General features: G+C 33.3%; 8 protein-coding genes, 1 long non-coding RNA gene, 4 other non-coding genes and 3 pseudogenes across 34 annotated transcripts in view; 5 read left to right on the top strand and 11 right to left on the bottom strand.

Annotated features, from left to right (window-relative positions):
• The first annotated feature begins 21,755 nt into the window (after positions 1-21,755).
• LOC100817486 (putative ABC transporter C family member 15) lies at positions 21,756-33,211 on the top strand. 2 transcript variants are annotated; one of them, XM_003520983.4, is made up of 12 exons: positions 21,756-21,915; positions 22,021-22,100; positions 25,749-28,099; positions 28,206-28,292; positions 28,563-29,216; positions 29,634-29,798; positions 30,127-30,421; positions 30,576-30,790; positions 31,170-31,475; positions 31,897-31,960; positions 32,055-32,294; positions 32,589-33,211. In XM_003520983.4, the coding sequence occupies exons 2-12, from the start codon at positions 22,061-22,063 to the stop codon at positions 32,732-32,734; spliced, it is 4,563 nt and encodes a 1,520-aa protein (XP_003521031.1). In that variant the 5' UTR covers positions 21,756-21,915; positions 22,021-22,060; the 3' UTR covers positions 32,735-33,211. The 2 variants fall into 2 exon arrangements, with proteins under 2 accessions (XP_003521031.1, XP_006576679.1); XM_006576616.4 differs by having other exon boundaries at positions 21,801-21,908.
• A 2,972-nt stretch (positions 33,212-36,183) lies between these two features.
• LOC100816430 (ribose-phosphate pyrophosphokinase 1) lies at positions 36,184-45,621 on the bottom strand. Of its 3 annotated transcripts, none has more exons than XM_006576614.4 (9): positions 45,465-45,621; positions 45,165-45,356; positions 43,461-43,709; positions 41,923-42,066; positions 40,611-40,778; positions 39,929-39,998; positions 38,788-38,869; positions 38,180-38,339; positions 36,184-36,557 (listed from the first exon to the last, which is right to left on the bottom strand). In XM_006576614.4, exons 1-9 carry the CDS (start codon positions 45,573-45,575, stop codon positions 36,315-36,317), a joined length of 1,419 nt encoding a protein of 472 aa, XP_006576677.2. In that variant the 5' UTR covers positions 45,576-45,621; the 3' UTR covers positions 36,184-36,314. The 3 variants fall into 3 exon arrangements, with proteins under 3 accessions (XP_006576677.2, XP_003521029.2, XP_006576678.2); XM_003520981.4 differs by lacking the exon at positions 36,184-36,557 and adding an exon at positions 37,419-37,801; XM_006576615.3 differs by lacking the exon at positions 36,184-36,557 and adding an exon at positions 37,419-37,731.
• A 2,912-nt stretch (positions 45,622-48,533) lies between these two features.
• On the bottom strand, positions 48,534-52,727 carry LOC100816956 (uncharacterized). Its single transcript, NM_001253037.3, has 5 exons — positions 52,472-52,727; positions 51,845-51,961; positions 50,510-50,544; positions 49,912-50,012; positions 48,534-48,971 (listed from the first exon to the last, which is right to left on the bottom strand). Exons 1-5 carry the CDS (start codon positions 52,654-52,656, stop codon positions 48,885-48,887), a joined length of 525 nt encoding a protein of 174 aa, NP_001239966.1. The 5' UTR covers positions 52,657-52,727; the 3' UTR covers positions 48,534-48,884.
• A 1,757-nt stretch (positions 52,728-54,484) lies between these two features.
• Positions 54,485-59,508, top strand: LOC100788255 (tRNA (guanine-N(7)-)-methyltransferase). The gene is made up of 8 exons (XM_003520333.5): positions 54,485-54,905; positions 55,724-55,780; positions 56,561-56,636; positions 56,961-57,040; positions 57,195-57,244; positions 57,345-57,429; positions 57,709-57,807; positions 58,955-59,508. The coding sequence occupies exons 1-8, from the start codon at positions 54,663-54,665 to the stop codon at positions 59,174-59,176; spliced, it is 912 nt and encodes a 303-aa protein (XP_003520381.2). The 5' UTR covers positions 54,485-54,662; the 3' UTR covers positions 59,177-59,508.
• Positions 59,509-61,509: 2,001 nt separating this feature from the next.
• LOC100815897 (annexin A7) lies at positions 61,510-64,905 on the top strand. 3 transcript variants are annotated; one of them, XM_041014486.1, is made up of 3 exons: positions 61,510-61,658; positions 63,618-63,953; positions 64,242-64,905. In XM_041014486.1, exons 2-3 carry the CDS (start codon positions 63,629-63,631, stop codon positions 64,298-64,300), a joined length of 384 nt encoding a protein of 127 aa, XP_040870420.1. In that variant the 5' UTR covers positions 61,510-61,658; positions 63,618-63,628; the 3' UTR covers positions 64,301-64,905. The 3 variants fall into 3 exon arrangements, with proteins under 3 accessions (XP_040870420.1, XP_006576675.1, XP_040870421.1); XM_006576612.4 differs by having other exon boundaries at positions 61,655-61,761; XM_041014487.1 differs by lacking the exon at positions 61,510-61,658 and adding an exon at positions 61,770-61,891.
• LOC113001358 (U1 spliceosomal RNA) lies at positions 64,238-64,398 on the bottom strand. Its single transcript, XR_003266675.1, has one exon. It is a non-coding gene; the product is annotated as a U1 spliceosomal RNA (small nuclear RNA).
• LOC121174570 (pentatricopeptide repeat-containing protein At2g27610-like) lies at positions 64,334-71,724 on the top strand (annotated as a pseudogene).
• LOC113001326 (U4 spliceosomal RNA) lies at positions 64,952-65,102 on the bottom strand. The gene has a single exon (XR_003266645.1). It is a non-coding gene; the product is annotated as a U4 spliceosomal RNA (small nuclear RNA).
• On the bottom strand, positions 66,629-66,735 carry LOC113001328 (uncharacterized; annotated as a pseudogene).
• Positions 71,646-71,841, bottom strand: LOC113001091 (U2 spliceosomal RNA). The gene has a single exon (XR_003266419.2). It is a non-coding gene; the product is annotated as a U2 spliceosomal RNA (small nuclear RNA).
• A 946-nt stretch (positions 71,842-72,787) lies between these two features.
• On the bottom strand, positions 72,788-72,948 carry LOC113001347 (U1 spliceosomal RNA). The gene has a single exon (XR_003266664.1). It is a non-coding gene; the product is annotated as a U1 spliceosomal RNA (small nuclear RNA).
• Positions 72,949-75,118: 2,170 nt separating this feature from the next.
• On the bottom strand, positions 75,119-92,493 carry LOC100787711 (microtubule-associated protein 70-1-like; annotated as a pseudogene).
• On the bottom strand, positions 92,183-94,746 carry LOC100787185 (microtubule-associated protein 70-2-like). Its single transcript, XM_014773667.3, has one exon. It carries the CDS (start codon positions 94,228-94,230, stop codon positions 92,455-92,457), a length of 1,776 nt encoding a protein of 591 aa, XP_014629153.2. The 5' UTR covers positions 94,231-94,746; the 3' UTR covers positions 92,183-92,454.
• Positions 94,747-98,249: 3,503 nt separating this feature from the next.
• LOC100786632 (uncharacterized) lies at positions 98,250-120,047 on the bottom strand. 16 transcript variants are annotated; one of them, XR_001387471.2, is made up of 20 exons: positions 119,752-120,047; positions 115,568-115,635; positions 114,080-114,213; positions 108,300-108,588; positions 107,990-108,202; positions 107,622-107,895; positions 106,792-107,469; positions 106,440-106,693; positions 106,183-106,350; positions 106,002-106,105; positions 105,832-105,904; positions 105,651-105,746; positions 103,724-105,553; positions 102,943-103,086; positions 102,685-102,837; positions 100,722-100,860; positions 100,310-100,381; positions 99,795-100,094; positions 98,592-98,705; positions 98,250-98,403 (listed from the first exon to the last, which is right to left on the bottom strand). It is a non-coding gene; the product is annotated as an uncharacterized lncRNA (long non-coding RNA). The 16 variants fall into 16 exon arrangements; XR_005890939.1 differs by lacking the exon at positions 106,002-106,105 and having other exon boundaries at positions 103,724-103,919; positions 104,566-105,553; positions 107,625-107,895; XR_005890942.1 differs by lacking the exon at positions 106,002-106,105 and having other exon boundaries at positions 103,724-105,032; positions 105,104-105,553; positions 107,625-107,895.
• Positions 120,048-128,769: 8,722 nt separating this feature from the next.
• Positions 128,770-134,061, top strand: LOC100815012 (uncharacterized). Of its 2 annotated transcripts, none has more exons than XM_003520980.5 (3): positions 128,770-129,295; positions 131,731-132,397; positions 133,074-134,061. In XM_003520980.5, the coding sequence occupies exons 2-3, from the start codon at positions 131,790-131,792 to the stop codon at positions 133,762-133,764; spliced, it is 1,299 nt and encodes a 432-aa protein (XP_003521028.1). In that variant the 5' UTR covers positions 128,770-129,295; positions 131,731-131,789; the 3' UTR covers positions 133,765-134,061. The 2 variants fall into 2 exon arrangements, with proteins under 2 accessions (XP_003521028.1, XP_006576673.1); XM_006576610.4 differs by having other exon boundaries at positions 128,790-128,931.
• Positions 134,062-139,215: 5,154 nt separating this feature from the next.
• The window catches only part of LOC100786119 (uncharacterized), a 37,488-nt gene continuing 32,524 nt past the window's right edge, over positions 139,216-144,179 (bottom strand). The window contains exons 19-27 of the mRNA XM_041014485.1: positions 144,029-144,108; positions 143,811-143,891; positions 142,965-143,036; positions 142,780-142,885; positions 142,559-142,613; positions 141,874-142,002; positions 141,663-141,780; positions 140,084-140,166; positions 139,216-139,896 (exon numbers count right to left, since the gene is read on the bottom strand). Coding sequence (XP_040870419.1) covers positions 139,479-139,896; positions 140,084-140,166; positions 141,663-141,780; positions 141,874-142,002; positions 142,559-142,613; positions 142,780-142,885; positions 142,965-143,036; positions 143,811-143,891; positions 144,029-144,108 — 1,142 coding nt within the window. The 3' untranslated portion in view covers positions 139,216-139,478. The remainder of the gene's footprint in view (positions 139,897-140,083; positions 140,167-141,662; positions 141,781-141,873; positions 142,003-142,558; positions 142,614-142,779; positions 142,886-142,964; positions 143,037-143,810; positions 143,892-144,028; positions 144,109-144,179) is intronic.

Genomic DNA, 144,179 nt, shown 5'->3' with positions numbered 1-144,179 from the left:
ATTATATTTTACGACGCACATTCTAAGACGGTTATTAAAAACCGCCTTAGAATATTATATGTAATAAAATTTGGTTAAAGAACGTCATAATTAGGGGAAAAAAACAAAAGCGCGAATAGCCTTTGAACCTCCCACCTTGCATTGAAGCAACTAGCTAGCCTCTTCGTTGTTGTTACAATTGAACCCTAGCCTCTCATCATTACTCTTTATCGTAATTGAGTGAAGACTTAGACATTTCAAACCTCGTAACCCCTCTTCGTTACAATTTGAACCCTAGCCCCTCTTCATCGTAATTGAGTTAACACTTAGATATTTCAAACCTCGTAGCCCAACTTCGTTGCTCTTCCATTCAACCCGACGACATGGAGGACTCTTCCTGGCTTGAAGTTCACTTGAATCAAAGAGTGGCAGTTCGTGTAGAGCAGGGCTTTGTCCATGGTACGTTAGTCACTTACTTACTTAGGTAGGTTAAGCTTCGTGTAGTGTTGAAGAGATGTCACGAATACGATTTAAGCTTGTTTTACTGCTGATGTATGGTAATGGTCGTTGCAGGGAAGACGCAGGTAATCAATGAGTTCTTTGTGACCAACAGCTGCTACATTGTTGACTTGGCTGCAAACGGGTCAGTGGCTATTTCTTAATTTTATAAATATCAATATTTAAAAACATTAAAGTAGGGTTTCAATTGAAAGAAAAAATGAATGTACAAAATTGGTTAGATGTATAGTTCGTAAGGGAAATTTGTTGTTATCTTTTAAGAATTAGACCTTGGAACAACCTAAGTTGGTATGAAACCCATTCAATATAGGTTTTGGATGCACCTTCTGCTTAAATTTCATTGCCTCTTCCTTCGCAGGGTTGCACCCAGCACTGAAGCTAGTGTGGGCCCTTTGTCATGGATTGGCATTTGTGAAACTAATTCAGCATTTCCTCAGAACTTTTCCCTCATGTGCTTCCATTGGTATTTCTATTTTATACTTGTGGTATTAGTCATCTATTCTTCTTGGTGTTTGGGATTTACTTTTGTCACAACTGATATAGGACTAAAAGTTTCATAAAAAAGAGGAAGAAATGCTTGGAATTGATTTGTTTTTATAGTTCATGGATTCCTTCACTTAACTATGGAAGATGAATGCACTTTCTATTTTGCTTAATTTGATCAGCTTGACTTGTCATATCAATTGAAATTGGTTCATCTGCTCTTTTAATAATCCTATTTTTGCCTCTGATACCAGGCGAAACATTTTTGGTGACTTCCGGTATTGTTCTCTATTTTGGTGACATGTTGTTGGTTACTATTAAAAAGGTTAGGGCTTCTTAACATGATATTGTTCCCAAATGACCTACGTATATGGATGTATGTGCATAATAATTGGTGATTACACTGTTTGAACAACTACAAGGACTATTGATGTCATCAGAGTTAGTTACTACAGAATATGAAATAAGTAGAAGTGAGATAAGCATTATAATTCAGGTATTTGTCCATAAGTTACGAATTTATTATTAATGGTATAGCTAGATCAATTAAAGTTGTCTACTTTTATTATTGTAGGGGCTTGTGCTTGGTCTTCTGCTATATCCAATAGCTTTGAAATATATTCTCCAAATATGAGAGTGGTTTATAAATACAACTTCTGCTGAAGCAAAAAGATACTGTGAGATTGGGAGATCTCTTATGTTTGTTGCTTCCCTTGGAATTGTCCTGATTTTGATTGTACCATCATGGATGCAATTGGTGCATGAGTTTTGAATGCATCCTTTTTTCTGGTATCTCATCAATATCTGATATAGGTGGATTATTTTGTTTGTTGTCTGTTACTGATGTTTTCAGATGTGATATGATATAACATGGAAGTGATAATAATAGGACACTTGGAAAGTAGTTTTGTTAATGCTATAAATTGAGTAGGATATAGTTTGTTATGCTGGCTGTTGTGATGCATGCTTACCTGTTAGGTGATAAGGCAATCTAAGCTGCTAATTCCACTAGAAACTATGGAATGAAGAATGTTGTGATAGTATTCGATTCCTCTGCATCCACACTCATTTGTAGAGTTAAGCTTAAGCACATATATTTCAACCTTATATTGATTATGGTTTTTATTTTTATATGAATGTGCTCATCTTAAAAAATCCGAATGCAATTCTCCAAAAAAATTGGTTTGATATAAAAGCAGCCTAAATTTATGCTCTCCTATATAATGAATCCACATCAGATTGTATGGAGAGAAATTAGTGATAGTGTAAATAAAATTAATCTAATTCAACTAGATTCCAAGCACTTCAGAAGTTGAGGCTTGTTAAAATACAATTATGACTATGATGGTAGTTTCAGGTTCAAATTATTTTGTGTCAAACAGTTGTTCTTCACTTTATTATGATACCTGCTATTTTGTTAGATTACTATATTTTCACTTTTGAAGCATTTCATTGCAGGGTGCTTTCCTTTGTTTTCTCGGAGCCATCCAAATTTGGGTGGGTCCAGTGATATTTATGTGCAATTGTCCCTGTTTTGATAAGAAAAAAAAAAAGGGAAAGGGGTAAGAATATGTAATTAGGATACATTATGCAAGAAAAAATTTTCTTAAAATGTCATGAACATTAGTGTTTTGGATTTCATGAAAATTTGTTGCATCATTTATAAATTATGACTAAATGTGACTTAAGAATTGCAACAAAAGATAGATAGACATTTCTTGATTGCTTTTATATTAACATTGTTTGACAATTGACCTAGGTATGGAGAATCTGGCCTTTGGGACACCTAATAAATCAATTTATGAATGCATTCACTTTTTTCTTTTCTTTTTTATTCCATGTCTCCCTAATCATGTTATATTTTCTAGTGCATGTTTGCTTCTATGTTTAACAAAATTGGATATGCGTCCTGGCTGAAGCAACAAATAGTTAGTTTCTTATGCATTTACCCTTGTTAGACGCACACATTGAATGTGCAAACAAACACGTGCTTAACTTAACGTTCAATTATGATAGTTACGTAGGTCAGTGAAGCCGAATGCAAGCAAACATTCCTATTTATGTAATGTAAATGCTTGTTTTTCCTCCTTGTATGTAAGCATTGCAGACAATATGCACTAATTGGAATATCCATGGCTACATGATAGTGGCCATCAGCTTGATGCAACTCATAAAATTGAACGCAGGACACTTACGTCTCTTCATTTGACTTGTTCATTCCTTTTGTACTAGTATTTGTCTCACAAAACACCTAAGTATTGATTTTTTTTTTGTTTTACTTATGAGTTGATAGGTGGAAGTGCCAAATGATAGAAGCATTGGAAAATTATGTGATTATACTGCCAGAAACCCTTTATGCATCCCAAAGGTATGGAATCTTTAAACAAAAAGCTCAAATAAGTTTTGATGTATTGTATTTTGTTAATTATATTATGTACTGATTCTTGTAAATGTTCACTTTTATGAAGTTCTACAAAATGAAATGTATAATATCTTGTATCATATGGTAATTTACAAGAAAGAAATAAAAGCCAATTATAGAACACGATGGGTAAGGATCTTTGGAGTTTGGACAACAAAAAAAGAAAAGGAGAAGGAGAGGTTAAACATTCAGCTCAATATAGCTCTTCATTCCCTTTGCATATCTGACACTTAAAACTTCATAAAAGACTTGTGTGCTTAAATGCACACAGAACTATCCTATCTCAAAGAAGATTCACCAGCTTCAACTGCTGATTGAAAATTCTAGGATCTTGTTCTATCTAAATGCATCAAATGCTTGCAAAAGGAGCAGAAGTATGCAACACATTGATTTTTTTTTTCTATTAGCCAATGTTAGTTGTTAGTAGGGGGATTCGAGCACAGCCTCCGCCCCCCCTCCCTTCTCCCTTTACCACCAAAGCAACTTTATAACCCCTTTCTCCTTTCTCCTCTCTAAGGCTTTGTAACTGGGAGGAGAAAAAGGTTTAAGTGCACTATATACCAAACAACTTATCCACATTTTCAAATTCTTGTAACACATAATGACAAAGACATTTGGAGAAAAGGTCATATGTGGTCTACACAACTGCATAAGATTATTAGTACAAATCCTACTAGTTTTGCTTCCCAAACAAAAATCTCAATTATGGAGGTGGCTTTAAACTTCCAAAAAGTTGTAGTGAGGGATTGCAGATGCTATGAAGGAAAACAAATTTATGATTGAAAAATATCACAGATTCTAAGTTCCATGTTTGCACATCAAGTGTACCATGGAGATCAAATCAGAAGTTTCTTGGTCATTAAGATTTTCCCATTGAAGAGTATAGACTTGTGTTAATCATAATGCCCTTCTCTCATTCCCACTAAAAAATATTATCCTTGTCATCAACTGTACAATTCTCTTAGGTTTGACATAGTATTCATGTACCTCAACCTGCATCAATGTTCCTTCTTACTATGGGTTTGACTTTTTAAATTTTAATAATAATCTCTAATATATTTAGTCATCAAATATTTTCCTCTTCTGTCTGAACCATCAAATTAGAAAAAAGGACCTTCAGGGTAAATAGGGAAAGTTATTTTTGTATCCTTTCTTTTTCATCTATAGCCTTCTTTGATTTCTTTAAATAATGATTTTCATATTCCCACTAAAAAATATTATCCTTGTCATCAACTGTACAATTCTCTTAGGTTCAATATCTGTTGTTTTCATATGAATGATGATTTGTTGGAAATGTGATAACTTGCACAAAAAGGCTTACTCTTTTATTATGAATGATTTGGACTAAGATAGTTATTGCTTCCTGGTGTCCTGAGCTCTCCATAGTGATAATATTAGTTCTTAAGTTTACCATCTATGGTTGATTTGGGGATCATCTAAGTGAATGATCCATTAGTGTTGTGGGATTCATGCACAGTGGAGCTAGGGCAATGCTAACAAATTTGCTACTTTTATTTTTGTATAGTAATTTTTTTGGCACTTGGTTGTAAGCTTCAGTTTCATGTGTTATGATTTTGAAAATTTTCATTCCTTTTTTATCTGGTGTTTTATTTTTTTTTAATATGCCATATCCTTGTTTTTTGGTTCATGCAGGTTACATGATCTCCAGCTTGAAGCAGTTGGCGTTACTGAAATATATATTTCAATGATTTTGTATTTTAAGAAAAACCTTTAGCCTGGATATGTCTCTTATGGGTTTATAATTGTGGCGAAATGGTTTTTCATTCCAAATATATAAGAACATGGAGGAGACACGAGAAGATGCAGGGCCAGCAGAGCAAGGGCCATCTAATGTGTCGTGGTGGCCTTCAGATTTTGTTGAAAAATTTGGATTTGTTTCTTTGGGTTCTTAGGATGAGACCTTAAGTAATAAGGAGTCTCCTCAACATTTTGACAAAGATGTTTTGTCTTCTCAAAAAGCATCACAAAAACTCTAGCGCACTGGAGTGCTTTCAGAACCAATACCAAATGGTTTCTATTCAGTCATTCCGGTGAGGATTAATTTATAAATTACCTTCTTAGTACTGCATATGTCTATTTGCTCATCCTAGAGTTGCTAGTAATATTTTCTTGTCAATCTCTCTCTTAAAAGCTTTATCAGATGGAGTGCAAGTTCAAAAAATGATTTTATATAACATTTACTTTTAACCAAAAATGAAAGAAGGTTTGTGCCTGTGATTGTGGGTGAGAGAAAGGATAACTAAACATTTTAAATGTGGTGATTACAGAGAACCAAAGATGTCTCTTTAGCTTCTGCAAAGTAGTTGGTGTATATAATGTCATTAATGAAATTTAGTTTTGCCTAGAGAGGGAAATTCAGTACAGTCTGGAATTTGACATTGGCAAAAATAAATATATATTTTATGTATTTTATTTGCAAGTGTTATTCTGTAAATTTTCAGATTGTAATCAGATGAAATTTGTTGCTTGGAGCTGATCCTATTTCATCATGTTCTATTAAATATATGTGGTTTTTCAAGTTCGTATGATTACTTAGCAGATAGAGTTTTAATATGTGTTTCAAAAACCTCCGCTCATTCATGGATTGTGACATGTATTGCTGTTTGAGTTTGTTGTGGTATCCTGGTTCTTGATGTGTAACTAAAATGATTTTTCTAACTCACTGCATTTTCATTAGTTAATTTGATAACATGCAGGAGACAAGACTCAAGGAACTTTTTGATAGTATTCCTACCTTGGACGAGCTTCATGCTCTGGGTGGAGAGGGTTTTAAGGCTAATATCATTCTTGTGGATTCAAAGAAAGATAAAAAGCTATCCATGTTAAAGAAATTAATTATGGCATTAGTTAGAGGATTAAACTCTAATCCAACTGCCATAATTTAGAAGATAGCTGGATTAGTATGTATTTGACCACATCTTACTTTGCGGTCGTTTTTTATGTATAAGGATATCCTAGTATATTATTGTTGCTTTACTGTCATAATTGGAACCTGGAAGTTAATTTTTTCCTTCTACAAAAATGTATTTTACAATTTTGATGCATATTGTTTCGAAACAATTTTCAACATGAAAATTTCCAAAATAGAAATAGTATAAACTTTTCAAGAAAAATGTTTTATTTTAAACTTGTTTGGGTGGCTGTGTTAATATGTTTGGCTTTCTGATGTTAGTCATGGTCAGCTACAACTTTGTTTGGAAGAAATCATTTCATTATAATTATTATTTACAAGTTTGTTGGTGGGCTTTATGGGAATTAGATAAATTATGTGTGGGAACTTTGTTAGAGTGTCACATAGTGAACCCAACATTGCCATTGCATTTGGTCGGCATAGTCGAAGAAAGGTCATTGTTGAACAGAGGACAACTAGTTCAAGGTGGGTATGCATAAGTTTGGTTTAGGTTCCAAACACATGATCCATATAATATATGATCTTGGTTTTTGTTACTTTATTGATCATGGTGCTTAGAAACTTTTCTCTGTTTGATTTGTTTGATAAAACCTTTCATTTATCTTTGATGGCAATATGAGTCTTTTTTTAATCCTGGTTTGCTCTTGTTCTCTTGGTCTCTGTCAGTATGTGATGGTTTAGAGTCTTGATGGGCTAGAGCCTAGGGTGTGACACTACAAGGCATATTTGTAGACATTGTTGGCAAGAACAAGCATGGAATGTTGTACAAAGTTGTCTGGTACCCAATCTAATAGGATAGAATAGATTTGCTTATTACTCCCAAATATGTAATGTTTGTTTCTCATGTTATAGATTTTCACAAAAGTAATGGTCATGGTATGTGAAATTCACTATTACTTTATCATAGTTTTCATCTTTACCATTACTTGGAATTGACATCGGTTGCATTTTTACACTACACAATGATTCTTGGAAGCAACATAGGTTAATTTACTTGACACATTTAATTATTGATCACACAACATTCTTTGTCTGGTTTCGGATTGAGAAATTCAGTAGTAGTATATCATAGTGGATAAGAAGAAGATCAAGAACAAGAATCATATTGGGAGAAAGTGATAATAAATTGCACATGGTTATTTGTGATAAAGACATTTTATTGTCATTAGTATAGACAATTTAGAGGTAGAATTACTTATTATTGAGAGATTTCATGGCTTCAGAAGGTTGATGTTTGGTCTCTATAGTCTTCATAGAGTATTTGGACTTATAAAAGTTATGCATTTATAACTAACGGCATTGATGTTTTGGGTGTGGCACAAGATAACAGCCCTAGTTTCATGCATGCACTAGCTCTGCATGACAATGATTGGAGCAAAAATATTGTCAGAATTGCAGTGATGAAACTGATAATGAAATTTCACTTTTCCTGATAGAATAGAATAACTTTTACTTGCTAACTTTAGTGGAGATTTTCCATTAATATTTTTTGTTAGTACTTTGGACATGCCAAGTCTGTCTTTCAAATTGGCCTATGTATGTTATCATTTTCCATTTAGTGGCAAAGGTATCTTAATCTAAACAGTCTCCTAATTATAAATACTACTTTTAAAAACTTATTTTCAGTCTTCTTTTTGTGTTTGAAATATTTCTGGTTTTGCAGTCCAGAACATCCATCATTTCGATCACGTGGGCGGTCCATGCTTAGTGGTGATAGGACAACATTTAGAGATTTTGCTGATGATCAAGCTACATTAAGGTCTTCATCTTTATTATCCCTTAATATATGCTTATACTCTATTATGTAAAGTCATAGGGGATTACATGTTTTTGTAAGTATATTGTGTCATTAGTTGTTATCTACAATATTTATTTATTTGTTTTTGAGTTCTCCCTACATTCTGAATGAAGAGCACTTGCTATTTTTTTTTTTACCCAAGCTTGTGTTGTCCTATCTTGTTTTTAACTTTTATTATTATTATTATGAAACAACTTATTGGTATATGTGTCATACCCTAATTTCGTCCGGGGACCTTTGCTCGATGACGTGCGACCATTCTTTGGTCCTCGTGAGGTGCTTGGCACCCATCATTAGGCAATTTGTGAAATTCCAGGACATGCCGAAAAAACCAAAAAATATTGATGCACAATCCGTAAGTTTCCGTGACACACCGGAAATCAAATGGAAGCATCGTTGCATAATTAAGTGAGGTTCCGTAACATTCCGTAAGTCAAAAAGGGGATGATTATGTAATCCGCAAGGTTCCGTAACATTACGGAAAGAAAACAAGTATCGTTACGAAATTCGTAAGTTTCCGTAACTTTATGAAAAAAGAATCACCAAAAAAACAGCAGAGGAGGGGGGTGTACTTAGTAAAAATGGGGGTGCAAATAGCACCCAGGCCCATTTGGGCCCTCCAGAAGATTCCTCCAGAAGGCGGTTGCTTCTGGAGGAAGCAACCCTGCTCGCCTGGGCGAGCTGAGCTCGCCTGGGCGAGCTGGGCGGCAACCACCTCCCCTATTTTGCTATAAATAGGGGAGGAATGCAAGAAGGAAGGTGTGAGCCCCTGAGGCACTTTTCCCTCTTTCGAATTTGCTTGGAAAAATTGTTTCCGTGAAGAAAATCTAAGCCGAGGCGCTTCCGAAACGTTTCTGTAACGTTTTCCGTGAGGAATTTCGCAAAGATTTCAACCGTTCTTCGACGTTCTTCATTCGTTCTTCATCGTTCTTCGATCTTCAACGGGTAAGTACCTCGAACCAAGCTTTTCGATTCATTCTATGTACCCGCAGTGGTCCACATTGTGTTTCGTGCATTTTTATTCTCGTTTTGTTTACTTTTTATACCCCCTGTTGACGTGCTTAAGCCATTTTACTTAAGTCGTTTCTCGCTTAACTTAAAAATAAAATAAATTTCCACCGAACGTTTGAATTGTATTATCCATTAACTTCGGTTAAAATAAATTCCGACCGTTCGGTCGTGCCGTAACCACGTTGGAAATCAAAAAGAGGTAAAAAATAATATAACAATCAAAAAGACATCTTTTAGTAAAATAAAGCGGAAAATCAATCGGACGTTTTCTCTTTGGGATTTCTCATTCTTAATCGAATTGATTAATAACTAAAGTGAAACTAAAGGCTAAAATCAATTCGCCTAGTCAAGCTCGTCCATAAAAATAGGCTTTTGAAGTTTGTCATTTCAATTTCTCACTAAGTAAAATGGATCATTTTTAAGGTCCAACGCCTTAAAATGATCACCTCTTAAAGTAAAAAAGAATCACTTGATAAAAAAGAACTACGTAGGTCTGATTTTCTCATCCCAAATTGAGGAATACGTAGGAGCAAAGGGAAACACCCTTGTCGACCACAAAAAAGGAAAAAATATAAAAAGGGTATAAAGGATATAAGAACATAAAAGGGAACATAAAAATCAAAGTCACGTTTGCGCATTCGATTAAAGGCTGCCGTCCCTTGGGACGGGCGTGTGGGGTGCTAATACCTTCCCCGTGCGTAAATACAACTCCCGAACCTTTCACTAAAAAGTTCGTAGATCTCGTCTTTTCCGGTTTTTCCGACGTTTTCCCCAAATAAACGTTGGTGGCGACTCCGCGCGTATTCCTTTCGTGGAACACGCATCCCGCGAGTCTCGCGTCGCCCTCCCGCCGAAGGGTAGGTTGCGACACCTTGGAGTAAAATAAAGCGAAAAATCAATCGGACGTTTTCTCTTTGGGATTTCTCATTCTTAATTGAATTGACTAATAACTAAAGTGAAACTAAGGCTAAAATCAACTCGCCTAGTCAAGCTTGTCCACAAAAAATAGGGTTTTGAAAATTTATCATTTCAGTTTCTTACCAAGTAAAATGGATCATTTTTAAGGTCCAACGCCTTAAAATGATCACCTTTCAAAGTAAAAGAATCGCTTGATTCACACTTAAGAAAGAACTACGTAGGTCTGATTTCCTCTCCAAAGGAGGGTACGTAGGAGCAAAAGCCCCGCTTTTGTCGACCTCAAAAAATAAAAAGAAATAAAAGTAAAGGTAATACAATTTCCACAATTCTAAAAAATAGGTTGTTGTCCTTTGAGACAAACGTGAGAGGTGCTAATACCTTTCTCAAACGTAAATACAACTCCCAAACTTAGAATTTTCATTTTGACCGGTTTCCTTCGGTTTTTCCGACGTTTCCCACAAATAAACGTTGGTGGCGACTCCGCGCATCTTTCCTCCTTTGGAAAGCACACCCGTGAGCCTCGCCTTCGCTCGCCCGCGAAGGGCACGTTGCAACACACCATAAACCAGAACTCTTCCAAGTGATCTTCTGATATATCTGAGTATCCATTTTAGGGCTTGCCAATGTGCTTTGCCTGGATTTGCAATGAACCTACTTACTAGGCTCATTGCATGAGCTATGTTAGGGCGAGTACATACCATAGCATACATCAGAGACCCTACAACATTAGCATATGGAATACCTTCCATGTAAATTATATCATCATGTGTCTTAGGTGCTTGACTTGTACTGAGCTTAAACTGTTGTGATATACGAGTAGTTACAGATTTGGAATTTGACATTCCAAACCTTTCAAGTACTTTTCTGAGATATAACTCTTGGGACAGATACAACAATTTCCTTTTTATGTCCTGTTTGATTTCTATTCCCAATATTCTCTTGGCTGCTCCCAAATCCTTCATTTCAAATTCTCTGCTTAGCTCAGATTTCAATTTTTCAACCTCACTCTTGTTGTTACTTGCTATCAAAATATCATCAACATATAATAGCAATATCACAAACTCAGCTTTAGAAGGAAATTTGAAGTAAACACAGTTATCATAGTGACTTCTATGAAACTGTATGTGAGCCATAAATTCATCAAATCTCCTGTTCCACTGCCTGGGGATTGCTTTAGACCATACAGGAATTTGTTTAATTTGCAAACATAATCCTCTTTACCTTTGATTTCAAACCCCTCGGGTTGTTTCATCAATATCACCTCATCAAGCTTTCCATACAAAAATGTTGTCTTCACATCCATTTGTTCTAACACAAGATCAAATTCTGCCACCATAGCCATAAGAATTCTGATTGACCTGTGTTTCACTACAAGAGAGAAAACTTCATTGAAGTCAATTCCCTTCTTTTGAGTGAATCCTCAAGCAACAAGTCTAACTTTAAATTTGTCTGGTTCAACTCCTTGGATGCCTTCTTTTTTCTTGAAGATCCATTTGCAGTTGACCACTCTAGAACCAGGGTTTTTTTTAATCAATTCCCATGTATGGTTGTCATGGAGAGACTTAATCTCTTCATTCATGGCACTTAACCATTTTTCTTTATCCTTACTAGATAAGACAGCTTTAACAGTTTTTGGATCTTCTTCCAAAACTTCACTGGCAGCTACCAGAGCAAATGCTATTAGATCAGCATATCCATACCTCTTAGCTTGTTTGATTTCCCTTCTGGTTCTATCTCGAGCCAGCACATAGTCAACTTCTTCTTGTTCCTCTTCTTCAGATTTCTCTTCATCAAGAGGCCAATTAACAGCTTGTGTTTCAGCATGTTTATCCTCAGTCTCCACCTCAAAATTTAATTTTTCAGAATCAGTTTCCTTACTCTGACCAGTGCTGGACTGAACCATGCTGGGATTGGTCTTGTAGGCCATCTCAGCTTCATTGAAGACAACATCACGACTCACTAAACACCTCTTAAAATCAGCCTCCAAACACCACAGCTTATACCCTTTCACTCCCTCAAGATATCCTAGAAAAATGCACTTGACAGCTCTAGGTTCCAATTTGTCTTGCTTGATGTAAGCATAGGCAACACAGCCAAATACCTTTAGCTGTTTTAGACTCAGTGGATGGCCAAACCAAATCTCCTCAGGGGTTTTGAAATTCAAAGCTGTTAAAGGACACTTGTTGATGAGATATACAACAATCATTGTTGCTTCAGCCCAAAAAATCTTGGGTAATCCTGCACTCAACAACATACATCTCACTCTCTCCAAAATGGTCCTATTGAATCTTTCAGCTGAACCATTTTGTTGAGGGGTGCCCGCAACTTTCATGTGCCTTGCAATGCCATTCTCTTTACAGAAATCGTTGAAAGGTTCAGAACAGAACTCAAGACCATTATCAGTATGGAGCCTCTTGATCTTTCTGCCTGTTTGGTTTTCCACAAGTGTTTTCCAGCTTTTGAAGTTATCAAAAGCCTCATCTTTTGTTTTCTGAATGTAGATCCACAACTTCCTTGAGTAGTCATCCACAATGCTCAAGAAATACCTTGCTCTAGAATGAGAAGGAGTCTTGGTTGGACCCCAAAGATCAGCATGAACATAATCAAGGGTACCTTTTGTTCTCTGCTGTCTAGCATTGAATTTGGCTCTGCAGGCTTTGCCATAGACACAATATTCACAGAACTTTAATCTTTCCATTCTGTCCCCACATAGCAGTTCCTGTTTTGCCAATTCAATCAACCCCTTCTCACTTACATGGCCCAACCTCATGTGCCATAACTCAGTTTTTGATAAAACTCTTTCGGTTGCAATGGCTGCAGAGCCAATTACAACTTCACCATCTAAGGAATAGAGGTCATTCTCCATAATTCCCCTCATGACAACCATGGAGTCTTTAACTACATTCAGTATTCCTTTTTCACCCTTGAACACATACCCTCTTTTATCAAATTCACCAAGAGAGATTAAATTTCTCTTTAACTCAGGTACATATCTGACCTCTGCGAGAATTCTTTCAGCCCCATCATGAAACTTGAACCTTATAGACCCAATTCCTTCAATTTTGCAAGGCTTGTTATCTCCAAGGAGTACTAACCCATCTGCTTGATCAGAAAATTGTTCAAACCATGATCTGTTTGGTGTCATATGCCATGAACACCCTGAATCCATTATCCATTTAGTTTCTGGATTCTTTTCAGACACCATCAATGCCTCTGCAGATTCATAGCCATCATCTTGAACAATTGCAGCATTTCCTGAGTCCTTCTTCCTATTGTTACTGCTACCATTTTTCTGTCTTTCAGGACAAACTTTCCTTGTATGACCCTCATTTTTACAGTGATAACATCTGATTTTGAAGATGCTTCCTTCACCATTCTTCTAATTTTCTGGCTTTTGCTTCTTCTTATCAAATTTACTATCTTTTTTTAAGGTCCTGCCTCTTGCTGTCAGCCCTTCACCACTTGTAGAGGACTTTTTTTCCTTTCTTTCATTCAATTCCTTTGAATTCAGAGTAGCCTGCACTTCATCAAGAGAAACAGAGTCTCTTCCAAACAATAAAGTCTCTTTGAAATGAGATTAACTCTTAGGCAAAGAGCACAGCAATAACAAAGCTTGATCTTCATCATCAATAGTGACATCGATATTTTCAAGATCTAGAATCAGTTTATTAAACAAATCCAATTGTTCTCCTACTGATCTATCTTCATGCATTTTAAACGAATACAAAGACTGTTTTAGGTAAAGATGATTAACTAAAGATTTGGTCATGTACAAACCTTCAAGTTTTGACCAAACCCCAGCAGCAGTTGTTTCCTTAGAGACTTGCCTCAGCACCTTGTCTCCGAGACTGAGGATAATTGCAGTGTGTGCCTTCTACAGTATTGCTTCTTATCCCCATCAGCCATCATCTTTTCAAGTTTGGTTTCTCCATCAAGTGCTTCCACCAGGCCCTGCTGACCAAGAAGAGCTCTCATCTTCAATCGCCATAGCCCAAAATCATTTTGCCCTGTGAATTTTTCAACCTCATACTTGGTCGAGCCCATTTCTTGAATCGAACTCAAAGTCGCTCCACGTTCACCGCACTAATTTGTTGTGCCAAGATCAGATTTTACTTCACAAAAGAATGAGTTTCTTGTATGAACAAGAATAAGCAAAATGCAAAAAAATGAACCAAAAAACTGCACAGAACTCAGCAGCCACTTTTATTCAATTCTGCATTTTTTTTTCTCTAGTTACAGAAAAATTATCTTATGATCTAGGCTATACAAGAAGAAGAAATAGAAGCACTATTTCAAGCCTAACTAACCCAACCAACTTAAAACTACTTAACTGTTACATGCTATAACAGAAAACAGAAAAAATACTAAGTTGGTAAAGTCTAAGAGAACTAACTAATGGTTGTTAATGAACCAACATACAACAGGAAAAAATCCTCTCCCATTAAAAATAATTGGAGAATCTCTAATTTGATAAAGACACGTTGTTGGATCAAATACCTAGCAAATATTTGTTCAATTAAACACCTGTTTCACTAAAGCCTCTCAAATGTCAGTATTTCATTTAAAGAAGGTTTGAACCCTACTTTTCCCTATTCCCGATCGTGAGTCCAACTTCCCCCTTTCTAGATTATGACACCAGTTATTTGCGGTAGCAATGAAAACTACGGACTTTCAAGTCTACGCCCCCATGGTTCATAATCACCCTCGTGGTTATGCATTCCTCTCCACAATATCTTTTTGTGTTTTTTATCATCTACACACATCAACTCTATCACCTCCAGGTATGGTTCCTCCCATAGTCATCTTTTCTCTCCTTCCCATTCCAAATTCAATTTCACACCCTTTGATTTCATCAAAATCTAGTATGTCTCTTATTAATAATAATTCATTCTATGCCTTAAGTGGTCAAAATAAGTAAATGAGGAAATTCTAGTTTTTTGTGATTGTTATTTTTTTAGCAATATATGAAATACAATAAAAAAAACACTAGAATGGGAGGTTGAATAGTGTGTTAAAATAAACTTTAATAGATTTTTAGTAATGAAAGTGATTTGTGATTAAAACTATTTTCATAGTACTATCATCTAGTAATAGGAAATAGGTTTTCTTAAGCAAAGGTAGATTGTCGTCCAGTGGTAAACAAAAGACTGTTCTTGATGTAAAACTTGTGTGCAAAGATGTGTCAATAATATGCTTAGAAAAATATTATGACAAACCAAAGGAATAGTAGAAACATTTAGTTTTATACTGGTTCACTCAACCTGAGTTACATTTAGTTCTCCTTTACTAACTAGTAAAAAGTTTCATTAATTAAACTTGATTACAACAAGTATTATATCTTGTCACCCCTACTTACAAGTATTCTTTAGGTCATTATTGGCACAATCTTTAAACTCCCCCTGAATCTAAGAACACCCCAATATTATTTAGTCACTCCTGGATTTCACAAACAAAAGTTTGATATAGAATCAGATATTCTTTAACACTCATATAATGTGTTTAAAATGAAGATCTTATTCTAAAAAACAAAGCTTTTGTGAATACAAAGAATAGACTCTTTAAGTTCAGTGTTTCTCTCGAAAATGATGTTCATGTGTTTCTTTTGTAATTGCACAACTTTATCACTTTTCTTTACTTGTTTGCCGTTTTTCTTCAAGTCCTTGATGTCCTCTTTATAGTGAGAGATTTGTAAATATGGAGAGGATCTTCAGCATTGAAAATATGACCGTTGTTGATCTTTGATTCTTGTTTCCAGTTATGGACAATTGATGCGCATCTTTGATTGATTCTAGATTAGCACTTTCTAAATTTGTCCTTCATAGTTGAACATAGTTGTTAGACATATGAAATGAATGATAAAATAGACTTATAGATATGTTCCTTTTAATGGTGTCATATAACATGGCATAAACTGATTTATTTTAGTAAGTGTTCATATTTAAATGTGTTTGAATTGATTGGATGAGTACATCTTACTTCTAGTGGACGAGTATGCATATATGGGCAAGTCTTACCTCGTGTTGCTTCCAGTTATCAATCCTGTTAACTTACATATAACCGTTAACACAAATTTATATCTTTTTTTATCAAAACCTTATGAGATGTGTGGATCATCCCATTTCTAACAATATAAAGATCCTAAAAGGATAATCATGAATCTCAGTTTTGCACGTAAAACAAAGTTTTCATTTGATAAAAACTTTATAAAGAGCAAATAACCAATTTTTCAAAAATCCTATCAGACGATGTAAAAACATTTTTAGAAAACACAAGATATCTATTTAAAAATATTAAAAAAAATTCACACCTTTGGGTAGATAAAACTTGAAGGAAAGCAAGAAAGATCAAACACTATAATTTTTATACTAGTCCATCTCTACCACTAAGACTATGTCTAATTCTTGATAAATCATCAAGTTACACTAATTTCTCACAAGTTACAAGTATTATTCACTGTTACTTTTGGCTCTTACAAAATCAAGCTCTTCCCAAGCTTAACAACAACACAGTATTCTTTGTTCTACCAAGCTAGTGTTGGCTCTAAACAAATGAAAAGGATTTTTTGATTTAGATTACTCACTAACTAAAACTATGAACGTCTTACAGAAAGATATACAATCAACTCTTTAGGTTTTTTCTCTTAATATGTTCTAAGTGTTTCGAGAGCTTTTGAACTTTACAACAATATACAAAAAGCTTTTTACATAAAGAATGAAAAGAATGTATGCGCGTAAGATTTGTGTCTTCTTTTTCTTCTTCAAAGTTTCTAGTATTTATAGTATTCATCCTTCAGTAGTCATTGTCTCACAATAGTTGGATTCTTCACTTGATCTTTATCTAATGATAATGCCTGTAGGGATCCTTAGGGGATCAAATTGGGCTTTATTTTGGGATGTTTATTGTATTGTAATTCTTCATGTATGATTATAATTGCGAGATTGTTATATTGGGATCATGAAATTGTGATTGAAATTGTGTGTAAGCGATAAATTGAATATGTGATGAATTGTGAGATAACATGTTGCATTGAGATCATAATATTGTTATTGAGATTGAGTATAAGTGCAAAGTTAAACATGTGTTAATTTATGAGATACACGTACACATGTGATGGTGGATTGTGACGTTATGAGATATTAAATTGTGAACATGAGATTTGGTTGTGAATAAGTGTATGGTTAACACTTGATGTGACAATACTTGTATTGTGAGTTGTGAATTATACAATAACCCGACTGGTGTTCATCTTGAGAAAAGTGTTTATGCGCAATGTTAAAGGGAAAGTGTAGGATTCCTAGTTAGGAACCTAAAGTGTTAAATTTTAGCATAATATGTTAAACGTGTTTGAAACACAAGTGTGAGGTCATGGATATTGTATAATTCATATGCAATGTCTGCATGCAAAAGTTGTTTTAGGGGTTGGACTCAGGAAGGTGAGACCCTAATGGATTCTTCGGAGTCTAGGCTTTGGTGGTAAAGGCACTTGGTTTGAGTGTTCTTTTAAGCCTATGTTGATCCCATATGGTTGGAGCATTCTCGCAAAACAGAGTGACCCTGACTGGTCATCTTATGATTTTACTTAATGAGAGTGACCTGACATACCTATTGTGTGGTGTTTCTTGTTGTATACTCCTAAGCATCCCAGTATGGTTTTTCACTAACATGGTACCACATTGCATATAGGCTTCTGTCTTAGTATAATTGTGGCATAACGTCTGCTAAATGTTTATTATAAAATTGATGAGTGTTGTTACGTCTTGACTCAAGTGTGTGATTCATGTGTAATGTGATTGATGATTGAAAAATGAATTTTAAATGATAAAGTAGTGAAGTGATGTGGATCGTATTAGGTTGAGCTATGTTATAAATACTTCCATAATTTATTTTGATTACGTCTTTGTTTATTTGTTTTTTTAAATGTGATAACTCACTCCCTGTGTGCTATTTGTGTTTAGATCCTGTGATGATCTCGAACCTTGTGTTCATGGGAGCAGATGACTAGGTGAATGACTTTAAAGAACCTCGTGCTAGAGGACGATGGGACACAATACTCTGATAGGATGTGACATTGGGGATGAATTTTTATTTTAATTGCATGATGTTATTTTATTTTATTTTACCTCACTGATTTAACAAAGTTTCTCTTGTAAACTTTGACGGCCTTGTTATGAGCCAGATATGCTTTTAATAATTTTTATTTGGTAATAGTGAAGTCAATGTGAACCTTTTACCCATGTGAATTTGTTTACCTTTATTTTTATATGTTTTATTTATTTATATGTATGTCGAGGTAGAGGGTGTCACATATACTTAAGTTCCATGAGAATGAAGATGGGTATTCAATTTTTAAACCCACATCTTTTATACCTAAACGCGTATTTGTCCTGCCTTTTGTAGGGATGAGGATAAGAAAATTCAAACATGTCCCTGACCTACTAGTTGTCATTCTTAGGTGGCGACTATAGAAGAAGACAAATATAGGTTGGAGAATTGTGAAGTGTGAGATTAGGTGAAGATGGTCTGGGATAAAACTCCACACTTCATTTTAATCTTTGGTACATGGTGGATCACTTTCCAACTTAGATTTCATTTTAAAATTGAAACATATAAAGCTTGAAATAAAGTTTTACCATAAACCCATTGATTTCAACTTTGAATTACTATGCTAAATTATTCACAAACAAATTATTACTATCCTTACTATGTACCAAAAAAATCATTATCCTTACTCAAAAGTATCTCTTAGTTTTTATACAGAGGAAATAAAACTCAATATTTTTACTGCAATTTAAAATCTTCCATCTGAATGTGAAAAATAATATATTCAATTTATTTTCATACTTTACTATAAAATATTATTCCCTGTCCCAAAATGATGATAATTTTAATCTTTTAAAAAAATTCCAAATTAACTATTGTTCTCACTTTCATTTCTTAATGAGATATTCAAATATCTATTCCAATGGTGTCCCTAATAAATATTATTGTCTTAAAAGACTTAATAATATATTTATTGATTAAAAAAAACATCTATATATTAGTAAAATTATCCCCTAATAAATACTAATTTTCTTGAAATAATTTGTTTCTTAATCTATGTGTAAAAGTCTTAATTATAATATTGATCATTTTGGGATGAAGGGAGTATAAAGAGAAAGGGGTATAAAAATAGTATAAGAAAATTTTTGTTTCATCTAATCGCACATAAAAATATCAATAATACACACAAAATTAATGATATTCCATTACTAATCAATTGAGCAACTACTCGGAGACAACCCAAAAAGGAATATTTATTATTTGACCCATATCATGAAATAAGTCCAATGGGAACAATAGTTGAAATAACAATCCATAAAATAAAGGTTTAATTCTAAATTTTACCATCTAAGTTTTTTTATTTTTGTGCATTTTATCACATCTAACAAAAGATGAATAATTTTGACTTTTGACATCAATAGTCATTATAACCGATGTAGAAAAATAAAATTTTACAATGATTAACCACAACCAATGTAAAAAGATACTTCACTACATCAATTATAACTACAACTAATTTACAAAAATAAAAAAAAAATGACTTTTTACGTCATTCAGTTACCAACTTGAAGGTAAAATACACAATATTAAAATTTTGGATGGTAAAATTTGTAAAGTATTGAAAGTTGAATGATAAAATTCGTGAAAAATAATTTGAGTGATAAAATTTGTAAAATTATGAAAATAAAATGATAAAATTCAGGAAAATAAAATTAAGTGATAAAATTTTTAAAAAAAGTATGATAAAATTTATAATTAAGCATGAAATAAACACCAACATTCAGTCCCTAACTATAAATATTCGAATCTAGATGGTAAGCTTAGTTTAATATCAGAATACGCTCCAGTTGTAAATAAAATGAATCTCGACTACCCCGCTGACAATCTAAACTCAAATATTTAGATCTATTCGGATGCAAATTTCCAATTTAGGATCCGATAAGATAAATAATATTATGCAAGTGTGCTCGTTGTTAATAGCTGCTCATCTACATGTATGCATTCATAATTACTTTTCAAAATCCCCTTTTTAAAAATTCCAAAAGCAACCTTTTAGTAAAGTTTTTTTCCCTTCTAGGTAAAATGTGATCAAATTAGACTATTACTTTATATACAATGTCCATATAAACGCCTTACCCACGCCGTGACAAAAAAACACAGCATCAATCAAATTAGATTCTGGCTTGGTGTGTTTTGGAAGGATTAATTCAGAACCTCTCACACAATTCTGAATTTCTGATCTTTAATCCAATCTCAAGCACCCTTATGAATCATTCGCCAACCACAAATTCAAAGATTGTGCTCGAGATGTTGACATCTAGGTATGTTAAAACTATTGATTTCCTTCACAATTTTGTTTGTTCGTATGTGTGAAACAATCGTACCATAATGTTGTACTTGGATACGCAATTTGAGATATGATTGAAGAAATATTATCTTTTTAACCAAGTATGGCATGGGCAAGAACTATTTGTTGTTGTTGTTGCTGCATTACGGGTAAGGATTAATAGTTGAATACCACGTGCATATAGATTAATAGATTCATAAATGAACCCAACAAAAAGAAATGTTGCTTTTTAAATACTTCTATGATTCCCAAATATTTGATACCCAGGTAACTCAAAATGTGGGATATATTCTTCATATATTACCAAATGCTCGTTAAATTATTTAACTATCTTTAGTTTCTATGATGAGAAAAACTCATTTGTAAAAGGGTTAACAAGTTGTACAAGAGGAAAAAAAATGTGGGTTCTCGAGGTTTTTATGTTGAGAAATTATGAACATACACTGTTTTTCTTTTTAGTTGCATTGTAAAGAAGTATTTGGGTCAATCAAGTTTCTCTTCTATTTCATTTTCTGTTGTTTTCCTATTGTATTACTTAAAGGTGTGTTTGGATTTCCGTTTTGCTTTCATTGAAGGGACTGTTATTTCATTCTGAGACAGAAACATACAAGAAAAAGAAAGAGAATATTTGTGTGTTTATCCAATTCAACGGATACACAAACACACTCATTATATCTATTATTTTCCTTTTCCACCTTTTAATTTCTTCCTATCTCTATTGGCTTCCACTTCAAATTCATTCCTAAATGAGAGGAACATTTATGCTGTTCCATTTATGTTTACTAATTAATCCGCTGATTTTTGTCACAGGCCAATTTTATCTTTTGTACTAAATCCCTACAACTTTTTTGGGTAAAAAATAGCATTGTTATTCTGTGATTACATGAGGGTCACATGTTCAAATTCAAGAAACAATCTGGTGTACTTGATCATTATGACGTTTGGTTTCTTTGTGGAATTTGAAGATATTTTTACAAGTTTAGATTTATTAGATCAATTATGAGATTAGTCATTGAAGTTATTAATTAAACTCTAGTACACTCATCTCTACATCAGGATTTGCTTTTAACATTCATGGGTCCATCAGATCTGTTTCTTGTAAAGTTGTAATATGCTTCTCAGCTTTTGCTGTCTTTCTTTGAATGCAGAAGACCACGAACTATCCATCAAACATAACATGACAAAATCCAATTATGTAGACACGCACGTGACGTCTAACAGTCCAATTTCCTTTCTCACCACGAAAATTGACTAGAAAAATAAACAATATATATTTTGGTCTAATAATTTTCCCTTTAATAAAAGTTGTTCCTTCCCTCTTTCTATTGGTGAAAAGCACTATAGTACTCTTTTGAATCTCCCCTACTTCTCTCTCTCTCTCTCTCTATGGCACCCTTCCCTTTTTCTCTACTTCCCATGCTTGCTTCCTCTGCTCTCAAAAGCTCTATATCCATTATATGTTAGTGGTTAGTACATATATTCATGTGTGTATATATTGTTGTTATTATTACTATTATTATTATAATAACATGATGAATCTAAGGCCAATCATATGTAACACTTTCCTGCAGAACTAAAAGTAGAATTTGAGCTTCACGTTGAGAAGCAAGTATGCCTTTGGAGGATTTCTACAGGATATTTGGTGCCACAAGTAAGTTCTAACCATTACTTTCACAAGTTTCATGCACCTTTTCCTCACATCATTACATGAAACACACAAAAAAAGTTTGAAATTGATAGAAAGAGAGTAATTCATTTTAATAGTATATATATAAGTTCAAACAGAGAGAAATTATTTGAAGCAAAAGTAGTTTTCAAGTTCTTGTTATCACGGAATGCATTATGTGTGAGCATTTTACTTCACATGTTTTATTCTAATTGTGTTTTTGTTCTTCACTTGCCTGAATGACTACTCCTTGTTCTCTACAAAAAGTTTTGAAGGATTTTTCTTAGTTACGAGAGATTTTAAGATTTGATAAACAGAGGATTTTTGTGAGTTGGGGAGAGGGTAGATAGCTAACTTCTCTCAAATATTTAAAACATTTTAAGGAAATACATGTTACTGATGCATAACATGCAAATATGTAGTGTGTTTTTTATATATAAAAAAATAGAAATACATGCTAGCAACACAATAATCGGTTCATGCTGATAAAATAAACAATAATGGGTCCAAATTTCTGTAGAAGTACATGCTAGCAACACAACAATCCCGTTCTATATGCTTTTAGTTTGAGGGTAAAAAATTAGAATTCTAGTAATATAATCTTTAAAACATTCTTTAAGTTAATGATGTACTTCTTACTTAATGAGTGATATGAATGCTACTCTCTAATGATCATTCATTAAGTATATCATTAACTTTTATAGTTATGTTCTTTATATATATATATATATATTATAAAATGTGAAAACTATTTTTATATAAGAATGAAAAAAGTAATATGAGATTATATATTTTGATCTCAGTATAATTATTTTACAAAACATATTCCACTCTCAATGTCTCTTCAGTACGTATAGGAGATTTTTTTTTATCCATTTTATTTTGTTAGTAAAAAAAATTAAATTATAATTTTTCTCCTTTTCCTTATTTCTTATGCTTCATTTGGTAAAAGCAAAAGAGAATGTAAAAGAAATAAAATTAACAATAAAATTATGCGAAACTTATATTTTTACTCCCTGATTTAATTTAAAACTTTTATTATTTTTCTTTTTACTCTATCAAACATATCCTTAATCATTCAACTCACCTTATTTTTTTAAATAAAAGTTCAGATTTTCTGACGCATATGTATTATGTATTAGTAACTTTTCCTGGTGATTAAAATAATATTTTTCAACAATAATATGCTTAAGCTGGTTATTGTCTTACGTATCCAAAGTGAAGTGTAACACTTACATATGTGAATTATTAAACTCATGTCTCCCACTGAATTGCTTTCCTAGTAGGATCCACATACTAGAAATTGATTGGTTTGACATTGAAGTGACGAACCGCATGTTGTAGCTGTCAGCAACGATGTTGTCTTCGTATGTAGTAATAGGGTGGATTCATTGATCTAAGTCCTCAAATAATTTTCCACATGGTGACCTTATCTTGTTCCAAAAAACAAATTTTCATTTTTCCATCACCTTGGAAGGAGGGAAGGAAACAACACCTAAACAATTGGATTTTGAAGTTACAAAAGTTAGGTAGAGAAATTTCATGTTAGTAGTTAATTAACACCAATTTTTAATATTGGTTTTTGTTATGTGAATTATTTAAATAAAAAATAATTTTCATTTAAAATTACTCCTAGTTGTTCCAGCCTCTAGGCTTGATTGCTTGAATATTTTTTTTCAATTTCAATGTGTTTTCGAGGAGACAATACAAACATCCTTTGCTTTATTTTGTTTGTGGACACAAAAAAAAAAAAAAAAAAAACTATATTTTGTTTGTTTGTACGTTCTGTGTGTGGTAGGCATTTTGACAACTGTATGCACTGAGCGGTGATTCCAAAGCTGTATCATTATTTGTTTATTGTAAAAACCGGTGATTGTCAATTTTAACTTAGTTAATTAATGTTGTAAAAATAAACTTTGCTAATTAATGACTAAAGGACAACGATGACTTAAATATAGGACATAAATTAATTAAAGTTAGGAATCGGATCGGACAAAGTCTTTTTCACAATCATTACTGCGTAATTTCGTACGAGTGCTTTCAATTTTGACAGAAACAGTTTAAATAATATTAAAATTGATGCTCAGAGTGTAGATACACTGCATTCTTGCAGACCTAAGTCTAAATTATTTAAAAATGACTATTACCGGCTATAAAAGTCTAGTCTTTTATTCAAAGAAAAGAAAACAAACAACTAATAAGACACTGTTTTCTTATAAAAGTCTGGTCTTTTAATTTTTTAAATAAACAATAAATTGAGATTTATTTTTTAAAAACAGTCGATTAACATTCATTATTTCTTTTTATCTCTTTTATTATCATATTATATAACCTATAAAATCTACTAATATTTTTCTTTTATTTTACTCTCTCACTAGGTGTCATATAGCATATTAGATATTCATAATTGTTTTTCTTTTCAAATAGCAGCAAATTTATTTAAGTTTTGATGACAATTAAAAAAATTCATACAGATAAGTAAATGTGAGTATTTTTTTATTCATTAAGTATAGGTGAGTATATGAAGTTATGCTGAAAGACATGTGTTTAACTCGTAGTCGTAGGCTAGGGTCGATTATAATGATGTTCAATTTGGATTTATTTGGTTTGGTATGTTTAATTTATGAGTATAATTATGCATAGCTAAGTATTGTGATTTATCAAAGAAATATTAAAATTAAGGCCTCTTTCAAATAAGTTTCACTAAGAGTTATATTAATATATTATATTATTTGTATAATATTTTTATTAAAATTTTAAAATATTTTTTATTTTTATTTTACTATATCACATCAATTATTTTATCACACATTTTTTTCCTTCTTCTCTCACCCTCTTTGTTGTATAAAAATTTTGAGTTAAGTTAGTAGGAGTTTTGTTTGATTTATCTTAAAGAAATAATCACTTATTTTTATTAGCTTTATAGTAAAAAGAAATTAAAAATAAATAATTATGTTTTCCAATCAAGAGTTAGTTAGTTACCATTACATAAACGTTAGTTCTTAATTCTTTTCCTTAAAAAAATAAAAAAATAGAAAACTCTAAGCTCATAACTCAGCTATTTTCTAAGAGTACTATAGATTATGGTTTTTTTTTTTTTACTGATATAGATTATGGTTATGTTTGGATAAACTTATATTGTTAATTAATATAATAAGTGCCTCTTATAAAAAAGGTAACATGAATTATTATTTTTCGATAAAATCAATTTATGCACTCCAATTTTTGTAAAAGCTCTCTTATTTAACTTTTCCAAAAGTTGATTTTCACTTATGCATAAAATAATTTTAACTTACAAGAAAAAACTCAAAATATTTTACCTTCTTAATTTTATTTCTTAGAAATGGTTGTAGAGAAGTTTATCAACATCTTTGATCGATATTCTGTTTCTTTTTCGACACTATTGAGAAGAGTTATATCTTGCAAGTTTATAACAATGTTATTAACAACCTGTTTAAATGGTCTTTGGAATATTTTTTCATGTACAATGTCAACTCTAATTTGTCCATTTAACTTGTTTATTATTCAAAGTTTAGTCTGGGTTCAGGTATAGCATTTAACATTAACTTTTGTTTATACTATGTGACATGTATCTTTATGACATTGACATCGATGATTGTTTGACTTTGACAGAGCTCAAAAGTCCGTTTTGGACTTCATGGCAGCCCTTCGAATCACCATGCTTGTTGGAGCATGTAACTTTACCAGTGGAACTGGGGTTCTTTGTGATCTTGTTAGTCCAACTCCTAAGAAAATACATAAACCTTATCAGCAAGCAAAACAAGGTCACTGATAGTGCCAAAGAGATTGTGCATCCAACTGCAATCAAATTTGGTTTTGCTTACAAACTCAGCTTTGTTTGCACCACGTTGTTGTTGGTTGTTCATTCATCACTGCTATCACTGATTCTCAATCATGAGACTCAATGCACCTCGAAACTTCAGGCCTTCACATCAGAGATAGTTCAAGTGCTATCATGGGCAATTACTCTTGTAGCAATATGGAAGACATCAAAATCAAACACCTATTTCCCTTGGGTTCTGAGGGCTTGGTGGCTTTGCAATTTCATTTTGTGTATCATAAGCACAGCCCTTCAAGTCCACTTCAGTGTCACCAACAATGGTCAAATTGGCCTTAGAGAATGTGCAGATTTCCTTGGTTTTCTTGCTTCAACATGCCTTTTGGTTATTTCCACAAGAGGGAAGACAGGCACAGTGTTGCTTGCCACAAATGGTGCAGCATCTGAACCACTTCTAGGAGAGAAAGCTGAGAAAGAAAAACATTCAGAGTGTCAAAAGGAATCTCCATATGGAAAAGCCACTCTTCTCCAACTCATAAACTTCTCATGGCTCAACCCTTTGTTTGCAGTAGGGTATAAGAAACCCCTTGAGCAGATTGACATTCCTGATGTTGACATCAATGACTCTGCTGAGTTTCTAACATGCTCCTTTGATGAGAGCCTTAGGCAAGTCAAGGAGAAAGATGCCACTGCTAATCCATCTATCTACAAGGCAATCTACTTGTTTGCAAGGAAGAAAGCAGCAATCAATGCATTGTTTGCAGTGGTAAATGCTTCAGCTTCATATGTCGGTCCATACCTGATAACTGACTTTGTGGATTTCCTTGGAGAAAAGGGATCACACGGCTTGAAGAGTGGATACCTTCTGTCACTGGCTTTTCTGTGTGCCAAAATGGTTGAGACCATAGCTCAGAGGCAGTGGATTTTTGGTGCAAGGCAATTAGGCCTTCGCCTCAGAGCAGCGTTGATATCGCATATATATCAGAAGGGCCTGCATCTTTCAAGTAGATCGCGCCAAAGCCACACCGGCGGTGAGATAATGAACTACATGAGTGTGGATGTGCAGAGAATCACAGATTTTGTTTGGTATGTGAATGTGATATGGATGCTGCCTATTCAAATTTCTTTAGCAGTGTTCATTTTGCATACAAATCTAGGACTAGGTTCATTGGCTGCACTAGCTGCTACATTGGCAGTGATGACTTTGAACATTCCTCTAACAAAGATACAGAAAAGATACCAAGCCAAGATCATGGACGCCAAGGACAACAGAATGAAGGCCACTTCAGAAATCCTCAGAAACATGAGGACTTTGAAACTTCAAGCATGGGACAGACAATTTTCTCAAAGGATAGAAGGACTTAGGCAAATAGAGTACAATTGGTTAACGAAGTCACTGAGGCAAGCAGCATTTACTGCCTTCATCTTTTGGGGATCACCTACATTCATTTCTGTGATAACTTTTTGGGCATGCATGTTCATGGGGATTGAGCTGACAGCAGGAAGGGTCCTGTCGGCATTTGCCACGTTCCGAATGTTGCAGGATCCTATATTTAGCCTGCCTGATTTGCTCAATGTCATTGCTCAAGGAAAAGTTTCCGTCGATAGGATCGCTTCATTCCTCCGCGAGGAAGAAATCCAGCATGATGTCATTGAGAATGTTGCAAAGGACAAAACAGAATTTGACATAGTTATTCAGAAAGGGAGATTCAGCTGGGATCCCGAGTCAAAAACTCCAACCATTGATGAAATAGAGTTGAATGTTAAGAGGGGAATGAAGGTGGCAGTTTGTGGATCTGTAGGTTCTGGAAAGTCTAGTTTGCTATCAGGAATTTTGGGAGAAATATATAAACAATCTGGGACAGTGAAGATCAGTGGAACAAAGGCTTATGTGCCACAATCAGCATGGATACTGACTGGAAACATAAGGGACAACATTACCTTTGGAAAAGAGTACAACGGTGATAAGTATGAGAAGACTATTGAGGCTTGTGCATTGAAAAAGGACTTTGAGCTATTCTCATGTGGTGACATGACAGAGATTGGAGAGAGAGGGATTAACATGAGTGGGGGACAGAAGCAAAGGATTCAGATTGCTAGAGCAGTTTACCAGGATGCTGACATATACCTTTTTGATGACCCTTTCAGTGCTGTTGATGCTCACACTGGCACTCACCTCTTTAAGGTCAGTTAGATTTTCTTTATACTTCAACTATATGTAATTGTTTCATGGTATCAGTACAGGTTAAAGAAACAATTGCTTTACTAATTGTTCCATTTGTTTTCTTCAGGAGTGCCTTATGGGGATTCTCAAAGAGAAAACTATAATTTTTGTTACACACCAAGTTGAGTTTCTTCCAGCAGCAGACCTCATTCTGGTAAATGAAGTGTGAAAGTTTGTTTATTTCTTTCTTTAATCACTGGAAAGTAAATCAAATTATGTTAGTAAAAGACATCAAAATCTGTTAAACTATTCATATTGTTTAAGGGAGCTAAATGTTTGATACTAGATTTTTTAATATGTATTTACTTTTTTCCATTTTTTTATCAACAAGTATATATTATAGCAATTTTAAGTAGGATTGTGATTGTATCACATTGTCATTGTGGCTTACTATATAACAACAACTGACTCAAATGAAAACCAGGTGATGCAAAATGGAAGGATAGCACAAGCTGGAAAATTTAAAGATCTTCTAAAGCAAAATATAGGATTTGAAGTTTTAGTTGGTGCTCACAGCAAAGCTCTAGAGTCAATTATTGTGGCTGAAAATTCAAGTAGAACAAATTTAAACTCAATAGCTGAAGAAGGGGAATCTAACTTCAGCTCCAAGTCAAGTCATCAACATGACCACACACAACATGACACAGTGCAAGACAATCCTCCAGAGGGCAAAGGAAATGATGGAAAGTTGGTGCAAGAAGAGGAAAGAGAAACAGGAAGCATAGCAAAAGAAGTTTACTGGGAATATTTGACCACTGTCAAAGGGGGGATTTTGGTTCCTCTCATTCTCTTGGCACAGTCTTCATTCCAAATACTTCAGATTGCTAGTAACTATTGGATGGCTTGGGTTTGTCCCACAAGTAGTGATGCTAAGCCTATATTTGACATGAATTTCATACTACTTATTTATATGGCCCTCTCAGTTGCTGGTTCATTTTGTGTTTTGCTCCGAGCCATGATGGTGTTAAATGCCGGACTTTGGACAGCACAAACATTTTTCACAAAGATGTTGCATAGCGTGCTCCGCGCCCCCATGGCATTTTTTGATTCTACACCAACTGGAAGAATCTTGAACAGGGTGAGCATTCATATCAATTCTATTTATGTTTATTATTACTACTATAATAGTATTTCTCGACACACCCAATTTTGACCATAAAAGGGTTTCAATATGTTGGAGAATATAGAAGTCTCACATTAACCAGAACAAAAAGAACCAAAAAGTAGAGCACGCTTGAGACATTTTAGACTAAAGCGCCCCTAACTTATATACATTTTTTCTTCATTCTCACCAATGTGGGACTTGTATATTCTCTAACACAATGAAATGGACTAATGATTTTCATTGTAGAGTGCCAAAAAGTAATGTAAGAGTTCATCCATGGTTATTGGGATGTTTATTGTTATATACTTTAAAACAATTGGATTTCTCTCTGGATATTCCTTGAATTGTTCTTTTTACAATGATTCCAACACTTGAAAACTTTTATTTCAGGCCTCCACAGATCAAAGTGTGCTAGACTTGGAGATGGCAAACAAAATAGGATGGTGTGCTTTCTCAATAATACAGATTCTAGGAACTATTGCAGTGATGTGTCAGGTGGCATGGCAAGTATTTGTCATCTTCATTCCAGTAACTGGAGTCTGCATATGGTATCAAGTATGTGATCCTCTTTCCTTCTTGATCTATCTATGACAGGACAAAAAAAAAGTGAGAAACATTCCTAGTTTCAAAATTTACACAAGATGTAATACAATTTCTGAAGTTTATCATATAAACATATCAATAATGTAACAAAGTTAAACCTAAGTTATAGGAATTGGGTGTTACAAACTATGTGAAGTATATTTAAATTTTAAATCTAACATTTAATACAGAATAAGGAAGTAATAGTACTCGTCTGAAACTGAGACAAAAAATGACTATGAAATTAGTCTTTCTTTCTCACTGTCTCATCCTAACAGAAGTTGATTGATGTTTATTTCAGAGATATTATACGCCAACAGCAAGAGAACTGGCTCGCCTTGCACAGATACAAATTACTCCAATTCTCCACCATTTTTCAGAATCTCTAGCAGGAGCAGCATCAATACGAGCTTTCGATCAAGAGGGCCGTTTCATATACACAAATCTTCTCCTTGTTGATGGCTTCTCAAGGCCATGGTTTCATAATGTGTCTGCAATGGAATGGCTTTCTTTCAGGTTGAATTTACTTTCAAATTTTGTTTTTGCCTTCTCACTGGTCATGCTAGTGAGCCTCCCTGAAGGAATAATCAATCCAAGTAAGTACTAAGTCGTACTGACTACTGAGTCTTTATTTGGAAACAAATATAAATCACAATCATTCATGTTTAACTAAAACATACAAAGTGATCATCAGATAACGCACCTCTCATGAATTAAAGATTAAATTTTTCTGCATTGGATTTGTTGCAGGTATTGCCGGGTTGGCAGTAACATATGGGATCAATCTGAATGTGTTGCAAGCTTCAGTTATATGGAACATATGCAATGCAGAAAACAAGATGATATCAGTTGAAAGGATCCTTCAATATACAAATATAACAAGTGAAGCACCTCTTGTGATTGAAGACAGCAGGCCGCCAAGCAACTGGCCAGATACTGGAACAATATGTTTCAAAAATTTGCAGGTTAAAGATAGCAACAATTTAGGACATAATAACATACATATTAATTTATGTATGTTCACACACATAAGGAATATGTTATTATATGTATTAACATACATGCATACAATAACATGAGTTTAATTTCTATGTGTAAAATGTTTTACACTATCAACCAATCAGAAATTGTGATGCATATAACTTTTAAATTTTGAAGATAATTATTATAAAAGTCAACAAATTCACCACTGACAATTTCTAATTGGATGACAGTGTAAAAAGTCTTTATACTTTCGGTGCATTGACTATTTACTCATAATGTATTTCTTTCAATTACAATTTGCTTTTTATGTCCATAAGTTTTTCCTTACTTATATTCTACTATGTAATAAAATGTGTGCAGATACGTTATGCCGAACATCTACCATCTGTATTGAAAAACATCACTTGCACATTTCCTGGAAGGAAGAAAGTTGGTGTTGTAGGACGTACCGGTAGTGGAAAATCAACACTCATACAAGCCATTTTCAGGATTGTTGAACCAAGAGAAGGAAGCATTATAATTGACAATGTGGACATATGCAAGATTGGTCTCCATGACTTAAGGTCAAGGCTTAGCATTATCCCACAAGACCCTGCCTTGTTTGAAGGCACTGTTAGAGGAAACCTGGATCCACTACAGAAATACTCTGACATTGAAGTGTGGGAGGTAAATAATTTCATCAAACAGTTAGATCAAGCACATGAAAATGGAAGCCAATATATCTCTATCATAATGAGCACAGTAAAAAATATCTACTCATAAAAAATTAACCGGAAAAAAATATCCATTATTCATTGATTACATACAATACAATTTCAGATGAAAAAGAATCTCTCTCTCAAGAAAAAAAAGATCAGGTTAAAGTAAAAATTGGATTCCTATGCTTGACATTATTTGTTGTTATAGTCCCTATGTATAAAAAAAAAAAAACTACATTTTAGTCCTACATGAAAAACTATATACAAATTAGTTCTCAGCATATGCTAAGTTATAATGGTGTAAGAGTTTTTTCATTTAAGGCCAAAATGAAGTGTGAAATTTTTTCTCAAGGATTATCATCATTTACCAATGACTTTTTTATTTTCAGGCTCTAGATAAATGTCAGCTAGGTCACCTAGTAAGGGCCAAGGAAGAGAAGCTGGATTCCCCGGGTTGAATTCATCATCTTTGAACTTGCATAGTTTGATGATGCTTGTGGTACTAGAAATCATTACTAAATAAACTGACTTGAATGCTTTTTCTCAGTGGTTGAAAATGGTGATAACTGGAGTGTGGGCCAAAGGCAATTATTTTGCCTTGGAAGAGCCTTGCTGAAGAGAAGCAGCATATTAGTACTAGATGAAGCAACAGCCTCAGTGGATTCTGCAACTGATGGGGTGATACAGAACATCATAAGCCAAGAGTTCAAAGATAGGACTGTTGTCACAATAGCTCATAGAATCCACACAGTTATTGATAGCGATTTGGTTTTGGTTCTCAGTGATGGTACGTGTTTCTGTCTATCCATCTATCTGTATGTATGTATGTACGTATGCATGCATGTACGTATTTGGTTTTGGTGCTCAGTAATGGTACATGTTTCTGTCTATATATTTATGTATCTGTTTGTCTGTGTGTGTATGTATGTATGGCATTGATGAATGCTTAACTTCCAAATAAAGTCACAAACATATCATGCACAAAGGCACGCAATGACAAAAATGTAAACATGATAATGGAAGTAAAAATTTGATATGTTAGGACTGCCAAGAGAGTGCCTAATGCAATCTTATATTACAGGAAGAGTTGCTGAGTATGATGAACCATCAAAGTTACTTGAGAGAGAAGATTCCTTCTTCTTTAAACTTATAAAGGAGTATTCTGGAAGATCACATAACTTCAGCAACTTGGCAACTCAACATGTCCAAAGCAAGGAGCTATTATAGGACTTCAATGATATTAATTAATATATTGGAGAGGTAATTCTTGGGAAAACAAAGGCTCCATCTAAACTATTTCAACCACAGCTTCAATAAAACCACCAATGATACATATAAAGGGGTTTCAGGCCCCAAATGTGATGTGAAATAACATAGCACTGTTGTGGAACTTTTCCACAGCAAAAAAGGGAAATCTTCAAGTGGCTCTTCATTAGATATATGATAATGATGCATAGGCACTAGTTTTGAGCATGAAAGAGTAAACTAGGAGAGATGAGAAAGACCATCTACAAATCCAGACGGAGTTCATCAGAGCATAAGATAGCAAATAGCTAGTGACATTGAACATGAGTAGGATTAATATTATATGCATTTAGTTATGATGACTAGTAAATTGTAATAATCAGTTCCCTAGAATCTGCTAAGAAAGTGTACTTTTAATTGGCATTGGCCATATTGTACAATAGAATTAAAATTTTATCACAGGCTTTGGAATTTGGGTTGACGTGTATATACACTTTACTCAGGGCATCTCAAAATAATTATCGTCTTAGATTATTTTATATAAAGTAAAAATAATAATAAATAAATAAAAAAGACTAATAATTTTATAAAATCAACCTTATATTATTATTAATTCATTTATAGGTTTTGTTGTCCATTAATATTATAAAAGATATAACTAAAAAAAGATAATTAATGATACGTTAAATTAAAATGTAAATTATTTTCAAACATTTCTCACAATTATAATTGAATGAAATATATAATCTGAGAAAATCAATCCCTATTGAACAGGTGTCATTTATGGAGAGAAAAAATTTCCTCCCAACTTTCTCTTTCTTACTTTTCAGTTTTGAACACTTTTATTTTTTTTTTACATTTTTTCTTTTTTCTTATATGTGTCATTTTTAATTTTTATGTTTTTCTTTCATTTTACGTTTTCTTCTATTTTTCTCCTTTTAATTTGTTTCATTCTTTTATTATTTTAATTTTTTATTTTTTTTATTTTTATGTTTCATCGTATCCATTTTTACATTTCCTTTTTCGTTTCTTTCCTTTATTTTACGTGTTTTCTTCCTTCATATTTAAACTTATAGACTATTTGTGTAATAACTATACTAAAACAATTTAACTTAATATTAATTTTATTTATTTATATTAATGATACATAAATTAATTTATTTCTAATAGTATTATAAATATAATTTTTTATATTATGATGTTAAAAAATATATATGAAAAATTAATTTAAATTTAATTATTTAATATATTTCTTAAAAACTAAAAGCTTGATCTATGTTTAATGATTTCGTTTATGAAAATTCTATTGATTAACATATATATAATAATGTAAATTTTTATATAAATATATAATAATTATATTATAATTAATTTATTAAACATATTTTCGTTACAAAATATGTTTAAATTATTTCATAAATAATATGATAAACTACATTAAATTTTTATGATAAAAATCACAAATATCATTTACAGGAGACCATCTTCCTTGAATCAGATAAAATTATTATATGCTATAAAACTCTCTAAATATTTAACACAACTACATATATAAGATTCAACCATATTTATTTTAATTTGAAATCCTATAAAATTATTTTACTAAGAAATTATATAAATTATTTTTAAAGAATGCTTATAATGAAGTTAAATTTTTATAATAAATATTAATTTAAATATAATTAATTCATATATTTATTATAAAATAATATGTTTAACAACTTCAAATATGAAAAAGTTGTAGATTAATATTTACATAAAATATTATTTTTTCACATAATATATAATCAATTTATTAAATATTTTCTACAAATATTTTTAAATTAATTCATTAGTAATATCATAAATTGAGTTAGTTTTTATTTTTTTATGAAAGATTCTACAATCGGGCAACAAATTTGTTTCTCCGAGTATTTAACACAACCTCACACATAAAACTCAACAACATTTTTGTTTTTACTTTTAAATCCTATAAAATCTTTTAGAAATTGTATAAAATAATTTTAAATAAATTTATAAATATTTTGTTCAATAACAGTTATTTTATGTGGTTGAAATTTTTATACTATAATAATTTAAATAATATATTTATTACAAGATAATATTTTGAGTCTATTGTAAAATTTCACATATATAATAAATATATTATATAATTTATTATATATTTTGAATAACATATGTTGATGAATATTTAGATGATAATTCTAATTTTTTACATAAATATATTGTAATTAATTTATCAAATATATTTTATTATAAAATCTTATAAAAATTACAAAATACTTTCAACAATGACAGTAAAATTGTACCAAAAAAAAAAAATTGGACAACACATGTTAAAATAACACTAAAATATTATTACCCCTAATAGAAAAACACAATGTCCTAGCCTAATTCCCGAATTCTCCTTATACAAAATCTATTATTCTAGATTTTGGGGTGTATTAGATTAGGATTTTAAAAGACTATATTAGCATAAAAAGTGTTGTGGATTTTAAAGATTATGTAGGAATATTATAACTTATCAGATTTATTTACAAGATTTTTATGATAGTTTTGGATTTTAATGAATTTATATCATAAAAATTAAAAGGATTTCAAAGAACTTTATAGATTTATAAGATTTGAAAGGATTAAATGAATTTTTAAAAACATATTCAAAATTACAAGAGTTGGTGAAAAAATAATAAGGAATTATGAAGTTTGGATAAAAAAAAAGTAAAGTCAATATATATTTTTTTCATCTTTTAATAGTTATTTTTTTTGTAACTTTATGTCTTCTTATACTAGCATTTCTTTCAATAACATTCTCTCTTTCTCACTTTTGAATTTGAACAATAAATTTAAAATTATATGTTGATTTTCTATTTTTTTTAATTACTACAATGATAAATCTAATGACATGTTCAAAGGAAATGCAATAATTGGCATATACTAGAAGAGAGTAGTGAGGGTGAAAATTTAGTATAAGGGTTATTAAGTTATATGGATGACGAAATTAAGGGTGATACTCACAAAAACATTGAATCAGACATGTGATGGGTATAATCGGTATAAGAAAGCATGATTAGTCTTAGCATATAAGACAAACATTAATTTAATTTGATATTTATTTTATTCCAAAAAGAGAAATATATACGTCACACGTATCTTCAAAAATATTAAAGAGAGAAGAAGATATGGGTAATGAGAGGAAAATAAAGTTTGGAAATCAATAAAAAAAATCTAACAATTTCAAGGATTTTGATGAAATTATTTGATAGATGTTTTATATTAAAAAATCTGATGAAATCCTTCTTAAAAAACAATCCATCAAAGTTTGTATATTTTTTAATACCAAAAGACTTTTTATAAGTTATAAAAAAAATCCTAATTGAATATCATCGGATTTTATTGTCTTTTTTAAAAAAATCTTAAAAATTTTAATTGAATATCACAAAATTTATTTATAACATTTAAAAATTCTGATTAAATAACACAATTTTTTTTATAATTTTTTTTTAAATCCTAATCCAATAGACTTCCTTCCCTTGGTATATCCTCACATTATGGAACTCCCTACTTAGTTCCACACGCGCACAACACAGGAGAATAATGTGATTACCAAACACAGTCCTACGACACAAAGCAGAATCGATCTTTTTCTTCTCTTAACATCAAGCTTCTTATGTAGTTTATGATTTTCTTTTCTTGCCTCTTCAAGTTGCTTCTGAGTCTCATCCCTACATTTCTCTTCCTCTTCTACATCCTCATCCTCCTTTACATCTTCATCTACCCATTTAAAAAGCTTGCACGAGTTGGGTTTCTACAAATCCAAAGAAAGAATTTTGGTTATTTTAATACAAATTTCACCGACAAAAAACAAACATATTGGTCATGTAAATCAAAAAACAAAATGTAAACATTTCATTTAAGACATCTCCAAAAGCTTCTTCCATGGTTTGCTTCACTATCGAAATTCTCCACACAAAAAGTACCTTCATCTTCTCCTTAACGAAAACAAAACCATTGTGGCAAAAGACCTCAATACTCTACTAACATCAAGAGTTGAAAACACCATGATTGAAACTCGTGAAGCACGACTAGACCCCTTGTGTGATGAACATTGACCTTCCTTGCTCTCTCTAGATATCATGCCCAGGTGATCTCTCTTTTTGAATAAATTAGGGTTTTTAACAAAATGATGCTTACATAGTAAAACATGTGTCTATTAAACCAAGTCATGGAGATACACGTGGCACATGCAGGATTGTACACCTTTAGCCATATAAGCAAGGTTTTGTAATGCTTTTTATGATGAGGATTAAAAGTGTCTTTCTAAAAAAAAATTAAGTTTTAATATGAGAAATAAAAAATCTAACTTGCCCAAATTTGAAGAAAAAAAAAACATTTAAGCCTGCAATTATACCTAACAGTAAACAATTCAACAAAAAACATAAAGTATTTAACAATTGTATAAAATACTGCATGCAGTCCACTCAGTCCCGAGAAACAACTATGCATACCAACATGCCTGTCCGTTTGAAGGGAAACGAAGGAATTAGAGGTCCCGATAATTTTCCCTTTGCATAATTAGAATCAATTTTACTAACGTTAAATTGTTCGTTTTAGTTTGCATTTAAATAAATAAATAATTCAAAACTTCAAAGTATGCAAAACATATATATGCTTGAGCAGGTTTAATTTTGAATAAACTGTTTGCTATGAATACACAAGGACAAGGAATTAAATGTCTGAGAACATAGCCACACAATTCAATACCATTCATGTGGTAAAATTCACCATTTTGACTTAAATCTGTAGTAAAGGAAAAAGTGAGACGCCACGCTACTTCCAGTGTGGATTTGCAATACCCTATAAAATGTATCTTGTACGTACAAAAATCTCCTGAGACAGCCCTCTATAAGGCGTACTTAAACAAAAGCTTTCACTATGAATGGACTTTACAATTCTGCCGCTTGTTACCACAGTGTCATAAGCTGGAACGAGCATACCAATGATACAAATTGTTCAATCAATGCCCAAACTTGAATAAGGTTCAATTCCACCCTGACAAACATAAAAGAAAGAAGAAAAAAAGTTTGCAATATAAATCTAGTCTTGGCACCCACTCTATCCCATACAAAAGTACAAGTTCTAGCTTAACTGAAATTTTGTTTAACAAAAGAGCAAAGGGCGACATACTACTCTGAATAGAAATCAAATCTAACACTAAACATGCAATTATCAATACAATTTAGTGATGAACAGGAAGACACAATTCTGTATAACATAACGAATTTTTTTATTATTTTGTTAGAAAAAAAAATAGATAAATATATGTATGCAAGCATGCATGTGCAAGAGTATTGAGTGTGGTTTCGTTTTCTCTATATCATGAATGAAAAATAACTAACTAAACTTATTCTACAGAAATATGCTACTCACTGAGCAATCATCATGAACACGCCAAACAGTCTCGCCCAGAAGGTTTGCCACCGACAAGACAGTTAATTGAGGGAAATAGTTCTGTTCTGCCACTGGAATTGTATTAGTTATGATAACTTCTTGGAACAAACCACTTGACAACCTCTCAATAGCAGGAGGACTGCAAAGGCAAGAATGAGCACAAGTCAGGAGTAAAATACCTTGCATCAAAACTTCAAAAGACATCATTTTACATTTGTACTGTTAACCATCACTCCAATACATACATAATATATACATCAATGTCACTCGAAAAGAAGAGAACAAACATTAGAAATCTTATCTATCTTCACAAATACAAAATCCTTATTTGGGGTCGGAGGTGTAGAGGCCAGAAAGGAAATGAACAAAGTAAATAGGAATCAAAGAACTTGAGTTCTGTACCAAAACAACTTGTGTCAACTGATATATGCCAAAATAATGAACAAATAACTCAAATATAAACATCAAGAACAATCTGATGATAATTGGCCATAGTAGCAGATTCACCACAAAATGCCACCATAAAAGTGTTTTGCTATATACCATAAGTTGAAATAAGAGATTTATAAATATATCAGCCCTTATACCTGAAAACAGCATGTGTAGTGCATGCATAGACTTCTCTTGCCCCTTCTTGATGCAACAGAGCTGCACCTTTGGCAATAGTCCCTAAAGACAAAATCAAATTTTATTGAGAGGACCATTGATAAGACTTTGCTAGTCATACATGCTGAAGTAGGACAAAGAATTGAAATAAGCAAACAAGACTCTTAGAAGTGAACGCTGTCCCTTGTGGCATAAAATTTTTAGCTAAAACAATTACAATGAAGGAATAGACTGGTAGGTATACTGCCAAGGAACTAACTCTTTTTGAAGTTTAAGCTGTTAGGTATAGAACCAGTGGCAGTAAATGACTTTAATTTCTAACATGCTCTCTCAAGCAAAAGCCCATAGCACTCAACTTTGGACAAAGTGCAAGCTCAGAATAATTGTGTAATAATTTAACTAAATGTGAAGACAGGAGCAAGAATCAAACTCTTTACACTTGGTCAATAGTTCATATATGTATTGGCGCTATGTCAAGGAATGAGAAATAAAAAGAGGATGTCACAACAGCAAATACAACTGAATTTGGATTCTCTCATTCTAACTCCAACCATGGCAATGTAATTTTAGAAGAGAGGTAGCATAGGTTCAACATTCCTGAGTAGGATTTCACAGTTGTGTCATCTCTCTCCTAAATCGACAAGAATATATTAGGAAGTTAAATATAATTTTAATGTAAACAAGAATATCAATTACATTTCTTAATTTGTGTACAACTACTTCAAAAGACAAAGTAAATAGGAAATGTATCACATAAAGCACATTTATTGATTAAGTGACTGAAAACCAAGAGCAACAGACCTCCAACTTTACTACTCAAACTTAAAATTACCTTTGCTGAAGCTAAAATAAAGAATCTTGCTAATCTATAATGATACAGTTTGTCAGTTTCTCAACAACATGAATTATCACTTTGGATATAATTCGGCAGAAGTTTACTACGTACCATTTACCAAGAAAGAAAGAAAAAATTATCCATTTTACTTGAAAGAATGTAATGATAATGAGAGAGGAAGGAAAAAGCAAATGCACAAGTCTTGAGGGACTAATCAAAGTGATTATATGGTCAGAGACAAACTATCATTATTGCACTCACACATCAAGAGTTTTAAACAAACTTACCAGCAGTATCAATCATGTCATCAACCATAACTGCTACCTTTCCCCTTACATCACCAATCAAATTCATCACCTGCAAGATGAGATTCACCTAATTACAAAGCCTATAGATTCTTTAATTTAGAACTATAAGATATGATTTATCATCAGTTTTAAGGGAACAACATTGGTCAGTGGTCGACCCTCAGAGAACCCTTGATAATCGAAAAAGATGTTGTATATGAATTGCTTACATATTCCACTGATACCTGAATCTTTATAACAATGGTACAATTCTAAGCATCTAGATGTATATATGTTTGGCTGGGTGGGTGAAAGAACTGAAATAATTTAATAAATATGATGTCATTTAGTTCAACCATTGGTCTAGTTGATTATATATTGCCCAAGCCTGATTTTAAATTGTTGTTGGTCTTAACAGATGTGACAATTTGATATGATCTCAAAAATAACAAAGGTACCACTCTTTGCAAATGGGAAAATTAACACACTACCAAAAGTCTTATTTGTATATTTCATTCTACCAAGAGTCTTATTTCATACTAAATTATTTGTATATCATAAAAATTCTAATCATCAAATTCTGTATATTTCAATTTCATACAACCAAGAGTCTTATTTTGAGTAATTGAATCTGAACCATTATAATTGAGACGTCTAAACTCAAACTTACGAAGAATCATACCTCAGCAACATTATGCCCATGGCGCCTTTTATCAACAATAGCTAAAGGAGCATCAGATAATTTTTTGGCAAAAGCACGTGCTCTGGCAACACCACCAACATCTGGCGAGACAACTACCAAATCATCTGAACAAATAGTCTTGCTGGCAAGGTAATCAAGTATAACAGGCTGGCAGTGGCACAAAAGAACATATAAATAACCACTGAAGCAAATTACATTTACAGTTTCAAGGTGAGAACTTCTGGTCAATCTATCATTAATAAAATTCAATACAAAGTGAATATCATTAGCACTAGCAGATCTCAACTACTTTTATAGAAAATGACAGGTACCAATTGGAATACTATATTATATGTTTTCCTATAATAGTGTTACACAGGAGTACTGGAAATCCTCCAAGAACATCAATTTGCTAACCCCAAATATTAACAAATCCACCTTCTCAAGAACCATACAAGCTTAGACTTCAACATACATCTTGCAGTTAAACATTCTATTTTCTTAGACAAACTGAACAGCAGCACAGGCCAGATACTTCTCATATTGCCACTAATCACAATCATTGTTACAATTACGCATTAGCAATAAGATCAACATTTGTTTAATCTAACCCGCCCCCAAAACAACATTTGATATAATAAAATTGCAAGGGTCTCCATCCCAAAATTTATGTAGCTCAACAGCAAATAACCAATCAAAAAGATACCATATGGGTAGCTCAAAGGTCTATTAATAAGAGAGCGATGTCAAGCAAAACATTAGAGTCCATGTGTGACTGAACTGGGAAAAATAAAACAATAGAAGATTTTAGCACGTCTAAAGAAAACTAGATTTGAAGTTTCTTTACTACAGAAATCGTAAATTTAAATGATACCATATGGGTAGCTCAACAGCAAATAACCAATCAAAAAGATACCATATGGGTAGCTCAAAGGTCTATTAATAAGAGAGCGATGTCAAGCAAAACATTAGAGTCCATGTGTGACTGAACTGGGAAAAATAAAACAATAGAAGATTTTAGCACGTCTAAAGAAAACTAGATTTGAAGTTTCTTTACTACAGAAATCGTAAATTTAAATGATCATATAACTATAAACAGTAGAATAAGCATGTTTCCAGAAGGTTGTCCCTTCATTTCAATTCAGACTTGAGATGCATAAATACAATAAATTAACAAATTATTGGATGGACTATCAATTACAAATTACAAATATACAACACATCCAAGCCATGTTTGTTTGAGTTTAATAGATTAAATGCTTTTTATTCTTCCATGCTATTACTATATGCTAGTGACATAATAATCCGTTACCTGGCCATACACATGATCAACTGGAATATCAAAATAGCCCATGGACTGCCCAGAATGGAGGTCACAAGCAAGTACACGATTTGCACCTGCTTCTGTAATTAAATTTGCTACAAGCTTGGCAGCAATGGATTCACGTCCTTGGGTCTGAAACAGTAGATGCAGATAATGATTAAACTCAACTTAATTTGGATGTTGGATATTTTAAGTAAATAATGAACCTTAGTTGTGACAATTTTTCTATAGCACTATACAAATAATGCTAGGTAACATATTTAGAGCTAACAATTTTATAAATTCAGCCATTGCATTTTTGCAGTTACAAATAGAATGTGGTGGTTCTAGTGACTTAGATAACATCATTACAACCAAGCAACGATGCACAAATACACCAAAATGACTAGTATATTCATATTATAAGCACCTATGATACAGATACTCATTGCTGAGTTGGCTCTCAATGTATTTTAGCAATTTTTTCATTTTCTTCTTGAAGGCACAATTGCCCAATGTATGTTTTGCATATTTTCTCATCAACTCTCAAAGGAAATTATTAGATACGAAGTCATACATGAGCCTTTGTATGTGTCCGATTCAGCTTATTTTAAGGAAATAATTACTTATTTTAGCCACCATTCTAAAAATGCTTTTAAAAATCAAGGTTTTTAAAACTGGACCATGACTGAATCAATGAAGGTACTGGTTAAAGGTTCAATGGTTCAACCGTAGTTGAACCGTGATTGAACCGTTTTCATATTTTTTAATATTATATAATATTTTAAGTAATAAAAAAATTTAAACTTGTAAAAAATTAGGATCTAAAAAATTATAAATTAGTAGAAATGACTAAATTATATGTTATATTGATAAAATTAATAATAGTAAACAAAATAATTGATACATATGTGAAATATTTAACTTATATATTTTTATTTATTTTTAAAAAAGAAATTAGATTAAATAAAAACTTAAAAATAAAAAAAAATTAAGACCGGTTCGATACTAGTTCTCTGTGCTGGTTCAACTTTGGTTTTCACCAGTTTAAACAGTTATGAAATGTGTCCCTTTTTTTATGAGTGTTCGGGGTTCCTGGTGGAACCGGCCAGTCCGGTCCGGTTTTCAAAACATTTGATGAATGATGATTGACAAAAAGTCTCCTCTTTGGGCTTATTACCAATTGAGATAGAAACTAATGAAATGGGAGGAAGCACTAATCATAATCAGTGTTAGAAATGTTACAAACTGCAATAACTAATAAAATGGATCACATTCAAAGGTTAAGAAGCTTCAGATATGAGTTTTATGTAATAAATCTGTTTTTTACATCTTGTTATTGATATGTTCTATTCTATCATACCTGTATCTTATGTTTTTAGAAAACTGACATATTCTGGTTAATGGATAATTGTATCAGAATTTATGTAACTTAGTAACAAAAACACAATTACAAGACAAGCCTGGGGAGAATATGGTGGAATAAGAAGGACAAAACTTCATCAGAAATAATAAATATAAATGCATATGTAAGCTGACAAACAGACCTTTCTATCAGCTCTGGCATATCCAAAATATGGAATGACAGCAGTAATATTTTTGGCTGAAGCCCTCCTGCAGGCATCAATCATTATGAGAAGCTCCATAAGATTCTCATTTGCAGGAGGACATGTGGGCTGCACAAGAAACACATCACACCCCCTGACACTCTCTTGCAGCTGGACATATATCTCACCATCAGCAAAACGCTTTATCTTAATTTTTCCTAGCTCCAGGCCCAGGTAGCATGCAATTTCCTACTTAAATACATGCAAAATCAAACATTTCAGAAATAATTAGAGACTATCTGGTGTATAACATAAGACTTCAAATATTAATAAACAACAAAAGTATATTAAAGGAGTACTATACAGTATATGCATTCATTACAGACCAAAAAGATTACTTCCATTTTACATAAAACACAAAAATAGAGCACAACAAGAAATGGAAAATAAAAAAGAGTGGTGTTTGGTTTAGCTTCCATTTTCAATTTTAACTAACATGTTTTCACTAATAATTACGAAAATATCACCTTATTTTCACATTGTTTCTAGCTTAAATAATTTGCAAAAAAAATGTTAAACCACAACAAAATCTTGGAAACAGAAAACAAGTTGATCTTTTTGCAATCATTCATTAACAAAAATACATCAGATGAAAATGAAAAAACAAAAAAGAAATTCTATTCACCCTAAGCTAGCCAAAAAACAATTGTAATTTCTATCAAATAGCATGCTAATCAGAACTGCAGAGTAGTTTACCCTTAAAAAAGGTACAAAAACTTTAGGAAATAGTTTGCACACAAATTTCCATATATAAGATGGAATGAAATGAAACCTATCGATGGTCTAAAGGTATCTATTCCATTTCCATCTCTTTCCATCCAATACCTCTTTTTATTGCCCAATATGGGAGGCATGGGATTAAATCAATTTATTATTTACTAATCTCCTTATGCTCCATTTGTATTGAGTTCAGAACACAGTTCATGAAAGCAACAAATTTCCACATGTTTGGGAAATCATACCACACAAATCAAGCCCATTGTTCTTTGTCTCGTAGAGCATGCACATCCAGCCAACTACTAAACATACACGTGCTTATGCCTTACCATTTTATTCACTTCCCAAACAAACTTAGATAGAGTTCCTTATGTGCTTTTGGTGCGTCACCTCAATAACCAACTCTTCAATGCAAAATTTTATTACATGGACTACTGAGGTAAAACTCTAAGTACTCTAAGACTCTGTTCGGATAAAATTTCCTATTTGATAAAAGAAAACAAGAAAATAAAATGAATTAAACTTCTCCTATAACTTAAATTCAACTTATGTAAATGATCAAAAAATTCAACTTACGTACTTTGACTTTTATAGAAGTTCTCTCATCTAACTTATCTAAAGGCTGAGATACATAAATTGATTTTAACTTACAAGAGAAGCTTAATCCATTTTATCTTATTATTTTCTTCTTACCTAAGTTCTGCTAGAAAAGTTTATCCAAACAGGACTAATTCTGATAAGCACCTAACGAACAACACTAAAAGCCTCCTATATTCCAAAGTTACAATGATGTGAAGTATGAACTATAATTTCATTCAGTCATCACACTTCGTATATCCAAACACAGCCTACGATCAAAACTAAACACTAATTTCACTGCTCCAAATTTCCAACAGCAAAAACACGAATCGTTTTAAGAACCGCGACCTGAGCAAGAGCCGGATTGGCAGTGCCGGAGAATATCCGGAGGCGAGTGTCGTTTCGGTTAACCAAATCCTGAACACGCGCGTTTGGCGCCACGACGTAACTCGGAATTGCGTTTCCGCTTCCGCTGACTACGAACTCGCTCGCGCTCGGCCTTCCATTCTCCAACTTCACTGCTTCGATCGCCTTGCTACGCTGAAACCAAAATTCTTCGTTCGGTTATCAAACGCGCGTTTCGTCAAACACTTCCGAGTGAATAACAAATCAATGAAACGAAGAGGAATGAAAGGTTTTGTTACTTACGACGCCGTTTCGGAGAGAGATGCCAGTGATTGGAGCGAAAGCGAAACGAGGAGTGGTGATCCGAGAGAAGGAAGGAGAAGAAGTGGGAGCGGAGTGAAGCAGAGTGGACATTGCGTTTCGAAACCTTTGGACTCGATGCTCAATTTCAGATTGGGTTTCTTATTTATATGTATATATTTTTTTTTCATTTCATTTCATTTATTTTTTACTGCATTTGCCTGCTTAAGTTTTTCTTCACAAGACATTCCCAAAAATTTATTAAAAATCATATTTCCTCCGTTGTAATCATGATGTAAGAGAAAAAAATATCCTAAAATAATTATTATTTTAATTTTTTAAGATAACATTAATTATATTATTTTATTTATATTTTTTATAATATTAATGACAAACAACAAAATATATAAAAGAACTAATGATAATATAAAATTAATTTTATAAAAATATCCTTTTCCTTTATCTATTTATTATTTTTTTCCTATGTAAAATAATCTAAAATTACTATTATTTTGAAATAGAAAAAAATAAGATTTTTGAGAAATATTATTTTTCTGCCATAAAATTTTACCACTCTGAGAAAGAAGCAAGTATAACTAGGATGTATAATAAATGGTGTGACATAAAGAAAATATGTCATTTTGGATGAAATATGTTTTTTTGGAAATTTGTAATATATTATTCCTATACTTTTTTGAAAACTTTTAATTAAATCTATAAAGATATATAATTTTGGTCTTTGATCTTCTATAATTTTATAATTGATTTCTTGAAGTTTAGTTTAACACAACTTAAAACTGCTAGAAAAATAACAATTTACAGTGATTTTAGGACCTAATTACAAAATTAAAAAAAAATCAAGAACTCAATTATATTTTTTAATTTATACTGATATAGTAAACCTATAAGGAAAGAAGTGTATGTGAATATGAAGATGAAAGAAAGGTATTTTGTTGACAGAACCCATGAGATCTTCAATTATAGACATCAAATCGAAGAATTTGACGCCATTCAGCATGTAAAAAGAAGCTCATCTCAACCATCAATGAAGAATTCTCTAAATACTATGAGATAAGAGTGTGTTTCGAAATTTTTACGAAGAATTTAAATTTTTAGAATTTTAAAACAGAGTTTTAAACAACTAAAAATATGAAATTTTAATTTCCTTCTAAAAGGTGAGAAGTTGAAATTCTTTCCTTGATAGAAGAACCTTCTAAAACGTTTGTTTATTTCTTTTATAACCTTCATCATCTCTTCTACCTGAAAGTTCCTGAAATCTCGTTCTCAAACTCGCGATTCTTTCCACACGTCAATGATCCTTTTCTTCAAGAAACACTGTCTGAGTTCGCGGAGCGTCGATCGGGTGCAGGCGTAGGGGAACATATAGAATTGCACCCGTCAGTCAGGGGAGTAGTCATCGTTGTCTATCATGCGGTGGAGGTGCTCGCCGGTGCAGAGGACTTGGATCATGCCTTGCGTCGTTGACGGAATGTTGTGGTTGGGTATGGTGGTGTACGCCGTCGTGTCCCGGTTCCCATGCGACTTCCCATGCAGCATCAATATTCTTCTCTTTGGAAGCACATCAACCATATCTTCTCTTCTCTTTGCATTCATTTTCTTTCACTCTCATAATTTTAATTTTTTATATCCAAACACAAAATTTTGAAAATAAAAAAATTTCAATTGAAGTGTGTTTGGATGGAGAAATTTAAAATTATGAGAAATTTTAAATTCTAAGAATTTCAAATACTTCAATTGAAATTCTTTTATTTTCAAAATTTTGTGTTTGGATAAAAAAATTAAAATTATGAGGATGAAAAAAATGAATGAAAAAAGAGAAGATATGGTTGGTGTGCTAGTTATACGTGTTCCTCTATGCTCACACTCGATTGATATTTTAGGAGCTCGTGTTTCTTGAAGAAGATTGTAAGAAGAGAATTTCAATTTCTCACCTCTTAGAAAGAAATTGAAATTCCAGATTTTTAGTTGTTTAAAATTCTGTTTTAAAATTCCAAAATTTTAAATTCTTCATAAAAAACATTCAAACATTGAATTTTAAATTATAGAAATTCAAATTCTCTGATAAATTATTTTCCTCAATTAAAATTCTCTATCCAAATGTAAGAAAGGGTGTTTGTGGGTATGGGTAATCCGGGAATCCAAATTGATTCCATGAACAGTTTGAGTTGAGTCATTTATATATTTGAATCAAAATCGAACCGAATCGATCAAAATCAATAAAAAAATTTAAAATTGTTTGATATATTGTTATTTATTTCACCTTTTTTCATATTTATTTTTTCTGTCATGTTTATAATATTAATGAATCATATTATATTTATTTGTTTCAACAAATCTAATTACAACAAATTTAGGTGTAACAAATTTAATTGCAGTAAAAATTATTATAAGAAATTAGTTTATAATAAATAGTTATAATTTAGACTATTATAATAAATATTGTTGAAATATATTTTTGTTTTAAGTTGCACAACTCTAGATAGAAGGACCACCTCATCATAAAACACATATTTATTACAGTAAAACAATCTAGTTCAATTAATTAAATAATATGTACATAAGTTAAGTTGTAGTAGTAACTCTATAAATGAAAAGGAGGACCTCTTTATCATGTTATGTCCAAGTTTTCTTACTTTAAATAGTCAAGGATTTAGATTGGAGGATCATTAAATTACGACTCAACCAAGTAGCTGTGCTCAAACCACAAAGTCTACCAATTTTAATCATCAGTTGCTATATGAACTTCAAGCTCTTTAAGGAATGGATACAGCTTAAGAATAATATCACAAGAATTTTTTATATTATACTCCAATCAAAATCAAATTTTTATTTCAAAAACCAGTAGAATAAAGTTAACGTTAACCCTCTGTATGTTTCAGAGGAAAAAAACGATGAAAGCTAGAAAATCTTGAATTTTGAAATAAAGAGAAAATGAGGAAAAAAAGAAAAATGTGAATCTTTATTTCTAAAAGTTTTTTGCTTTGTTTTCTCTTTATTTTCTCTTCAACAAAAAAAAACACATTGTTCATATTTTCTCTCTTCTCCATTTCCTTTTTTTCTCATCCAAATAAAGGGTTGATTGAAGAATAGTAAAATTATACAGTTTTCTTTTCAACTCTAACAAAGTAAGATAGCATTAAAACCAAACAGCCAGTCATTAGAGTCCAAATTTGCAGGGATTTACTGCACTCTGTACATTTTAATTCTCCTTATTACATTTGAAAACTTCAGCAGACGTCAAAGGACTCACTTGAGTTTAATTCACATTGTCCTATTACTATGTCAAAACTTTCTAAATGGAAAATCAAAGCATGTCCCAAGGACTTGGGCTAAAAAATTTTGTGGCATTGAGGTGAACATCTTTGGAGCAATTGTTGGCTACTAAGAATACAAGTCCAAGCTTCATGAAGAAACTCCGTGTGGAAGAAGTGCAGCAGCCACAATTCGACCTTCTTCATTCAGTATGTTGTAAGTTGATGCTGCGTTTCTCTAAGTAATAGTAAGAAGAATTTAATTAGAATACACTCAAGAGTATAAAGATCTTTTACTAAGTCATCCTGTTATGGATTGTCAGGTATGGTAAAATAGTTTATTATAAGAATTACTTTGAAAATCATAACTTGGGGTAATTTCTAAGTAGTTGAGGTGTAAAAGTTTTAAACTGACAGAACTCTCACAATACACCTAAAAGGATAAGTTCAGAAAAATGATGGTACATAATTGTAGACAGGTATGTTGACACAACTCACAAAACCATGTTAACTTGCCTCTTATACTGTAACATGTGTCCCAAAGCATTTTCTCCTTAATTAGCATTGAGTTGGCATTGAACTATGCAAATATCAATTGCACTTTAATAAAATAACCATAAACACCTATTTTTAAAATGTACTTACTACTTATGATTGTAAGCTTTGGAGAAAATGAGAAGGGATAAACATAAAAGCATTGAATCAAAAGGGTAGGAACAATAAGCAACACTCCATTGTTTGGCTATATAGTTTAAAAAACCCAATATAGCCCTCATGTATTATGTTCCAACTAAACAAGGAAAAAGGCAATAGGGATCACTTAAAAATTGATAATGAAGAAATAAAATAAGAAAGGCGCACACTTATCCATCCCTTCCTCCCCCACACCCCCAAAAAAGGAAACCTAAGAAATCAGGTGATAAGAATTTTGGGATTTAGGGGAAGAAAGATGGGCCTCAGCCATCAGGTTCTTCTCTCCATCTTCTTCAAATCCATTTCCTTTCAAAATCTTAGGCACGTTTAGTAGTTCCCATGTACCCTTTTGTACCCACAACTAAGGATCTATCTGCTATTTTACTTAGATTACTTAATAGTTAAAACATAATGAATACTACCAACAATGTTACACGAACTAAAGCCAAGCACAGATCTCATAAATAAAACCAAATCATACATACCGAATCAACAGCTTCTAGCTTAATGCCAGTAGACCGAATAAACCGTCTAAGTTCAGGATCTACATGTTGAATGTTCTTTCCACAGCCAATAATCAAAATCTCTGGCAAATAATTCTTCCCAGTGTCAGTTAATATAGATGAGAAGCAATTTGATAGGTAATCATGGCATTTAATAAATAATATAATAAGAAAAGGCAATGTCTTGTAATTAACTTAAAGTAATTACTAATTAGCTAGGTAGGGAACAATATATCAGAGATATACAGAGAGAGAGAGAGATAGAACAGTATAAAAGAGAATTAGATAAATTCACAAGATAGCAAAATGATATTACTTCAACTAATTGCATGAATTGTGACAGTGAGATATGTATCCACTTTAGTTTAAGTTCCTAACTTAACACTTAAAAACGTCAATTGCATTTTGAAGTGCATTAGAAAGTAATCCATGAATTCAATATTTTTTTTCATCCATATAATAACAGGTTATAAAGTATCCCTGCCTAATCCCAAAATATAAAAGGAAAAGTAGACCTGTACCAAAAAATGGGAAAAGAGAAAGTCAAGGAAAGAAAAGAATGTCAACTAAAAAAACCAACCTGGAATAGGGCGAACTATTTGGAAGATTGACAAGCTGCATCAAGGAACAAGTTGACAATAAATAAGATATTAAAGCGAGACAATTAATGCATATTCCCCTAAAAGAAGCAGAGATGGAAGTAGAATGTTATAATTTATCCATTTCTTGTTGTTTCTTTGCCTGTTTCACATCATAACTATAACGGATATGATGCACACATTCCATTTCTCGTATTCTTAATTCTGAGGATAAAAAAATAAATATTAAGAGAAAATAAACACATTATAAATACTCTCCCTCCCCAAAGGAATTTAAGAATTTAACACAACTTAGAAAGTGGCAGTGGTAATCAAAAGATTAAAGAAAGGAACTTAATGAGAGAAATGCAAATAATACAAGTGGATGAATAAGATCTCCTGCAAAACAGAGTAAATAGGAGAAAATAAAGAACCACAGAGAATCAGAAGCATGAGTAACTTTGCAAAAGCCACCATTTGCTCACGTGTTCACATGCCAAAACATGGGAGAGCATGTCATGTCACATCACTTGGTGTTGAATAGATTTTGAGACAAGTGCTTGCCTGCCAAGTTCTTCACTCATTCCTGATTTGGGCAGCTGTATCTCAAGCTAACCTATGTTATTTGCATACTAACTTTTCCATTGGTGTTTGCTTGGTTTTCAAGTTCAGACCTAAAAGTTGTTTTCAGCATCATTTATGTGTGTTCCACACAAGTGGCTATTTTTTGGCCGATAGCTATTGCAGATTTGGTTGTTTCTTTGAAAATATAAGTATTTCACAGTTCTTCCTTTGATTGGAATGGTGTCCAGTGTCCTGGGTCAAGCTCACTTTATTTTCCTCTAAGGTGAAGCAACTAGAAAGGTCAAAGGCTGGTAGCTATCTGCTTAATATACCACATCAACTTTGTTACAGTAAGAGAGTGCAAGTTGCCTAAGTTCGAAATCGGGTTAATATTCTATGTTGTTTCTTTATTTTCTGCTGATAGATAATGTTACTGGTGTACAAATATATTCAAAAATATTATGCGTTAACGTAAGTTAAATTTTCTTCTTTTTTTTTTCTATTTTTCTTCAAGCTTCAAAAGTAAATTCGAAACTTTGAACTTGGATTACTAAGGCAGCACAGTTACCACTGCACTCCTTCAACTTTAGATATAAAGAATCAGTTTCAGGACAAACACTAAATACACCAAAAAGACAAAATTACCACAGTTTCATTCGTGAAAGGAATTGAGAAGTTGTAAGGATCAGGACAATGCAAAAAGTGCTTATTTAAATAAAAATGTTACTAACAATGAATAGGGAGAAGAAACAAGGGGAATAGAACAAACAAACCTATCGGCAGTGATCTCTGAAAACTTCTTAGGTTTCCAAGACATGAGCAAATTTCCAACACAAAGCAAGCTTCCTTCGTATTCAACCCCATTTACAGTAAACCCCGTATCATTATACCTACAAAAATTGAAATAAAAAAAAATAAAAAAATAAAAACCATGTTAAGTCCCTGCAGAAATTATATGCTACATGCCATTTCACTATCAATTCTACTACATTTCTGTAACATGAACCCCATATTGACAAAATAAAAATTTAAAACACCCTACTTTCCAGAATGAGAAGAAAAACCCCAAAAGACAGAAGGGAACAAAGAAATTGAAACTAAGTTAAGTTCCTGCATCAATCTTTTGCTATAACATAAAAACATATCACGATGTTATTTAAGACTATTCTACAAAACCCATTTCACATTCAACTCTCCTCCTTGAACCCCATATTAAAAAAATCAAAATTTAAAACACCTCATTTTCCAGAATGAGTAGAAAACCCCAAAAAACTGCAATAAAGTTAAGTCCCAGCATCAAACATTTGCTATACTATGTCATGTCATGGGATTTAAAATTTAAAACTTGAGAATTGAAAAGGGAGGGGGGGGGGGGGGGGAGATGATGGGTTGGTAGGAACCCTTGAAATCGGAGCTGGTCTTCGGGGACTTGATCGATGAGGTTGATCTGATCGTACAAAGAGAAAGCGCGTCGAAGAGAGGGCAAGGCATTGACGTGTGCGTGGTTGCGAGGCTTCAAAGGTTCTTTGCGGAGAGTGCGTAGAAGAGTTGGAAGTGCAGACACGGCTCTTTGCCTAACCGCCATGTTTGATTATGTTACTCCTCTTGCTCTGCCTTTCCAACACCCAACTCAATTTGCCCCCTCCTATTCCCCCCAACTCAACAATGCATATGTTTACTTTAATTAAGGCTAAAACTAGGGTTGTTTGCAACTCGGTTTAATTTAATTTTTCATCAAAAAAAAGTCATTCAAATCAAATTTAAAAAATATGTGTGATTCATTTTAATTTTCATTTAAAATAAAATTTTAAATCAAATTAATATTTTATAGTTTAATTAAGTTCAATTTTTTGATTTTTGTTAAAATATTATTTCATTAAAATTTATATATTTTCTTTTCATATTTTAAATAAAATTTCAGTAAAAAAATTATTGAACTTATTAATATGTTAAATCTGATATAGTAAAAATTTATAAAATTTTATCTATTTTAAATCACATCTTAAAAAATCACCTCAAATATAAAATAATAAATATTGTATAAGTTTCATATACATAACAATACAAAACTAATGTGAAACTCAAGTAGTGCAACATAAAATGCATAACACTAAATTAGTATAAGTGTTACTATTTAGTTCAATTTCAAAAACACAAATCGAAACGAACCAACCAATTTGAGAAAAAAACATCCAAACAAATAAAAAAAATCGATTTGGTTCAGTTTTTATTTTCTTTTAGCGATTTTATATTTTTATTTTGAATTGATCTAGATTTGAACACCTTTAGTTAAAATATATTTTTCGTCCAATTTATACAAATATTTAGAATTTGTCTTGTAAAATTTTTGGCACATTTTTTGTCCTTATAAAATTGAAATATATTATTTTAGGCTCAAATATTTGAACTTGCATGTATTGATTTGTTTTTTTACATAATTCATATGCATAATTAATGTAAAAAAAATTATCATTATAGGTTTAGATTTATTGAACCTACATCCTAACCAAAACAGACTAAAACTTTTACAACAACAAATTTGGAATATTTTTATATTTATGTAGATGGAAAATCATATTTTATTCTTTAATAAAATTAAATGAATCTCACCTAAATGAATCTATATGCAATTTTGTAGGAGACAATTTTGCGCAAGTAAAATTGTAAAATTCTTATGAGGATCCCCCCCCCCCCCAGTATAAGAAAACTACATGGTTAATACTCGGACTTAAGCTAATAATTGGTTATTTTTTTTAAATAATTATTTAATTATTTTATAAATTAAAATAATTTCCATTTCATTAATATTATTAAAAAAAGTTTAATGATCATACAATAAATGTTTTACATTGTCATTTAATTATAATTCATAATGTATGTATAGTAAATTTATTAACTTTTATGATAATTATTTTAAAAGTCTTAATAATAATTTGTGATTAAATTATATTATAAAATTATTTTACATTATCAATATATGATTATTAAATTCAGTTTATTATAGATCATAAGTTAAAATGAAATTTTTTTGCATCAGTTAATTTACACTTTCAATGACAAAAGTTAAAACTTAATATATCATTAACAACAATCGACACTGATTTGTATTTTTTAATTAAGTGATTTATAGCTCGAATCTTAATTGATAATTGGATATGAAATAAATGGTATTTGAAGGAAAATACCCACCTTATTTGCTCTCATGATTTTCGATAAAAATTTGTCATCCAACCTCAACTTCTTATGAATATCATAATCGGAAAAAAAACAAAAAAGCAAAAAAAATACTTAATATATTATCGTTACACAAAACATAGGGTCAATAAGCCAAACAAAAAAATTAAGAGATAAAAATTAAAGTGAAAAAATTAAAATTAAAAAAAAAAACAGAGAAACCAAAAATAAGATAAGGAAAAACTAGAATTATATTGTAATTAACGTAGTTTTAAAGATGAGATAAGTTGATGCTACATGGGCTCGGAAGGTGGCCCATTTTACCAGGCGAAAAAACTAATTAAAATTGAAGGGGAGTAAGTAAAGTAACAAAACAACCGAGCAAGAACAAGGAATTACAACAATAGATAAGGCTCGATGGCTTCTTCTTACTGTTGTTCCCGTTTGTTGTTGCAATCACAGAGTTCGCGACTAATGTTACGATTCTCACCTTTTCTCGCTACTCCCCCTACTCCTTCTTCCCTCTCTTTCTCCTCCAACTGCCACGTGTCCTCTTCCGCTCAAGCAACACTACAACAACAACATGAACAACAGCCCCTTCCGCGAAGCTCACAGCTGGTGGCATTGGAATATGCTGACCTCAACCTCTCTTACAACTTGGTAACTTTTTTTTTAGGCAAAATTACATTTTTATCCCCCAGTTATTTCCAATTTTCATTTTAGTCTTCTTTTGACTGTCATGTTCAACGTTCAATCAAAACCTGACACGTGAAAGTGAAAGTCAACGTAGTCAACGTTTAAATTTAGGCTTGGAAACCATATTTAGACATAATTAGGGAATAAAATTCGTGAATAAATTTAAAAGGGGACAAAAATCGAAATTAGAGACAATTAGATGATAAAAAAATACAATTTTGCCTTTTTATATTCATATGATGCTTTTTTTATAGATATAAGGTTGTCCCAATGAGATTGGAAAATGGTGAAGAGAGAAGGGAGGGAGAGAGTTGCGGATTGGAATCCCCCAATTGACATTTCCAACAAAACTAACATTTGATGATAAAAAAGAAAAAGTTCATAGATATTTTGTTTACCAATGTTAGTTGTTAGTTTTGTTAGTTGAAGGATTCGAACTTACGACTTTTTTCTTTCCCTCCTCTCATCAATCATTGAACCAACCTTGTAATCCCCTAGGGAGTTATAAGGTTGATTGGATGGTTAAGGGGGAAGGGAAGAGGGGAAATGTCATGAGTTTGATTCTCTCTTGCTGACAAAACTAACATTCTAATGAATTAACATTACATTTGCCAATAAAAACAACTTATAACCCACTAATATTATATGATGTGATGCACAACCTAATGTAAGAAGAACTATTATGTTTTGAGTTTGAGTGTTAGTTTTTTTATTTTTGGTTTTCCTGATTTATATTTGTTTGTTTGCTTAACCATTTTATGCTGTTGTGTATCCAATTTCAGGATCTGGGTCACGTCAGGATAAGGCAGCATGTTAATCCCCTAAGCTCTTCTTTCTCGGTAATATGTTCCTCTATAAATTCAATTTCTCCATTCCATTGTTTTAGCTTGTTGTTCATGTTCATTTTATTAGTCAGAGCTTAATTTTCATCATATATTATGTGTGATATTATATATGGATAAAATGTAATTTTGGTCTCTATGCTAATGATGTTTGTTTTCAATTTAGTCTGTTTGTCCGCGTCTATTCAAGTTGTTATACAGTGAGGTATTGGAACTAAGAAATTAATTAGAATGCACTGAGTGTAAAAGTTCTCTTTTTTACACTGTTATCCAGTCATGGATTGTCATGGTCATTATATCACCGAGTTTTACATTTGTTGCCAAATGCCTAACACAACCCTCATCCTTTATCCGGGCTTGGGGACTCGCTATGAGACCATAGCCAGAGTTAAACGTCTTTGAAATTTTGGTCTTTAACCAAGTTGAATGGTTTCATGTATCTATGTAGCCGATCTCACCTAATGGGATAAGGCTTTGTTATTATTGTTGTATCCAATCATGAATTGTCCTGTATGATAAGATTGCTGACTTTTGTTAATTTAAAAGTCATATCTATAGTGATTTCTAATTAGTTGACTGTACAAAAGTCTTTACACCTATTAGTATATCAAAAACTAAACTCGTGGTATATTGATTTGGAGAACCAGAGGCAGATATAGAAACAAGACATAAATAGCTTTTGTGGCATGGGGTTAGGATATTGGTTCGATGAATCAATTTACCATGAATTGAAGGAGCCTTTTGCTTTCCACTAAATGTGATTCTTTTTCTTTGTAGGTTCCTGCACAAGTACCAGACTGGAACCATGCCTTTGCAGACCCAACATTGCCACTCATGGTGGACATTGGATGTGGTAACCTGAATCTCAATGATAATTTATTTGATGCATTTAGTGTGTCTGTTAAGGACTGGCACAGATCATGTATGTGGAAGTTGACAATGATGAAATTTGTTTCTTACGTAATAGTACTGAGGTTGGAGTTGAGTAGTTGACCCTTTTAATTTATGTAACCAAAATATGTTGTTGAAATTGATATTCCAATTATTTTCATTATTTTTTTTCTTTTGACATCAAAATTCTATTACGTCTAGGACAAGGATCGATTAATCATTTCACTACCTGAGAAACCTATAAGTGCACTTGTTCCAGCTTATCTGTTGTTGTAAACAATGTCAGGCAGTGGCAGGTTTCTAATGTGGCTGGCTAAAAGAACTCCTAAAGAGAGAAACTTTTTGGGATTGGAAATACGGGAAAGGGTATGGAACCCTTTTTTCTTTCTGCCACTTTTGGTTTCAAATGCCCTTGATAATTTCTTTCTTTCAAATAGTTTTGATTTCTTATGTGTTGTGGCACATTAAGCTTTGAATATAGGGGATATCTTGAGTGATAATGTTATACTTCCTTGTGCAGATAGTCAAGCGTGCTGAGTCATGGGCAAAGGATCTGGCTCTTGATAACATGTACTATCCTAAATCTACATATATAGATGGTGGAGTAAAATATATACATGCTTATTTTTTTCAATGCTAGGGTGATGACTGTTGTTACACTAAAATGCAGACTTTTCTTGTTTGCAAACGCGACAATTTCTTTCAAGCAGTTGGTAGAATCATATCCCGGGCCCTTGGTCTTAGTTTCAGTATTGGTGAGTTTATCTCCATGTACTAGGAATTCTATGACGTACTTTTGTATCTATGTTCTATATAGGATGTCATCTACATTTTTATAGTACTAAGCTGGTAGGCCCCATTGAGCAACCTAAGGCTGTTCAACAGGAGGGGGAGTGCTTTCAGGGGCAATTGAGACCCCTATGGAGCACTGCAAGGCAAGAAGGGCTTGTTGACTAAAATGCTAATACTTAAAAAGGTTTTACATCTAATGGCCTTTTTTTTTCTGGTTAAATGATTTCATTCTATACATGCAGTGTCCAGACCCACATTTCAAGAAAAAACATCATAAAAGAAGAGTTCTGCAGAAGCCTTTGGTTGGTGCTATAGTAGATAATTTAATGCCTGGGGGACAGGTATAATTTCTACTCACTCTTATACATTTTTAATCGATTGTAAATGTCATGTGTGTTCTCCTAGTGGGTTGGTAAATATTCTCCTTTGAGATTACCTTCTTATACTGTCTTACTTGAATTTGTATGAATTAGAAGTTTCTTGCTATTATTCATTGTATAAGAGCCATACTCCATATCCTATCTGTCTTCCTTTTCCTATAAAATAAAGTAAGACTGAAGTGGTGTAATGCTACGAGCATTTATAATTGTTGATACCAGGGACTGAGAGATATGTTACTCTTTAATGATTTTTGAAGGAGCTAATAACGAAGGAGAAGAAAAGCTTCAAGTTTTGAGAAAGATAAATATGAGTGTATACTTGACATATTGGTCGACTTGTGATTATATACTAATTGACTCTTCCAGTTTGAAGACGACTATCAGCAATATGCTTGGGATTTTTCCATTGTGCATTATCCTTTATGGGGTAATAATGCATGGAATTAGATTTTCTACCTCTGTGATAACATTGGAAGATGAATCTCATTCATTATATCAATGCAAATGTACCCCCGTACACAATTTGCAACAAAAGCATTGAGAAAAACCAAAATAAGGTTGGGGATTGAGGAGTTGAGCAATATGCTCAAAAGTCAATACCAAACTGCCACAATGCGTACAGTATTGCTTTTTTCATTGATGATGGGAAACATGACTGGTCTTTTGACTTTGATGTCTGCATTAGCTTCCCAAGTGACTAACCCAATGTTTTTCATTCATTCATGCTTTCTGGAGATGAGTTAAACTATTACTTTGGCATGTAGGGATTAGACGGAATGAGCAAAATAAAATTGTAAAACTTTCTGTTTGAAATATGTCCTTTGCTCCTGTGCAATATGACTTTTAGTATCCCAATGTTCCTTCTAAGTTCTAAGGTTACTTCATCATCTCTTGGAGACCTAACTAATAATTAACGTCTTCCAACTATCTATTTTAATTCAAATATCAAGGTTTATAAATAATCTTTCTATCTTCAAATGCACTCATAAGTCTTACATAATGCAAGAGATCTCCAGGAAATGTGCATGAGAAACATCCAAGGGCATCTTAAATGCATGTACTTGAATCAACTTTGCTGAAATTCGCGTTTGTTATTGTGTTATGGCAGGTATTCATACAGTCTGATGTGATTGAAATGGCACTTGACATGAGAAATCAGTTTGATGAAGTTGAAACACTCAAACATATAGAAGTTTTGGACCCGGCTATGTTGTGTGACAGTGAAGGGTGGTTGTTAAGCAACCCCATGGCAATAAGGACTGAGAGAGAGATTCATGCAGAACATGAAGGTGCAAAAATCTATAGAAGATTGTACCAGAAACAGATGTGAGTTCTCAAGCTTGACTTGTTTGCCGATTCACTCCTACTATGAGCACAAGGGGAACCTTGTCCATGCCAGACATAAATGGAATGGAACACTCATATCAGACACATTGCAGTCCACAACACTTCAAATCCTAACAATATGTTTAGCATTTTATTGTGTTTCTCTTTCTGGTGGGTTGTGTTTTGGCCTTAGATGTGTACTATCCCATGAAATTCACATGTTGCACATATCATACCTAGTTGGTTAAGGTTTAGGGGTTTGTGTAATTATTCATTTTTATAATGTATTGTTTTACCAACTAGTATCATAATTGATAAAAGTAATTTTTACATGAAGGATTGATCATCTCTAGTTTAAAGTTTGTTGGATTGGACATCTATAAGTGGTCTGATGATGACCCAATAAGCCCGTCAACAATGGTTAAAAAATAGACTTTGATACCATTTTAGAATTTGAAACCTAATTCAACCTTACAAAATCAACTTGTAAAGTGAGAGTTATCCTCTAGTTATGTACTTTAGTCATATCATTAATTGATGTGAGATCTCTAACACATTATGTTTTTAATTTATTTCCTTATTTGATTAATATTATTTTATTATATTAGAGAGTGTTTGTTTCGAGGTTTAATATTAATTCTTAGGAATTACATCTTGTTGGAATATTATGTCAGAAAATATTATACCCATGAATTGGTATTTGATCATTTTAAAAAATTATTTAATTAAAAAAAAGATATAGGAGAGAAGATAGTGGACATGGATAGCTATTATAGGAAGTAACTTACATTTTGATGGGAATCTAGATACCCATTCTTCGTCATGAGAATAACATAAGAAGAAAAACAAAGGTGAAGTAACTTACATTTTGATGGGAATCTAGATACCCATTCTTCGTCATGAGAATAACATAAGAAGAAAAACAAAGGTGAGTATTTTATATTCTTGGGAATCAACAATGCCTAAGAATATATTGTTAAAACTTGTGTAATAAACATGGGAATGTGATATTTCCGTGTTTACATTTCTTGGAATAATTTGTGATACTTTGCAGCAAACACAACCTTAGTAAATTTGTAAAACTAACTTAATCAGTGGCGGATTGAGGACTTAGAGCCAGTGGGGACAAACTATTGGAGATTGTTGGTGATTATATTTCTGTTTATAGAAAAATGTTAATAACACATTCTTTAACATATTCTTTGGAACATTCTTTAATATAGATTGAAATTTATTGAAAATCATAAATTTTGATCACACTTGTTTATATTTTCTTATGAGCTTAGATTTTTCATAGTTCTCATTTGTTTGAAAATTACCGAACATATTTATTAAAATGAATCATATTTCAAATTGATGGTTTGACCGTCTACGCTTCATCAGAAATTTGTTGTGATACTTCAAATGATATTTTGATTAAATTGAGAAAGGAAATTTCTTTCAAATTTTACGCTTTAAATATCCATGATGGGTTCTATGTTAGAATGTTATTGTAGTTGATAAATGATGGGTGACAATTCAACAAATTTAAAATTCATTTTTCTAAAAATATAATTTAGAAAGTAAAGCTTGCTTCTTTTTGCACGTCCTTTGTCCTCTTTCTATATTCTATTTAACAAATAATTTTCAATGTTTAAACTGTAGAAACTTTTTAAGAGTTGGTAAAATTTAATGCAATTCCATACCTAACATTACGCACCATCATTGATGTATCAAAAAGAAAACGACAGTAAACCTTAATTAAAAGCCAGAGTTGGTAATTGGTATTTAGGTGTATCTCTAACACTCGCGTCCATGCAAGGTTTTTCATTTTTATTTTTTTTAGGGGAGTGTCCATGCAAGTTGCAACCTTCTGTTTTTTTTTTCCCCCTTATTCTCTGTTATTTTATTCATAACTAATAATAAATTAATTTAGTACGTACGTATCGTGTAATGCACGAGTATATTTATAAAATATAAAAAATTAAAAATATTATATAAAAATATTTAATTGATAAATAGTTATTTTAATGATAATAAATATAATTTTTATAATTTCAAAAATTATTTGAACTTATATTTTTAATAATAATTTATAAATGTTTTATTATAATTAATGTTTTTTTATAATGTTGATTCAAGAAGTTTAAATATTGATTATTGAAATTATCGGAAGTAAAATTTCTTCTATTTGAATAATTAATTAAAAAATAACTTAATATTAATGTGATTTGATTTAATAATTTAATTTAATGTGAAAATTTATGATATAAAAAAGACATGGAAAGAGAAATTATAAGTTGATTTGATGAGATTCAAGAATAAGGTGATGTAGATACATAAGTTTCCATTGGAAGAGAAAAATATGATATTTTTATGTTTTGTAATAAAAGATGTATATATGCCATGCTATTACGTGCAGTTCATAGCAGTCTTCAACAAAAAGCAAACGCGTCATAGCTTCGTGTGCTTTTTAAAATCAAGAGAAACGATAAGTATAAGAATAGGTAAAGTTTCAATTTATGCATTTTTATTATTCTTTTAGCAACAAGCATTTTCTTTCATCACCTTTGGAAGATTTTGGAGAAAGCATTTACAATTTCCATTTGCGTAAGCATGAAGCAACAATGATTTTGTCTTCTTTTTTTTCCATTGTTTGCAACCAAATATTTTGTGTGGCAATTGATTCTGTTTTCAGTTTGGTTTGATTGGCATGTTATGATTCTTCTTTCTTTCTTTGGTAAATTTCAATATCTGTGGTATAATGATCAACAGGGTTCTCCATGGTTTTTGGATTGTGCCAATCTTGGTGTTTGTTTTGCTGTTTTTCTAAGATTCTCATTTACCCTTTGGCTTGATCATGATGAAATTAACATGGGTTTAATCAATTTTTTCCCCTGCTGCATCTTGATTAAACTTTGATAGATTCTGAATGTTGAGATGAACCTTTTTCTTCATTGCCCTTTAAGGGTGTGCTAGATATTGATGTATTGGTTGTACTTGTTTCAAATAGGAAGGACTACGAGATATGAGGGGATGAGAAATGAGTTTTGTTATACTTTTTTGGTTTTTTAATATTTTCTTGATGCTGTTTAGGATGAACTATGATCTTTTCGCAATTTTTTTTTTCTTCTGCAAGGACACTATACTAACCAGTGCTCATCTAATAACTATTTGTGTGTCCATGATCTTTTCTTTATCGATTTACTGGATCATATGTATGCTGTTGCATGTGAAAGTTAAGGAATAACTTGATTCCATCCTTGAACACGTTGGTGCAAACTCCATTTTTGTATCTTATTTCTGAACTGTTTCTAGAAATTGTTCTATATTACAATATGCCATGACATTTTTTTTTTTCATTTCTATGATACTTTTTTCTTAGTATAATTATTTGAATAATTTATTCTATGTTGTTCTTGTATTTTATGAGTTCACATAAAAGACTAAGAACTAATAAATAAGGGGGTGTTTGGTTTGGTTGTTTTCTATTTTCATGTTCACTAAAAGTAGAAAATAGTGATGAAAATGTGTTTGATTGGATTTTTGAAAACATTTTTAGTGAAAATGAAAACAGAAAATAACCAAAAAAATGAAAACAATAAAATTTCGTTTTCAGTGTTTTTAGTTGAAAACAGGAACCTCATTTTGGGTGAAATGAAAATGCGATGAAAAGAAATGTAATTTTAAGCAAATCTAAAAATACAAGAAGTCAATATATCATAAATTTTCAGTGTTTTTATTTTCTAAAAACAGAAAATAAAAAGTCAAATCAAACATATTTTTAGAATTCTAATTGTTTGAAAATGAAAATAGTTTTCAGAAAATAAAAACAGAACCAAACACACCCTAATTGTCTCCCCATTTTTATTCGGTTGTTTGATTAGCGATAACTGTTTCCATCATCCTTGCACATTTCCATAGACCAACGGTGTAATCTCTGCCATTCTGATAGAAGAGCTGATTGGAACATCTAGTTTTCAAAGTTATGAAGACATAATTAGTGTTGAACTATTATAAAAATCTCCTACTTTGTACTTGAAAATGAGTTCCATGCTGTAGGGAAATTGATCTTTTAGATTTGTAACATGTTTATTTTTATTTTTTATTTTTTATAATGCAATGATGATTATGTCCTGTGTAGAAAATCACAAAATGGTGATACTTGTTATATTCTTACTGGCATCAACTGGTTGGGACAGATTTAATGCAGATAACTTTCATTCCTTCTAATTTACATTGTTTTATATTCAGGAAAGATGATAAATTGAACTTAAGTTGTTGAATTTCCCAATTAGTTCTTATTCTGCTTCTGTTATACTTACTAGTTTAAAAATGAAAATCTTCAAGACTAACAAGGAACTGATTTCATTTGATTGTGTACTCTTTCAATGAATGATGTTATGATATTTTGATTGATGAGACTTAATTTATTGAGAATCCTTTTCTTTCTTTTTTGGTTATAGGTTGAACCAACATGAGCAACAGAAAAGACAAGAATGATGATGAGTCTAGTGAGAGAGGTATATTTTCACATCTAGGATATCCAAGTGCACCACCCCCCTACCCTCCTCCACATGGATACCCACCATCAGGCTATCCACCTCCAGGAGGGTATCCCCCAACAGCCTATCCGCCGCTGGGAGGATATCCACATTCCGGTTACTATCCTTCAGAATATCCACCAGCATATCCGCCTCCGGGAGGGTATCCACCCACTGCTTATCCTCATTCAGGATATCATCCACCAGCTTATCCTGCCCCACATGGCTATCCACCTGCTGCACCTCCATATCCTGGAGGTACAATACTAATTTGTTATGCTTGAAATTGAATTACCACCACCCAATTATCCTCCTTTGTCATGTAACACCAATTTATTGTTGTTGGTGATGGTGTTGACATGACAATAAATCATTTCAAATTTCAATCAACAATCAGAAAATACTCAAAACATTAACTTTCACACCATTACACACTTACAGCAAATACAAGGTACAAACTAACTGAATTGGTAGGGGCTGAATTTGAGCAAAATACAAGGTTCAAAACAAAATTGAATAATTAAAATGTTATAACTGAATTGGTAGGGGCCGCGCGAACACAGGCTCCCTCTGCCACAAATTATGACATAGGCTCTGTCTCTTGAACAGACCTTAGTACAGCACCCCTCCTAAGTGCAATGGAGGTCACTATTCTAGGCCATAGGCCTTCATGGTTACCCATTGACCCCATCCAGGTAAGTATGTTGTTCAATCCCATACACATTTCTTTTATAACTCGAGCTTACTTCGCCTAAACTTCCCAATGTGGGGCTTTTCACACCCCTATCTATGCAACTGCAAGCGCTTTAAAAGAAATGTCTCTCCAGCTAGGTTTGAGAAAATACCTCTCAGTCCTTCTGACTTCTAACAACAAAATACAACAGTGACACCATATGGCTCATGGATATCATCGTTTTGGACACGGAGCCTACTATGGTCATGGAAAGTTCAAGCATGGGAAATATGGCAAGCGTTGGAAGCATGGCAGGTTTGGATTTGGCAAGCATAAGCATGGTTGGAAAAGGTGGAAGTGATAAAGTGTTAAATATGTAATTGGAAAAGGTGGAAGTGATAAAGTGTTAAATATGTAATTTTGAGCAAGGTCATGGAGGTTTTAGTTATGGGATGAATAATGTATGCTACAACAACATATTGCATGTTTGTAATGACTACTTTATTTATGACTTACTATCATTTTACATAAAAGAAATTTGTAAGGAAATTTTTTTTTTCAAAGTTCAAAACTACAATAGCAGGGCATTACCCCAAAGGGAGCCCTTCCAGAAATTCTCAAAGGCCTGAGCCAAACCCAGGCCTAAGAGGGGGTTTGGAAATAGTTTTCAACCAGCAATAGACGCGCCTCAGTTAGAACCTCACTAGCTGCGTCATTGCCCCAAGCGCAAAGATAACTCAAGCTATCTGATGTGTACTTTTATATAGGACAACTTCTAAGTCTATTGAAGCATACGCTCCGGATGTGGGACTAAAGTTTGTGTTTTTATTTGCCATTTACCTTGTCCTTCTTGTGTGATCATAATCAAAATCATTATTGAAACAAACAGCAGTTTCTGGATTCCAACAATGTGATCCTACCAAAATCTGAAACTTCAAAGTGCTCTCTTTCTTTTTAGAGAGCATCGTCGAGATCATGCTGGAAATATTTGGTTGCCACATCTTCCTTCTGGACACTTTATCAAAAAGCTTATACTACCTCAGTCATTCCATTGTTTTGCTTGACATGACCTTATACTTTTGCATCAGAGTTGTTGCTTTGTTGAATCCTCGTGAGTATATATGGTTGAAGTAAGAAAAATAGTGACTGGTTTCAAGAGCACGAAAGAGAACTGAGAACACTGAGCATCTGAACAGAAGATTGACTTCATATGCTTTCCATTTTGTTAATTGGCTCTTGGAAGACTAAGAGAGGAAAAGCCAACGGGGAAAGCATGAAGGCTTTGGAAGCAGCGTGGTGGAACGGAACCACATGCCCTTTGGCAGGATTGAGGGGTATGCCTCTTTGTGCAGATACATAAAGACTTAGCACAACAACCTGTTATCTGTTAGAGAGGAGTTTAAGCTAATAGAACACCAATGTATAGAAGTAGTGAAATTAAGATAATATTGACTTATAGTGTATAGAAAATTAAGAGCAAACAAATAAATAGCTATTGTTGTGTTTGTTTCTGGTTTAGTTTAAATTCTTGTGCAGTTCAGGGATTTAGCAGCACTAAAGATTTAGCAGCACTATGCTCTTGATTCTCAGTTTTGTTCAATGTCCTTTGATTAGCTTTTATCTTCCAATAATATCCTCCTATTTATCCTCTTAACACTAAATAAATAAAATGTGAAATTTGGTCAAAATTATACGGGGTCAGTTAACTTGATACCTACCATCTAAATAATAAAATAGTATCTGAATTCGTAAACTGCCAATGTCTTTCAATTAGATAATGTCTTGTAACGCCAAAGACTGAGATGGCACATCAAACAAACAGAAGGCATTGCATACAGAAGACTAATTTCCACCCGACTGCAAAAACAAACTGAATCATGTAATAATATCTTTTCAATGGCTTTGGTTTTGTTTTATAAAAAAATGTGATCGAAGAGCATGATGCAGCATTGAAATTGTAACCGAAGATTAAGAATCAATTTATCAAAAGCAAAACTAAAAGGGTATTGAAAAGAAAAAACAGTGACCGTAAAAGAGTTCATATCAAACCAAACCAATGGAAACTTAACACAGTTTCGTTAAAGATAAAAAATACTATAAAGCCAATCTGTCAATTACATATAGAATAGATAACCACACTGTCCACACAACAAAAATTTCTAAAAAAAATTCAACTCAAAACTGCATTATTTCCAAGGTCTAATTATTATAGAAGGAATGCCAGAAACTTCAACTGAATGGCAGGATCCTCATAAGAAAACCCTTTTGAAAAAAAAATAAAAATTAGCGTATGCCAGTTTTATGTGACAAGTACACGGCATTCTTTAGTAAAAGCTAAAAGTTCACTTTGTACTTACCACACGACTCCGTACATTACTCGGGTAGTAACTCGTTTTATAGCATAGTACTTCAACATAGTAAGCTGCTCGATGTGGGTTCTTTTCACAAAACAAACACCCATGGCATGATACTCCAACTTCGGCCATCTGATTGGTATAGTCTTTCCTTCTTCCTCATTCGTATATTAGAAATAATTCAACTGTCATTTAATTTTTCTATTACATTATTTTATATCTCAATATCTCAAAGCAAACGAGGTTTAAGAAACTGGACATTAGTTTTATTAAACTTGGCTAACTCTGCTAATATATGTGATTTTTACTTTAACAATAGCCTGTACTTGGGAAGAAGAGATTTATTGTTAGAAGTGTATTCACATTTGATTCCAGCTTTACGTCAGATACTTAGCTAAGAAGGTGTAAGGGTCAATAATGTGGCAAACTGATGACACCAGTTTGTGCTTTTGTTGGCCTTTTTCTCATTTCTTAGTTTTTTCTGTGGTTTCAAGTAATAAAATTTCCACTCCTTGTTTTTCAATGGTACTGATTAGTAAATAAGTAACAAAAGTGGAACTTAGTTCTGTTGTAATAACTATAATTCATTTAACTTTTTAATATCATGGTGTTTCTTACTAAGCAAACAAGATGCTTTGCTTAGAATTTTGTTACCGAATGGTTTCTATACTCAATGTATGCGTACAAGGTATTTATCCATGGCTCCTTTATGTTCACGCAGCGTACAAGGTATTTATCCATGGCTCCTTTATGTTCACGCAGCTTATAATCCAAAGTTGAACACTAAAGTTCTTATATACTCATATCTGTTTAGACATCTCCAATAATCACAAACACGGATTTGTTTTTTCGCTAAATGTGCACGTGAATTCTCTCATATTCTCAATCCTTCAGCACACAATGTGATTCACAGGTTATGGTTCATAGCAAAGGATTCGAACTCAGCCAAACCGCTATTGCTCATTAATCTGCATATAAGCTTCTGAAAGTGCAACGAAATGATGACAAAGTGTTTCAGAAACGTGCAAATCCTGCATCTCGAACCTAAAAATCAAGGTGTTAGTCCTTGTCCTTATTAAACACATTCATTCGATTGATGTATTCTTTTTATCTTATCAAGAAGTAGAACTTACCATAGTTCTTCTGATTTGCATTGCACAAATACCTTATAGAACCCTTCACCGGGTTTGCCATCCAAAACAATTGATTGGACCAATGCAGAATATATTATAAATATTTCATGTCACCATCTTGATTAACTAATTTCCAGGTCCATATTACATCATCACCTTGATCTGTCATGAATTTAAACTACTAAGTTCGTGTTTGCTTTCGCATAAAGAACATACATATTTACCTATTTCTACGTCCAATTTGATTAAGGACACAGAAGCGACAAAGGAGAGCGTTAGTTTAGACGTGGATCCAATTGCTTTGATGTATATCCAAACACGGTATAGTAAAATCCTGTTAAAATCCCAGCCTGTTTACCTGCTAAGGGAAACAAACTCATCCACAATTCATACAGTAAACCAAACCACAATTTTTATGTTACAATATTTATTTTAACCATTGTATCACTTATAATATTTAATTTATTATTTTAACATTATATTTTATCTATTATTTTTTGAATAATTTTATATTAGATGATTTATTTTAACTATTATACTAATTAATATAATAAAAATATAATGTTTAGTGTATTTTCTTATCTTATTTTAAACTTGATTAAAGATATTTTAAAAAATAGTATAAAATTAATAGTAGAATACTTAACATGAAAAAAATATAACATAAAATAATAGAATATAAATATATCTATTTTTGTCATTTTAAACTTTTTAATTATTTTAACAGTTAATTTTTTTAAACACTTCTAATTTAATAAAATAATTTTTTAACTTTCAACTATCACTATCAACTAACTTTTCAATTAGTTTTGCTGAACATAGTTTAAATTATTTCTTTAAATGACTCCTGTAAAAGATGTTACTTGTTAGTAAATTCATTTTCTGCTTTTGCAAATTGAAAGTACTACCCCTTGGATTCAAATTGTCTGTGCTCCTTGAGTCAGCAGGTGAGAACAAAGCCTTAGATTAATCAAACTTATATATTAATTAAAAGACTTAACAGAATTCCAATATAGTGGATATGACAAGCTGAATCGGAGCATTTATAGTCTTAAAAAAGAGAAGGACTGCATGAAAAAAGGGGGAAAAAATTGTTCTCTTGGTGTCTGTGATGATCTAATTTTAAAACGATAGAATTTCCACCTAGTCATTAAATATTTACGTTATGCTCTCAGCATTTCACTTCTGAAATCCCTAAGATGTATGAAAAGTTATTTTGACGTCGGATACACCCTTCATGTTAGTTGTTTTACTAGTAGAACACGTGGAACTTTAAAGATATGTTAATGAAAGAATTCTAGCATATCTTATGGAAGTATTATTTTCATTATTTATTTTAATTGAGTTTTATTGAATTGGTAGATAAAGAAGCACTATTTTCAGGGAATTTAAAGTTCACCTCTTTTGTGGTTTTTTTTTTTTGTTTAAATTTTCTCAAATCCTTCGAGACTTTTTTAAACTCTAATATGTGTTCGGTTGAATGTTTGTCGTGTGCAGTTTCTACAAACAATTATGATCCACCTTACAAAGTCAACGGAGATGATAAGATGAAAAGTCAATCAATAAGAGCAGTTGTTCATCAAGATAACAAGACAATTAACTATGAGAACCGAACTTTGACACCAATACAGACATCAAGGTTAGAGGAAATAGAGATGACTCTGAAGAGGATACCAAAATTGTGACATCTAACTCCGATGCAAATGGAAAATCTTAGATTGTTGTGACGTCCAAGTCTGATCCTGAAGTGGGTGAAAACAACCCACTAAAATCAGTTTCAAACAAGGAAAGTATGTAGATACAAGGATGGGCTAAACAAAAGAAAAGAATTAAACTAAATCTAAAGGTATGATTCCAATTGCATGATATATACAGAGCAAATCCCCTAAACACATGCTATTATCATAAATACAAATCAAATCAAATCAAATCAAATATAAACCAAAACAAAGTGATCCAAATCTACTTCATATCTCTGAATTGCATCTCCTATCACATTTCCAAAATATACTTTGTATCTCAACAACAAAAACAAAAGCATATTAGCCTAAACATCACCAGTAGTCCCCACATGAGCACAAACCACCTTTAAAGTGGTGAAACAACATAACAACTTGCTCCTCCATTACTCTCGCAGTGACCAAACCCAAGAAGCCCTCCATCTCTTTGTCTCCCAATATCGTTCGGGTTTATCCCCTGACAAGTACACCATCCCTTGTATTTTGAATGTTTGTGCTTGTTCCGTCGATGGAACAACTAGTGCACATGAGCATTTTCAGTGTGTCAAGTCTGGACTTGTGCGCCATGTTTTGGTAGGAAGCACTCTTGTTGATATGTACATGAAAACTGGGAATGTTAGAGATGAGAGGAGAGTTTTTGATGAAAAGGGTGACAGAGATGTGGTGTTTTGGACTTCCTTGCTCGCGGGTTATTCGTCGAATGGGTTTAATGATCAGGTGTGGGAGTTGTTCTGTAAGATGCAAGCCTAACTGCTATACTTTATCTACTGTAATTATAGCTTTGGCCAATCAGTGCAAGATTGTTGTAGGAATGCAAATCCATGCGTTGGTCGTAAAGCACAGTTTTGAGGTGAAAGGACGTGTATGCATCCCTCTAATTACAATGCTTTCAAAGTCAGGGATGATAAGAGATATGCCTTTAGTCTATTCTCCTTGAGGCATGAGGCTAGTCATCAATGTGTAGTTTCATGGAACTCAATGATCATCACATTAATCCAACAATGGAGCACTACCATTGTATTATTGATCTATATAGCCATGCAGGGATGCTAGAAAAAGCCATGGATATCATAAATGAGATGCCATTCCCCCTGGATGCAACTCCATGGCGCATTATCTTGGCAGGTTTTCGAGTACACTACAATATAGAGCTTGGAAAACTTGCTACTAAAAAAGTTGTCTCACTTGTTCCACAAGACTCAGCTGCCTATGTCCTATTAGCTAATATGTATGCTGCAGCAGGAAGAGGGTCAATATGATAAAACTAATATGGAAAAGTGAAAAGAGAAAAAAGAACCTGGTTACAGTTTGATTGAGGAGAAAAACAAGACATACACATTCCTTGCCGGTGATTCATCAAATCCTTTGTCAGGCCTTATTTACTCAAAACATCAATCAGAGTTAAATATCTGGTTAAGAGATGTTGGTTACCAGCCGGATAAAAAATGTGTGGTTTGTGATATTGATGAAGATGAACAAAAAGAAACTATTCTTTCTCATCACAGTGAAAGACTAGCCATTGTAAATGAAAGAGTTCTAGCAGATCTTATGCAAATTCTCATTTTTTTTCTTTTAATAGAGTTTTATTGAATTGGCAAATAAAGAAGCACTATTTACAGGGAATTTCATGTTCACTTCTTTCATGTTTTTTTTTTTATGTTTAAAAAGTTTTAAATCCATCGAAATATTTTTAAACTCTAATATGTATTCAACTGAATATTTGTTGTGTGTAGTTTCTATAAACAATTATGAACCGCCTAACAAAGTCAATGGAGATGATAAGATGAAAAGTTAATCAACACGAGCAGCTGTTCATCAAGATAACAAGACAACTAAACTATGTTTAACCAAACTTTGACACCAACAAAGACATCAAGGTTAGAGGAACTGGAGATGACTCTGAAGAGGATACCAAAATTGTCACATCTAACCCTGATGGGAGGTCCAGGTATGATCCAAACCTTGACCAACTAAGAGAGTTTGTGTTCAATCTCGTAAGAATAATTTATTCAAGGTATCCAAACTTTGACCAACTATTAGAAATTGGTTTGGTGGGGTGTGCCAGGCCCGTGCAGTAGTGCAACGCAAGGGCAACACGTGAGAGCCCCAGTAGCAAGCTACTATAATGGACCCTCCCCCTCAAAAAATTAATTTAATATCGTGTGAACCAATGGTCCACATATCAAATATTAAACTGATAAGAACAGATACTACACTTGATCTTAGCCAAAAGGCCGAGAAAGGTATGCTTTGTACAATGAAATAATGTTTTTATTTATAGTTTAGTCTTCAACGCTTGTTATTTCTCTTGAGAGACGTGGTACTTCGTTACACTGTCAGTCTTCTTGTTTCTGTAGTACTTAGGACAGTATTTGCAACCATCCAGGATAGTTAGGGATAATGGATGCCTTCAGGCTTCAACCACAATTAACGAAACCAGATAACTACTTGGTTTAAGCTTGTTGCTTACTGCATCACAACATATTGAGTCCTAAGACTGGTATATTCTAGCTTTGGCATAGTAGACAGGAACAAAGCCACTCCTGCAAAGACCAGAAATTTATCTCTCAATTGTGACGAGGACCATAAAATTATAGTTGCTTTGAATCTTCAAGTTTTCCAGAGAAAAATCTTTGGACCGGCTGAATCTAAATTTACTAACTAATAAATGAAACCTCCTGTACAACTACATTATGAAAGAATTGTGCTAGACAATATTCTGTAAAAATTCATTAACTTGATTGAGCATACAACTATTATACTCATACTTGTAGTGCTACCTTGATGGATATTTGTCAACTTTTTCAAATTGGGATGTTGGTATTCATTATATATATATATATATATATATATATATATATATATATATATATATATATATATATATATCTTTTGGAAAGGTAATTATAATGCTGAGCTGGAATTTGGAAGGTGGAATTCATGCTCCTGCTGAGCTAAGTCATGATTGCAAAACTTGACCATTGCAAAATAGAAACATAGAATAAGATAAGCATTTGAGGATCTCCTTTTCTTGTTGTTTGTTAGAAGTATTAAGTTATGTAAGATAATTAGATATGTTTTAGTGTATGAATCAATCAATCAACTCATTTAATTCTTGAGGATCAAAATTGAGAAGGCAGGGGGAAAAGGACCACAATCAACAAAAAATGAAGTTGCTGCCACAAATTATGATGTAGGGGTTGCGCGAACACAGGTCCCCTCTACCACAAATTATGATGTAGGCTCTGCCACTTGGGCAGACCTTAGAACAACACCCCTCCAAAGTGCAATGGACATTGCTGCCCTAAACCATGGGCCTTCTTGATCACCCATTGACCCCATCCAGGTAAGTATGTTACTCAATCCTACACGCACTTCTTTTATAGCTCACGCTCCTTACTACATCGCCTAAACTTGTCGATGTGGGACTTATCACACTACATATGTCACTGCATGCAATGATTTTTTAACAAGTGTTTGTTCATTCACGTCATCCTCTGACAACAGAATACACCAGTGAACACAAGTACAAATGTAATCTTTCTTAACTCATGATTTGTTCGTATAGGACACACATCAGCAACAAAGTTCAACTTGTGGGATTATAAACTCTAAATATTTGAGAACTTTGTTGTGAAATACATGATTAATTAGTTCAAATATGACTAATGCTTATAATAAAAAAAATCAATATGATTATTAAGTTGTTGAAAAACAAGCATAGGTAATGAATTATGAAAAGAATATATAGAGTGAAACTTGTCTTTTCCACTAAATGATGACAAGATATAATGAAATTATTCCATGTGCCACTAATCCATTCTCCAAGTGGAAAAACTTTTTTATGGTACCAAAATAAAAAATTATAGTTCAACCATTTTTTATTGGTAAAGTTCTTGTTAAGGATTTCTCCGAATGTTTTCTTGCATGGGTTACATCCAAGTCATACTTGATATTACATCTTTGTATTAGAAAGCAATTGACTTCTCATACTTTATAATAATTCTAGAATTTGCCTGTAGTGGTGACTTGGTCTTTAAGTAAGCCAAATGGTATTGTATATGATATATGTAGCTAATCTCGGTTAGTAGGATACAACAACAATAAAAGTTCAAGCATGTAGGGTGATAACTATTTTTATTGTTGTTGTTGGTATTCTCTGTAGTGATAACTATTGCTATGTAGGGTGTGGGGCTGGCATGGGAAGATTAATTCAAACTACCGCTACCTATGGTGCTCACCTATGAAGCACAAGGACACCTGGTAGTTGGCATCCCCCATTTCTAGTACTGCACGAGGACGGGGACGTCCCAGGGACGGCGATAATTTCTTGGGTATGGTTGGCCAAGACGGGGATGGCGATGGTATATAGCGAGGACGTATTGGGGACGATGGTGGCCAACATGCACATCCCCATAGTCCAAAATTAAAATTAAAAAAATGAGGAAAGATGAGAATCGACAAAAAAATTAGGGCTTTCTCACTCCTCTCTTTCGCTTTGTCTCCTCGTTGGGCGGCCACCATCGACGAACCACCAGTAAACCACCAACGACGGAGGTGAACCATCACATGGCTCACCAACTACACATACTCGAAACAAGCCTGAAACTTGAAAAACAGGTACTATCTCCCTTTCCTCTATCGTTCCAATTTTTCATTTTCATTCAAACTCTTCATTTGTTGCTATTTGTGTACTTGGAAAAGATTATCTTTTTCTGTTCCAATTTTTCGTTTTCATTTTCATTCATTGTTATTTGCGTTTCACTCTCTCTCTCTCTCTCTCTTTCTGTATTCAATGGGTGTTATTCGACGTCGTTCTTGGCCTTGAATATGTTGAATCCTATGAGGTCTCATTTAATTTTGCTATTTTTTATTTATAAAATTCTAGCGTTAGTGGTAATCGGTAATTTTGTTATGGCTTGTTGTTCGCTTCGCACTCACCTAACTGCGATACTAATCAGCAAGTGTACTGAGTCATAAATAGTATAAAACGATAAGAACTGAGTATCGAATCACAGGGAATTTGTTTCATTTAGAGAGCATTAATTCAGTAGGTAAACATTTGTATAAAGCCAATAAATATAAAAAGAAATTGAGTCTATAGTTCTAATTTAACTACAAAATTAACTATCTAAATGTGAGAGATAAACAGATGATTAAAATGTTGGGTCTTCCTACTGAATCTACTTGATGTTACTTAGTATTTTTCTCTATTTAAGACCGTTTTAGCGTTCTATGCCGAAAACAACTCTCCCAAACCACGATTCCTTGAGTGAATTGCCTAACTCTATTTAAACTTTGTTCTAGATCCCTCGTCGAACTTAGCCTAAACGAGTTGCATTAAGAATACGGCATAATATAAACTAAATATCTGCACTCCGTGTCCAGACATATAGTTCTCTAGCCTGCTCTATCCAGTTCTAAGGATTTAAAACACTTTCCAATGCCAAAAATCCTAACTTTACATACAAATGAGTGATCAAGCCACAAGCATGCAAAAATTAAGTTCAGATAGAAGCAATGAACACATAATAACAACTTTAAATAGATAGTAAAGGATTTTATATCAAAGTTCAACAGAAACCCCCAACAAGAGAGTTAGTCTTCCATTGCAAGTTAGCACCTTTCAGCCCAAGAACAGGTTTTGGAAGGATAAGTAAGATTACAAAGTTGTGGGGATGTCTCCTCCACCTCTAAAAACCTAACAATCACTCAAAATCTCTCAAAGGTTGAAGCTTTTCGTCCAAGCTCTTCTCTCTCACTCTGTTTTTCGGCTCTGTTATGTCTCTCCTCTACTGCACACTCTTCTTCGCCAACTTCAGTCTTTTAAGGGCTTTCTGATCCTGAAGGCTCACTTAGCGCCATTTTCTCGTTAAGCGCAAGTTAGTGACTTTTGGCTTAGCGAGCTGGGTGCGCTGGGTGCCAGAAGAGACAAATGACTCGCTAAGCGAGCTGATGGCACACTGGGCACGTGCATGAATGGCAGATTCTCTTCCAGATCCTCTCAACTCGCTAAGCGAGCTAAGTGCCTCGCTTAGCGGATGATCCTCACTAAGCGCATATGCCTCGCTTAGCGAGACACCAGTTGCTTTAACCTTCTTCTTTTTCCATCCTTTGACCTGAAACTGAACTTAAACCACCTTAATTCACAATATTGTGAGTATCTACTGAGTAAAACTAAACCAAACATAAAAAATATGTACAATCCTACAAAAAGAACCATAAATTGGAGAAAAAACATAAATTTCATAAAACTTTTTAATACAAAAGTTAGTCATAAATGATGACTAACACTTGCATAGGCTTAATTGGTTGATGGGCATCAAGTTTCACATTTCAAAATTCAACCTTTCATGATGAAATAATGGAATGATGGATGGCCTATGAGAAACTATGGAAGTGATCCGTTGTGACTCCATGTGTTTATTGCTATTCTTATTTTATCAAATTTTATAATTTTTTTTATATTATTGGTTTGTTCAATGAAGAATGTTATGAATAAAATTATTCAAATGATAGTGACAATATACATTACCAAACTAGAAAGGCCTCGTACGACGACTACTTGCCCTGCCACATTGAAGATAAAATCCTTTTTTTAAACTCCAGTTATATTCTATATTGTATGTTCTATATTATACATTTTTTGAAAATGAATTATATTCTATTTGAAGATAAAATCCTTTTTGAAACTCTAGTTATATTCTATAATCCATGTATTGGTTTCTTTATGATTTTTTGGTGACCATTGTAGGCTAGGATTTTGGGGCCGAATGCTTCATATTATCTGAAAACAGAAGGTCATTTTGTTATTTCAATAAAGGTATGTTCAAATATTTAATCATCTTTTTATAAAACTTTATGGTTTATTTGATCAATAATCAATATGGTAAACATTTAAAAAAAGGGTGACCCAGTGCAAATGGTTCCCACCTAGTGGGGGGGGGGGGGGGGTCTAAGGAGAGAGCAGAAGGAATCGGCCTTACTAGTCTTTATTTAATTTAATATTAAAGATTAACCTTATTTTTCATGCTGACCCAAGTGCACTTAGCTAATAGTTTCTCTCCCACTGTAAATTTCTAAATAACATACTTTCTACATGCTTTTTTTTTTGTTTTTTTATTAACAGTAAACATGGCTTCCAATAATTCTAATGTTGGTAGTGGAAGTGATAATTTTGGTGGTGATGTTGTTGCCAGTAGGAATGGAAGTGGGTCAGTGTCTTCCTCAATACCAAATGAAAATGCAGCTCCTTATGGAATTATGTTACAAAATTGGATAAAAGGGGAGAAGTAGGAGGAACTTTGAATTTTAAATGTAATTTTGTGGTGAATCTAGAAATGGAAGCTATTCTAAGCTGAAGGTTCATTTACTTCAAGTTAAAGGTCAGGAAATTGCTATTTGTAAAAAAGTGACCGACAAGATAGAATTGAAATGACAAGGGTGGAAGAAGAGTTTGAAAGGAAAAAGAAGGAGTCGAGAGCTAAAGATGTTCTTTTACCATGTCAATCTCAATCTCAATCGAAACTTGATTCCTCCTCTAAAAAATGAAAATATGATTTTTCACCTATTTTGAGATCATTTGACATTCCTATAAGGAATCAATTAGATCAAGAAATTTCAAGAATGTTTTTTACAGGTGATTTGCCATTTAATCTTACAAGAAATCCACATTATTTGAGGTCTTATTCTTTTGTTGCTAACAATAGTTTGTCAGGTTATATTCGTCCTGGTTACAATAAATTGTGCAACACATTACTTCATCAAGAAAAAACCAATGTTGAGTTGTTGTTACAACCAATCAAAGCAACTTGGAAAGATAAAAGGGTTACAATTGTGATTGATGGTTTGAGGGATCCTACTCGAAAGTCTGTCATTAATTTCATGGCAACTTGTGGAAAAGGTCTAATGTTTCTTAAAGCTGTGAATTATTTTAGGCAAGTGAAAGATAAATTTTTCATTGCCAATTTGATGAAAGAAGTGATTGATGAGGTGGGTCATCAAAATATGGTGCAAATTGTAATTGACAATGCAACTAATTGTAAGGGGGCGGAAAAGATAATTGAGAGCATGTATACTCACATATATTGGACACCATGTGCTTAACCTTGCTTTGAAAAACATTTGTGCTTCTAAGAATATGGAGGGCAATGAGGAAACATTTGAATTGCATAATTGGATCACCGACATTCATGGAGATGCCATACAAATCAAGAATTTCATCATGAACCATGACATGAGATTGGCAATCTTCAATCGATTTACTCCTCTTAGATTGCTTTCGGTTGCCGATAGTCGTTTTGCCTCCATTATCGTGATGCTAAAAAGGTTTAAGCTAATCAAGAGAGGTCTTGGAGCGATGGCCATTAGTCAAGAATGGAGTTCTTATAGAGAGGATGACACGGGGAAGGCAAACTTTGTGAAAGAGAATATTGTGAATGATGATTGTTTGGATAAGGTAGACTACATCATTGATTTCACAAAACCAATCTATGACATGATTCAGGTTTGTGATACCAATAGGCCATGCCTTCACTTGGTGTATGAGATGTGGGATTCCATGATTGAGAAGGTCAAACTTGAGATTTACAAGAAAGAAAAACTCTCTCACTCGGAGAATTGTCCATTTTATGATGCGGTATATCAAGTTTTAATAGCTTGTTGGACAAAAAGCTATACTTCTCTTCATTGTCTAGCTCACTCATTGAATCCAAGGTATATATTCTTTAAAGTTAGTTTTCTATGTTAATAAAAATAATTCTTTTTGATAAATGTGTAATGCTTATTGTTGTTTGATACTTAATGAAGGTATTATAGTGATGGATGGCTTCATGAGGATCACTTTAGAGTTACTCCTCATAGAGATGCTGAAATCTCTCGTGAAAGAATGAAGTGCTTTTGGAGACTATTTCCAAGTAGTGATAACTTTGATAAAGTTTATGATGAGTATGATCAATTCTCACTTATGACGGATCCATTTGAAGATCCAACTTCTCTTTCAAAGAGATACTCTTCGGATCCTATAAATTGGTGGGCTAACTTTGGTGTCGAGACTCTTCATTCAATCTTTGGCTTTCGAGTTACTTGGACAATCGACTTTTTCCTCTTGTTGTGAGTAGAATTGTAGTACCTACTCTTTCATTCAGTCACTTAGGAGGAATAGGTTGAATCCTAGTCATGTCGAAGATTTGGTTTACATTCACAACAACCTCTGTCTCCTATCAAGAAATTCCAATCAATATGAGAATGAGAAGACCAAAATGTGGGATGTTGGTTGTGATACATTTGATTCAATGGAGGATGTGGGATTTTTAGAGTTTGCCGAACTCTCACTCTATAAGCCAGAATTAGAGAACGGGTTAATACCGAGAATGTTGACAATGCTTGATGTTGTATTTTATTTGTTTTTTTAGACATTGAACTAACTTGCTTGTAGGACTTTTTAATGTTAATTTTGCACTTTGCACCTTAATGCTTTATTTTGGTAGGCCATTGGATTATCTTAAATTTTATAATATGCTAGCATTGCTACTTATTTCTCATGGTTTTTTTTTTAATTTTTCAGTTTTTTTAAAATAATAAAAAATATTAAAAAAAACAGTTTCCTAGTCGTACCTATATCTTGAGATTTTAGACTTACCATTTTTCGTCCTTGTCCCCGTACCCGTATATGTCTCTGTCCCAGTTTTGGTGCATCCTAGGTGCTCACCATATGTGCATGGATATCATTGTTATGGAGATGGAGCTTACTTTGGTCTAGGAAAGTTCAAGCATGGGAAATAATTAAATAAGTAACTCTCAACAAGATCATGAAAGCTTAGGTATGGGATGAATAATGTGTGCTCCAACAACATATTGCATGTTTGCAATGATTACTTTAATATTTCTTACCATTATTGGTCGTTATTATCATTTTGTGTTTGACTTCTGCAAACAAAAGAAATTCATCATCCTTGGGTTATTTAGCTTGTTTGCTTACTATTTTCCTCTTCATCAATGATTTAATATTGAGATAGCAGTTAAGTATTGACAGATAAGCCTTGAAAACATTTGTCAATTATTAGTAAGATAAATTTTACTGTGAAATAGGACTTTTTCATGTAGTAACTTGTATCCCAATATATGTCTTATTGAACTTTTGTAAAGGGAGTTTCCATGAAACTAATGAGTCTTAAAAAAGATTATCACTATGTGTTATGTATGTGAAGCTACTTTGTTGGGTTAAAACATCTTTTGTGTTTTTATAATAAAAAAAATCTAGGCATTTGGTGTGTGTCGAAGTTTATATACAAGGAAGGCAAACATTGGAGAGATGATTCTTATATTATTATTTAGTGTGGAGGAAGAACATCTCCCCACCAACAGCTAAAGATTAATTCTTTTCAAGCGAGAAAACATTGAAATGAGTTTGGCATCTTCAACTAAAGTCATTTCTATGAACATAGTTAGAATTGAACATTTGTTAGCATACTCAAATGAATGAAAGCGATGTTTTTATTTTTTTTATTTAAGGAACATATTTTTAATTGAATAGTTTGGTGGATTTTGTTTATGAAAAAGAAGAAAAAATAGAAAACAAAATAGTTTGACACTTGATGATTTAGGATACTATATTTTGCCTAATAACTAGTGTTTGTAAGGGGTATTATTTAGGCCAAAATATGTTTTTAGTCCCTACAAAATTGGTAAAGTTTGTTTTTCATTCCTATAAAAATTTTCATTTGTGTTTCATCCTCATAAAATAAAAAATATGTGATTTTTTTTGCCCAAAGTTAGGTGTGGTAAAATCCAATCTTGCGTGTTGTCTGAGTTTCCACCTCAGCCACTACGTTAGGCATCTGAACATCAACATGTATTAAGTTTTCGTTGGTTTTATTGAGGTTGTACGTTGACCACTTCATAGTTGTCGTTTGGAAGTCAACAACGGTGTCATTTTCATGTGTAAGCCAAAGTAGATGAAGATTCATGTTTGAGAGAGGTTCCTAAGAGTGAATTTGTGGTGGTCCTAAGCAATTCAACTTGGTTATCATGGTGGTCCCAAGCATAAAGAAGGTAGTTTTTGTGGTGGTCCCTAACACGAAGAAGGTATTTTTTTTTAGTTTTATAGTTTGTTTGGATTTTTTCTATGGTTTCTCGAATTCGAATGGAGTTAAGGTTATCATGGTTTTGAGGGGGGTTGGAGTTCATGCGAGTTCCAAGTGTAATTGGGGTTGTGCACTTATGCGAGATCAAAATCCATTACGGTTTAGGGGGGTTAGGGTTTTTCTAAATGCGAAATGGGTAATGGTGGTGTGAGTTCAAATTTTGTACAGTATGAGTGATTTGGGGTATGGCTTGTTTGAGCACGAATTGGGTAGTGTTGGTGTGGGTTCAAATTATGTACGGTTAGGTTCTAAATTTGTTTCTATGTTTGACCTTTGTATTTTATTTTTGTTGTGGCATTTGATTTCATGATAGTTTGTGTATTGCAATTTGACTTTATAATTTTGTTGAACATGGATGAGGATGAGGTTTTCTATTGTAATTCACTCGATGGGGGCATGGGTATAAAAAGAGCATGCCTATCGTACATAATCTTGATATTGACACATGGTCCTACTTTGAAATTTTGTTTCTGATGAAGGACCTTAAATATAGTGTTACTAGTGGGATTAAAATGTGGTGGAAAGGAAAAGATGTTGATTATGACTCCCTAGAAGATTTGGTGACGGATCAAGACGCACTGGATTTGGAAAACTATGCTTTGGAGCATAAGCATGAAGCTAAGATTTATATGGTGCCTGGTGTTTCTCAACATGAATGAGTTAGTGGATTTGAGATGTTAAAACATACACCAGCAACCCCTAATTCTGAAAATTGCAATGAATAGGCCAATAATGTTGTTAATGAGGACCTAATCAATGGTCAGGATGTTGTTGAAATGTATTTTGAAGGTTATGATAATGACTTAGAGTATGGTGTAAATGATGCTTTTGACTGGGACTTTGGTCTAGATAATGGTCAATCATCTGTGAAGCAGAAAGCAAAGAAAAAGGTGGCTAATGAGGATCCTCTTGAGATGTCTGGTGACAATGAAGTCGACCCACCGCATGTGCATACCCATCCTAATTTTAGGGAAATGTATCATTTAGAGACTGGTTATGACACTAGGCATAATGGAGTTTTCTGTGTTGAATGGTTATCAAGTAAACTATCCTAAAAATGATTGCGTAAAGGTTAGGGCAGTGTGCAAGACTAAGGAGTGTCCATTTCAAGCATTTGTATCAAAAGTGGGAGAAACATCTACCTTTCAAATGGGAGAAACATTCCTAACTTTATGACAAAAGCAACACTAGCATCATTTGCACCAACAACATAGTGACACTAAACCCCCTTACACCAACCCACTAACACTTAACATTGACACTTCAAAAGAAAAATTAGAACCATGGCCAATAACAATGAGCAACCCATGACTAGAACACCAACCAACACATATACAATTGTTCTTCGAATAGCAAGTTTCTTTCGCAATTTGTTATTCTTCCTTTCAACCTCCTCTAATTGCTACAAAGGATGATGCTTTATTTGTTGTTCACTCCTCTGAAATGTGCCTTGCGTTGCATCAACATGTTGCAACTGTAGATAGGTAGTGGGGTGTTTAACAAAGGCTGCAAGAATGAAAGCAAGGACACTAAGAAGTTAATACTTGGCATGCAATTAGGTGATTGGTTACTCATTGTCGAGGCAAAGGTGGAAGTGCACCTTGGTGAAAAATAAAAAAATGAGCCTCATTTTCATCGCCTTCTATGTTCAACATTCACAAAAGCACTTTTTAACACCTATTGTAGATGACGACGTCGACCACCTTTCATCACTTGTTTTACGACAACCTTCATAACTTCCAGATCTTTCCATGGTCACCAGTGGCGGATCTAAGACCCTAAGTTAATGGGGGCAATTTTAAAATATATAGGACAGTGAGTTCAAATATATAGGATTAGGGGGAGCAAAATAAAAAAAAATTAAAATACTTAATAATAATTTTACCAAAGTCAGGGGGTGCACCTGCACACCCTCGTATATATGCAGGTCTGCCACTGATGGTCACCAACAACGACAATAAGAAAAAGAAGAAGAAGAAGCGCCATGGGTAACCAAATGCCAAGGTTTTTAGTTTACACAAAAAAAAATTAAAACAATAATGACATGGAAAACAAAATACATGTGTCTACTCAATAGCAAGATAGTCAGACAACACGTAGGATCGAATTTTACCACACCTAACTCTAGGTCAAAAAATCACATATTTTGATTTTACAAGGACGAAAAATAGACAAATTTTTTTATAGGGACGAAAAATGAACTTTATCAATTTTGTAGGAACTAAAAACATATTTTGCCTTATTATTTATCTATGTACCATTAATTAGGGTCCGTTTCGATTGAAATTCTTAAAATCATTATTCAATATATTATTTGATTACTATTTATCAATATTGTGACTAAAAGAGAGATACACCAACATAGAAATAATAGAGAACTATTTTAATTCGAACCATTCTATATTAACATATATAGTGTATTTCTTTTGCAACAAATTTGCTACGAGTCTCATATGTTCTCTAAATCTGAATTACAGTAGTCAAAGTTAATGAAATGTGTAGGATAGAATTGAATGGAGAAACAAGGTCAAGAAAAAAAAGAGGCAAAGGACCTCCAATGCATAAAAAGACAAGACTATTAACAGTATGTTTGTTTATCCGTTCCCAGCCTTCAAACCAGCATTCAAGCAAAAGCTTCACAAAACGCTGCTTTGGAATGTATGCCAACAGGATCCAACACCTAATGCCTACACAGACATGCTCTAAGTCCGTGTTTGGTTTGGAATTGGAAAACTTAATTTTGCAGCCCTTGGAAGCAATAAAGGGATGCCCTTAATTTATAGCAGTTTCTGATAGCAAACAGGTGGCAACTGGCAACTTGCTTTGGTTCATTTATGATTGCTAATTGCTATAGACAAAGCCACACTTACAGAAGAGACTAAAAAAGTTGGTCAAAGAAAACAAAACTTGGGAAACTTGATATTGTTGCAAAAAGAAAGCCAAGAGGCAGTTGAATGAATGTGGCAGAATAAGAACTGCTAGCTATCCAGCAAATCAATCCAGCTTCACTAAGATGCATCACAAAAGCTATGGAATTTTACTCACTCCCGTAGGAAGGAGAACCCTTTCATGGTACCGCTCCTGATCACACTCCCGTAGGTAACCCTTTCAGAAACATTGGCAACCAGCTTTAATACCAATTGAAAAGCACCTAAGCACTTAGAGAACTAGGAAAGAGAACCAGACACTTGAATACTCCGTCAAGCATCCCACACTACTCAATGTGGGACTTAGGCACCACATAATACCTATGTCCCTATCATAAACAATGATTGTCTTTAATCAATGCGTATCAACGTGATTGTAATAAATATACAATTCCATTCCTCAGTAGACAGAAAAACAAAGCACAAATTTAGTTCTAGCATGTGTAATTTCAACTAAAAAGGGACATGCGTTGATAGTAGAATGTTAACTCCAATTCATAGAATCATCAAGATCAATGCACCATATCATTCAAAAACAATCATTACAGTGTTCACATAGTATGCAATCCTTAAAAAATAGAATCCACAGTCATAGCTAACTACTAAAGGGAGTAAAAGAACCCAGCCTCAGAAAGAGGAAGCAGAAGAAGAATGAAAGTTATCAATTCCACTGGATAATTGCCAAAATAATCAAGAACCACCTTCAAAAATGTGTTTTCAGAGATAGGTTTTGACTTTTGACCTGCTAAAATTTATTTCACAAATTTTGCTGAAATTGATGCTGGCAGTAGGCTTCTCAAGATTTTTTGCGTACTTGACCACAGATGGTGCATACTGTAGGCTGATTATAATTCTTGGAGAGTAGACATGTCTAGTTTCAATTAACATAGGGACATCAAAGATAAACACTGCCTACCCCAAATACACAACCTGTGGTAACAGAACTAATTTGGTCACAGTCTGACACTGACACACATAGATTGATCACTAGTGGTGTGGCCACTGCTAAAATTCAATGGATGAATCAGAAACCACAGTATACAGAAAGTAGTATATAGAAATTTAGAGAAGATAAGAAACTAATTGCGGTATTGTCTTTGGCATAGTTGTCAATACCGGCGTAGCAGAGCGGAGCGACCAACCCCAAAAGTGGGATAGCGGGATGACCGCTATTCTAATGTTTTTTATATATGTTAAATAATTAATAAATATGTATATATATATATATAAGTATATATATATATATATATATATATATATATATATATATATATAAGTTCAAAAACAGAAAAATAACTCGAAACATAGTTACTTAAACAAAAGTTACAAAACATAAAGTAGGAAGTCAAGCAAATAAAGGGCTTAAAGCCTTAATCCCTCTAAGCTAAAGCCTAAAGTAACTATAATAATAGACAAGTAGACATTAAAATTCAAATAGACAAATGCAAGTTTTTTAATACTAAATTACTAATCAGAATCGGAATCTTCATCCTCTTGAAGATCCAAGTCATTATCTTCTTGAAATCCATCATTCTCACTAGCATTAGAATTGTACTCTTTTTCCCCCTCATCTCCATTCTCTTCTTCCACTTCCACCACTTTTTTCCTTGTTCATTTGTAGGTGCAGGTCAGCTGCTGCCTTGTTTACTTGTGTTTGACTCCTTGTGTTTTTTAAAGGTTCACCAGCCCCAATTGCCTCAGCAACATCTAACTAATTCAAATCATCATCATCATCAAAAACCAAATCATTAACAGCTTCTTCTCCTTCCAATTCTCCCAATAACCACTCATTGTTATCATCAATATCATTTAAAGCAATAGGATGAATCACATCATGACACTCAAAGCGATCTAGAAGATCTTGGTTATACTTAACATAAACCAAGTCTTGAAGCTTTTGGTGCTCAAGCCTACTTCTCTTCTTTGAGTGAATCTATAATAATTTGAAAAACATGAATGTTAGTTACTTAGTTTCAATTTCAGCTTCTAATGTTTCATAATCAAATTAAAAATGTTCACTTTCATATAATACTATAGATTAAGTGATTAATTTACATGCTCAAAGGTACTCCAATTACGCTCACATCCTGATGAGCTACAAGTCAAACTTAAAATTTTAATGGCAATGGTTTGCAAGTGTGGTGTTTTGCCTCCACACAATTTCCACCACTCAGCTGTAAAATGCAATTCATATGCATTAGCATTTACACAGATTATTAATTAATCGTTCAAATTTATAAGTGAACTTTCCCACTTACTAGGAGATATTTCAGTCCTTGCTTTCATTGCTACAGTCATACCAAACCTCTCTCTAGCCCTTTTATACACTAGCAATTGTTTGTGAACTTCAATTACAAAATTATCATCTTCACTAAGCCTATCAATACATTTGTAGAGGCCATCCACCACTTCATTATCATTGTAAATGTTTGGATTGGTGTAAAAGAACATCGGATTTAGATAATAATCCGCTGCATGCAAAGGGTGGTGAAGTTGGCAATCCCATCTTTTATCAATGATTGCAAGGATATCCTTATACTTCCCTTCATTGTTATTGAAAGCTCTTTGAATTACCTCTTTGGCCTTATCCATTGCTTCATAAATGAAACCCATTACAGGATTTTTTTTCATTATCCACCAACCTCAACACACTTACAAGAGGCCCCATAGCCTTTAAAGTGTAGACAACATCATTCCAAAATGATGGCATCAGAACATCTGTTGCTTTCTTTCCCTTGGGCTCTTTAGCTGCCTTAGACTTCAACCATCCATCTGAAGTAAACATCCTTCTAAGATTGGCCTTTTGCTTATGCAATCTTTGCAAAGTTAAGAAAGTGGTAGCAAATCTTGTAACTCCGTGTCTCACCAATTCAGTTTTTTTTGTGAATTTCCTCATGGTGTTCAAAGCCAATGTATGGTTGTAAATGTAGCCTACAAGCTTGATGCCTCTTTGTATAACCCTTTTTTACTTTTGGGATCTTTCCAATATCTTCTAGCATCAAGTCAAGACAATGTGCAGCACATGGAGTCCAAAATATTTTTGGTCTCGTGACTTGTAAAATTTTACCTAAAAAGACCAAAATCAATAAACTTGTATGAGTAGTGTAAATTAAAAGTTATAACTATAAAATAAAAAACTTCATTAAGCATGATTGAATTCTCACCCGCCAACACATAATTACTTCCATTGTCCGTCACCACTTGAATAACATTCTTTTCTCCAATCTCCTCAGCAAAGCTATCAAAAAGCTCAAAGATCTTCTAACCAGTCTTCATGTATTCAGAAGCATCCACACTCCTCACAAACTGTGTTCCCAATGAACAATTTGCCAAAAAGTCAATCAAAGTTCTATTCTTCCTATCCGTCCAACCATCTGACATAATTGAACATCCATATTTGATTCGCTTCTCCTCATGACCCGTCAATAAGCCCTTCGTGTATTCCAACTCTTTTTTAAAGAGTGGAACTCTCAATTCATGATAGCTTGGAGGCTTTAAATGAGGACCATAGGTTCCAATCGCCTGAATCATCAACTTGAAACTTTTTGATTTAGCAACATTGAATGTTATTCCATTCCTAAAAAAGAAACGAGCAATGTACTGAATTGCCCTGTCTCTTGATGCCTTGTTATAAGATTCATTTACACTTGTTTGTCTCATGGTTTTTCACAATTTGATACTTTCTTCAGGTTGTTTGGAGAACAAAAAATCAAGAGGGCCTTTTTTATTTGTGGTCCTTTTCTTGGAAGCAGTTGAGGAGGTTTCATTTGATGTTGTTGGAGGCCTTTTTCCACTTTTAAGTCTTGCAATCTCTTGGATCCCATCTTCCTCTTCGTCGTCTTCTTCTTGCGTTGCCTCCGTGTATGCTGCAGTTTCAGCTATTTTTTTCTCATAAGCATAAATCATTTCTAATTTAACATCCTCTGATACTTTCTTACAAGAATCCACATCTCCTTTTATTTGAAGTTGATGTCTTCTGGCTCCAGAAATTCCTCCAGTAGATGTTTTTTGACAAAAATCACATGTCACACTCTTCCTATTATTTTTATCCTTTAAGTTGTTCCAATTCCAAGAGACATCTACCTTATCACCTGTAGGCTTGAACATCCAGTTGAAGACCCCTCTAAATTGGTATTCTTTTGTTGATCAGAGGATGCCATGGTTTTGCTTTTGCTAGGCAGTAAGCACAATAACTCAGCAGTAAGCACAAATTATTTAAAACCTGAAGTCCTTAACTAGGGTCGTCGGAACAGAAGCCGTTGCCAGAACGGAACAGAGTCGAAACGACGTCACCGGAACGAAATGGAGTCACCGAAACGGAGGATGCAGGCGTCGCAAGTGTGCAGAGCAGCAACGGCGCTAGGGTTGAAGATGATGGAGCCCCAATCGTGAGAGTCTTCGCAGCTTATAGGAAAAATTCGAAAAACCTAAAATACTCTCACTTACCCTCATTAAGTGAGGGTATTTTCGGAAATTTCAGTGCTTCAAAGTAGCGGCGCGAAAAACCGCTCCAGAACCTGCGTCGCTCCGCCCCGTGCCACCGCGACACAAAACCGCTCCGCTACAGAGGTGCCCATCGCGGATGGGGGCCGCTACGACCTCTATTGACTACATAGGTCTTTGGTATGGGTACTAAGCCAACAAGGCAGATAAATGGGAAAAAAATGGGCTTAATTAAAGAAGCAACTCAAGCAAGGTGGAAAGAATTAAAACTAGTGAACTAAAAACGGTAATGAGGAAAATGTTGCTATTAATAGCCACTCCAGTAGTCACATGTATAACCTACCCTTAAGGCAAGATGCACATTTTTTTATGATTTCTAACTACGATATATTTTAATTTTAAATTATAAATAAACCATTCAAAACATGATAGTATTTAAAAACAGGATATAAGTATACTGACCTCCCCTGAAATGATAGAAAATGCAAAGAGGGGAAAACCTGTAGTATCAGAGACAAATGCAAGAAGCCACTGAGAAAAAGAGTGAGAAAATGAAATTGAAGCCAAGTCAAATTACAAAATTCCCACGAGCATGGAGCAAATTATGAATAGGGAGGAGAAAATGGTAATGGGTAAATAAATTACTGTTGAGAAGCATTAAACTTCCCATTAAACAGTTTTGACCAGGTTCACAAAATTATTAATAACTACAAGGGAACTTCATTCACATTGTCCCTATCAGTTTTGAGAGCACACAACATACTGAAATATCCATAGATCTCATATCACACACATATAATGGAATTCAAATTTTCCATTAAAAGACCTCCTGACCATGCCATGCAGCCTTGTCAATTACTTAAAAATCCAGGAAAATACTAGCTTTTAATACATTGATATATGGATTAACAACATCCCAAAAGTAAATATTCTCAATACCAGTATACCACTGAATTTAGAGGCACAAGCAGAATCCAATGCAGCTGTTCCATGGGAATGACACAAACAGAGGTTCAACTGCCGCAATCACTTACTATATTAAGCAATATCGTGTCTCTCTAACCTAAATAACTGTCCTTTTTTTTTTCTAGTGCTCTGCATAAAAGAGAATGTGCAAAAACTAAAAAAAAAAGGAATGGGTTCAGATCACACTTCCCTCACTCATGAACAGGTAGGTAGAAGCAGTTTGTTTATACACCTAGGAGTAGAAAGAGTACTTGCGCTAAAACTTTCCAACATCCTATTCACTCTGACCAAATTTACTGACAACCGAAACAACTTGAGAACAAAAAAGCATTCAGGGTATGCGCTGAGGCTGAGCATTATCTATGTTGGAAAATAAGATAGCGCCCTCAGTGAAAAGTAAATGATACTGAGCTCTGAAATCATAATTAACAACATAAAAAGTAAACAGCAGATAACTTCATAGTATGTGCAAACAAAATTAAAAGGTGGGATGCGACTGCATTAACAAGACATGAACCTGATTGTCAGATCAAGTCCTACTGAAGTTCCAACTACCAAATACACATTTTCTCTATTATCAATTTTACATATGATTTCTGTTTTATGGAATGACTGAATAAACACTGAATATCAACCATATTAAGATTAACATCTTATATACAGATCCCCAAATGTCACCCCTAATAACACCAAACATTTTAAGTCTCTACAACAGCTATGCTCAAAAACTGATTCAGAAGAAGCCCCTGTTCATCAATTCGGCTTGATTAGATTCTACCATACAATTACAAATACCACATTAATTTCTCAGAATTATATGTAGTCTGCAAACCTCTTCACCAATCCAGAACAAAATTTATTTCATAAAATTCAATGATGCATAATTGTTGTTAGTTACTTTTTTAGTGAAAACATCAATCAACAGGAGTATTTTGTGAACATCTGCTGCAAGAAACATCGAAGTAACTTGCAAAAGACAAAGCAAAAGCAATTTCTGAGCTGTTCACATGCCTGAAAAAAATTTCTTTCTTCTAGCCACTGCTTCACTGGCATCACTTTATCATTAGCATCTTTCCACTCATTTGCAACTACAGTCGCAACCCTGTTTGCAGTAACTTTGGCACGAGCTACTTCCCGCTCCAAAATTTTCCTTTCCTCCTATGTCAACTTTGATCGTTAGAACTTATAAGCAGCCAAGAGCATCTGCAACAGACTCAAAACAACAACCAGTATATATGATGATTATCCAAAGAATGTTAATATTTACATTCATCTCTTGCACTTTACGCTGGTAATCACGGACAGCATTAGCAGCAGCCCCACCAGCCAAGACAGCCTCTTCAAGCTCACGAACAGTTTGAGTTAGTTTTTCAACTTCAGCAACCTTTTGCCAAAGGATTTTGTCCAAGATTTTGTTCTCCTCCTAACATAAGAGTGTAACATGCTTCATTAAATTTTGCATTCCACAAATTGAGTATGTAAAATATGTGCCTTACTAGCAAGTATAAGCACAAATAATTTTATTCTAAAAAAAGAATCACAAACCTGGCATATTTCAATCTGTTTCATTGATTTTTGTTTTGCAGATCATCAACCAAGGATGCATTTGCCAAAGCAATCTGAACAGTTCTCTCAGCCTCAAGAAGAGCAGCCTCCTTCGATTTGGTTAGCCGATCCAGTGCTCTGTTGTCATCCTGCAGCTTTGCCACCTAAACAAATATAGCAGCAAGGATAAATAATATATACCCCTTTGGTCTTGATTCTGATCATGGAATGAGACATCCATGGGACATTGAATAACTGAATAAACTACCATCCGGTCCCAGCTAAAAGCCAATTCAATGCATGACATAGCCATCAAAATGTACCTCCATCCTAGCAAGCTTGAGTTCTGCCTCCAGGGGTGCAATAATAGCTTCAATAGGAGGCATTTCATCGTCTTTCTGTGCAGCATGAACCCTTCGAAGTGTGGCTTCTGCAGCAAATTGTGCAGCCAGTGCTGCCCTTTTCTCCTCATTGATTTTTTTTATTTCAAGGTTCTGTCAAACATATAAGTAATAAGTGGCACTGGAATAACGGTTATTGTGAGAAGCGAAGAAAAAATTCAATGAGGAAATATCTTGTGTAACTGCTAGTACTACCTTGCTTTCCAGAAGAGCTTCAGCTGCTTTTAGCTTTTCATCCACCTTGATCAGCTCATCTGTTAGCTTAGATGATTAAACAAATGAAAACACAGGTGTCACAATATTGAAATTTGAAATTTTTAACTACCAAAATCTTCATTACACACATAATTCACATAGCAAAAACCTCTCAACATTTATACTTCAATTCAAAGAATTACTAAAAGCATGAAGTTCTAGAGAGATGACAATTTTCTGAAGTGAATGTTTACGGTAGAGCATTGTTTTGCTTTGTCAAAGATAACAAGGAAAACAGAATGTGGCAGCTCATTGCTTCAATGGAATACTTGTTCATTCCACATAATACCAAGGTTCCTTGTGAAGAAAAATACAACTAGAAAAATATTAAAGCAAATATCAATGTCAGGACCTTGTAACAAAACAGTCAAGGACAAACAAATAATACAAAATTGTCACACAACTAATAATACAGTTTCCTCATATATCATCTCAGTTTTCGGAGATTTTTTTTATCAGCAAAAATATGTATATATTATATATAATAATAAAATCAATACAAGTGGTACAGTTGTATATACATTCTAGAGTCATGATGTGCGGAGCTATGGTGTCCTAATACAAGCTTTAGTGCAGGTATTAGGCAGCCATAGATCTGTATCTAAACTAGGATCCCAACCACAAAAATATATAATCTAATCCCCCCCGGAACACAGAACTCAGCCCTGATGTTGCTGGACCAAGAGTGGAAAGGAATGTCAAAAAACTTTTTTAAATTTGAAAACATTATGATTTCAAACACAACACTTAAAATAGAAATCACCTCAAAAGTGCATCCTACATTTTATGATATACTTGTCATCAAAAATATAATTCCTATGGGCTCTAGTTAATTACAACAAGACCTATACATAAAAATTAAAAATGCATCAGCTAAGCTCAAAAAAATAAATAATAAGCAAAAGCCTTTGACTTGAAAATCAATGTTTTCTTTTGAGATTCAATAGTAATATATACAACATATACTTTTACAAAATGATATTTGACTAGTCCTAGCCAAGTCCAATTTCAATTTGCCACATTATGCAGATCAGACATAAAATTAAGCTGACTAGGAAAGGGCAACCAAAATGACATGCACCCTTGAGACAAATCATCATTCATCTTCCTCGTGCAAACCTTTTGCCAATAGCAAAACTTGTTGATCCGCTAGAATGGCTAGGCTAAGACTCCATGGTTCTACCAACTTGTAGAATCAGGTTGCTCACGCTTCTTCCTGAACCCATAACTCCCATCTTGTTGCAAATCCATGTCATAAACTTCAGAATTTGCATCTCTACCTCTTGGTGAGGCATACTCTGAAGTCCTATTAGTATACTTTCCTCGACTTCTGCCTCCAATGGAATTACCCCCTCTCTGTTTCCTGACAGAACTAGCTCCCCCTGAATACAACCCATTAGACCCATCAACATTCTTTGACATAAACCTCCTTCCATTCTCCTTACTCCTCAATCCGCCATCACCAGACCCATCAACATCCTTGGATAAAACCCTCCTTCCACTCCCACTATTCCTCAATCTGCCATCAAAACTTGCTCCATACCTTCCAGAGCTTGAAGAATGGGGCAAACTTTCTCCACCATCAGCCCCGTCAACACCCTGCACAACATACTTACTTCCATTCTCATTCCTTCTCATTCTTCCATCAAAATTCAATCCATTCCTCCTCCCATAATGCACACGAGAAGATCGCCCTCCATCACTAGACCTACCATCATCATCAGACAAAATTCTCCTTCCATTCTCATTCCCATTCCTTCTCAATCTACCATTGCCATCCGCTCCATTCCTCCCATAATTCAAACGAGAAGATTGCCCTCCATCACCAGATGACATTAACCTTCTCCCTCTCCCATTCCTTCTCAATCCACCATCACCATCACCATCCACTCCATTCCTCCCATAACTCAAATGAGAAGACCGCTCTCCATCGCTACTATCCTCATCAGACAAAACCCTCCTCCCATTCCCATTCCTCCTCAATCTACCATCACCATTCATTCCATCCCCCCCATAATTCAAAGGAGAAGACTGTTCTCCACCGCTAGACCGATCAACATTATTGGACAAAAACCTTCTCCCATTCCCATTCTTCCTCATTCTGCCATCACCATCCGCTCCATTCCTCCCATAATTTCGAGAAGATTGCCCTTGCCCTCGCCCTCGATTGCTAGACCTACCAACATCATCAGACAAAAACCTCCCCCCATTCTCATTCCTTCTCAATCCACCATCACTCCCATAACTCACATCAGAAGATGAACATTCTCCATCATCATCATCTTCCAATTCAAGCCTATCAACATCCTCCAATCCACTCAAACCCCCATCACCCAATTCCCTCAAACCTCCACCAAAATCATTTCCCTTCAACAAACCCATCTCCCCATCTCCATCAGCATCCTTCACCAATCCATACCCATCAACCCTCCTATAAGGCTTCACACTATGCACAACCCCTTTGGGGAAAAACCTAGCAGAGGGCAGCTCATCAGGGCTCTCAAACAGCACCGGCCCATCCCTCTCACTCCACAAGTCAAACCCGCCTGGCCTCTGGAACCTGTCAGCAAGCACCTTCACCTGCTCATCCGCCCCAATTGAGAACAAGTTCGGCGCCGACGCCGACGCCTCTCTCTCGACAACCTCCCACGGCCGCTCCAGCTCCGACACCGCCGCCTTGAGCTCCGCCCGCTTCCGCATCTCGTATATCTGCCGCTCCCGGCAGAGGCGCGCCTTCATAAGCTGCTTGGCCTTCTTCGCCTGCATGCGCTTCCACACCCACTTCGACACGCCTCCGGGGTACGTGCGGGGACCCCCGCCCATGCGGATTATTGTGCTCGCACGTGCGGGAGGGTTGGGGAGGAAATGGAGGGGTTTGATGGGGTTGTGGAGAAATGGGCTTTGGGAGAATGAGAGATGGTTATGGTGATGAGGGAGTGGGAGTAACAGGTTCATTTTTTGGGGGGTTTGGTTTGAAATGCCTCACTTCTTTTTTTGTCTGAAGAGAGGGACAAGATTGAACAGAACGTGATGTGTGGAAGTGGAAGTGTTGGTTCAAGTGCAGTGGAGAAGAAAATGGACGAAGAAAGAAGGAATTACGAAACTTTGGAGTGTTGAAAAAGAAGGAACGAATTAGGAAGGAGTTTTTGGAGTCAACTGAGAGGAGAAGGGCAAGTCCCTAATCTTCATCCATTCGTTTTTTCACGTGTTGTGTTGTTCGCTGCTTCTCTGGACTGAGCTGAGGTCAGGTGATATATGGCTTATGTTATTGCTAAGCCATATCGTTACATTTCAATGCCAATCAATATACTAATAGGGTTAAGGTGTTTTTTATATTTGTAATATATTTTTTTAGTATTAAAAAAAATTATTTTATTATAATATTTTTAAACTTTTATTTTTAGTATTTGTGATCAAAGGCACATGTAGTTCATCGCCAATGAAAATTTGTTCAAGTCCCGACTTAGGTTTATGAGTTTTATCTTTATATGGTGTTCAACTTTTTCATTTTTATTCGATGTGAGACTTCACCTCACACTTGTATTCCAATAATCTCTCTCTCCGATATGAGTCTCTTCTACATAATAGTCTTCCCCTCGAACGGAAACCATTTTCAATCCACTGATGGTTGCATTCCAACAATCTTCCCCTCAAATGTGAATCTCTTCTACATGGTAGTCTCCACCTCGAGCAGAAACCATTTTCAGCAAAATGAAAGGAAACTTCTGAGTTAGGATACCAACAGTTATGGAAGTAGGTCGAGAATGAGCAGAATGTTGATTTGTTGATCAAATTTGTTATAGCAGAATGCACCAATGTCACTGGACTTAAAACGAACTTGGCACTGAATGTTTAAGTAATGATCATGAATGTTATCCAATACTTGATAGGAGTGAGCAAATCCAAGAACACGATACAAAATCGAGCTCAATAATGAAGAATGAAGCCAAGGAGCATTAGGTCTCGTAGAAGAAGAGGAAGAATAAGGTGGTGGAGGAGGAAGTGAAGGAATCGAATATGCCATAACAAGACCTTCCAAGCTCTAATACATTGTTAATATTCAAAGAGAAACTAAAAGATGAAGTGTTTTTTTTATTTCATTTCACTCTATGATGTTAGGATTACACACGTGTATTTATAGAGGAACTTGTGATAGCCCTATACCATTATAACTAACTAACTGAGAGCCAATTTAGAACTGCTCTCTTACATTTTGAGCTAACTAACTAAGGGTTACATAGTATACTTACACAACTTAACATTCATCGTAGACCAAAATTAATTTGATAAGTGCACATTAATTTAACATTGTTGGATGACTTTAAGTTGGATGATAAGATAAGAAGCCTCACATGTTAACAAGGCAGTACACTGGTACACAATACTTCATTAGAATTTGTTGGCACCAAAATTGTTTTCCCACATAAGCATGGCAATCAACGTTGAACGACTAATAGATAGTCAATGGTAGAATGACTATTTTAGTCGTTGGGAGAAAATGTATAACTATTTTATGGAGCGTGGGGATACTGTTTGCACACAAGATAATTGTGTAGAAGGTTAAGATCATGTAATACATAATTTCCCCAAAAATTGGGATAGTAGTTAGTGGTGTATCAAGAATGGGTAATGGCATGTAACCATTTTTTGTCTTATAAATAGGAAAAAATACAATGTAATGAGGTCCATGACCATAATCAATCAAACTTATCTTATTATGCCAAAATTTTATATTTCCTTTACTGTTTTCAATGTTCTTAGTGCTTTCATTTACTATGTGCTTTACATTATTTGTTTAGAACTCTTCTTTGATGCAATTTCACATAGGAGTAGTGTATCATAGAAAACTTCGATTGAAAACTACTAGAAAACTATTTGGAGAATACCAGGAACCTAATCAAAGAATAAAATCTCTTTCTTGAGTCTATCATGTAAATGGGAATCAATTGGTGTTAGGCGACACAATGACTAATTAGATTTCACATTAACATAATTTTGACACGTCGTATGGGACCCCAATTACATCACTAAGGTTTCCTTCATTTCCACCAAATCATCCTTAACGTATGCAATTGAGATCGGGAGAGATAACTGTAAAGACAAAAATAACAAGGGATTGAATTGTGATTTATAAAATTTTCACAAACCTTTTTGCAAGCACAATTTATCATCTATCTAATAGATTTTGAAGAAAAGCTTAACAAGAAAAAGTAGACAATGGTCTTAGAATGTTACTATTTTATATATACAAAAAACCTTTATAAAAACAAAATGATTTAAACTTCACAGTTCAAGGTTAGATTACATATAAAAGTGAGAAGAAAACACAAAAAATTATATTAGTTTATCTCAACTATCAAGACCATGTCCAATTCTTGATAATCCACCTAATTTTACTATCTTTCACAAAGATACAAGTATTATTTTTACAATCTACTTCTAGCTTCACCCAAGTAGCTTTGCACTAGCCTATCTAAGCTAATTCTCAATACCAAGTCACCTTTGACTCTTACAAATTAGTATATTTGTTTAAGGTTTAGATAATGGTTAATTCTCTTCTTCACGATTAGGTAATCCATAATTTTTGGAAAATTTGCAATGTAAGATTTATGATACAATGACTACTAATATTTTCTTGGAATTTATTAAGGTACGCACATTTATTTTTAGTATAAGTGTTTTCATAAGCTATAACTTGAAATTGTCTTAATATATGCTAATAATATAGTTTATTAACACACTTATATTAAAAAAAATAAGTATGTACATATTAGCAAGCTATAAACAGAAATAGACTCATGTGTTAAGGTAGGGAGCCTTAGTTCCCTTGATTTTTTTCCTATCACATAGTTAATTGACTATTGTTAGTTATTTTATGTTTTGTGTTGGATTATAAGTTGTTTCATCACTGTCAAAAAATGGAAGCTAAGATAAGATCCATTTACAAGTTTCGATGCTGTCATCTCTCTCCATCATTAATTGTTTAGTTGTTTTTTATGTTTAATCAAATCATAAGATTTATCTCTAATGTGAGTACTATATTTTATCAAATTTAAATTTATTAAATAATCAATTTCCATCCAATTTTTACTAATAGTAATTTTTTTAAGAAATATTATTTAAATTTTATATTTGATTAAACTTTAATAATTATACAATAAGTTTTTCCCCTATTTTTTTTACTAAAATATAAAATTATTTGCAATTTTTTAAAAGAAATCTTGTCTAAAATATTGTATTTTTTAATCAAACTTAAATTATTACTCAATCAAATTTTCTTTTTCTTGGACTTTTTTAAACTTTAATTGTGATTCTCTCTTATGATCATTAATTTAATTATAATTGAAGACATAAAATAAAATAAAGTAAACCCTATTTTTCTCACACTTCCTATATCTACAATTGCTACAAAACGATCTTTCTCAATTATGAATTAATATAAAGATGAATTTTTAATTGAATGTTTGTTAGTATGCATTGAAATGAATTTTAATATATATTAAATTATATATTTTTGTGACATATAGTTCCATGTTTTGATTATGAATATTTTGTATAAAAATGATATATATATATATATATATATATATATATATATATATATATATATATTTGGTCCATGAATTATACATAACATTCACGGCTAAAAAAATGATTTTTTACGACGGTCCAAAACAACATACAAAGACAGTTGTCGATCGTCGTAAAAGTTAACGTCGTTAAAAGTTAACACTTTCAATGACGGGTAAGAACACACTGTCTTAGAAAACAACAAGCTTTCTAAGACAGTGTCTATGTAAGCACCGTCTTTGAAAATTTACTTTCTAAGACGATGCTTACGTAGGTACCGTCCTTGAAATAAAGATTATTTTTAATTATTGATATTTTTTTGAAAGAATATTAAAATTTATTTAAAAAATAAAGATTGAAATGATAGATTAAATAAAAATAAGAGGTTGAGAAATTACAAATTCCTAACACATTTTCATTGAAAAAAAAGTTATCAAATTTTTTATATTAAAAAGTAGCTCCTAAATTAAATAATCATTTTAAAGAAAAATTAAGAGTACCAATTAAAACTTTGACAACCTCCAAGATATTATCCCTAACGGCAGACACAGAGAGAACCTGAAAAAACAAAAAAAAAGACTATATATTATGCTAGAAATCAAATGTCCTTAAGTTTATAATGCAATCATATATTTGATATACAGACCCAAGGTAAGTAGGTAACCTAAGATGAAGACATATTGGGTTGATTAATAATGATTCTTCATTCTCATTATGGAAAAGATATGAAAATTAATAATAAATACCTCATTTATCAGCTTATCCAATATGGTTTTTCCATATTGACACACCACCGCCTTGCATTCTTGGCTCATAACACCAACTGCTTCAATTGCATGATTGATTTGAGCAATGGCATCCTTAAATATACAACGGTTTAAAGTTGAATCAGTTTTATCTCATTACACACCAGTGGCTGATGTATATATCTAGCAACTGATGTATTGATCAGAAATAGTCAAATAGATCAATGAGATAACTATAGATTCCAATAAATTACTATTGGCTCTCTAAACGAGATAAAACACACTTGATTTTGTTTGACACATTAAAAGGAATTTCTTTTCATACTATTTGGCCAGCTAACAAAGAGGTTCCAGAATCAACAATTGTCGAGCACTTGGCAACACATAATCCCGAAAAATGTATACATCTTGTATGATTTATCAATAACTAAGGCTAAACCAGTAATTAACAATGAATAGTTTCCATTCTCAAGAATGAAAAACCATTCAACAATATTATTAACTAGGTATGTTCATAGATCATGGATACCAGTTGTTTTGCCATTAATTAGTACATCTACTATTTCGATCTGTAATCGAAAGGGAAAATAGTTACGGAGAAAAAATAAAAACATTGAGTCGTATAGCATGTTGAAAAATATTATTACTAAAGTTGCATTATGCGTTACTTGCCAATAGCCTTTCTGAGTAACTGGAACATATGTGTGCTCACCCTTGTAATGATCTGAATCAATTCCACCAAATACAATCTCACTGCTTTTTTCCTCATTAGTATTACGATTTAACCAGAATGAAAATATTGGTTGTGCGAGAACATGTTGATTAAGCATGTTATACCTATGATAACCATCAATAACACAAACAAAGCAATTTTTTCAATTTAGAGAGAAATAGAGAACAACTTATAATGAATCCATTAGGTGATAGTTGAAAATTTCATTTGTATATTTCAAACTTTGCTTATTCTCAATTGCATGACAGTAAGCATCTGTTAACTTACTAGATTAGAGCAGCATTCCTAACACTTGAAATCCTATCCCCAAAATGCCATCAAATTTGGCTCCCAAAAATGTGATGCTAGGCTCTCTAATTGCCTCAATAAAATCCTAAAGTCAAGTCCCAAGTAAACTAAATAAAGACAGACTCATGAAACATTTACTATATTGAAGAATAATATAGAAGCGTGTATTGAACAACATTTACCTGGTCATAAACAACCAAATCTCTAACCTTCACATGGTCCAGGGTAAAGAAACCTGAAATATGCTCAGTTCCATAATGGATTTTAGCTGATGACCCTGCATAAAAATATTTTTAACTTGTGTCATCAGAATTTTCATAGCCACCAAAAGGTCTGGCCTCTGTCAATGTTGCTCCTTCTGAATCAGTATTTCTTTTGAGCATTTTCCTTTGATTAAAGTTTTTCTTTTTCAATCCAACTTCCCTAGCGGAGAAGGGCCAAAATAATAATAGTCCCTTCAACATGGAGATGAACACTTGCCCCTGGTCAAATGAGCCAGTGTTAGAACGGGTAAATCATCCACAGAGGTGGAACTCTATAACAGTGAGTTCTAGAAATGCATTTGGGATTTGTCCATTCATATGGTTATCTTTTAATGACCTAAAAGGTGGCAACATATTCTCATTCAAAATGAAGAAACATAATATGGAAAAATATAACAACTTAGTATTGAGATGAGGCAATGCTATAAACTCACAAGTCTGACAATTGAGTTAACAAGGATAAGGCATCTGGAATGATTCCATTTAACTGGTTTGATGATAGTGACCTGAACTTATCAAAAGAAAACAGAAACTTGCATAAGGATATAGATACAAATTGGTGATGAACTGATGATATAGATACAAGTTATAATTATGTTTGCTTGTAATTGGTGATGAACTGATGATAAAGAATACAATTGTAGAATCTAACTTGGAAAATCACCTTCCCTATGCAAGTCCATTTATTATTAGTGTACCTAATAAATTACATGAGGACTCAATAATAAAATTCAAAGTGAAATGGAAACCATAAAGAGAAATAAGAGTTGACAACAAATCACGCGAAACATGTAACTCAAAACAAATCTAAACTACAAGCTTTACATGCATAAGATGAATATTAACTTTTGGAAGCCTTTCTCTGAAGCAAGCACCCCATCTTGGCTGCAGGACACTCAATCTAGACACATTAGAATAGCTTGCCTTGTTGTTGGGTTCCACTCCTCATCATTGTACAAAATTCATCATAGTTGATTCTACCATTCTGAGAAATCACAAAATTGAGTGTCAACTATGGATGGAACTAGAATACAAAATTGTAGCAAGCCAAAAGAAAAATAGGCTTACATTAGTAGAATATAAGGTGTCGTTATTATGCATGATTCCCTTAATATGATTCTCTTTGTAATGTAATTATTCTAAACTACGTATGTATCAGTGGCCAATGACAAAACTGCCAAAGAAAACACATCTTTTTAAAAAAATATAAGTGATGGAAGCTTGCTTGTGGGGCTTCTATGGAGGCTGGATCTTTGAGCTTCAATGAGGTCTTTTAATGGTGATTTTCCACCATGGAGATGCAACGGAAGACAAAGGAGAAGAGGTGAGAGGAGGCGCCATCCACTAGGGAATAAGCCATGGAAGAAGGAGCTTCACCACCAAGATGAGCCTTGGATAAGAAACTTGGAAGGATGCTTCAATGGAGGAAAAGAAAGAGGGAGAGAAAGAGAGAGGGAGGAGCACAAAATTGAAGGAATAAAAGAGGGAGAGAAGTGGAACTTTGAAGTGTGTCTCACAAGACTCTCATTCATCAAAGTTACAACAAGTGTTACACATGCTTCTATTTATAGACTAGGTAGCTTCCTTGAGAAGCTTTCTTGAGAAAACTTCCTTGAGAAGCTTCTTTTAGAAAACTTCCTTGAGAAGCTAGAGCTTAGCTACACACACCCCTCTCATAACTAAGCTCACCTCCTTGAGAAGCTTCCTTAAGAAGATTCCTAAAGAAGCTAGAGCTTAGCTACACATACCTCTCTAATAGCTAAGCTCACCTCCTTGAGATGAGAAGCTAGAGCTTAGCTACACACCCCCTATAATAGCTAAACTCACCCCCATGATAAAATACATGAAAATACAAAAAAAATCCCTACTACAAAGACTACTCAAAATGCCTTGAAATACAAGGCTAAAACCCTATACTACTAGAATGGCCAAAATACAAGGCCCAAATGAAGGAAAAAACTATTCTAATATTTACAAAGATAAGCGGGCTCATACTTAGCCCATGGGCTCGAAATCTACCCTAAGGCTCATGAGAACCCTAGGGCCTTCCCTTGGATCTCTGGCCCAATCTACTTGGAGTCTTCTATCCAATGCCCTTGCGGGGTAGGATTACATCATTCCCTCCACCTTGGAAAGGATTTGACCTCAAATCTTGAGGTTCTTCATACTCTGGGCATCAAAACACAGACACATTGTTACTGGCTTCCTTGTGTTTACTAATATTTCTTTTTCTATCAAATACAGAATGTCCTGTAACTAAACAGCTGACATGTTTAAAGGATGCATAATAGAAGAAACAATATATTTATGAAAATATTGTTTCTGAAAAGTCCCTAGTCTTAGCAACTAACATGTTCAAATGCAACATTGGTTGTTGTTGTCACACCTATACAATAATCTATACAGATGGAAAGAACTTGGCACGTATAAGTTATTAAGCCCTAAATTCAGTTTCTATATGCAACATTATTAGTAGTAACTATAACAACTAGCCTTGTTACGTGTTGCATAGAAGTGAAGGGGAAAGAGTGAAAATATTCATTCATAGAATTAACAAGCTTGTAAGAACGGGGGAATCCTTAGGGGAGAATCCATGTTTCTGTTCGTGTTCATTCAATAAATAAAATCATTCTTTGGGTTGCAAACAAAACTGGAATATATCTAAGCCCCTATAGTGATCTATCTTCTCAACCTCACCCAAGTACACACATAAAATGATCAAATGGGAAAGAAAGTCAAACTATCAAACACCATACCGACAAAGTTTAATAAGTTTCAATGAGGAGAAAACACAATAAAAGTCGCCCACCTAGAACCTGATCAGCAATAATGTGTTTCTTTGGATCCTTTATAAGCATTTTGCCAACAAGGTCCTTAGCACTGTTTGATATGCTTGGTCATGGAATACTTTCAAAATCAATATGACCTTGCAATATGGCATCAAATATTCCCTTTTCCGTCTCTACAACACATTTTATAAGAAATTAGTCAACTGTAAAACAGGGGGAAGCTAACCTCTAATACAAGGAAATTATCCTATTATCAACATATCAAAGTTAGAGTTTACCTGCCCAAGATGGAGGTACACCACTAAGTAAGATATACAATATAACTCCCGCACTCCATATATTTGCTTCCTTCCCATGACTACGATGTAGAACTTCTGGAGCAACATAGTAAGCACTGCCAACTATATCTCAATACACCTTTCCTGTGAAGTAAAAAAATTTAATATATTTTACACAAGTGAGAATGTGTAAAATAAGTAAGCGAGGTTTATCAATCTTCAATTTCATAAACTTAATTCACTTTAAATTAACAGTAGATAAACCTTTCTAACAAACCATCACTTTACAATTTCCATCTCCATACTTGCAGAAAAATTAATTCATAAATCAGGGCACAGATTGAGTGGCAAAGATGTCCATCTAGTGAAATGTGATAAATTGCATGCATACATATGGTGAAAAAGAAAAAGGACATAAACCTTTAAAAAATTAGTTGGCAGAAGTTTATTCAAATCAAGATCTTGAGACAAAAACAATTACATGAAACAAATTAAAAGCTTCTAAAACTTTGCAAGTCTTAACAATCAAGCCACTGATGTCAAGCATTGGCAATGCACTATTAGAACTTATTAGAAAAATTATTTTCAATCTTACATGACTTTTGCGTCCAATTCCCTACAAAAAAGAAAAATTTCTGGATGGAAATTGTACAAAATTTTCCTCAAAAACATTAGAAGTTTATTCACAAGTATGCTACAGTTCACATACTTATCTTTCAGGAATCCACACAACAATTAAAAATTGATAGCAAAAGGCCAACAAATGGATAACAAAATTCACCTTCTTCAATGAAGACTGACAAGCCAAAATCTATGGCCTTGAGAAGTCCCTTATCATCCTTACTAGATAGCAAGAAATTCTTTGGCTTGAGATCCCATGAATGACACCCATAAAATGGCAGGTGTTAACAAGCTTAACAACCTGGCTACATATTGAAGCAGTAGCCCTTTCACTGTAGTGGCCCTTGGCAATAATCCTGTCAAAAAGTTCACCACCAGCACACAGCTCCATAAGCACATGAACTGATTGGTTATCCTAAAAAGCACCTAAAATTAAGGTTGCTTCATGAAGTTTATTCAACTTTTGAACATACTTCAAGGGTAAGTGTGGCTGTGAGTAGACATGGCAATGAGGTAGGGCAGGAACGGGTATTGTCTCCCCAATCCCCGACTCCGACTCCCCAACATCTCCCCATACCCGTACCCGATACTTGACGGGTTAAAATTTATTATCCCATTCCCGTACTTGTTGGGTATTAGGTATCCTCGACCCCGTGCCGTACTAAATTCAAATTAGAAAAATATTTTTTGGTAAAGAAAATATTAAAAATTTGATTTTAGAAAAAATAAATTGATTGTTAAACATTTATTTTTAACTACTTATATATCAATAAATTTATTATAGCGCATGTGTCTACAAAAATCGTTAAGAAATGAATATTAAATTATATAAAAATTCTAAAATAAAATTAACTAGTAATAAAAATTTCAGGCCTTTTGATTAAATTATGCAAAAAATCTATAGATTTCGAATGTAGTAATCTCATACTCACACCCGTACCCGATTTTGGTTATCGGGGAAAACCTGAACCCGAACCCATACCCAATCAACTCGGGTATTACCTGTCAAAGTCAGAATAGATTCAAACGGGTACCCACGGGTACGGGTTTTCTTGCCATTTCTAGTTGTGAGGTATAGGTTATATGGAAATGGTGATGTGGAAGACATTATGATGATGTCATAGACTTCGAATGCAGACTTTAAACCAAACTACTGGTATAAAATCAAATTCCATTGATTCCCCCAAACTGCTGGCAGACCATATGGCCTATTCCAATCTGGTCATTGATAGATAAAAGCAAAAACAAATTATAAGATACAATACAAATAAAAGCTTGTCAACATATAAGATTATAAGATCAAAGAATATTAACAATCAATAATACACCGTCCATTGGGTCAACATTACGTATCTTAATATCGGTGACTACGAGATTTGTAGTTATGAAAGGCTTGTTGGAAATTGTTGCCTCATGCTCCACATCACCTGATGTAACCAATGCCTGTGTACACATTGTAGACTCGAGTACTAATGAAGAAACACATTTAGGCACCAACAATGAAAAATTCGAAACAAAAGCAAAAATGATTATTAGTTACCTTTTTAAGGGGCCTTACACTTTACAACATTACACTTGCCCATGATGACTCCACACCTCATAATGAATATTCTAAAGTTTTTGTATCATTAGCAGTTTTGAAATCCACACCTTTGCAAAGACCTGCAAAAATGGGCAGCTTGGTTGCACAACAAACACATATCCTACCCACGCAAATACCGAATGCAAATACAATGCATTGTCTCAATGTTTGAGTGCATACCAAAATGAAATGAACAAATATCTATTTTCCCTGCAAATAATAGTCATTACAGCAGTAAAAATTGTTTCTAAAACTTAAACAAATGCATGAAAAACACCAAAGTGGTTGTTGGCATGTCATCTAAAGCTTTCTACATTCGATGCTTCTAACTCTTAAAAAGCATGCTGCCCATTTTTTCTGTAATGTTGTCATGGTCTCGATGTCTAGTGGCGTGCCATCACCAAACCACTACACATTATAAAAAACAAGTAATTAGAGATTTTATAGTAAAAAAGGAATAAAAAATTAAGATTTCCTGTCAACCTTTTGGGGATAGAAAATTTACCATGGTCCAATCAGTCTTCAACTCCCCTCTGATTATGTTCCACATCCAATGCATGACATAATAGCCACACTCATAGCCTCCGCTTTGAACGTGACTCTACATTGAACGGGATAATTCATTTAGCGATTCAGATATTTAATAACATTATCATTTGCAAACATTGTTTAATTGTATGACTAACCTTCACTTCAATCCACTAGGGTGTACTTTGATCAATTTTCCCGTCACAAGTGGTCTTTAATGTCTTAAATGCACTGCATGGAAAGATTAAAATCGTAAGCTAATGTGGACAACACTATTTAAGTACCCATGTTTAAAATACATTGAATGACTTAAAATATGTTACTTAACTTGTTAATTGCAGCTTTTATTTGAACAACTGGCTTTTTACGCAATGAACAAAACCACACAACAATATTGTTTGTAGGACACAAAACAACCAGCTGCCAATGGGCCTTGCAATTGACACAACAATGATGTATGAATAACACAAACATCCTTTACAGGGATACCATAAATATATTTTACTTACTAATTCAAATAAGCTCCTAGATACACCTCTCAGTGAGATTCCTTAAGCCATTTCTTGATGTAATCTTGACATTAGCCACATCTATCCTTTGCATTGAGTATTGACTGCGGCTCAAGGAATCCATACACCGATCCATGACCCAAGCTATTGCTCCATTCATCCATATACCTATTTTGAACATTTCAAAAATTCAGTTAACATCATGTATATAGCGCACCAATATGGATTTAATAGTCAACGACATTAATTTTACTTACATGGTCCACAACTGTAGTATAGCTATGTTCCAACATTGTACGTCTGATATTATTTTGTTGACATAAACACATGTTACGAACAAGGATGCATCTACATTTGGAATTCCAAATTTACTAACATCCCACACCAACTGAACAGTCTTCTCATAAATGTCAACCAGGCTCTTTATCAACTCACCCAAGGGGTCATCTACAGCAACATCATTCACTGGTTGAACATCTTCAGTCACTTTATTTGGAGCAATGGCTGAAACCTATATCATTAAGGAAACCAATAATTAAGCTAATGTTAGTAAGTAATTTTTATAAATGTACGTATGTATACATTTGGAAAATAGAAAAACTAAAATACCTCATTTGATACCAGTTTTACAAGGAGTGTTGGCCATGCAATGAATGTGTCAAGGGCCTACCTAACATACTTAATTTCTGATGTCGACAATGGGACTTCAGCGTCACCGTTAATAACTTTATCAACACTAACCCTTACGACATCATCTGCATAAGCCACACTGTGTATGGTAGGGGCTCTGTCATATATTTTTCCCAAGGCCACCAACTTTGTAGCATCTTGACGATGGACTTACAACCCCATAGTCAGTATCACATAAGCAACATGTTCTTCCCCAGATGGGTTGACAACAGTTTCAACATTGCTCCCCTTTGTGCTCACTCGTGCACCTAACACATGTATATCTCCCTTAATAGGTGTTGAGAACTGTGATCCCCTTTGCGACAACTCAATTATGATTTGTTCCTTCAACTCTTGTTTCAATATCTATAGACTTCATTTGTTTTCTTCTTTAAATTCATTCCTCCATTCTTCCTTAAGGCTTCCTATGATTTCAACCAACTGTTGTTGGCTGATGGATGTGGATGAGCTACTAGAGGCACGTGATGTCCTTCCATAGTATTGACTTATTGTGACCCCAGAGCCTATTGCATGAACACGACCTCCATGATCCAGTCGCCCAATGGCAATGTTAAGTATGTCGTCATGACCATGTGGGACAAACGTACCCTATGTCGTCTGTTCTTCCAATGAGTCATTCATGAAGCACAAAATAAACACACAACAAATTTAGGTATAATTGTTGATAAAATAACAAGTAATACTAATTATATGTAAAACACAAACAAACAATTAATCCAAAATTCAAATAATTGTAATAAAAATTGAACAACCAACTCATAATTTTATCAGATATTTCTTGTGCCGCCTGAGATGTCATCTGCCCATATCGCTTTGTGCGTGCCAACTTCCACTTAACATGTCTTTCAATGGGAGATAGGGGGTCTTCAAGGTGTGGTGTATTCTCAGTCATCATTGCTTCATGTTGTCTTTTCTTCATTTTCTCGTCCAATATCTTCTTTTCAAGCAAATCATACCCCCCACGAGAAAATAAATGGGGGCAGTCATTGTAGTTTTGGATCTCCTGCATCTTCTTCTTGATTCCTTGTCATGTAGCAAATATTATTCGAATCAAACAAATTAACTTGCCTTTATAATGACAAATACACACTAAAAATCAAACTCATGAACATCTAACCTGCCAGTTAGGGGTTTTACGGCTTACGGCAAATTCCTCCCAAGTTTATGTATCTAGGCCATATTTTACCGAAGGATCATGTTTATTTTGTCCCTCAAAGTTAGCATAGACATATTTAGTGGTCAGGGTTGATTTAAATTGCCTCCATCTAGTGGCCATGGTGGACATCACCTTTTTCTTTGCATTCGCCGCTTCTAGGATCTCAAATTTCGCCTACATTACAAAATGTTTTGTTTTAGTTGCATAATTTCAAAGCATTCAATTTTTGTACGAGATAAATAAAATACTACTCAATGATAATGTGACTTACCCAAATGTCATCTCATACTAGGTCCTTTAGCGGGTCTGGTACATCTTTCTAGTTGTTATGTAGAATTGGAATTTTTTCTCTAGCTATGACCCCTAAACAGCTGTGGAATTTCTCTTTATGTGGGCTCGATCCTTGACCAGTTGTGGCATCGATGTTTACAGTTGGTCTTGGCTGATGCAAGGCTCGTAAAGTCAACCTCCTTAGCTGTTTGGATTGTCTAGTATTCCTAGACATACCCTCTAACTGAACATCTGACTGCGGAGGGGATGGTGGTGGTGTTCCCATGACCCTGTGAAAATAAAACAAATATGTTATAAACAACGACGTACAAATTTTATGTACTTACATAAATGGAAATATGAACATTAATAAATTACAAAACACAAAAGGAATAAGGTTTTTACATGTCCTTCCTAAGAATTAGTTACGTATCAATGTTCTCCCATTGTCCTTCATCATGATCATTACAATTTACGTGTACATCATCAACGTAGTGTGACTCATTGATATTAGGCATTCTTGTCAAAAAAGGTGGTGTCTCACAAATGTCAAGCGTTGAACCATCATGTGCATCATTTAAACCACTTAGTCTTCCTTGTAGAATCACTGAATATCTTGAATCGCAAGGATCTTCGACGTAAAACACTTGTCTTGCTTGTTGGGCCATAATGAAAGGTTTCGTCCATGTAAGCCATCTTACTGAGGTCTATTAAGGTAAATCCCAATTCATCTTGGTGGACACCGGTATTGGTATTGACCCACTTACACTTAAACACAGGCACTCTAAATTCAGTATAGTCAAGCTCCCAGGTTTGTTCAATCACTCCAAAGTAAGGCATGGATGCTCGAATGGGATTGTTGTCTGATGCACTACAAAAGTGATTGGAATCAGCATCAACAGTCACACCACTGTTTTGCATCAAGCTTTTGTCATCTTGGGACTCGGTGTTGAAGGAATAATTATTTATATCATACCTTTTCCAAGTCGGTACATTTAGATTTGGCCCAACAACTAACAATCGTAATGTTTTGGAAGCATCGTCATCAACAAATATTGTGCTCTTGAAAAACCCTCATCATGTTCATTTTTGGGTTCATTGATGTGACCTTTTTTTTGTAAGCATCTATGTATGGAATGATCTCTGCTATATATTTAATATATATAGATGCGCTTGTGAGATCTCACGACGAGTCATTGTGACAACATTGTATCCTCGTGTACCCTTACCCCCCGGTGTCCTACCATGACGAGTTTCAGGAAGCCCGACAGATTTACCACCTTCAATGTACTAGGAGCAAAACTCGATACATTCTTCAGCAACATACCTTTCAACAATTGAAGCTTCTGGTCGGTGTTGATTCTTGGTATACCCCTTTAACACCTTCCTGTACCGCTCGACTGGATGCATCCACTATAAAAAAAATAGGACCACACAACCGGATCTCCGTCACTAGATGAACAATTAAGTGAACCATTATGTCAAAAATGATGAAGGAAAGTACATCTCCATTTGACAAAGGACAATGGCAGCCTCATTCTCCAATTCATCCAATCTTCCAAGGTCATTGACTTTGTTATAGATAGCATTAAAAACAAAGCATAGATGAGTTATGGCAACCCGAACTTTCTCACGCAAGATTCCCCGAATTAATACATGACAATCATGAGATTTCAAGCCAACCAATTTCAAATCATTAATGGATACAAGGCTCTTGATATTTGAAGAGTATCCTTGTGGGACTTTGAAATTCCGCAGACAATGACAAAAACTCCTCTTCTCGTTTGTTAACATTGTGTGACATGCCGGGGATAGATACGTTCGCGGACCTTGTGATATTGGATGCAACTGCTCTCGCATAGCCATCTCAACCAAGTCTTGACAACACTTCCAACCATCCTTTGTCTTGCCTTTAATGTTAAGAAGGGTGTCAATTAAACTATCACAAACATTTTTCTCCACATGCATCACGTCTATACAATGTCTAACATCAAGGTCAGACCAGTAAGGAAGATCAAAGAATATGAACCTTTTCTTCCATATGTTTGTCTCAGTTGCAGATTTTTTTTTGCATCTTCCCAAAGATAGTTATGATGTCCTTCACATGATCATAAACTTCTTTGCCATTTAATGGTTTGGGCACAGTTTCATTTTCTGGAGATCCATTAAAGGCTTTCTTCAATCATCGATATGGATGATAATGTTTGAGAAATCTTCGATGCCTTGTGTATATTGTTTTCTTTCCATGTTTTAGTTGGAAGAAGCTCATATTTTTCTCACATATAGGACATGCGTGATGGCCTTTGACACTATAGACACTTAAATTTCCATATGTTGGATAGTCATTAATGGTACAAAAAACCATTGCACGCAGCCTAAAGGTCTCCCGCAGATTCCCATCCCACACATCTACCCTGTGTTCCCACAATTTTGTCAGGTCTTCGATCAACAAAGTCAAGTAGACGTCAATATCATTCCCTGTCTGTCTTGGACCTGCTATCATCATGCAAAGTATTATGTACTTTCGCTTCATGCACAACCAAGGAGGAAGGTTGTAAATCATTAGCAAAACAGGCCATGCACTGTGATTGCTGCTTAAGTTACCAAATGGATTCATTCCATCCGAAGCAAGACCAAGCCTTAGATTTCTTGCCTCATTCCAAAAATCAAGATACAAAGAATCAAATGCCTTCCATTGCGAACTATCAGCCGGATGTCGGAGCAATCCACCAGTTTTTTTGCCTTCAACATGCCACATCAATTGTTTTGCATCATGTCCATTAGCAAACAATTGCTTAAACCTTGTTATTATTGGAAGATACCAACAAACCTTTGTTGGACAACTGTTATTTGTGGTTGCATCATCACTTGATTCATGGTTGTTAACCTTGTAGCGTGATACACCACATGTTGGGCAACTGCGTATTTCTGCAAACTGATTTCTATACAATATGCAATTATTTTGACATGCATGAATTTTGTGGTACTCCATTCCCACTGGACATAATATCTTCCTTGCCTCCTATTGATTCTTCGGCAATGTGTTATCTTCAGGAAGCAATTTCTTCAATAACACAAGCAATTCGGTAAAGCTCTTGTCACTCCAACCAAATCGTGCCTTCAAGTTAACCAAAGCTAACACCGCAGACAACCTTGTGAAAGCTGTGCACCCAGAATACAAAGGCTTCTTTGAATCATTCTCTATTTTCTCATACAAAGGTACATGTGCTTGCTAAAAATCGTCCTGCCTTAGGTCGCTAATCATGTCTTCTATTCGACAGCCCAAGAAAATATTGACCGACTCAGTGTGAGAAACTGATGACTTGTCTGGCAATTCCTCATACCATATCCACTTTGTGTAATTTGGAATGATCCCGTGACATATTAGATATGACCTTATGTCATTTATCGACTGGTGTCTACCATTTCCACATTTCATACATGGACAAAATTTTTTTCCAAGCAAACATGGTGCATTCAGTTCAGTAAAATAGAGGAATTCTTCAACCCCATTCCCATACTCATCGCTAATGCGTGATACTTTCATCTAACTTCGATCCATGTTTTCCCATTGCTGTAAGAATTTATCAAGTTATCTAACATGCATGTATGTTGGATCGAGTGGTCTCAGAATAATTAAGAAGGGGGGTTGAATTAATTATTCCTAAACCTTTACTAATTAAAAAATTACTCTTCTAAGGCTTTTACTAAATTGTTAAGAGAATGAGGAGTAGAAGAGAAACTTAACAGAAAGTAAAAGTGGAAATTAAATGCACAGCGGAAAGTAAAAGAGTAGGGAAGAAGGAAACAAACACACAAGAGTTTTTATACTGGTTCGGCAACAACCCGCGCCTACATCCAGTCCCCAAGCGACCTGTGGTCCTTGAGATTTCTTTCAACCTTGTAAAAATCCTTTTACAAGCAAAGATCCACAAGGGATGTACCCTCCCTTGTTCTCTTTGAAACCCTAGTGGATGTACCCTCCACTAGAACTGATCCACAAGAGATGTACCCTCTCTTGTTCTCAGTCAAACCCAAGTAGATGTACCCTCTACTTGTACCACAAAGGATGTACCCTCCAATGTGTTAAGACAAAGATCTCAGGTTGTTAAACCTTTGATACTTTGTGAATGGGGATACAAAAGAATTCTCAAGCAGTTAGTCCTTTGAACACTTTTGTATTAGGGAATGGGAAGAATCAAAAGAATTCTCATACTGTGTCGTTTTGAATTCTTTGACAAGGGAGAAGGGAGACACAAAAGAATTCAGGCGGTTAGTCCTTTGTTCTTTTGGAAAAGGGAGAAGAGAGACACAAAAAGCATTTAGGCGGTTAGTCCTTGGCGAATTCTTATTGGCAAAGGGAGAAGAGAATAAAAAAGATGAATAGGACAAGTTTTTAAGGTTTGGAAAACCAGAAAGCTTCAGAAAACTTTTGGTACAAAGAAGAAGAAGACGTTCAAAGAGATTCAAGGCTTGTAAATGATTGTATGAATAAGTGTTCAAGATTCTTGAAATGCAAAACAAAGTCTTGCTTTTATAGACTCTTCATGTCTGGTCAAGACAACCATTTAGAAGAGTTATAACTTTTAGAAAAACTTAAAACCAATTTGAAAAGGTCAAAAACCTTTATGAAGAGTTACATCTTTTGATTTATTCAGAAACAGTCACAGGTAATCGATTACCAAATCAGTGTAATCGATTACACAAGGCTTTTATGTGAAAAGATGTGACTCTTCACATTTGAATTTGAATTTCAACGTTCAAAGGGACTGGTAATCGATTACCAAAACATTATAATCGATTACAGCTTTTTGAAATTAATTGGAACGTTGTAAATTCAATTTGAAAACTTTTTCAAAACAATTTTACTACTGGTAATCGATTACTAGAGAGTAAAAACTCTTTGGTAAACATGTTTTGAGAAAAATCATGTGCTACTCAATTTTTGAGAAAAACTTTTTATACTTATCTTGATTAAGCCTTCTCTTGATTCTTGAATCTTGAGTCTTGAATCTTGATCTTGATTTTTGAGATCTTGAACCTTGAATCTTGATTCTTGACTCTTAGCTTTCTTCTTGAGTCTTCAATTCTTCTTGATTCTTATCTTGAACTCTTGAATTGTTCTTGATTCACTTGAGTTGTTCTTTGATTGATCTTTGAGTCACTTGAGTTGTTCTTTGATTGATCTTTGAGCTTTTAGTCATCACCTTTGTCATCATCTTTTGTTATCATCATTGTTATCATCAAAATATCTTTGAATCACCTTTGATTCACCATGAAGCTTTGCTTCTACAATGTAAACCTCATTTTTTTCATTAAAGGTGTGGCCTTATCCCATTCAGGAAGACTTTCTTTTTATAGTAGATTCAATACTACAAGTTAATTGTCTTTTCTAAATTTTTCAAAATTTTGGCAGCATTTCGTCTAAGTCTCCAAGTACACGAGATGAAAGCGGTAACATATCATCATCCACCACATTCAAGTATGCACTCAGAGAACAAAATGAAATGAACTATACCGAAATCTTGACAAATTTAAGAAAAGGAAATTAACCTATACGTATTAATCTACTATAAAAAATGAGTCTTCCCAAACTGTCCAAATGGACAATTCAAGATTCAATACATCGATTAATGCAAATTTTCCATATTAATCGTTGTATAGAATCTCGAACGGGAAACTAAGATTCACTCACAATGCTCATAATTCATTATATATTACATCACATCATATATAAAGAACCATGCAATTATCATTGTTGTGAGTAAAACAGATACATACCTCAAAAATACGGTCAATAACAACAGCTACAACTGGGATCAAAGTAGTAGCAAACCAAACACAGCAGTCTAGATTGAAGTCCTAAGTAGGTGGGACAAGAATTTACTTCGAAAGTTTTTATGTCAAGGTAGTACCTAAAACCAAAAAACACATTCTCAGAGATTCAAACACATTCTCAGTAATTCAACTTCGATTGAAGTTGTTTGGAAAAAAAACATAAGAGTGGAAGCAACGAAATTAATAAAGGGCCTTAGGTTATAACAAATGAAGTGTGCATAGTGCAATGCAATGAAGGATAGAGGGTGTGTCTATTCTTGGTACTTTGATTGTGTTGTCTATTCATTAAAAAAACATCATCAGCTTGCCAATAGTAAACCTTTGAATTAAATTTTAGAAGGGCCTTATTATACACATAATGATTGAAAAACAACCATGGCATGTTCCTAGAAACAACTGAGACAGAAGTATAAGAAGTGTTACATTACTCTTGACCAAGGGTTTATAATTTCATCTTAAGCACTATCACACCGCCAAGTAACTATGTTAACGAAGATTCTACCATACCAGGTCAAGGGGGAGAATTAAAAAAAAAACTCAAAGGTGAATTTCATTTTTTTCCAAAGTTTTCAACACCAAGTAACCCTTAAAAACCTGTCAATAAAAACACCTAAAGTAAACCTATTAAATCCTAAATAAATAGTGATTATTTTTCCAAAATAAGCTGAACCAAACACGTATAAATCCTAAGCATTCCACTGTCCTATGTTACGTTTCTTGCACCACATTGACACAAATATTGATCGACAAGATTTTCTTACAAAACTATAAAACGTATCATGAATATATATATATATATATATATATATATATATAAAGTTGCAAAGCATGAAGAATCTTAAAACAGAGAAGAACTGGACACAAAATGAAATAATTGAATTACTACTTAAAACAGAGAAGAACTGGACACAAAATGAAATAATTGAATTACTACTTCAAAACAGGGTAAAAGAATGACATCAATTTTGGTTTTCCAAGTATAACTGGGCAGAGCAAAAAATGGCAAAATGAAGCAAAGAAACTAAAATCAACATCTACAAACAATGGCTATTGTTAAACCAGTTCAACAAGAAAGAAATTTTTTACTAGAATATCTGCAAACAAACAACTTTTTTTAAGAAAAAAATTAATGACATTAAGACATTAAATTATTTCCTCTACAGTGTTAATCAACAATTAGTCTTATAAAATCAAGGTAAATACCAAAAACATACAGCTGGATCACAATTGTATCAGTAAACTAAGAATTAGCTCAACATAAATAGCTATACATATAAAAGGACAACATAGCATTTCCAAGATGTGGACCCATAACCCCTGGGCCACAAGGCAGAAACAATACTGTTGTGCCAAGGAGCACTATATGTGTGTGTGTTAAAAAAATAGCTAAAATCTTAACAAAAAGTTGGCTACTGCATTGGTCTCACATACCATCACTGGCAGCTCCAAAATCAGGTCCATTTTCAGCATACAGAATGTTGACAAGATCCTTTGCATATCTGTTCAGTAAAGATTACCATCAAAAATAATTTTCTTATGGATGAAAACAAAATATTAATGAATAAAGCATAAAACTCATGTTAGATTACGATCAAGATGGCCATGTCCAAAATCTTTCACAGGGATTCCATTTGAAATTGAATCCTACATTACATAATTAACATCCAATATCAGTAACTTCTTACAGATTTGTATCCAGTCCCTAAAGTAGCTGTTGGAAATCAACTAATCAAGGTATCTCATTCATTGGAAGGAGGATTACAGTCAACTAGTCTAATTTTATTTCATTCCTGTAATTTTGAGATTCCTAGTAAATTATAAGAACATCTTATTTATTATTTCCTTTTGGTTTTCTTCCTTCTTCAATATAATGTATCTTTGTTCATATGAAATAATACACAGATGAACTCATTTTCTTCATTCTCTGTTAATATGGTATCAAAGTTGATTCTTCATAAATGAAAACCAGGTGCAGCCCCACGACTAACAGATGTAGCACCCCAAAAAAAATATTCATTGGCCTCTTACTCCTTCTATCCAGCTTCTTATTCAAAACTCTAATAATCACTCTACCAGGGGGAAAGCATAATCTAAGCTCATCCATAATCAAATCTCATCCTCCCATCTCTCTTCCTATATTCCTATATCTACCTCAATGCAAAGAGAAGAACTCAAAGATCCAAAAAATTCTACCCAATCAAAACATGAACCTACACAAAAACAAGTCAAGGGGGAGAATTAAAAAAAAAACTCCAAGGTGAATTTCATTTTTTCCCAAAGTTTTCAACATGAGATCTCATGTTCTATTGAAAATTCAATCACCATATACAGAGCCAAATTGGGAGAAAGTCATAAAAAGTAACAAAGAAGGTATTGATACAATTGATGATCTTGATCTTCCCATTATCTCTCACACAAGAAACAAGTCAAGGGAAATTTCAATTTTTTCCAGAAGTTTTCAGCAGGAGATCTTGTGTTCCTTTGCAAATTCAATCTCCATATATGGAGCCAAATATGAAGAAAACCCCAAAAGTAACAGAAGTGGTAATGATATATAATTGATGATCTTGATCTGCTCATTGCTCTAAGGAGTTAGGAGGTGAACACAACATCCTATATCAAGTTATCTTTCATATTCTAACCTGTCTCCAAGTTACAAATCTTTAGTTACAGAACTAGACCATATATAGATTCCTAACTCAGTTTATGAAGATCTAAAAGATCAGAACTAGAGAGTTGTTGTTCTAAAGGAAATGGATGAACTAAATGAAAATAAGACTTGGGAAATTACTCTTTCGAAAAGGAAAGCGGGTTTTTGGATGCAGATGGATTTTTAGCACAAAGATGAGTGCAAAAGGAAAAATAGATAATTACAAGACTAGTTGCCCAAGACTATACCAAAACTCATGGTATAGATTATGAGGAAACGTTTGCCATGGTATACCAAATTAGATCCCAATTTCTCATGTAGCAAACTTGTATTAGAGACTATACCAAGTGGATGTAAAAAATGATTTCTTGAACGGGAAGTTAGAAGAGAAAGTTTATATGAAACTACTCCTAGGATTTGAAGGATGGAACAATAATAATGTCTATAGTCAGAATTCGTAGTTAAAGACCTTGGGCAGCTACAACACTTTCCTGGGATGGAAGTGACCAGAAGCAGGAAGGGTATTTTCATCTCCCAAACGAAGTACACTCTTGATTTGCTTAAAGAAATAGGGAAACTAGGAAGCATACCTACAGAACTCCCATGGTCCAAAAGTAGAAGCACAACATCACTATGGATGATCCATTTGTTGAAAAGGGCAGGTATCAAGGCCTTGTAGATTAATTGATTTACTTATCTGTTGTCTCTTACTAGACCAGACATTGCCTACAATATTAGAGTAGTAAGTCAATTCATGTACTCTCCAAGAAAGGAATACCTTGATGTTGTATGTCAAATTCTCTACCATCTAAAAAGGTACCATTTGCAAAAGGTATACTATTTTAGAAAGCATGAAGAACGAGGTGTTGAGTTGTATACAAACATTAGTTTATTTGAGGATACAAAGTCTACCATAAGGTATTGTACAAAGGTGAAGGCAAATTTGGCAACTTGGAGAAAGAAACAAACTGTAATGGCTAAGAGCAGTGTAGAGGCAGAATATACAATAAACGCTCAAGGTGTTTGGGAATTGATCTAGATGAATAGGTTACTTGATGATTTAATTATTCTAATTCAAGAACCTATGGAGCTCTTTAGTGATAGCAAGTCAACTATCTACGTAGTTTACAGTACAATTCAACATGATAAGATAAACGATGAAGCACATAAGGATTAATACAAACTTCATCAAATTAGAAATTGAAAATGGGATATTTACCCTACACTACATTCCAACAACATATATGCTAGTTTTTAAGCTAATAAAGAAGCCAACAACATAGGCTTTGTAATTATGCAAATGGGGTTTGAAAGTTTGGACTTTGGACAAGGGACTTGACTAGGTGCACTCTTGTGTTTCTACAAGTGTGTGGGATTTGGAAAGAGTTTGGTTGAGTTATAGTGCTTCAAGAAAACCAAAGATAATGTATACGTACAAAGTTTTCATTTTGGTGAGCTGAATATTTGACTGTGTAGTGTTAGTGTTTGGTTGCCCCACCATATCCTCCCCCAAATGTTGAGGTAGCTTCAGAGTTTAGTTGGTGGAAGATCAAGATTACCAAATTCAGTTTCACAAGTTAACTACAATTCTTTTCAACTGTGATTTAGAATTTTCTCTACAAATTGCGTATTTCTTAATTTAATGGATGGACACACTAATAAGACACTAGAGATTTGTAGTATACTTAATTCTAATTGTTATGTCACCAACAATCTCAACTAGCCCCCTTTTCCCTAAGTGTTAGAATACAATAGTAAGACTAAATGATTAACAACTTCTCTAACTAATTATTGGGCCAGTTAGGGATCTCTAAGTTGTGGCCCATCCCATTTTCTTCTAATATAGACCTACTTAATCATTGACTTCATTAGCATGGATCACAAATTTCAGCATCAAAATCTCAATAAATGGAATCAAAAGGGTTAAGAAATATCATAACAGAAGAGATAAGAATAAAAAGGTTCCAATCCAAGAACCAAGACAAAACTCTCACTTATCCCAAAGGCTAATCTCAAATTTCATCGAAATCTATCTTTACAAAATGTTTAGAGCATCATATTAATATTCCTAACTAAAAAGGTCCATTTGGCACAAGAGCCCAACAAGCTAAACAGCCGTTAACTAACAAAACTAAGAAGTCAATTACAAAGTCCCAATAAAAGGACCAACTAAACCAACAAAAAATTACACATGCATAATAAGCCCTTTGTAGCTTCCTAGTCCTCTATCAAATGTTGTTGTCGTAGCTACTACAAAACCCATTATGCAACATACAACATATATATATATATATATATATATATATATATATATATATATATATATATATATATCAAATATTTTGAAGTAAAAATGTAACTGAAGCAAACTAATGAAGGAAATGCATAAGGGTTGTCTCTCAACTTAAGAAAATGCCTTTACTATAATTGGAGGGCAATGTCATTTAGGATTATTTGCAATTGAACAAACTAAAAGGAGACATGTAATAACATGAATAGAATACAAGTAACTATGAAAACTTCAAGCAGCTGAAATTAACTTAATGATTCAAAAGGTATAAAATGCTTTGAAAGAGTTTGAAGTATGAACCGACAATAGCCTTTACAAAGGATAAATACATATGGCCTACAATTTCCTTATATGTCAAACACTTGTAAAAGTCTGCAAATTTACCAATGGCATTATACCCCCAACATTTTGCCTTGTATACCCAAAACCATGTAGCGATGGAGACATTTTTCTTTATTTTTTTTTTCAAAAGAAAAAAAACATCATACTAATAAGACACTACAGATTTGCAGACTAGAAATGAATGCATCTATACTTTGTTGTTTCCACACCAATTTTTGATGATGTTATGCATTTGACATAAAGCTAAAATTAACCTAATTGGGTGAACAAAACCAATAAAGCACCATTTGAGAACATAACAAACTATAATAGTTAGGTAGCTAGAGAGCAAACCTGTCGAGGGAATAATCACCACGTATGTCTGTCGAGGGAAGAGTAAACGCGTAAACTGCGGAGGGGTAGCTAGGGTTAGATAATCTCTAGAGGGTACAGTGTGTTTACACTGCATTGCAACGCGTTTACACAACGGCGCAAAAACCAACGAGGGCGGAGGACTGACGAGAGGACGGAAGCTGAGATAATCTCTAGAGGGTAGGGTCTGCGAATGACTTGATGGGCGTGAGGATGCTTTTTAATCTAATTCCCAGACCACGACGGTGGTTATCCACAAATTTTGTGGATTTCTCATTTCAACGACGGTCAAAACTAGACCTGTCGTTGTAACATCCGTACGAAGACGGGTTACTCACCACCGTCATCACTTTTTAAAACATAATTACAAATTTATCACCGCATATTATTCAACAACGGTTTTGTAGGACCAATGTAGAATGTGTGTCGTAAAATTAGGTTTTTCTAGTAGTGATTGAAATTCATAAATTTTGCTTAAATATGGGTTAATCCAACCCATCAAGCCATCTATACTAGTAGGGAAATAATTTGATTGAACTTGATGGATATTTCAGGAAGGGTATTTTTGGAAAATCAAATATAAAAGAATGTATCTATAACTATAAATAAAGGTAATTATCCTTTTTGGTGTACATGTCTTTTATTTCTAAATTATTCTTTAATATATATATATATATATATATATATATATATATATAAAACTATTTTTACTTTTTTCATAAACTTTTAAGATATAACTGTTGTCACTTCTCTAACAAAAACTACTACCACTATTTTCTTTAATTACTTCTTCTTTTTTTGAAATAAAAATAGAGACACAAGGTGTCTCATTTTCAACTAGTAATAATAATAAAAACAGATAAATATAACAATTGCTTGATTTAAAATAAGAAATGTTCCAATAATGAGGCCGAATTAAAACTAGCCCAATTCCTAAGCTCTGCATTGTACCTTGAGAATCCCACGTGATTAGGTGTATTAACTAATCTTGAGGATTATACAATAAGACAAGAATACATGTTTCTGGAATAGGTATTGATTTTGGCCAAGAAAGAAAGAAAAAATAGGCACTCCTCAAAATTCTTTGTGGGAAAAATTCATGTGAACAACTTGCAAATTATATTTTAAAGATTTTTTCTATGATCATTTACAGAAGTCAAGACCATACTCTCTCTCCTTCAAGTCTATACCTACCAAAACCATTTTTTTAGTTTTTTAGTCGTAGTCAACTATACAGAAAAAGTGTCCAAGAGTGAAGAGCAAGAAGGAATCGTTAATTTGGAGATTTTAATTAAACAATGGGATAATGGGAAGGATTAAGTGTTTAACATGACACATAAACTTTGTCTACTCACAAGTTGTTTTCGGAAATTACATTATGTAAGAGATAACCCATTTGCTTCTTTATCTTTTCTTATTATTGTTCATTTATGGTAGTAATAACATCGTGCAGGAAAATAACTGGATTGCTAGCAAGAAGCAAGGATTCTTTGAAAAATGTTAAGGAAATTATTGAGCTACAAATTAAAGCCGTCGTTGTTGGAGTACATCCTCAACGTTAATAGTAAAGCATTTCAAAATTGCATGTATATGTATATGTATCTAATTGGTGATATAAAATTATATATGATAAAAAAATCAACTAATCGTATCTAGATGCTCTAGAGTTTCCTTCATATAGAAGTTTTTATATATTTAACTTAATCCTTAGCACTAGCTAGCATATAGTAGCATACTTGATCATATATATTCACTCCAAGTTTATCAAACTAATTAATTTTTAAACGATCTACAATTTTTTAAGGATTAAAAAACAGTTTTTTAGTACTTTAATTTTTTGGATTTTATTTCCGACTTTTGAAACTGATAGTTTTTTTTCCATATATTTTTCTCCGTGCAGAGACCAAAATTTGAGTGTTTTTAAAATATAATAACTAAAAGTAATATTTTAAAAGTGGAAGAAAAAAACCAAATTTTAAAAATCTTTTAAGGACTAAAAACCTGCACACCATTAACTCATTTTTTAAAAGATTAAATGTTCATGTCGCAAGAAAATTAATGTCTTACACCATATAACATATTTAAATGTAAATTTGTGAAAATCCAAATTAATTTGGATACGAATCATAATTAAATTTAATGATGTGTATATTTTTTTATATAGAATTCTTAATTCTATCAGAAAAAAGGTTATAGACAGACTATAAAGTTTTACATAAATCATCCCGTGGCAATTCACATGTATAGTAAATTTATTAATTTTTTTCAATAATTATCTTAAAATAATTTAAATAATAATTTATAATTTAATGACATAACCAGTTAATAAATATTAAACTCTAATTCTATTCTTAGTTTCTTTTTGTTGTTTGTATTATTCATGCTTTCTTGTATACTGAGGGCGTTACGTTAGGTTTAATTTATTGAATCACATTTCGTATTCTAAAACAAATTTATTAAAACTAGTTATTTATTTCATTGTAAGCAAAGTCAAAATGAGACGTTACATTTGAATTTTAAAAGAACACTTTCATCACGTTAAGATCTACATCTACATATTGTTTTTTTAGCATAAAATCTACATATTGTAAAAAAAAAAAAAAATTATTCACAATTTTTTTTAAAACCACAAATATTTACCGCTTAAACTCGAGCAATATGTCACCTTAATTGATCAACGTGTTCAGTTATAATTTTTATTCATATAAAAATAATAATAATGAAAACGAATTAAATATTTACACACGCAACAAATGTGCCAGCTTTCTCAGGTTCCCTACAACCAAATATTTTGAAAATCAATGCATGGAACTTAACTTACAGGCTGTATGGTCATAAATATGTACGTAAATATATGTTATATAACATTGCAATAGCCAATAGTAGATTTTATACTATTTAATAAATAAATAAAAAACACTTTGCGTATATATGGTGTAAAAAAATTATTTAAAAAAAAGATGAGCATAGGGATGAAGTCAGGCACATGTGTCTGATAGCGATTCCTAACTTGATTTCTTACACTCTCTTTTGATTACAGCTGTATTCACAACCTTCTTATTTCTATCCTTTTGATTACTCATTCTTCTTCTTCTTAGTTCTTCTTTTGCCTTCCAATTCTCAATCTCTCTCTTCTTTTTTCCACAAATAAATACTTTCAATTCTCTATAGTTATTTAAGATAATGTTTTATATTTATTATTTATGAGTCCATCCAGCCATAGTGTCTGACTCTTTCACAAATTCCAAGTTCCCAGTTATTCGTGTTCATATTCATATGGTCGCAATACTTTGAAATATTCAATGAATTTTTCTTTTTCCAAAGACAGCTGTTATGTTTTTAATTTTTAAGTCTAGAATACTATAATATTGGCAAATATTTAAAATTCATTAGGGCTATAATTCAATAGGCATATCAATATATAATAACTAATAAAAGTTTTAGGTACTATAAGATATTTTTTCTGATAGAGAAATCCTTTTATTGAAATTTGATCAGTTGAGAAGTTATAGAGAAATTCTTTAATTGAAATTTTATCATTTGAGAACTTAATTATTTTCTTTTAATTTTATTTAATAACAATAAATAAATCACAGTGAGAATAGTAAATATGTAATTAATCTGACATCAATGTTTGAAAAACAATAATTTTGACTTTTAAATTAATTTAATTTAATTTTGCATTATATTATTTTGACATTTTTTTCAACTGATTTTTTATATTTGGTTAATTTTTGTAAGTTTATGTTTTTTTTTTAATTTTTGTCCATTTAAGATATTTTGTTCATTGTTAATACTGTAAATTTATGTTTTTTAATTTTGGTTCTATAACTACGAACTTATAAAGATTATAAATAGAAAAAAAATGAAATCTTTAAGGGATTAAAATTGAAAAAATACAAATTTATAATGACTAAAAATGAAGGCTTAAATATGTTTTGGTGTCTGTAAGTTAACATGTTTTTATTTTTGGTCTATGTAAGTTTATTTTTCTAATTTTAGTCTCTAATTTTTTTTCAATTTTGGTCTTCATAAGATATTTTATTCATTTTTAATTCTTGTAAATTTATTTTTCAATTGATCTTTATAAGATTTTATTTTTTTTCATTTATAGTCTCTATAAGTTCACACGTACAAGGATCAAAATTGAAAAAATATAAACTTATGAGACTAAAAAGAAATAAAATATTTTATAGGAATCAAAATTGAAAATGTACAAACTTAGGAGGACTAAAATTAAAAATAAACTTAAAGTGATAAAAAAAATTACAAAGACCAAAAACATATTTAAGCAGAAGATAAAAGTGAAAACCTTATCAGAAAAAAATGTCAACCTAAACAAATTAAAATTAAAAAAAATTATCAAGATCAAAATTTAAAAACAATATGAACCTATAAGAAACAAAAATATATAAATATTAAATTGGTTAATTATTTGACAATTTTTAATTAGTTGCCATCTTTGCAAATTTGTACTAAGTAATTCTTTATGCCAATATTTTATTTTTATTCTGAAATATTTTTGCTAAATAAAATAAGATAATATAGTTAAATCTTTATTATTTTAACAATTTTATAATATAAGGAGATTTTATTTTTGATAATTTTTTTTTGAATCCTTAAAAAAGATTATCGATTTATTACTTTTGGAAGCCGTGTATATTGTAACATTTCATTTGTTGTTTGTGAAATGTTTATTATTTTACCAAAAATTAGTTTTTTTTTTACCAAAACAAAAAAATTATATTAAAATCAATTAAATAAACTTATTGTATTTACCAAAATTTGGAGTTGTCCGACATAAGGATGGTCATGTCTAGTAAGGTCCCGACTGAGCTATGTGCATTGCTTGTGTTTGGGTCTGAGCTGCAGCTTGACAAGTTCTTCAATAAGCTTTGGGCCTTTATCAACAGTGTCGTCGCACGGATCTACATCAAAAGCGTCATCCAGGCTCGCTTCGTAGATGGTTAGCACTCAGACTGGAGACCTTTCATCCACACTCATGACTTGAGTGCCACCACCCGCTATGGAGTGAGGCATGCAAAGCTCCTTGGTGGGAGGATAAGGTATCACCTTCAAGCTTTCAGCATAGCACTATCAGGGCTGCTATTGATCTGCCTTAACAGCCACAATCTCTTCGGTCAAGGTTAGAAATTTCATCTTGAGACGCGGTGTGGAGACGATGACTCCAAGTTTGTTCAGCGTTTTCTTGCCAATCAAAGCAAAGTAGGAGGTATCTGCATCAATGATAAAATACTTGATTGTGAAGCTCCTTAAGAGTTGGCCTTGATCAAAGGTGTTCATTAGGTTGACATAGCCTCTTATCTCTACTCTTTCTTTTGCAAAGCTGAGGAGTGGACCAGAGTGAGGCTGGACAATATCATGCAAGACTTTAAGCCTCTAGAACATTTTCCAGTAAAGGATGTTTGTGGAGCTGCCTTGGTCAATGAGGACCTTGGACACCATGAAATTGGCGATTACAATAGAGATAATCATGATGTCATCTTGGTTGATACCCTTGAAGTCTCTATCAGTAAAAGTGATAGGAGGGGAACTTCATAGTGATGGCATATCAACACAATTGATGTCGATATTCCAAATGGCATTGAGGTGATGCTTGCGGGACTGACTAGACTGCCCTCCATAGGAAAATCCGCCAGCAATGGTGTTGATTACACCTCTGAATTGTTGAGTGTTCTCGTTTTCCTGTTCTTGTGGAGGTTGTCGCTCGCGTCTTTGCTAGTGGTGCCTCTGTCTCCCTCGATCATTTGCTTTGTCCCTTCTTTTTTCAACATCATGATTTCTATGTTGGTCCTCTTGGTGTCCTTTAGTCTGTATGAGTTCTTCTATTTTGTCTTTCAAGGCCCATCGATCTTTTGTATTGTGAGAGTAATTATGATGGTATCTGTAGTATTTGGTTTTGTCTAACCTTGGCCTGGGAGGAAGTGGCAGAGGTAGCAGTGCTAATACCTTTGTGTTGAAGACCTTTTCCAGGATAATAGTTTGATTTGCTGTTAGGGAGTGTGTAACACTCATACCTAGGTCCTTTTAGGAGAGGTTAGCGCTTGTCCAGCATTTGCCTTTTGTCTGACTTGTATGAGTCAGTCTTGGTACCTCTTTCTCTCTTGTCACACTTTTGTCTGGCTTGTCGAACCTCGTTTCTCAACCTTGACGTCTCCTCCATTTGAATGTATTTGGCTCGTTCACGTAACTCATCCAAGCTACTTTTGGGTTGAGGTTTCAGATCTGGACAACAACTCATCCAAACCAGTCCATGAACATTCGAGAGATTCATCATCTGCTTGCTATAGAGTGGCCAAAGCGGAGGATGTCATACGGTGTGAATGGTTGACCGCATACTAAGAACTGAAGCGTTTGACAAGGGTGTTGAATCTGTCAATGGACCTTGGAGGGAGTCTTCCGTACCAAGTTAATGTCGCCCCTTTAAGGGACGTTGGGAAGACACGACACAAAATTGCATTGTCGTTGGTGTAGAGATTTGCCTGGGTGAGGAATACATGTAGATGTTCATCTGGATCAGTGGTTCCATCGTACCGCTCTAGGTTGAGTGGTTTCCAACCTAAGGGTATGTCATCTTCCATGATGTGGTCGACAAAAAGGTATCGACGAGTAGTTTTCCCTTCAGGACGGTGTATGTGGGAGAGATTAAGATCATCTTGGGTGTTGACGGTGTGTTAGGGATGTGATTCCCCTTAAGTGACCTCATGCATTGTGTGGGCAAAGTGCTCGTCGCCCTAGGGGTGTCGCACACAAACCTCCAGCTGGTTATGGTAAGCCTTCAGCTTTATGAGCTCCTCCTCATGATGTCGTTCCATCTCCGTAATGCGGGTTTTAAATTGTTGGAAAATATCGATATCTGTCATGGTCATCGATGGAGGATTGGAGCCTTCAAAAATGGTCTCTCATTTGAGGTCAGATTGCACGCTAACCATGGGTGAAAAAGAGGCCGTGGACTAAGTTTTACCATGACCCCACGATGGACGCCAAATGTACATACCAAAATCTGGAGCTGATTGATGTCAGGGTGGTCGTGGCCAAGGTGGGCTCCACGATCTCGCAAGTCGAACTTAGAGTACCCTTTCTTAGGAGAACAAGAGGATAGACCTGCAAAACAAATGATTCTAACACTCAAGTAAGTACATGAGTTAGGTGAGAATGAAAGATGAAAATGGTGAAATACAACCTGATACTTATAGAGTGAAGTGGGAGCTAGGGGTCTTTGTTTGTAGGGGCTGTTACGGTGTTGTAACAAACCTTACATATAATTACTAGCGTGTAGATAATAGCTAGTAAATAATTTTTTCTTATAGATAGTGCATATCTTATAGATAATTGAATACTTGTCATGTGGTAAGGAGGTTGCAACATATTTAAATAATGAAGTGATTAGAGATAACCTATCGGTTGGAAGTCCGACGGTTAAGGGTGATACGTTCATGCTCCAGTGTCAGGACTGACACGGAGGACTAACGTGTGTGTTGGAGTGTCACGTAGTTTGTCATGTTCACTTTATGAGCCCTGGACAGTACACTTATTTATTTAAAATAATATATTTTTATTTTATTTTTTGCATAAATAAAATTTTAAGTAATATTTCTATTAAAAAGTAATTATTATTTTTTTAAAAATTGAATATTTTTTTCAATAAATATAAAATATTTTATTAAAAAGAAAGCAATACAATAATTAAAAAAAAAAAAACAACAACGCAATATTAAGATGAGAATCCAAAAAGTAATTTAGTAGCAACAAGCCAACAACCGATGTGGTAGCTGAGTGGATTATTAGTGCTGAGGGATGTAATAGAGTTGTATTGTATGGGTAAATAAGGTATCATAAAAAAAATTCAGGAATAAAAATAATAAAAAAACAATTGCAAGTGGAAGTTGAAAAATTAGAGAACTACTTAGAATAGCATTTAAAAAAATGCTATAAGTTAATTACATAAGCTGTTTTGCTAAACAGGTCTTTTATTTAAACATGTTTTTTAATTAATAAAATAAAATTTTAAGTGAAAAAAAAGTGTTTACAAACACATTTAAAAATTTGCATTGTCCATGTACTAATAAAATCAATACGTAAAAAAAGTGTTACGCTCTTCTTCTGTTTTTAGCCATGTTATACTAATTTGATAATTTAAAATATTAATTTGAAGCACAAATCAATTAGGCGACAGATTTAAATTTTAAAAAGTTTAAAGGCAAAAAGGCTGCATAAAAGATGATTTTTACACCTCATTTTAAGTAATCATCTTTTTCATCCCATTTTTATTAAAAAGATAAAGAGAAAAATTTATTTACAAAACATTTTCCAACCTATCATAATAAAATATAAAAAATATTCTATCATAACTATATTACGACATAATTGTATTTTCATTTTTTATTACAGTTAATGTATACTTTTAGTTCTCTAATACTTAATTTACTTGAATTTAATTTCTTTTCTAATTATTACAGTCAAATTATTTTATCATTTTTTCTTTATATACAATATTTAAATTCTTACATTATTTTTACTTATTGAGAGATTATGATACACTTGAAATAAGAAATTGTTTAAAAGGCTTAGAAAATTAAAAGAAAGTTTAAAGAATTTTACAAGATTTTAAATTAAAGTTTTAAAAACGATCAAATTCTTTGATTTTAGGAAAAATAGATAGGAAACAAATTTAAAATAGTACAACTAATCCAGAAAATAATGATATAAAAAATGAAAATTGAGGAGTTAAAAAAAAAGCATACTGAAGAATTAGATGATAAACTTTTTTATAAAAAAAAGTTAAAAAATTAAATTTAAATAAAAGTATTATAACCGAAACTACACATTGGAGTAACTAAAAATAGAACTAAACCTTAAATTCTTTCGTCAAAATTCCATATTCCATAATCATGTTAGTACATTGGAATGTCATAAATGGAAAGAGAAAAACAAATGCGATTCCTTTTCTTTCTCCGTCTGTTTCGTGAGAATTGGTGTAGAGATCATAATTTATTAATTTATTTAATATTTAATTAATAAATATATTATAATATTCAATCTCTCTCTTCTTTCTCTCTCTCTCTTTCACACATAACAACCAAAAACACATTATGCCACAAAGAAAGAGAGATTGCGCAAACATTTTTCAATAAATTTTGGGTAATTATCATCGTGATCTGTGCACAATCATCTGCTACTTCATATACCTCTCTTCCTTTTTTATTTGCTCCTCTTTTCCTCCTTTCTTTGTTCAACACCCTTCTCTTAGGAACAACCCTTTTCCAAGTTTTGGGATTTGGAGGATGCAAAACGTGAGATTTTTCAGTTGGGTTTTGTGTGTGTCGTCATAAAAACCCTTTTTTTCTTTCTCTGGGGTTTTTGTTTTATTTTAGTTTATTTAACTTTTTTTTGCCTTCTGGGATTTTTGTTATCTATGTGAAGCTGGGCCAATGTGTTTTTTTTTTAAGGTTTGAGTCCTTTGTGTGAAGGGTTGAGGGAGTTTGGTGCTTTATGTATCTACTAGGTGAGTTCAAGTTGCATTTATATCTGTGTATTTTGACTTTGACTTTTCTGCTTTGTTGTTAGTTCTTGTCATTGTGTTCCTCCTGCTGCTTTTGTGTATTGCAAATTTGGGCTTTGGATGGGGTAGTTGACAGGTTTTCACATCATAACAATTGGCTGCTTCTGTTACAGTTTTAACTTCATTGGAAGAATTTCTCATGTGCTTGAGTTTGTGGTGGTTGATTTGCTTAAATTGGTTTATTGAGTTCTGTTAGGTCAATTCCTTTGATCTATGTGGTGTTTGTGTTTGTTGAGGTTGGTTATACTTATGGCTTCTCACTTCACTATAGGTATAAACTTTAAAGAAGTCTGTTGATTGAGAAGTGCTCTTTTGGTTCCTGAAAATGCAAGTTACCTTAGGTTGAATAGAGAGCTGTTAGGGGCATGAGTGTCATGAATATTTTAATATTATTAGGTCTAAAGTGAAAATTTTGTAAATTTTTTTTTATCGAATTTGAGCTAACTGAATGGTTTAATTGACTTTATGATTTTGTTCTTCAACTGAAAAAAGATTGACATATAAACATGTGATTGGGGCTTTGGTCAAAAAGGAAGGTTGCCTCTTAACTTCCGAATGAGTTTGAGCTGTCCTGATGATTTAATTGATTCTGTTAATTTCCTTTTCTTCGACCTAATGTGCCTTGTAATTTTGTTTGATCTATATCTTTGCTTAAAGTGAAAGAAAAATGAAAAATTTTCTGATTGGTGATCTTAACAGATTGCTTGGTGTATGCTGTCATCAGAATTTAGCCCCCTTGAAAAGCCAGCTTATATTCTATATTATTTTGCTAAGAAATGAACCTTTACTCGTTAGAGAATGGCATGCTTGATACCGTAATTTTAAGCTCTTTTTAGAATCAAAATGCAAAGTTGATGAATACCAACTTTGATCCTTTTAATGTAATTACTTTAACTGCCATTTTAATAAAGATTTTGAAATAATATCATATTCCATGGTCATGTTTGACATGAAACAAAAATACCCTTTTTACTAATGAAAATTCTGTTCCCCCTCGGGTACTCTAATATATGAGCTACCTATCGGACAGCAAAATAATCGATTGCTGCCATTCAAAGCCTTTAGTGCTTGATGACATTATATCTCTTATGTGCTGCTTGATGGCAGAGTTTCTGAAGGCATTTGCTTGGAAACGTATACTCATCTCATTACAAGTTTTTTTATTTTCTTGGCTTGTCCTAAGTAATGTTTTCTTTAGTGATTGATAGAACTTATTTTCTCTGAGAAGTTAAGATTATCGTCTATATCGTATTAATAGCCCTGTGGCAATTCTGTTATATAGTTTGTCTTTGATATAACAAATAGATGTTTGAGCAATTAGCAATATAAAAATGCCTTTTGCACTTCAGTTGTTTAATGCAATAGTTTATTGTGCACTTTAGATTAATGAAATAATTTGTCTCCCTTTGTATATGGTTTTTTGTCTAGTACTTCTATTAAACCAGTAAGGTATAGATGATTGAATCCATTTCTGTCAGTTGCTACGCTATTATAATCTCTGGAGAAGGCATTTGTTCTGACAATTTAACCATTGGACTCTAATATGCCAGTTTACCTTTGGTATTCACTGAATGTGCCTTTTGAAAACTTTATGAATTCAGGAAGTAAATTCAGTCAAAACGGTTCTTCTTTTCTTGTGGAACTTTTTGAATGCAAACTGTGAAGAAGTTAAAGAACTTAAAATTGATTTTATTCTTATGTGTGGTCTCTAAGCACTTAAACTATCATAGAATGGAATCTCTGGGTCTAAGTCGAGTGTGTCTTCCTTTGAATATCATAAATATATAGTCATATCCAATGGAAATTGGACAACATGGAGTGTGATTCTTGTATGAAATTTGTTCATAGTATATTCATTCATTCTGAAAAAGTCGTTTTTCTAGTACTTTTAATTTCCCAATTTATTTATGACCGAAATATTTCTTTCTTCTGATGAGTTTGTTTCCAACATCTGCTGCATAAAGTTGTCCAGTCTTTCCGTGAACTGGTCTCTTCATGTTAATGTTATATATAAACAGTTTTCTTTTGGTATCCTTTGTTGCTTTACCTACCCATCGTGTTTGCTTCATTGTGTTAAATTGCTCACACTGCTTTCTAATTATCGTGTTTACACAAACTAAACAATTGTCCTAAGCTAATGGGTAGTGTCTACTTTTTCTTTGTTTGTTTTTCAAATATAAATGTATTTTTGTTTTAGTGGAAAAATATAAATGTTTGTTACTTGCTTCAAATGTTGTATTTTTATGTTTTGTTCGGTATGACAAGCTATAATGACTGCAATTTTATATTGCATGCTAACTTGTGTAATTTTTTTTTAATTCTAATCAAACAAGTGCTTAGTGCTTAACTTTCTCTTTATTCCTGTTTTTATTATTCAGGACATGAGTTTTGTGAAAAATAGTGCTTTAAAAGCAATGGTGGGACAATTGTGACAAATATGGATCCTCAGGCCTTTATTAGGTTGTCAATAGGTTCTCTGGGGTTGCGATGCACTGGAATTGAACTGAGCACTACAAAATCTGGAATTCAAACACTCTCTTTACCTTGTGTTTGTGAGATACGGCTTCGAGGTTTTCCTGTTCAAACATCATCAGTCCCCGTGATATCCTCCACAGAAGTTATACCTGATACTCAGAATGTTGCTTTTAGCTTTTACCTTGAGGAATCTGATTTAAAAGCGTTGTTAGCTCCCGGTTGCTTCTACAACACTCATGCTTGTTTGGAGATTGCGGTGTTTTCAGGGAGGAAGGGATCCCATTGTGGAGTTGGCAACAAAAGGCAGCAAATTGGGATTTTTAGAATGCAGGTTGGCCCCGAGTGGGGTGAGGGAAAGCCAGTGATTCTTTTTAATGGGTGGATAGGTATTGGCAAGAACAAACAGGATAATGGAAAACCGGGTGCGGAGTTACATTTAAAAGTGAAACTAGATCCTGACCCTAGATATGTGTTCCAGTTTGAAGATATAACAACATTGAGTCCTCAGATAGTTCAACTGCAAGGATCCATCAAGCAGCCAATCTTCAGTTGCAAGTTTAGTAAGGACAGGTGATATGAAATTCACGATCTATTTTACTTTCAGTTATGTTGACCCTTCTAAGAAATCTTTAGAAGTCATCATTTAGTTGTTCTCAAATAACTTGCATTTGAGTTTTAAAATTGAACTCAATATCATGTTATACAAGGTTTTTCTTTTATCAACATAATTAAGTATGGATCTGGCTCCTCTAAAGTGAACTCACTTTAGAGAGTGAAGTAACAAATTCGTGGATGAGAAAATCAATGATTAATATTATGTGCACATGCATTATAAATCATGCATGTGTTAGAATATCAACAGTTGATTTGTATGTCAACAACTTAGATTTGTTACTTTACTGACTAAAGTGAATAACTCATTTTGGAGGAGCCAAATCCATTAAGTATAATTTTCTTTGCATCCTGAAGCATGGACAAAACACTTATACCAGAATGTCTGTGGACTGATGTAGTTAACCAGTCTCCTCCAATGGAAGCTTAAATTATATTTCATAAGAACACAATGCCTGGTTTTGGGACCAAGGAATTAAATCATTCTCTCAAATCAATATTTCAAGTGGAAAATTGGTAGTGTATTTTCTTCATTGTTTCTTTGTCAGTTGGTTGGACCTGATATCTGTAAGACGTGCAACATTTGTCTAAACATTTGTTGTTAATAAAACTTTTGATAGCTATGGAATGACAGGGTTTCCCAGATTGACTCGTTGAGCGCTTACTGGTCAGGTTCTAATGACATTTCTGACTTAGAGACAGAGAGGAGAGAAAGAAAGGGGTGGAAGGTGACGATACATGACCTCTCTGGCTCGGCTGTAGCTGCAGCCTTCATAACAACTCCCTTTGTTCCATCTTCAGGTTGTGATTGGGTTGCCAGATCCAACCCAGGATCTTGGTTGATTGTTCGTCCAGACATAGGTCGATCTGAGAGCTGGCAGCCATGGGGAAAACTTGAAGCATGGCGCGAGCGTGGCATTAGAGACACTGTTTGCTGCAGATTCCATCTTCTGTCTGAAGCTCAAGAAGGAGGTGAATTTCTTATGTCTGAAATACACATAAGTGCTGAAAAGGGTGGAGAGTTTTTCATAGACACTGAGAAACATATGCGAACTGTAGCTACTGCAGCAAGTCCAATACCTAGTCCACAAAGTAGTGGAGACTTTGGTGCGCTGAGTCCATTGGTTGGAGGTTTCGTCATGAGTTGTAGAGTTCAAGGTGAAGGGAAGCGAAGTAAACCATCAGTACAACTGGCAATGCGACACGTGACATGCGTGGAGGATGCTGCCATCTTCATGGCACTTGCAGCAGCTGTTGACCTCAGTATCGTGGCATGTAAACCTTTCCGGAGGAAGGTCAGGAGAGGTTTTTGGCATTCGATGTGATCAACAAGGCAAATGTATTTATAAGCACTGTCGGAACTGTCAATGCTCTGCCTTTGCTTTTCATAGCTGCAATGCTTAAAAAAATGTACAGCTTAAGTTAGTGTCATACATTGCCCTCTTGTGAATTCTTCTACATATTATGATTTCTAAGGCTACATGACAATGTGGCCTTTGTACAATTAAGGTGCACAAAACAATCTCAAGTTAATGAACTTTTCTAGAATTAACCTTATTCTGAAAAGCTCCTATGTTTGATAGATGTTATTGTCAAATATCATATATCTTTCTTCCCTTCAATATTGTGAGTTGGGTTCAAGGTAGATCTTGTACATTGTATTATCCATTTACTGAATTTTACAATATGTGCAGATTCATAATTTTGAATATCTAAGGTAAATAAACACATTGAATCCAAGATTACATTTTTTTTAATAGTTTTCTGTTTTTTGAAATTTCAGTAGTTTCCTCCTTTATATGTTGTATTTTTCCGTATGTACTTTTATGGAGTAAATGAAAGGTGTTGGATTAATTTAAGAAAGTTTTAATAATGATACAAAGGGTTTTTATTCATGTTGACCCAAATATTAGAAAGATTTTAATTGGTATTACCTCTGATAATAAGTCTCACTTAAGAAGAAAAAAATAATTTTAAAATAAATGTCATTTTAGTATTTTAGTTTTTTAATGTAATATTAATTATTCTTTTTCATGTATTCACCTAATAGTAATATTTTTTTATAATGCTATGTTATATCATTTCTAGCAAATAAGATTAAGTTCTATATCAACTAAATGTAGTGTCAAGATACAATATATAATTGAGAGATAATCCTTACCATATGAGCTAGGGTTTGGGGTTGATTTAGACTCAAACTCATAGTGCTTAGCTTAGGTTGAAATTCACATTTTAAGATTATATTGAGAGGGTATTTGAAAAAAAAATTAAGTCTCATATCGGCTAAAGATAATGTCAAGATAGAGAATATGAATGGGGAAATCCTTACTATATGAGCTAGTTTTTGAGTTGAGTTATGTCCAAATTCATAGTGCTAACTAAGATTATGTCTAAACTCACATTCTAAGAAATAATAAGGTTAATTTTATAAAATTGTTATCTTTTATCATTTTGTTAACTTGTTCTATGTAAAAAAAAAAAAAAAACATAGGATAACATTGTGTGATTGACTCGGCAATGTGTCATCTTGAATTCACTAATGTTAAAAGACATAAATGTTACTGTTGATAGTTTTGATTGAACACACATAAATTGGAATGTAATGGGTATTCAAACACTTTCAAGTTTCATTAAAGACATAAAAACTACTCTTAATAGTTTTGATTGGACACACATAAATTCAAATGTAATGCGTATTAAAATACTTTTAGGTCACATTAAAGGCAAAGAAGCTACTCTTGATAGTTTTGATTGGACACACATAAATTGGTACTACTTCTGGTTCTATATATAAGAAACAAGTATCTAATTCATCAAGACAAATAGAAATAATTAGATTGGTCATCTTGTCATAAATTTTGATGTCATTCCAAGACTACTCATCACATTAAATGGTTTAAGAAATGTTTATTTTTCAAAAGATGATTTTTCAACCAATATGTACCTTGTTTGATTGGTAGCTCAATAAATACACCCACTTCCATGGAGAAATGAGTATATATCATTAATAAACCTCACAATTAATTAGGGGTAAAAATAAATTTAACAATGAAGTAGTTTTATGTTTCTTATAATGAGGATCAAGAAAACGTTACATTATATTTCTTATATATAAGTCTGGATGTAGTATGTAACACACTTAAACATCTTGAATTTATTTTAAAGACAAACTCTTGAGATCTGGAATATTAGTAAAAAAGGAATTAACTTATGCTAATTAAGAAAGTTAGTTAGTATCATTTAATTATTTCAATTTCATGTAAACTCTTTTTTTTCAAACTATTATTCCTTAGAACTTGATATCAAGAATATAATATAGTTATAAAAAATAAAATATCAATTAAATAAACCATAATTTGGGAATGATCTCTTTAAATAGAATAAAATTAGTTGAAATTTAGTTATATTTTAGATGGTTTTTTTTTCTTGTTATCCAAGAATAAAGAGAGCGAAAGCTACGCTTGATTTAAGACAACAAAAAAAAGCTACTCTCGATAAATTTGATTGGACACATAAATTAGTATGTAATCCACATTCAAACACCTTGAATTCCTTAATCACATAAAAACTTGTGATAGTTTGGATTCAACACACATAAATTGATATGTTACACGTATCCAAACACTTCTGAACACACATAAATTAATATTTAAGGCATATTCAAACACGTGAAAGAGCCAACTTTACAATACATGCCTAATACACTAGTAAGAAAAAGCAGCTGCATAGTGTTACTTTTAAGATCAAACATTCTTTATGCGGACAAAATTGCTCATTTAGCTTTCATTTATAACGATTTGTACTGGTTAGAGGAATTGCCTCACCAAGCTGAAACCATTGCTTTGTATGATGCTTCTACTAGCTCAGGCTAGTTTCTGTTTTGCCTTAATAAAATAAGCATCTTATCGTAAAAACTAAAAAAAATAAAAATAAACTTTCTTCTTCTAATTTATTCTTTTCCTTCTATTTGAATTTCTAATATCTTTTGATTTGATGATTTTTAAGGATTGTTCTACAGTCATGAGAGGCTAATTTTCTTATCTGTAGGATTAGAGAAGTAGTTCACCCATCAATCACTAATATTGTAACTTGTAATTATCTTAGGTAAAATTTAATCCACTTTTTTATTACAACTTTTCTTTTGCTTAAAAAGCGAAAGTTCCTTCAATTAATTTATGTTGAAGTTCTTTTTTTTGTCCTGTAAAAGCTGTCTTTTTTTACTTGTTCTTCATTGTAAAAGAAACTAGCTGTAGTAGAATCTCTACAAATTGTGTTTTGTCTAACTTCTCTTAAGAAAAGAGGAACTAGAAAAGAAATTAACTTAAACCCTACCTTAATTTGTAATTTCAATGCTTGTTATAGTACAATCCATGTGTACAAATGTATTTAGGTGAGGAATTAAATGGTGAAATTCATTATTGAAACGTCTGATAATTAAATCTTGGAATTTACTCTCCATATGTAGGTTATTTTTTTGGGCTAATGAGTTATTGTGGAGCTTAAAAAAAAATCAATTAACATAATGTCACGAAAGTAAGTATTAACTTAATTTTAGTGTTTTTTACCTCTAAAGAAAGAACTAAATTATAATCAGAACCTACTCATCAAAAAATTATAATCAGAACATTCAAAATGAATATAAACTTAGCAATCTGGATGTGAGTAGTGAACCTGTGTGACTCTTTTTTTTTTTCGAGTTAATTTGCTTTCAATCAAAATCACTCAACTCTTATTGTTCCACCACTCACTGCATCACATATTGACAACTCTAAAAACACACATTGCAATTCAAGAAATCAATCACTGAACACACGCTCACACGCTTAGGCAAAGCAACAAGGTACGTATAATTATTTCATATTATTCTATTTAATATATTGTTTAGTCAATAAATGGAAAAAATTGTAAGTTATTAAATTAAAATTATGTTATTAACTTACTAAGTATCCCTTATATACTTGCATGTAATTATAAAATTATATTACCAAGATTTTATTTAAAAATTTATGTGTATATATTTTTTGGACATTTTTTTTCATAGACATCCTTCTGTTAATGAATATTAGCTCCATCCCTGCATCTAAATACTCAAAACCTTAAAAATTTGAGATCACTAATTAAATTAAAATAACTAAAAATTCGTTTATACACACACATTTTGGACAATTGGTTAGACATTTGTGTTGGTGCCAAGTTTTGTTTCCCTTTAATAGGCATAAAAATCATGTGTAATAATTGCTCAAATTTTTTTTTTTTAAAATGATAATAGAAAGTATGAACGGAATATTGCCATCACATCTATAATTTATATTACCTAATTATCGTAGAATTATCTTTTGTCTCTATTTTTTTTATATTTAGCGGCAGCTAGAAATCATTGTTATTGTCATAATTAATTTAATAGATAATTATAATCACCACTATAATTTTGAAAGATTACATTTTTTAGATTTAGTGGTGGGTGAGGGTGACTTACCATCGCCAAATTTTTATTTAACGTATGGATTTCACTTTAGAAACCATCGCAAAATTCACCGTCACAACTAATATTACAGCAGTTTTATTTATTACTACCACAGCAAAATTCCAACCTAGCAAGGATAAGTGTTACCACTTACAACATCATGCCTAAATGTTTGTGATGGTTTGGCGTTTATTTCTTTTATACGGAAACATTATGTTTCAAATTGCAAACCCGTCATTAAGTGTTTATTAACTTATAAATTTCTAGTACTGTGTTGAATTTCGACGGATAAAAAAAAAATTAATTGACAAGTACTAGAGTTACATAAATATTCCTACAAAGATCTTTAGTGTTTTCCACGGAATAATTGGTGCATGGCTAAGAAAAATATTAAAATAATGATACAATAATCTTATAATGTAATTTATCTTAAAGAAAAATACTATATGATATTTTTTTTATACTTATGACATTGATACGGAATATAAATCAATTTTGTTGATAACTAATCTGGACTAAAAAATCTGATTGATCAATCACCTTCAATAAAATTTTCTCTCTTAAACATGTTTGTTTTTAAGACCTATTGTAAGGGGACCAAGCTCAGTCCACACAGACCAATGACTAATTATATGTAGGATTGTGGGGGTGGAAGAAGAGAAGGAGCTTGGGGGTGCTTGTGCGGCGCTAGGGGTATGGGATGCCTGATGAGGATGGGGGCATTTTGGTCTGTTCAGGTCTTCTTGCTTTCCTATGGAGTCTGGGAAGTAATTGCCAAAATGCATATCGAAGTTAACTATGGCAAGGACCAAACCAGTAATGTTTTGTTTCCATGTAAGGAAATGATTTAAAAATATTAGTTTAGCGTTGCAAGTAAACTTGTTTTTTTTTTTCTACTAATGAAACCCTTTTGTGGTTTAAAATTTGAAAAAAGTTAGATAAAACTAATTTTGAAAAAGTAATTTAAAACCGTTAAACGTGAAAATGTGTTAAAAGTAATCTCTACTGTGTATTTTACATGATGTGTTTGGGATAATTACAAAAATTAAATAATTTAGTAATCAATTATACGTATACTCGATTATATTTGGATAAGTTTGCTAAAAAGTAATTTCATTTCTAGGATCTATATGAATAGAAGAAAAATAATTTGGTCACACGGTACTCTTCCAGTCACTGAATCAATTTCATTTTATTACACTGGTTAAAGGAAAAAAGATCTAATAATTCAAAGAAAATATACATACTTAATATAGCTATGTAAATAATCTATCAGGCAACCATCCACACTATTGTACAGAAAGTGATACAGTTACCCAAAATATGGATCAGCATCTAGTTCAGCCATACATAATAATGTACAACACTGTTTTACCATGGTGCAGACACAAAGGGACATGTTCCCCAGGTTCTGCATAGAATTCTCCAAATTAAAGTTCTACAACTGTCCATTCCAATTTTCCAAAGGTATGGTTTTGTTGGGACAATATAAGTACTGCACTTTGTGCATGTATATATATATATATATATATATATATATACCTAATCAATGCACAACTCCATGCTCATTAGCTATTAATGTTTCCTTTCCCACTTCCCTTCACGTCTGCTGTCTCTGTCTCTACGTTCTCCAAGTTGCCTCGACTTGCTTCCTCTTGAACTATGCCTTTGAGAACCATATCCACCAGGCTGGCCATCAAATGCTGATACTAGCTCAGGATCTCCAATGCTGCCGGTATCCCCTGAATCCTTGCTTCCATCGACATTTTCTTCATACATGCTGCCAGTGTCATCCTGTCTGTCACGTGACTGTAAGATAGTAGGCAGCTGTCCAGACAACGTTCGAGATCCAGAAAGAACTATAGTTGGTAAGGGTGCCATTGATGAACTGGTGGAAGGAATTTCAGACTGTAAGCTTCCACTGCCAGCTCTTGTGCTCCCTTCATTACCAGATCTTCCGTTTTCTCTTTCGCGGAATCTATCCCTAGGTCGACTACAAGATGAGAAACCCACAAAAACCCCATGAAGCAAATAGAAAACCAAGGAAAAGAAGCACAAAATACATCTGCTCTTTCCAACAGAATAGAGAAAAAAATTCTTTATGACTACAACATTCATGGCAAGGATAAAGTTTCATGGAACACTTGAAAATAGGTAACTGATTTAATTTAACAGCTCACCTAGTGTGAGTGGAGGATGGAAAATCACGCCGAGATGGTCGAAGTCCTGATTCTGCTTGCTCTATTTCACGCTGAAGTTCTCTCTGCATATAAATGAAAAGGTATTGTTATTTTAAAAGCCCTAGAGCAGAATGCCACTTTCTTTGATTAGGGAAAAGGAGAATATATATAATCATATAATTATACAATCCTTATTATTACACTATCACATGTAAAATCAATCAAAATTTAAGTAATCACGTTAACAGGAATATATGTGTAGAAAAAAACATAGTGGAATTAATCATCCAAGAGGTTTCAAGAAGTTAGAGAGAAAATAACTCTTAGAAAAATCTATATTATTCCTTCTTATTTTTTAAAGGAAAAAACCATATAAAAGTGGGAAGGTAAGCCATTAATAATTGTCGGCCTATCAAAAGTAAGAGTAACTGTTTTCTAAATATACAGCAAACTAAATTACAGTTACTTTAACAATAATAAGTCTCGAAGGAGGGGGGGCTAGGGCCCCTGCCTCCCCCCCTTCCTCCTCTCTGTCCCTGACTAGAGCTTAAAAAGCAAGGAGAAAATTTGGCATCAAGACTTCCTTCCATGGTGATTTGAAAGCGGGAGTTATGTAGAGCAACTACCAAGATATACTGACTAAGAAGGGGTCTGCATTTGCCAGAAAAGTCAATAAATCTCTATATAGCTGAAGGTGGTCTCCTATGATTTGTTTTTCATCCTCAGCACCATCAGTCAAACCTTTTATTAAGATGACCTGCATTGCCTAGGAATGACTAGAATACTTCTTATAAGACTTGGGCAATCCTCCTCCCTTGAGCTAACTTTTAGGAGTGAGTTAGGCCCAATTTGTATCTACTATAGTATCATACATATCTTATCCAGTCTTTAATGTTGGGGCACCCACTAATGTTGAGTCTTGAGTGTGAGGGCTGTGTTAAGATGTCCCATATTGGTTAGGAATATGGCCAAAATGCTTTTTACAAGAGTAGGACAATTATCTTCCCTTGGGCTAGGCTTTTGGGAGTGAATTAAGCCAACTCCGTTTCTAATACCTAGCAACACTCAATGAAGTTGATCATTCTATTTTGTAGTGATAATGTGATGTTGGTTGGAAAGTATCCCTATCAGGAGAACAGAAATGCTAGCAAACTTCTCTTTATTAGTATATTATTGGGTGAATGTAATGTGGGTCTCACTGTAAATGGGGATTGGGAATAATCAAGCAACTCAAAATATATCTTGCAATCACTCTGTGGAAGGACTAAGCACATTGAGATTTTCTGCCACTTTGTACAGGTGATTCAGTGGTTCAGCCCAGATAAACTGTTGTTGCAGCATTTAAGTTCTAATAACTGATTAGGACAGGTTTACTAAATGGTCCTATGTAACTACATGCCAGCTTCAATGGTCTCTCTTGAATATTAAGTCTTACGGTGCTGGGCTAGTACTAGTAAAAAGTAATACTACACTAATACTTAAACTAAATTAGTAGTTTAAATAGGCGTCAGAATTCAGTATCAGTATTACAAGTTTATAACACATTTCACAATAAGAATTCCTGTTTTTGAGTTATTACCTGTGTTTGCCTCTCCTTCTCCATATCAAGATTGTGACGCAGTTCCTTTGTTTTAGCACGCTCTATTTCTAGCAATCTTTGTCTTTCCAGCTCTTTTTCCATTTCAGCTGTTCTCTCCCTATTGAATAATTATAAAAAATACTCAGCTTCCAGTACAATCAATCAAAACAATATATAACAAGCACCAAAATCCTCAATAAAGAGCTAAAACCTATCAAGTTCTTGCAGAAGATCTGCTTCCCGTAAAGTTGCTTCTTCCAAATGTTTTTGACGGGCATGTCTCATAAGTAGTTTCTTTTGCCTACGAGCTATGATATCTTCTTTAAGTTTGGACTTTTCTCTGAACATAATAAGAACAAGTTTCAAACACTTAGCCACATTCCTCAACAGCATAAATTGTTAAGATTTCAAAGAAGGTAGAAGACTGAAAGAAAAGGTAACATTTAACACACACACAAACCCGGCAGTAAACCACGACCTGCCAATAGTTATAATATTTTGCTTTTTTTACCTTTTTGGTTGGCAAGGGGAGGGATAACAAGATATTTTAACTAAAGATAAATGACCAAACTTAAAATACAGTGGCATTGTGGACAAAAAAGAAGACAAAAAGACAAGGAAAATAAGAAATACAGTATCTCAAGAGAGCTGCAGAGTCAAATTGGATCCTACTAATTTCTTAAATAAAAATCATAAGCTTTAATGTGGAGACAACTCTACCCCAGGGGAGATTTATAGAGTGGTTCATACTTAAAGACATGCAAACCCTCTGAGTCAAACCACGCAAAAAGAAAACACTTCAAAGATAAAAGTCAAATTGAGTAAATCATGTCTTTTCTACAGGGTTTCTACCATTACTATTAGCATACTTGAAAGAGAAAATTACAACCACTTACAGGGAACGAATGCACTCTCTGATTTGCTGAAGCCTTGAGACATCCTTTCTGTAGGCTGTAAAGTTCAAATTTATAAAACAAATTTGAAGCAGAGTGGAGGATTTTCAGCAACTATAATAGTGAATAAGTTACTACAAAACAGCAAAAACAAGTGTACAAAGACTTCTGTGTTACTTGGTTACATGTGCGCATGTGCTATACCAGAAACAGAAAGTACTTACAGGGAAGACCTGGAATCTGATTCCAATCTTTGGAATCATCCATTCGTCCTGGTAATGCATGTTCCTTCTGAATAATGTCTAGCTCCAACTCAGCCTCCTCAAGCTCCTAGAAAATACTCAACAATATGTAACTAATCAAATAAAAATTAAAATAACAAATGCATTTGGTTAATGACCACACATACCATATCATCTTGGTCAATTTTCCTTGTGAATAAATCAAAGTATGAGTGAACTGCTGTTAAGTTGCCAAGGACCTGTTTCAAATTAACTAAGTTAAAAATCATGGCATAAAACAGTTGTAGAAAATTTGGCTACTATGCCCAACCAGAATGCATAACAGCTGAAAATAGTATAAATGCATGACAAATTTGGATAATTTAGTATAAGTAGATTGCAACACTTCTTTTCCTTCTTATTGAAAATTTATATTTGCAACCAAAAGACATTTTTAACTACATGCACATGAGACTCTAACATGAATCAGAAGTTTTATACACAACAGCAGTGCAAATTTAATTGAGCTCCAAGTTTACAAAAGGTTCAAATCTGTTTAGTAGAATATTAACAAGCATAAAATTACAAATACAAGCAGGCAAATCTACATTATAGAAGGAATCTGCTGAATGTTGTGTTTTGTATGTTCATTGTTCACACGAGTCTTATTTATAATCATATATTAGGGTAAACCAGTGTCAGTCATAAATACATAAGAATAAATAAATCAAATCCCTATTTTGTGGTAACTGCATCCCTAATTTATAGCAATAGCTATTTACATATTTAAGTATTTAACCAGTGTTAGATATGCTATCTAACACATCATAATCAACACACAGAAAAGTAATTTTGGTTTATTCACTTAGAGTACACAAACTTGGGTAGGACTGAAGATTATGTGTCAATAAATTTATCAGCAGCTATACACTATTACAAGTTGCATGTATAAATCATTTTGATGCAAACAAAATTTGGGCGTTCCTGAAAATTGAAAGGATGACATGGTTGTTTTAAGTATATTACATTATTACCTGGACAACAGATTCACGTGTATTAGCAAAGTCCGGGTCATACTGCTTTGAAGAATTCTGAGAAAGTACTTCTTTCAGGGCCTTACATATAAGCATAATTTAGGAATTCAGTATGAGATAAGAAAAAACAAAAATACAAAATTATGCTTTGAACAGGAAAAGGATTTAATTTTTTTGTCTAAACTGGCATGAATGACTAGTTTCTTTATAAAAGATACCTCTTTGGCCTCATCTCCTTCGTCCCTCAATCTACACAGGACTTGACAAGTCCTCTTTTCGAGGTCTCCAAGCTTGCCATCTAGAAAAGCAATAGATAACAATATGTAAAATTAAAAGATGTACAACATAATCCGAAATTGTAAAATGCTC

This window comes from Glycine max, chromosome 3 (genome assembly GCF_000004515.6).
Source record: "Glycine max cultivar Williams 82 chromosome 3, Glycine_max_v4.0, whole genome shotgun sequence".
Lineage (NCBI taxonomy): Eukaryota > Viridiplantae > Streptophyta > Magnoliopsida > Fabales > Fabaceae > Glycine > Glycine max.
Note: the sequence above shows the minus strand (reverse complement) of the source record. Positions and strands in the feature narration are given on the sequence as shown.

Coding starts and splice junctions, on each gene's coding strand:
- LOC100817486 (XM_003520983.4), top strand. CDS start 22,061: ATGCCTTTGGAGGATTTCTACAGGATATTTGGTGCCACAA. Junction 29,217..29,633: donor CTGGAAGAATCTTGAACAGG/GTGAGCATTCAT, acceptor CTTTTATTTCAG/GCCTCCACAGATCAAAGTGT. Junction 30,422..30,575: donor TGAAGGAATAATCAATCCAA/GTAAGTACTAAG, acceptor GATTTGTTGCAG/GTATTGCCGGGTTGGCAGTA.
- LOC100816430 (XM_006576614.4), bottom strand. CDS start 45,575: ATGTCCACTCTGCTTCACTCCGCTCCCACTTCTTCTCCTTCCTTCTCT. Junction 40,779..41,922: donor TTGATCATGTGTATGGCCAG/GTAACGGATTAT, acceptor TGCCACTGCCAG/CCTGTTATACTTGATTACCT. Junction 39,999..40,610: donor ATGGGCATAATGTTGCTGAG/GTATGATTCTTC, acceptor CTCATCTTGCAG/GTGATGAATTTGATTGGTGA.
- LOC100816956 (NM_001253037.3), bottom strand. CDS start 52,656: ATGGCGGTTAGGCAAAGAGCCGTGTCTGCACTTCCAACTCTTCTACGC. Junction 51,962..52,471: donor GACCAGCTCCGATTTCAAGG/GTTCCTACCAAC, acceptor CAATTTTTGTAG/GTATAATGATACGGGGTTTA. Junction 50,013..50,509: donor AATAGTTCGCCCTATTCCAG/GTTGGTTTTTTT, acceptor ATTATTTGCCAG/AGATTTTGATTATTGGCTGT.
- LOC100788255 (XM_003520333.5), top strand. CDS start 54,663: ATGGCTTCTTCTTACTGTTGTTCCCGTTTGTTGTTGCAATCACAGAGT. Junction 56,637..56,960: donor CATGGTGGACATTGGATGTG/GTAACCTGAATC, acceptor AAACAATGTCAG/GCAGTGGCAGGTTTCTAATG. Junction 57,808..58,954: donor ATTTAATGCCTGGGGGACAG/GTATAATTTCTA, acceptor GTGTTATGGCAG/GTATTCATACAGTCTGATGT.
- LOC100815897 (XM_041014486.1), top strand. CDS start 63,629: ATGAGCAACAGAAAAGACAAGAATGATGATGAGTCTAGTGAGAGAGGT. Junction 63,954..64,241: donor TGCACCTCCATATCCTGGAG/GTACAATACTAA, acceptor CTGAATTGGTAG/GGGCCGCGCGAACACAGGCT.
- LOC100787185 (XM_014773667.3), bottom strand. CDS start 94,230: ATGAACCTGTTACTCCCACTCCCTCATCACCATAACCATCTCTCATTC.
- LOC100815012 (XM_003520980.5), top strand. CDS start 131,790: ATGGATCCTCAGGCCTTTATTAGGTTGTCAATAGGTTCTCTGGGGTTG. Junction 132,398..133,073: donor TGCAAGTTTAGTAAGGACAG/GTGATATGAAAT, acceptor ATGGAATGACAG/GGTTTCCCAGATTGACTCGT.